Below are 138,780 nucleotides of genomic sequence, written 5' to 3' on the forward strand. Positions count from 1 at the left end.
CTTGTCCTCTGTCGTCCCCTTCTCCTTGTGCCCACAATCATCAGGGTCTTTTCCAGGGAGTCTTCTCTTCTTGTGAGGTGGCCAAAGTACTGGAGCCTCAGCTTCAGGATCTGTCCTTCCAGTGAGCACCAGGGCTGATTTCCTTCAGAATGGATCGGTTTGATCTTCTTGCAGTCCATGGGACTCTCAAGAGTCTCCTTCAGCACCATAATTCAAAAGCATTAGTTCTTTGGCAATCAGCCTTCTTTATGGTCCAGCTCTCACTTCTGTACATCACTATCTCAGTTTCCTAGACGTAGCTAACTGAGTGTACACTGAATCGATTCTGGGCTGAATGGATCTTGTGCTGATGCAGCAAGATGATTCCTATGCCAAAATACCTTCAGGTGGCTCATGAAAGCAAGGAAAAATCAGAAGTATTCTTTTCTTTTCTTATTTTCTTTTCTCTTCTCTTCTTTCTTCTAGCCATTCCAACTCTATGATTCTATGATTCTCTCCCCCCACCCCCGCTGTTTTCTTTTGGTGTCCTCTGCTCTGGGCCATTTTTGAGTTCCAAGGATTACACACACATGAAGGTGGTGGGTGGGTCGGACCCAGGGCAGAGACAACCTTTCGGGTGAGACTGAGAGAAGAATAGACAGGCCTCACCTCAGGTGAGAGCTGGAAGGGTCCCCCACCTTCTGTGTGAGACAAGGCTTAAGACAGAGGGCTCTGCATTTAATTCTCCCTCTCTCTGCTTTTGTTTTTATTCAGATCGATTTCTTTTATCTTATTGTATCATGAAAAAGCTTCCATAAAATCTTAATAATAACAACAATGAAAAGAAAGCGAGCCAAACCACGCAATGCAGAAAAAGGACACACACAAAAGTTCACTACCACCCCCAAATGTGGCCGTCGCCACAAGCAAATATTAGAAGATAGTGAGTCACCTTACAGTACAATGACTGATGAGTTTGGCTGTGTCATGGATGTGTGTCGGAAGAAAACCGGATTGGAAACAGAAATGCAAAGATGGGCAATGAAATGTTGGTCTCTCCCTGCCAGTCAGGGAAGAAATGGAAAGCGTTCTGGTTGCTCAATCAGCAACAGCACATGGTCCACCCCCCACCCCCCGCACCCCTGAAATACATACAACCACCCTTTCCTCCCTAGGGCTTCGACTAAGCTCTTGTATCTGTTCAGACCAGCCGTGCAGCTCTCTGAGGCTGTTGGGAAATTATGGGACAGGCAGGCGATGAATCATCTCTAGGGGTGTGCGTTTACATTTGAGAAATTCCCAAAAGATGCAGCATGGAAGAGATTCTGGCAGATCTGTGGGAACTGATTACGCACCAGGCGCCGTACTCGAGGATTACAAGAGGCCAAGCTCTGCCCCAGAACCTGTTTTCAATTTCATTTCTTGGGCTTTGCCCCCTCTGGATGACGTAATACGATTAAGAAAGTGACTGATCTACTAACCTCAATGCCCTTTAACATTTTGGGGTTTTGTAAAGGGAGGAAAGTGGTCTGGGGGACAGGGGGCAGGCGGGTGTGGAGGACTCCCTGGTCCTGAATGGGGTAACTGTGCCCCTGAAGGACCAGGTGTGCAGCCTGGGAGTCATTTTGGACTCGCAGCTATCCATGGAGGCGCAGGTCAATTCTGTGTCCAGGGCAGCTGTTTACCAGCTCCATCTGGTACACAGGCTGAGACCCTACCTGACCGCAGACTGTCTCGCCAGAGTGGTTCATGCTCTGGTTATCTCCCGCTTGGACTACTGCAATGCGCTCTACGTGGGGCTACCTTTGAAGGTGACCCGGAAACCAACTAATCCAGAATGCGGCAGCTAGACTGGTGACTGGGAGCGGCCGCCAAGACCATATAACACCAGTCTTGAAAGACCTACGCTGGCTCCCAGTACATTTCGAAGCACAATTCAAAGTGTTGGTGCTGACCTTTAAAGCCCTAAATGGCCTCGGCCCAGTATACCTGAAGGAGCGTCTCCACCTCCATCGTTCTGCCCGGACACTGAGGTCCAGCGCCGAGGGCCTTCTGGCACTTCCCTCGCTGCGAGAAGCCAAGTTACAGGGAACCAGGCAAAGGGCCTTCTCGGTAGTAGCGCCCGCCCTGTGGAACGCCCTCCTACCAGATGTCAAAGAGAAAAATAACTACCAAACTTTTAGAAGACATCTAAAGGCAGCCCTGTTTAGGGAAGCTTTTAATGTTTAATAGGTTATTGTATTTTAGTGTTTTGTTGGAAGCTGCCCAGATGGCCGGGGCATAAATAAATTATTATTATTATTATTATTATTATTATTATTATTATTATTATTATTATTATTATTCCTGCATTGCAGGGGGTTGGACTAGATGGCCTTTGGGTCCCTTCCAACTCTATGATTATAATTCCATGATTCTATATCCTGGAGTTCCTCCAAATGGTGCCCGGGGCCTTTAAAGGGGTGGCTCCCTGATTGCAGAGCACTTTCCTCAGGCATTTCATTAGCTTTTGGAGAAATGTTTAATTTTTTTTTATTATAACCATTTTAAACCATTATGTCTGTTGTGTAATAGTGGGTGGGGTGGTGCTTTTTAACTGTAGCTTGTTAAGGGTGCTCTGTGTGGGGGGGGGATTACATACCTTCCCCGGGATTCTTTTGGGGTGTAGGTTGTGACCAGGGGAATGGGTACACCCCAGAGGTTGCAGGACTACGAATCCCTGAAAATCATCTACGATGGCTGGGGCTGATGGAAGCTGGAGTCTCTCTTGCAGGGTCCTGGGACCCCTTCACCAGCCCTGAGCCACCTCCTGGGTTTTCAGCTTCTCATTCCTCCCAATACAGCAAAGGGGAATTTTGGCTACTCAGACACTCGCCAGAGAGTTCCCCAATTGCCTGGTCAGCTTTACCAGCCGCCTTGGTGCCTGTCAGCCCAACTCCGGGGCTCTCTAACGTGGAATTTCACTTTTTCAGCGTCATCATCGCCACCGCTCTGCCGGCTGCAGCAGAACATTTGGTTCTGCCGGAAAAGGCAAGCATTGCTTGCCCTGCTTTCACTTCCCCATTGTGTGAGAACTCAGCTCTGGGCTTTGTTGGTCAACAGTGCAGGGAAAAAACATCGCCTCTCTGGACCAGCGATGCTGTTTCCACTCTGCTCTGTGCCTCCCACATCCCAGCCCCCTAAGCGCCTTCCTCTCTGCGTCCCAAGTCAAAAAGCTGTGCAACCTAAAGCCAGTTTCAGTGGGGCATATTATGTCAAGTGTGTCCAGGCTTGTAGCAACAGAGGCAAGCGTGTGTGTGCCCCCCCACTCCACCCCCTAGATGACCAGTACGTTTCCAAGCACAATTCAAAGTGTTGGTGCTGACCTTTAAAGCCCTAAACGGCCTCGGTCCAGTATATCTGAAGGAGCGTCTCCATCCCCATCGTTCTACCCGGACACTGAGGGCCAGCTCTGAGGGCCTTCTGGCGGTTACCTCCCTGCGAGAAGCTAAGTTACAGGGAACCAGGCAGAGGGCCTTCTCGGTAGTGGCACCCGCCCTGTGGAACGCCCTCCCATCAGATGTCAAAGAGAACAACAACTACCAGACTTTTAGAAGACATGTGAAGGCAGCCCTGTTTAGGGAAGCTTTTAATGTTTGATGTACAGTGGTACCTTGGGTTAAGTACTTAATTCTTTCCGGAGGTCCGTTCTTAACCTGAAACTGTTCTTAACCTGAAGCACCACTTTAGCTAATGGGGCCTCCTGCTGCCGCTGCGCTGCCAGAGCACGATTTCTGTTCTCACCCTGAAGCAAAGTTCTTAACCTGAAGCACTATTTCTGGGTTAGCGGAGTCTGTAACCTGAAGCGTATGTAACCTGAAGCATATGTAACCAGAGGTACCACTGTATTATAATATTTTAATATTTTTTTGGAAGCCACCCAGAGTGGCTGGGGAAGCCCAGCCAGATGGGCGGGGTATAAATAATAAATAATTATAATAATTATAATTATTATTCTCTACTCATCACTGCCCTTTGCTGGTATCTGAGCTGGCAAGGTGGAGAGAGCAGCTCAGGCAGGAATGGGGAACCTGCAGTCCTCCAGGTGTTCCTCAACTGCAGCTCCCATCATTTCGGTTTCCCTTCCAATTTCTGCTTGCCCCATGCAATGCAGTTTCCATTCTACTGCATTTCAGCTTCCAATCTTCTTCTTTGGTGATCGCTTTTAGCCGAGTAAGATTGTCTTCCATAAACACGGTTTTAACAATGAGTCCGTAAGTGACTGTGGAGGCTAATTCTGGATCCACACGTCCTTCCACAGTGGGGACATTGGTTTCTGGGCGGGAGTTGATCACGGTGTGAATTTGCCAAGCGTGCCTTCCTCTTAGCACGTTTCTCCCTTGCGTCCTGAGTTGGAGTGTCTTCAAAGCCCATGACACCTTTGATGTAAAGGCTGTTCTCCAACTGGAGCACTCGCAGGCAAGTGTTTCCCAATTGTTGGTGTTTATACTACATTTTTAAAAAATTTGCCTTGAGACAGTCTTTAAACCTCTTTTGTTGACCACCAGCATTACGCTTTCCATTTTTAAGTTCGGAATAGAGTAGTTGCTTTGGAAGATGATCATCAGGCATCCGCACAACATGACCAGTCCAACGAAGTTGCTATTGAAGAATCCTTGCTTCAACACTGGTGATCTTTGCTTCTTCCAGTACACTGGTATTGGTTTGCCTGTCTTCCCAAGTGATGTGTTCAATTTTTCGGAGACACCATTGATGGAATCTTTCGAAGAGTTGGAGATGGCGTTTATAAGTGGTCCATGTTTCACAAGCATACAGTAAGGTTGGTAGTACAATAGCTTTGTAAACAAGCATTTTGGTTTCCCTGCGAATGTCCCAGTCCTCAAACACTCTGCACTTCAGTCGGGAGAAAGCTGCACTTGCAGAGCTCAGCCTATGCTGGATTTCGGCATCAGTGTCACATAGCTAGATATGGCCATCTGTCTTACTAGAAGGGAGATCTCATGCATTCCTTAAAATGTGTATGCTTTTGTGAAGCAGGTGGGCACAGATTACTATGTTGTTGGACCACAGCTCCCATCACCCTTCACTACTGGCCATACTGGAAGGGGCTGGTGGGAGATGGAGTCCAACAACATATGGAGAGCCAAAAGTTCCTGATATGGATGCTAACATATGGATGTGTTGCTTTGCTGCGTTGCTCACCCAATAAAGAGTCTAAGAACAAATGGGGGACTTGCCTTTGCTCAGCGCTTCCCAGCGGAGAGGTGACGGTGGTTTTCCTTGCTGCATCCCCTTTGCTGGGTTGCTGCGCTGTGGGAACCAACCGCTTGAGGCTTCGTTTGGCTGCTGGCTGGGCTTTCTGCCTTTGGCTCAGAGGAGCTCAGAAGTTGAACATACCTGTGCTCTGTTTGAAAAATCCCTTATTTTGGCTGCTGATCCCTTATTTTCGAGGCTGCTGGTCCCTTATTTTCAAATCTGTAAGTTGACAGCTGTTATGCTAATGCTGCCACAGGGGGTATTTTTGAGTCCAGCATGGCTAAAGCGAGGAAGGAGACTTCAAGGGAAACAGGAAAGCCCACACAGAAAACAACTCAGAGGCAATATTGCTTACGGCCAAAGGGAAATTAGATGGTGGGAAAGCCCAGAATTTCCTCGTTTCTAAAAAGCCTGTTTCTATGTATTTGAACCTTTTTACCAGAAAAACAACCATGCTGACCACAGGCAGTCGATCAACCCTCCCAGAGGCAAAGCAGAGATCCCAGTCTAATGAGCAGGGCAGAGGGTATTCATGACGATTCAAGGTGTTATAGAAAAAATAGGGGAGTTGGCTTTTGCTGCCCAACTCCCCAAGGGACTGAGTCCCCTTAGTCCATGACTGGTCAGAGATTAATGGATGGAGGCAAGACCCATAGAAAGCAAGGCAGATCTTGGTTTTTCTGTTGCAACAGGGTTCTCTCCCCTCCTTGCAAGGAGGTAGGGGAGACCCAGAACAATGGTGAGCAACCTTTTTCAGTCGTGGGCCCGTCCACCATCCCTCAGACCATGTGGTGGGCCGGACTATATTTTGGGGGGGGGAACACACGAACGAATTCCTATGCTTCACAAATAACCAAGAGATGCATTTTAAATAAAAGCACACATTCTACTCATGTAAAAACATGCTGATTCCCAGACCATCTGCGGGCTGGATTGAGAAGGCGATTGGGCCGGATCTGGCCCCCGGGCCTTAGGTTGCCTACCCCTGCCCTATAAAAACTTTGAAAACTGCCTACCCTGTAGCCCAAGACCACCCCCCAAAATATCATATATACATCACAGAAGGAGACAGTCTCCAGCAGAAATTTGAGAATGTTGCTTCTCTCCTGTCTGCCAAGACACCTGATAATGCCTCATTTGATTGCATTTCCTGGGTAGCCTGGCCATTTCTTTGAGATGGTAAATACTTATTTCCTGAATCTCTTTCTCATATTGATAGTTTGCTCAGCTTAACAGATATAGTACTTGCCGGACTGTATTTGAAAAGGGAAGTGTAAGCCCCTACAGTCCAAAGACAACTGGAAAGCTTTTCCCATTTCCTTCCTCCTTCCAGAGAAATATTTGAGGTCCATTTGGGAGACTCAAAATGGCTTCAGGATTCCTCTCCTGTACTATTTCAGACACATGGTTTATATACTTATGTATGCATTTGCCTTGTACATTCATGAACATTTATTCTATATTTGAGACCTTAGATTTTTTTTTAAATTTATGAATTTCTGGTTTATACATTTCAATAATTTTACAGTCGTTTTAACATTTCAAAACTTGACTTCCTTCCCCCTCTTCCTGCAGTTCCTTAAATTTATTTTTTAATACCTTCTGCATATCCAACTTAACTTAATTTGTTCATTTATTCATCTACTTTAAATATATACTCCTATGAACCTGCAGATTATTACAATAATCCTGCCAGTGTTCTTATCTGTTTACAATTTGTCTGTAAATATTCGACAAACCATTTCCATTCTTTTATTAAAAGTTTGTTGATTTCTTATTTTTCTGGTAAGTTTGGCCATTTCTGCATATTCCACAAGTTTTTGTATCCATTCTTCCTTTTCTGGGACTTCTACCTCTTTCCATTTTGGGGCAAGTAGCATTTTTGCCTCTGTTGTTGCGTACATGTATAAGCTTCTGTACAGTCTGGGTGGGACGCGGGTGGTGCTGTGCGTTAAACCACTGAGCCTAGGGCTTGCCGATCAGAAGGTTGGCGGTTCGAATCCCTGCGATGGGGTGAGCTCCTGACGGGATGAGAAGATGATCTCAGGGTCCAGGAAGATTCATATGGAAAGATGCAGTCCTTGAGGTATTGCTGTCCTGAGCTGTTTAATACTTTATAGGTCAAAACCAGCACTTTGAATAGGGCCCAGAAACTAATCAGTAGCCAGCACAATTGGACCGGGATTGGTGTGATATGCTCAAACCGTCTTGCTCATAGCTGTCAACTTACAGATTTGAAAATAAGGGACCAGCAGCCTCGAAAATAAGGGATCAGCAGCCAAAATAAGGGATTTTCAGAGCACAGGTATGTTCAACTTCTGAGCCCCTCTGAGCCAAAGGCAGAAAGCCCAGCCAGCAGCCAAATGAAGCCTCAAGCGGTGGTTCCCACAGCGCAGCAACCCAGCAAAGGGGATGCAGCAAGGAAAAACCACCATCACCTCTCCGCTGGGAAGCGCTGAGCAAAGGCGAGTCCCCAGGCAACGCGGCCGATTTGATCGGCACAAGGCATGCAAGCTCCACCCCCCCCAGTCGTTCTTAGACTCCTTATTGGGTGAGCAATGCAGCCAAGCAACACAGTTGGAGCCTCCCTCCTCCCTGGCCGGCAGGGAGGGAGGGAGAGGAGCTGCTTCCTTTGAAACCCGGGAAATTTAAGGGACATCATCAATAAGGGAAAGCAGCGGGACACGGCACTGGGATAAGGGACTTTGCCGCCAAATAAGGGACGGTTGACAGCTATGGTCTTGCTCCGGTGAGCAACCTGGCCTCTGAATTCTGTACTGTCTGAAGTTACCGAACCATCTTCAGAGGCAGCCCTACGTATAACGCATTGCAGCAATCTAACCTTGAGGTTGCTAGACCTCAAGGTTACAAACACTGACTTGAGCATTTGTGGCTGGTGCCTTGTGAAACTTTAGAAACTGCCGGAGGAGGGAACTTTTAAAAAAATCTTATCCACCTTTCAGGGTACATTGCCCTCACCAGGTAGTTTACAAAACAAACCTTGAATCATGTGACACAGCCCAGATTGGATGCTTTTAGGACCTTGATGTCCTTTGTATCTCTTTGCCTCACCTCCAGAGCGAGCAGCAGCAGAGCACATGATGCAAAATAACAGAGCATGTCATAATTAGCGAATGCAGGCTAATTCCCCATGACTTCCAGAGGTCATGAGATTCTTCTCTGGCCTGGCAAAGTAAACACCACCCTAAAAAGAACCTGCGCAAACAGCCGGTTGTGAAATAATCTGAAGTGAACACCATGTTCAGTTCAAAACGGCCTGTTTATAAAACTTCGGCCCGGATTTGTTTATGGCAAGCCTGTGCAAAGTTTGCCAGGAGATTAGATGACGTCAGCTGCTTACTGAACAGCCACTCTCATTTATTCGCAGGGAGATTGGGCGACAGTGCAGAAATAAAATATTGTCCCACACTTTCCAGTGAACTTCTCCCTATCACTTCTCTTATCACAAAAAAGTCGGGGAGTAGAGTGGGTTTGTTGCACAATGTCAAGTACGGGAGTTTTCCCTCTCCCTTCCAGTGGCTGACCGATAAGAATTAATGAGCATTTGGTAGATTTATAGTCTTTTTATTACAGCATTCTGTTGCAAGCACAAACGGGCAACTCTCTACAAAGACATTAGTTGCCTGCTCTGACTCCTCCTTGCGATTTCTGCAGCAAACTCTGACACGCTCGGACCTCCGAGTTTGGGGGAGGGAGGGGTTCCCCCCATGCTCAATTGATGTATCGCCCAGCTGCTCCTTCCCTTCTGGTTGCTTAGCTATTATCTCAAAGCTGGGCAGCTCCTCTCTTAATAATAATAATAATAATAATAATAATAATAATAATAATAATAACAATAATAACAATATATTCATACCCCGCCTGTCTGGCTGGGTTTCTGAGTACCCCGGGTTACATACGCTTCAGGTTACAGACGCTTCAGGTTACAGACGCTTCAGGTTACAGACTCCGCTAGCCCAGAAATAGTACCTAGAGTTAAGAACTTTGCTTCAGGATGAGAACAGAAATCGTGCTCCAGCAGCGCGGCGGCAGCAGGAGGCTTCATTAGCTAAAGTGGTGCTTCAGGTTAAGAACAGTTTCAGGTTAAGAACGGACCTCCGGAACGAATTAAGTACTTAACCTGAGGTACCACTGTACTCGAATTTCTTTTTGGGGGTGGGGTGTGTGCCATTAATGAAATCTACAATCTTCAACCTCTTTTTTAAAATATTTTTTATTGATTTTTCCAGGTATACTTCTTCCAACAAAATATCTTTAACAATTTTTCATATTTCCACCCTCCTCCCCTGGCCTTCCCTCATACTCCCGTTTTGTTTTATGTCCATATTGTTCGCCCTGCGTATTGTTTTCCCCAAAATTCCCCAATACATATAGTCATATTTTTTGTTGTATACAGTTGTGATTGTTTACTCAAACCCTGCCTATGAGTCCATTTCTTTATGTTGCCTCTTCATATATGTTGCAAATGGTTCCCATTCTCTTTTAAAGTCTCTGTTGTCCTTTTCATGTAGTTTGTCTGTTAGTTTTGCCAGTTCTGCATATTCCAGCCATCTTCAACCTCTGATTCCCTCCAGTTTTAGCCAAATAGCATCTCTCCATGGATGGAGGGAGTTAGCCTTCACCCACAGTCAGCGCTGTTTCTATTGTGCTGCAGTTCAGCTTCAGGTAAAAGCTAAAAACTACTATCTTGCTGTCCAATGTGGCCAAATTTAACACAATAAGTTACGTTGCCTCCGTGTGATTCCACACCATTCCTTTTGGTGCAAAGGAAACATTGGGGGTGGGGGTGGGATGAGGAAGAAGGAAGTCCTCCATTACATATAATCTGCAGGCTGGGAAACATCAACAGCCAATACGGGTCGTATTTGCTTGTCTCACTTCCATTCCTGACCACAAATGAATGAGCAAACTGAGGCAATTTCTACTTCCATGTCTGCTCGGAGCTGAATTCTCTGCAGTGCCAGCCCTAGCTGTCACCCGAATGGAAATAAGGATGAGCTGCCAGTTCAGTTGTTCCTACAATTGTTGCTTTTACACCTGGCAGAAAAATGTCATGGATTGGCCCTGAGTTGGGGGAGCCAGCCCTCGAGTGAGTGTGTGTGTCTTAAAATACCCCCAGCTCCTGTGCCACTTCCCCAGTCAAATTTGTTTCAGCTTAGGGGGGAAAGAGAGAGAGAAAGAGAGAACATATGAAGAGAATATATGCTGGATCAGTTTAAACGCTCGTTTGGTTCAACATTCATATTGTCAGTGTCCAACCTGAAGGAAGTCTACAAGAAAGACATGGGTGTCATTTATATGAAACAAGTGCCCTCACCGTATCTTACCCAAGCCTACTCGGGCATTGTTATGGAAAAATCTGGGTGCGAGACTAACAGGCATGCAATTTCAACACGCACCGTATTTTTCACTCTATAAGACACACCAGACCACAAGTTTTTGGAGAAGGAAAACAAGGGGGGTGGGGAATTCTGAATCTCAGAAGCCAGAACAGCAATAGGGATTGCTGCGCAGTGAAAGCAGCAATCCCTCTTGCTGTTCTGGCTTCTGGGATAGCTGTGCAGCCTGCATTCGCTCCATAAGACGCACACACATTTCCCCTTACTTTTTAGGAGGGAAAAGTGAGTCTTACAGAGCAAAAAATACGGTAATTTTATTTTATTGCAAAGGGGTTGTAACCAACCAAGTCCTACTCAGAGTAGACCAAGGCCTTACCCACACCATACATTTGACGCAGTACCATGCCGCTGCAAACAATCATGGCTTACTCCAGAAACCTGGGAGCTGCGGCTTGTTAAAGGTGCACAGAGTTCTTTGGAAACCCCTTGCAGAGCGACAGTTTCCAGAGCAGTCTAACCATCAGTCCCTCTTCCTAGTGAACCCTGGGAATTGTAGAACTCTGAGGGGAATTGGGGGAGGGGGGAGTCTCCTAGTTTCAATTTTTTAATAGTGTTTTTATTGTATAGTTTTATGCCTGACTTTGTCCATGGAGTTTTCTTGGCAGGGATACTCACCTTGCCGACAAAGGTCCGTATAGTTAAAGCTATGGTTTTCCCAGTAGTGATGGATGGAAGTGAGAGCTGGACCATAAAGAAGGCCGATCGCCGAAGAATTGATGCTTTTGAATTATGGTGCTGGAGGAGACTCTTGAGACTCCCAGGGACTGCAAGAAGATCAAACCTCTCCATTCTGAAGGAAATCAGCCCTGAGTGCTCACTGGAAGGACAGATCCTGAAGCTGAGGCTCCAAGACTTTGGCCACCTCATGAGAAGAGAAGACTCCCTGGAAAAGACCCTGATGTTGGGAAAGATGGAGGGCACAAGGAGAAGGGGGCAACAGAGGACGAGATGGTTGGACAGTGTTCTCGAAGCTACCAGCATGAGTTGGTTAAATGGTTGCGGGAGGCAGTGGAAGACAGGAGAGCCTGGCGTGCTCTGTTCCATGGGGTCATGAAGAGTCAGACATGACTAAACGACTAAACAACAACAAAAATGCCTGACTGTTAAACGCCTCTCTAAAAAGATCATGCCAAGGAATAAGTAACTATACAACCTCGAGCCAAGGAGATAAGTACGGTATCTATAAAACCTTTAGAAGACAAATGAAGACATCCCTGCATAGGGAAGTTTTTTAATGTTTCATGTTTTATTCTGTTTTTATATATGTTGGAAGCTGCCCAGAGTTGCTAGGGCAACCCAGTCAGATGGGCAGGGTACAAATAATAAAACTGTGACCCTGCAGACATTGCTCACGCCCATTTCTTACTTTAGCCACGCCCACCACTGTCATGTGGCCCTCAGAAGAATGCAACTGTTCAGGTCCAAAAGATTAGCCTCCTCGGTTGTCCCAGAGACAATGCACTCTGTGTGTGTCTTCATTATGCCAAGGGGGAAGTGGGCGGGGAGAACAACGGCACGAACTTTTGCAATACTTCCTAGGGAACAGAGTTTGTGTTTGCCAACAACGCACAGTGGAGTCACGCAAGAATATCAACTGTGACGCAACAGGAGTGTCACACAGAGTTAAAGAGAGAGGGAGGTGGCTGCGGTGGGAGTCCTGCCATCGCAGCAGCAAGATTTACAGTCCAGGATATGGGTTCATTTAAAACACACATACACAGCACAGTAAAGGGTACTTGGGGCTGTTACCTCAGGACTGTTACCCTGAACCAGTCACTGCTTTCAGCGCAAGGCAAGGAATTCCAGGGAGTTTCAGTCCACACATTCTTGCTGAATGACTGTCACGGGTCATTTATGAGTAAAATGAGTAGCACGGATGGGGACTGTGGGTTTGGCACGGCCAGGCCTCTGGGTTTGTGCACACTCCCAACTGTCCCGTTTGTAGAAAGCACAGGACCAAGAGGTAACGTATTTTTCGCTCTATAGGACGCACCCGACCATAGGACGCACCTTGTTTTAGAGGGGGAAACAAGAAGAAAAAAATCTCCCCCTCTCTGCTCAGCGCCCCTTCAGCGAAGCGGCAGGAGAAACAGAGCCCCTTCCATTTCTCCTCCTGCTTCGCTGAAGGGGCACCGCGCAGCTCTCTCTCTCTGCTGAAGCCAGGAGAGTTTTGCTCTCCCGGTTTCAGCGAAAGGAACCCGAAGCCTTCGGAGCGCAGCACAAGTTCCCGCTGCGCTCCAAAGGCTTCAGGCAGCTATCCCCAAAGCCTGGAGAGCGAGAGGGGTCGGTGCGCATCAACCACTCTCACTCTCCAGGCTTCAGCGAAAGCAGCACGTAGCCTCCGGAGTGCGGAGGGAGTGCTCCCTTTGCGATTCAGAGGCTTCGCGTTGCTATCGCTGAAGCCAAGGAGCCTGCAATCGCTCCATAGGACGCACACACATTTTGCCTTAATTTTTGGAGGGGAAAAAGTGTGCCCTATAGAGTGAAAAATACGGTATTTCTTTTAGGCATGGGCCTGGTGGGTTTTTTTCATTTGTCCCACTGCTTTCACCAGGAAAGCCCACTGTTTCCCACTGAATCGGAACAAACAATTGATGTTTGTTCCAATTCAGCAGTAAACAGCAGGTTTTTGTGAGGAAAAGCATGGTGGTGAGTGCAAAAGCCCTGCTGCCTGTGGTTGCAACTGCTTGACTCACGTTGACCTCTGGTGAACTAAAACTCTGCTCAGTGCAAACCGGTACATGCCTGCTCAGAAGAAAGTTCCAAGTGATTTATGCGCCAGATAAGATAAGGAGCTGTTGGCTCACAAAGGAAACTCCAAAAAGCCATAGGCACAGTAGCTCCACCGTGAAGTTACAGTTCCCAGCTCGTGAATCATGGTGGCCAAGCTGTCTCTTTCCAGCAAAACTAGCAAAACTGACGGGAAGAGTTAGAGTATTGAACCAGAAAATATTTGGAGAATGGAGAATATTTAAGGCTTATATAAGATCATATTGTACCAACCACACCATATTAGCAGAACCTGAGTGATACTTGTAAACACAACAAATACCATTTGTGGAGTAGACGGGAACAATATTAAAGAATATAAAACTGTGCGGGAAAATTGATGACAGTATAAACAGTACAATGAGAATGATTGGAAAACTCATTTTGTCAGAAGTTTTTTTATTTAAGTGTTTATTTAAGTATTAATTAGGAAGATTAAGTTTTTTTATGCACGTAAATCTGCTTTTTCTTCTTTTTTCTGTATTTTCTTCTTTTCTTTTTTCTTAATTGTTTTTTCTTTAATTTTCTTTTTGTAGTATGAGATTGTAAATTCTTTGTATATCCGTGTAATTTAAATTAATAGAGATTATTTTAAAAATTTTCAAAAAATGGCTGCCTTGGGGGGCAGGGCATAACAAAAAATGGTTGCCACCTCCAAAAGGGCTGAAGAGACTGGAACCACAAATGGTGCAGGGAAAGGCACCTACATCAGCCACCGCTGACAGAGAGAAGCTCTTTGCACCCTCTCATGTGCTCCTAACAAGTGGAAAGTGTTATGTTCTGAAGTTTTCACCCTGGGCCAGCAGGGGGATACTGTAGATAGTTTTCACTCAGGTCCACTAATAATAATAATAATAATAATAATAATAATAATAATAATAATAATAATAATAATAATAATAATAATAATAATAATAATGCAAATAAGGGATTGAAAGTGACGTCCAGTAATTGGATAATTACAGAAAGTGGTTACTGTTGCGTTGTAGTGGAGCTCTATATAAGCAGGCTGGCTGAACCCTTCAGTTCAGTTCTGTTCTGGCCTGTGAATAAACAAGAGCTGTTTGAAGAATCACTGTGTCGTCTGATATGTTCACCCACAACTTAACAGAAAGGATGGCAGGGGTGGCCCATGTGTGAGGCAAGGCAAAGCCTCAGGAAGCATATCAGCCCACCATCTCACGCCTGCCATTGTGCCACTGCCAGTCCCACTGTGGCTTCCTGCACCACCGACACACTGCCCTTGCCAATGTGCCCTTACCACAACTGTGGCATTGTGGCGGCAGTGTGGTCGCAACCACAGTGAGGGTTTAAGTGACAGGGGTGGCAGCAGCTGGGGTGCAATGGCGGGGGCAGGGATGTGGCGGGACGGGGAACCAGATATTTGGGGGTGGGGCCATCAGGGCGTTTTGCCCACAGTGGCCAAATGTCTCAGGACAGGCCTGAGAGGGTGGGCATCTAATCCTGGCATCCATTGAAATGTGTGCTAAAGTGTATATGAAAAAACATTGTTCTGGAGTAAGCATATCGGTATGTAATGAACGATGCTTTGCAGGGTTAAAGAAAGAGAAAAATGGTGTAAAAAGTATAAAGATAGAGGTAATCTACATTAGACACAACAACTTAGAAAGAGAAAAAAAAATTGAGGTCTTAGAACAAAGGAAGGAAGTCAATATGTGTATATGTATGTCATGACTAGATTAGAAAGGTGATATCATTTTATTTGTAGATGTGTGTTTTTGTTTTTTGTTTTTGTGTTCTTTTTTCTTTTGCGGTGGTTTTTTTTTTTTTTTTTTTTGCCTGTTTGTACTGTTTTATTTTGGATCAATGTTTGTAATTTCTGTTTCAATTTTGCATTGAATTTTTTTTTAAAAAAAAGGAAATAAAGAAATATGTGCATGTTTAAAGGTAAAGGGACCCCTGACCATTAGGTCCAGTCGTGGCCAACTCTGGGGTTGTGGCGCTCATCTCACTTTATTGGCCGAGGGAGCAAGCATACAGCTTCCGGGTCATGTGGCCAGCATGACTAAGCCGCTTCTGGCAAACCAGAGCAGCGCACGGAAACGCCGTTTACCTTCCCACCAGAGCGGTACCTATTTAGCTACTTGCACTTTGACGTGCTTTTGAACTGCTAGGTTGGCAGGAGCAGGGACCGAGCAACGGGAGCTCACCCCGTCATGGGAATTCGAACCACCGACCTGCTGATTGGCAAGTCCTAGGCTCTGTGGTTTAAACCACAGCACCACCCACATCCCTGTGCATGTTTAGGAGGTGTCTTTAATGTAGGAGAGGCTGAGCCAGTGCAAATAGGAAGCAGGCGGGAGGAGCACTGTAGGTTTTTGAGGGGTGCTTTGTGGAGGCCTTCTGTGGGCAATCGTGGGCACCAACTTGGCAACCCCAGCTCTAGTATTAGCCAATGGTCGTTGCGTTATTCAGGCCGACGGCGACTGAAAGAGCGATTCCCACAGAAACTTCCCTGCTGCAGACTGTGAAAGTACGTTGAGCAAGCAGCTGAGGATCTTCAGGGTGGCCTTGGAGTGGAGAGTGGTAGTGGGGTGCAAGCCTTGCACAATCTCCCGCCGAAGCTCACACACCCACACACAGAGCCAGCCCGCCCAGCCGTTAGCTGGACTTGACATCACGCAGAGGAAGTCCAAGTTCTACCACGGAAATCAGCCAGACTCAAGTCTAAACAAATGAGCAATGACAGATTTCCCCGTAGGTTATGCTGGGAGCCACATCAGAAAGGCCTTCCCAGCAACGTGAAAGATTATTTACTCGGGGGCCGGCCTACAGAAACCAAAAAAGATTTGTTGTGAAACCCAGCCAGAATCAGCAGCAGCATGCCATGTTCACAAGGAATCGCTGCTTGAGGTAATTGATATTCATGCATTAAAGGTAAAGGTAAAGGTACACCTGCCCGTACAGGCCAGTCGTGTCCGACTCTAGGGTTGCGTGCTTATCTCGCTCTATAGGCCGTGAGCCGGCGCCATCCGAAGACACTTCCGGGTCACGTGGCCAGTGTGACGAAGCTGCAGCTGGCGAGCCAGCACCAGCGCAGCACACAGAAACGCCGTTTACCTTCCCGCTATAAAGCGGTACCTATTTATCTACTTGCACTTGAGGGTGCTTTCGAACTGCTAGGTGGGCAGGAGCTGGGACCGAACGACGGGAGCTCACCCTGCCGCAGGGATTCGAACCGCCGACCATACGATCAGCAAGTCCTAGGCACTGAGGTTTTACCCACAGCGCCACCCGCGTCCCTTGATTCATGCATTAAGAAGGACGAATTGCATTACTTTGTATTTTGCAAGATTAGGGTAGTATTCGTTCATACAGTTTTCTAGGGGCTGTGCCCCTGTTCGCTTTGCTCACCCCCACCCCCACCGCCATTCTCCCTACATAGAGGTTCCCCTTCCCAGCCTGTGCAACTATGAAGCTTCCTTTTCACCTTCCCAACCCACTTCTTCATGCAAACCCAGGATTGTGATGTGGTACTGTAAGCCCTCCAGTGGGGGCTGCGTGATGACAGCCTTACCTTTTTATGTATATAGGAAGAAAAGCACCATGGCGCACCTGTAGCAGCAAAACTGGTTGCCTTCATCTGCCTCAGCTGCAACCAAACATGTCTCTCCTGCATCATCCAAAAAAATGACCTCAGACAGATGGATGCTACCCATTTTTTCCCCTTTAGCTTTTGATGGCTGGCTAAATTGCAAACATGCGCTGGATTATGGAGAAAGCTAGAGAGTTCCAGAAAAACATCTACTTCTGTTTCATTGACTACGCAAAAGCATTTGATTGTGTCGATCACAGCAAACTATGGCAAGTTCTTAAAGAAATGGGAGTGCCTGATCACCTCATCTGTCTCCTGAGAAATCTCTATGTGGGACAAGAAGCTACAGTTAGAACTGGATATGGAACAACTGATTGGTTCAAAACTGGGAAAGCAGTACGGCAAGGCTGTATATTGTCTCCCTGCTTATTTAACTTATATGCAGAATTCATGAATCCCAAGCCAGAATTAAGATTGCCGGAAGAAATATCAACAACCTTGAGACGACACAACCTTAATGGCAGAAAGTGAGGAGGAATTAAAGAACCTTTTAATGAGGGTGAAAGAGGAGAGCACAAAATATGGTCTGAAGCTCAACATCAAAAGAAACTAAGATCATGGCCACCGGTCCCATCACCTCCTGGCAAGTAGAAGAGGAAGAAATGGAGAAGTGAGAGATTTTACTTTCTTGGGTTCCATGATCACTGCAGATGGTGACAGCAGTCATGAAATTAAAAGATGCCTGCTTCTTGGGAGAAAAGCAGTGACAAATGTAGACAGCATCCTAAAAAGCAGAGACATCTTAAAACGCAGAGACATCACCTTGCTGACAAAGGTCCAAAGCTGACAAAGGAGAAACTGTGGGAAGACAGGAGTGCCAGGCGTGCTCTAGTGGGTTAGAGCTGTGGGCGTTGTGGGTTAAACCACAGAACCTAGGACTTGCCGATCAGAAGGTCGGCGGTTCGAATCCCTGTGACGGGGTGAGCGCCCGTTGCTCGGTCCCTGCTCCTGCCAACCTAGCAGTTCGAAAGCACATCAAAGTGCAAGTAGATAAATAGGTACCGCTCTGGCGGGAAGGCAAACAGCGTTTCCGTGCGCTGCTCTGGTTCACCAGAAGCGGCTTAGTCATGCTGGCCACATGACCCGGAAGCTGTACGCCGGCTCCCTCGGCCAATTAAGCAAGATGAGCGCCGCAACCCCAGAGTTGGTCACAACTGGACCTAATGGTCAGGGGTTCCTTTTCCTTTAAACGACTAAACAACAACAAAGGCTCATGAACCTCCATTTATGGCATTTGTACATATTGCCTACTCATAGAATCATAGAATCATAGAGTTGGAATAGACCACAAGGGCCATCGAGTCCAACCACCTGCCAAGCAGGAAACACCATCAGAGCACTCCTGACATATGGTTGTCAAGCCTTTGCTTAAAGACCTCCAAAGAAGGAGACTCCACCACACTCCTTGGCAGCAAATTCCACTGTCGAACAGCTCTTACTGTCAGGAAGTTCTTCCTAATGTTTAGGTGGAATCTTCTTTCTTGTAGTTTGGATCCATTGCTCCGTGTCCACTTCTCTGGAGCAGCAGAAAACAACCTTTCTCCCTCCTCTATATGACATCCTTTTATATATTTGAACATGGCTATCATATCACCCCTTAACCTCCTCTTCTCCAGGCTAAACATGCCCAGCTCCCTTAGCCGTTCCTCATAAGGCATCGTTTCCAGGCCTTTGACCATTTTGGTTGCCCTCCTCTGGACACGTTCCAGTTTGTCAGTGTCCTTCTTGAATTGTGGTGCCCAGAACTAGATACAGTACTCCAGGTGAGGTCTGACCAGAGCAGAATACAGTGGCACTATTACTTCCCTTGATCTAGATGCTATACTCCTATTGATGCAGCCCAGAATTGCATTGGCTTTTTTAGCTGCCGCGTCACACTGTTGGCTCATGTCAAGTTTGTGGTCAACCAAGACTCCTAGATCCTTTTCACATGTACTGCTCTCAAGCCAGGTGTCACCCATCTTGTATTTGTGCCTCTCATTTTTTTTGCCCAAGTGCAATACTTTACATTTCTCCCTGTTAAAATTCATCTTGTTTGTTTTGGCCCAGTTCTCTAATCTGTCAAGGTCGTTTTGAAGTGTGATCCTGTCCTCTGGGGTGTTAGCCACCCCTCCCAGTTTGGTGTCATCTGCAAATTTGATCAGGATGCCCTTGAGACCATCATCCAAGTCGTTGATAAAGATGTTGAATAAGACCGGGCCCAAGACAGAACCCTGTGGCACCCCACTAGTCACTCTTCTCCAGGATGAAGAGGAACCATTGATGGGCACCCTTTGGGTTCGGTCAGTCAGCCAGTTACAAATCCACTGAGTGGTAGCAGAGTCAAGACCGCATTTTACCAGCTTCTTTACAAGAATATCATGGGGCACCTTGTCAAATGCCTTGCTGAAATCAAGGTAGGCTACATCCACTGTGTTCCCTTCATCTACCAGGCTTGTAATTCTGTCAAAAAACTAGATCAGGTTAGTCTGACATGACTTATTTTTCAGAAATCCATGCTGACTATTGGTGATCACAGCATTCCTTTCTAGGTGCTCACAGACTGTTTGCTTAATGATCTGCTCCAGAATCTTCCCTGGTATTGATGTCAGACTGACTGGGCGATAATTATTTGGGTCCTCTCTTTTCCCCTTTTTGAAAATAGGGACAACATTTGCCCTCCTCCAGTCTGCCGGGACTTCGCCTGTTCTCCAGGAATTCTCAAAGATGACAGCCGGTGGTTCTGAGATCACATCTGCCAGTTGTTTTAATACTCTTGGATGCAGTTCATCTGGCTCTGGAGACTTGAATACATCTAAACTAGCCAAGTATTCTTGTACTATCTCCTTAGTTATTCTGGGCTGTGTTTCCTCTGCTGAATCATTTGCTCCAAATTCTTCAGGTCGGGCATTGTTTTCTTTATCGGAGAAGACTGAGGCAAAGAAGGCATTGAGGAGTTCAGCCCTTTCTGTGTCCCCTGTTTGCATTTCACCATCTTCTCCTCTGAGTGACCGCACTGTTTCTTTGTTCTTCCTTTTGCTACGGACATACCCATAAAAGCCTTTTTTGTTGCTTTTAACCTCTCTAGCAAGCCTGAGTTCATTCTGTGCTTTAGCTTTTCTGACTTTGTGTCTACACATGCTGGCTATTTGTTTGAATTCCTCTTTGGTGGTTTCCCCCCTTTTCCATTTTTTTGTACACATCCTTTTTTAATCTTAACTCAGTTAAAAGTTCTTTAGATATGGCAGAATCCGAGACCAGGGAGAAGAGTCGGTGAAAGAAGACTGGAAGAAATTTAAAGACTACTTAAAGAAATATTGTAAAATTAATGAATGTTAGAAAGATGTTGGATAGAAACTAAGCGGTTTCCAGCTGTAATGCTTTAGGAGATATGAAAAAGGGATTATAAATGGGTAAAAGTTTAATGGTAAGGATTTGCTGAACTAACAAACTGAAATGGAATACAAAGAAGGGAAGTATGAGGAGGTCGGAGGAAATAAGGGTATGGAAGTTATGTTATTGAAAATTAATGTGTGTTTTTAACTGCTTATTATTTTGTATGTTTATGTTTATTTTTTCTTATATTCAAAAAAAATTCTCAATAAATAACTTTTTTTAAAAAAAAAAGTTCTTTAGATAGCCACCCTGGCTTCTTTAGGCACCTTCCATGTTTCCGTCTCATTGGTATTGCCTGAAGTTGTGCTTTTACTATCTCCCTCTTAACAAACTCCCAGCCATCATTAACTCCCTTTCCTTTTAGTATTACTGTCCATGGGATCTCACCCAGCACTTCCCTAAGTTTTATGAAGTCGGCTTTCTTAAAGTCAAGAAATTGAGTCCTAGTATGCTTGGCTGCTCCTTTCCGCTGTATAGTAAACTTCAGAAGAGCATGATCACTCGCGCCGAATGATCCTTCCACTTCTACCCCACTAACCAGGTCATCAATATTGGTTAGGACCAGATCTAAAATGGCTGTTCCTCTTGTTGCTTCTCCCACTTTCTGGACAATGAAGTTGTCTGCAAGGCCAGTGAGGAATCTGTTTGACTTTATGCTCTTGGCTGAGTTTGACATCCAACAAATATCCGGGTAATTAAAGTCCCCCATTACTACTATCTCCCTTCCTTTTGCATGCTTGGCCATCTGTTCCAGGAAGGCATCATCTATGTCCTCCGTTTGGCTTGGGGATCTATAGTAAACTCCCACAATGAGGTCTCTGTTATTCTTCTCTCCCTTAATTTTGACCCAAATGCTCTCACTTTGGCTTTGAGGTTCTAAATCTTGGATCTCTTCACAGGTATACACATCCCTGACATATAACGCCACTCCTCCTCCTTTCTTGTCTGGTCTGTTTCTCTGAAATAGATTGTATCCCTCCATTTTTACATTCCAATCGTGGGACTTATCCCACCAGGTTTCAGTGGTGCCTATTATGTCATATTTAGTTTGCTGTACCAAGAGCTCAAGCTCATCTTGTTTATTTCCCATGCTTTGCGCATTAGTGTACAGACATTGAAGTCCATTAATCATTCCCCCGTGTCTCTTATTTAAGGATTTTTTCCTCCCACCACTAGGTCTGCGTGCTGTTCGCTCCATTTGGTCTATGACATTTGGATGATCATCTTCATCAATTGATAGACTCCTACCTTCAGGAGCACTGTCTCCCTCCCCCACATTAGTCAGTTTAAAGCCCTCCTGATGAGGTTTCTGAGATTTTGGCAAAAACATTTCTCCCAACCGTTGTGAGGTGCAGCCCATCGCTTGCCAGAAGTCCATCTTCAAGAAACTGCAGTCCGTGATCTAAGAATCCAAACCGTTCCTGTTTACACCATTTGCGAAGCCAGCTGTTCACTTCCACTATTTTCCCCTCTCTCCCTGGGCCACGTCGTTCAACTGGGAGGACAGATGAGATGAGTGGCATTGCTTCCAGGTTCTTGGGAGGACGTTTCCCCCACTATCTGATTTTAATTAACCAACCCTTTCCCAAAGAAAATACCGCTGTGATTGAGTCGGGGAGTTCCTGCATGCGGGGCACAACCTTAGCCCCAAAGAAGCGCTGGAGCTCAAAGCAGCAGCCTGGAAAACCCTGTCCACAATTGTACAGTGGCTGCATATTACCAGCAATGAGGGGAGAGAAAAATAGGAAACACTAATAACTGGGAAGGTGGGGGATGTTACTATTATGCAACATCCTAATTCTGAGGATATCACAGTTATGTAATTGTGGTTTGCTACATCACTTTTCTGTGGAAGAGTAAGTTCTCAGGCACTTCTCATTAAAATAATAATAATAATGAAAAAGGAGTACATTGCTGATGTCCTTTTATCAGTCAAATTGTATATACTAGGGCCGTGGTTCACAAACCTTTTCTGCCATGGACCACTTGAAAATTTCTGAGGGTCTTGACAGACCACTTAATGGTTTTTCTTCCTGTTGTAGCAACTGAAATGTACCGTGCTAGACAATGTGTGGTTTTGAATTGTATGTCTGCAGACACGCTAAGGACCACCCGAATGAGGTTTGCAAATTACCACTTACGGTCTGCAGTCTACAGTTGGGGAACTCCTGTGCTAAGCTGCACAACTGCTTTCAGTTCACACCATCCTTTCTCCACACAGAGATTTTAAAGTAAACTCACGGCGCTTGTAGCCAGCTGCGTAAACCACACACAGCCCTGCGAGATGAGTCAGCCGGTTTTGTGCCTATTCTGTGACCCTTCTGGGCCAGCTTTTAAGAAAGGTCTGTGTGTGGTTTAACTGGGTGCAGAATTTACCTTCTTGAGAATATCCGTTTCTATGAAAGCGAATTTTTAGTTCTCGTGGTTATGAAGATAATCAATATCGTAAGTCCCAATAAGTTCTGGAGGGGCAGGACGAGAGTTGACAGAAGGAGCTCAAGAAGTTGCCAACTGATGACTCTGGAAGAGGGTCCAGGAGGGTATGGAATCACAGAACTGTAGAGTTTGGATTTATTACATTTACTGTATATCCCACCTTTCGTCATAGCTGTCAACCGTCCCTTATTTGGCGGGAGACTCCCTTATCCCAGTGCTGTGTCCCGCTGCTGTCCCTTATTGATGATGTCCCTTAAATTTCCCGGGTTTCATGCTCGCCCGGCTCGGGAGGGAAGCAGTGGCTCGGGGTCCTCTGCCTCAAGAGAGCGAAAGAGAGCGTGCACATGAGCTGCCACGTCTCCGTCTCTCCCTTTTCCCCCTCAGGGGTGCGTCATGAGGAGACAGGTGGCGATGGGCGGGCAGGCAGCCCCTCTCTTGTGAGACTTCCGCTGCACTGCCAGGGGAAGCCGGAGGTGGCAGTGGCAGCAGCAGCTGAGGAGGCGGCCTGAGGGAGGAGGAAGAGGAGGGGATGGGGAGGGACACAGAAGGCGCTGCAACCGCCTCATGCCGGGCTCACGGGTGCCGTGGGAAAGAGTCTCTCTCCCTCCCTCCCTCTCAGGCGGGGAAGGGCCGATGGAACTCCTTGCTCCAAGAAGACGGCAGCCCTGACCAGTGCAGCATCTTAATGTAGTGATTTCCCCCTCTGCATCCCTTCCATAACTCTATTTTTATAAATCATTTGTCCATCCATAGTTCAAATTTTTACAAGTTTTCTGTCAATCCTACCAATGTATGTAACTCTTTCCGATAGCTTTTCAACTAAATGATAAACTTTCCCCATTCTTTATTAAAGAGGTCCTCTTCCTGGTTTCTAATTCTGCCTGTAAGCTTTGCCATCTGGACGTCGTTCATCAGTTTTGTCTGCCCCTCGGAGCTGTAGACCCTTAGGATCATCTAGCCCAACCCCCTGAAAAACACAGTCAGTGGCAGCCAAAGCAGCATGGCTCCATCAGTGCCGGATTTCTGTATAAACTAAGCAAAATCCCTTATTTTGGCTGCTGATCCCTTATTTTCAAATCTGTAAGTTGACAGCTATGCCTTTCGTCCAAGGAGCTCAGGTACATGGCCTGTTCCCTCTGTCCATTTTATCTTCACAACCCTTTGAGGTAGGACCAGGCTGAGAGACTGTGACTGGCCCCAAAGTCAGTATCCCAGCCTGTGTGTATACCTATTGGATCTGAAGTTGCTTTTGCAAAGGAAGTAGTTTTTCCACTGTGGAATTGCATTTATATATGGACTTGTCTTGTCACTTGCTTCTGCATGCGATAATGCTTTTAATATTTTTATACATGTATTACTTTGGGGAGATTTTTACATGCACATGTCTTTATACAAGGAATCGGGGGTGGGGTTTTTTTAACATGTTTATTTTGTCTACTGTCGATGTCTTTACAATGAAACCCTTTTAATGGGAAGTGATGGGCTCAATCCATCAATCAACACAATTAATCACAGTCGAAAGGGACGCCAAGGGCCATCTAGTCCAACCCCCTGTAATGCAAGAATCTTTTGCCCAGCATGGGGCTCAAACCCACGACCTTGAGATTGATTGTCTCCACCGGCTAAGCTATCCCTGCTGTCATGCCATGCATCGTTTGGCCTTCGGAGTGCTATTCACACACATAGTACAACTCCTGCTCGCAACACTCGTCTTCCCACAGGACTCCTTCCTCCGTGCCTGTCCCTGCCCCACAGTTTCCCCATAGGGGATCGCTCGGTTCCCCTTCCCGCCAGCTCTGAGGCTCCTCCACGGCGCTCCCATTGGCCCAAACCCAGTAGCCCCACAGCCCGTGGCGGTGTAGCCCCAGCCAAGCCTTCAGACCCGGCTGGAGCCCGACCCTCCCGGCCAGGATCTGGCCTCTGGCGTGGCAGGCAGCCAGAGCTTCGAACCAGGTGCGGTTTTCCTGAATGACGACAGGGCTCTGATCCTGCAGCGGTCCCGCTGACAGCAAACAGAAAGAGAGAAGAGGTATTAGAGCACGGGTCAGCAAACTTTTTCAGCAGGGGGCCGGTCCACTGTCCCTCAGGCCTTGTGGGGGGCCGGACTATATTTTGAAAATAAAAATAAAAATGAACAAATTCCAGTGCCCCACAAATAACCCAGAGATGCATTTTAAATCAAAGCACACATTCTACTCGTGTAAAAACACCAGGCAGGCCCCACAAATAACCCAGAGATGCTTTTTAAATAAAAGGACACATCCTACTCATGTAAAAACACGGTGATTCCCGGACCGTTCGTGGGCTGGATTGAGAAGGCGATTGGGCCAGATCCAGCCCCAAGGCCTTAGTTTGCCTACCCATGTATTAGAGACACCCTTTCCCCACCCCTTTACATTGGTACCTTCAGGTACAGGTGCTTCAGGTTACAGACTCCGCTAACCCAGAAATAGTACCTCAGGTTAAGAACTTTACCTCAATATGAGAACAGAAATCACATGGTGGCAGCGGGAGGCCCCATTAGCTACAGTGGTGCTTCAGGTTAAGAACAGTTTTAGGTTAAGAACATACCTCCGGAACGAATTAAGTACTTAACCTGAGGTACCACTGTATTTCCCTTCCTCAGCTGTGGGTGTGATTGTTTCCAAAAGCCCTACGGATGCTTAGCCATGAGGCTGCTCTTCAAAATCAGAGAGGATCCCTTGTGAGGATGCCAATGTGAACACCCACCACCCTTGGGCAGTGACCGGGGCTCACCGCCATAGAAGCCCACCTTGGTTCCCCTTCTTTGGCCCTCCCACCCCAATTCCCCTCTGGCCAACAGCTGACTTGGCAGCAGCTCCCAGAGCTCAGAAGTTGCTTCCTTTTAAAATCCCCCACAATATCCCAGATGTCCCAATGCAGTGCTGGAACCGGGGATTCTGGGAAATTAAGATGGCGAACTTGCTGCTTCCCATACCCAGCCAATGCCTCCAGGACTAGGTAGGTCATAACCAGTGAAGCCTCACATGGCTACAGTCTCACGCGGGTCTTCCTTGATACACTACAATGCGCAGGATATTGAGGTGTTGACATTTCTCCAGAATCTGCATGGTAGCCAAGTGGGCCCTCAGCTGCATGAATGGCTTTGACCAGGGAGGGAGGGAGAGATGGATAGGCTAAGGGGAGATGTTTATGCTAGTTTCTGTTTGCCACTGAGCAGTGCTTTGGAGTCACAGGACTCTGTTTACATTCCGCACATTCCATACTGTTGGAAGTCTCACGGGAGACGTACTGTTTTCCTGTTCCTTTGTTTCAGTTGCTCTCTGCTTTCACAGAGAGAGGATGTATATTTCTTTGCTGTCTGCGTAGCAAGAAATAAAGCATAGCTATATAGCCATAAATCTCATCACTTCCCTGTGCTGGAAACTCTGCTGAACGGGAATGTGCCTGAGGCCTCATCAAAGGCTCAGGTCGTTAATTATCGTCGGAGGCGATTCCAAAGGACTCGGCTGGAGGAAAATGAGCTTTATCAGTTTGGCCGAGCGGAGATCCCGACAGTTTAGTGTGTGTTTGCATAGCCTCCAACATGTTGAGTCCCAAAACTGAGACATGCATCCTCTTGTCCGTGCGCCAGCACAAGTCATGGAGCCCAAAATACACATTTTTTTCAGGGTTATGCTCTCACTGTGGCCAAAAATGCACATTGTGCCGTATCGTGCGAGATTGTGGCCCTTCCAAAAAATCACTTGGGGGCGGGGGCGAGATTTCGGCATGACAATATGGTGCCTAAAATGACCGCCATGCTCTCGCATGGGAAAAACAGGGTGTCACATTTTTTCCTGGGACATTTTTGAGGGGGGGTGTGTTTGTAGCTTATTGCACAAAGGAAAAATGTCGCTTCATACACTTTTTTCCCCAGAAGAAAATGTGGCCATGAGAGTGAAAATCCCCCCCCCCATCCTGCCACAAAGGCAACCAAACGGTGATCCAGGATGTACCTTTTGTTAAACTGGAAGCAGAGAAAGTTGCCAGCTCCATGTTTCTGGTCTCTTGCTCAGGCCTGTGCTGTGTTGAGGAGAGATCCTGAACTGCGGTGGGATAAGGCAGCTCGTTTCCATCAGTAGTTGCAGGGTCGTACCCTAAGGAGACAAGATACCCACTTATTTTGCATTTGGACTCAGACCAGCCCCAGCCATCAGGCATGATGGTCGGAGGCGATGGGACTTGTAGTCTGGCTACATCTGGAGTTCCACAATTTCCTCGTGAAAAGCTGGAACTGGGAGACTGAGCCCAGAGCTTAGGTAAGCATAGTTTTTTGGGGATTAAGAAGAGCCCGTCTGGTCCAGAACCATGTTTTCACAGTGGCTAACCAGATGCCCAAAGGGAAGCATATGGGATTACTGGAGAGTAGGACTCTTGAGCCTTCTTCAGTTCCAGGACTGTACAGTGGTACCACGGGCTACAGACGCTTCAGGTTACAGACTCCGCTAACCCAGAAATAGTACCTTGGGTTAATAACTTTACCTCAGGATGAGAACAGAACTCGCGTGATAGCGGCGCGGCAACAGCGGGAGGCCCCATTAGCTAAAGTGGTACCTCAGGTTAAGAACAGTTTCAGTAAGAACGGATCTCCAGAACGAATTAAGTTCTTAACCCGAGGTACCACTGTAACTGGATTACTGATAGGCAGGCAATATGTGACCTTAACCAAATATCAAGAACCAGGCCTCTGGTTCTCCCCAATCTGCTCTCTTGTGTATTGTCACTGTTATAGGAATTTTAAGGTCTTATATATATATAATAATTGTTCATAACTGTACAAGGCAAACACATACATACATACATACATACATGCATACATAAATAAATATGTAAGTAAACTACATGTCTGGAAATAGTACAGGAAAACAGTCCTTTTGACTCTTCCAGTGACCTCAAATATTTCTCTGCAAGGAGGAAAGAAATGGAAAAGCCTCCCCATTGTCTCTTTGTTCACAAATCCTGTCTTAAGGGTGTGTCTGTGTATGAACAAGGTGAGCCTGGGACTTGGACTCAGGAATTAAGTAGGTAGTTATCATCACAAAAGAGTGGCCAAATGGCCCAGGTAATGCAATAAATGATCCATTATCAGGTATCCTGGCAGACAGGAGAAAAACAACACACTCATATTTCTGCTGTAGACCGCCCCTTCTGTGATGTATGTATGATGTATTGGGTGTGGTCTTGAGCTACAGGGGAGGCAATTTCAAATGTCTATATAAGAGTTTGCACACCAATGTTCTGGGTCTCCTCCTCCCTCCTGCATGTGGGGGGGGGGGCGACCCTGTTGCAATAGCTTTAATAAAGATCAAGCTTACTAGCTGCTTTGGTTTTCTCAATATTCTCTGGGTGGCCTCTGTTATTTTCTCCTACCGATAGAGAACCTACATAAGGACTCAATTCAGGCTCTTTGGTAACCCATAAGGGAAAAGGAGCAGTTTTTTTCTTATCTTCTTCTTCTTCTTCTTTGGCGATCACTCGTAGCCGAGTAAGATTGTCTTCCATAAAAACACAGTTTTAACAATGAGTCTGTAAGTGACTGTATAGGTCAATTCTGGACCCACATGTCCTTCCACAGTGGGGACATTGGTTTCCGGGCAGGAGCTGATCACGGTGTGAATTTGCCAAGCGTGCCTTCCTCCTAGCACGTTTCTCCCTTGTGTCCTGAGTTCGAGCGTCTTCAAAGCCCATGACACCTTTGGTAAAGGCTGTTCTCCAACTGGAGCGCTTGCAGGCCAGTGTTTCCCAGTTGTCAGTGTTTATACTACATTTTTTTAGATTTGCCTTGAGACAGTCTTTAAACCTCTTTTGTTGACCACCAGCATTACGCTTTCCATTTTTAAGTTCGGAACAGAGTAGTTGCTTTGGAAGACGATCATCAGGCATCCGCACAACATGACCAGTCCTTTACCTTTTTTTCTTATAACATCACTCTTTTCCATTTCCCTTCTTCACTCCTCCAGGCTGTCTGAAAAAAACTCACCATCGCTGGATCCGGCTGAGAACCGTTTACTTGTCACAGGTATCCAGGAATCTGAAGCTGCACCACTTGCTGTGGGAGGGGAAGTCACTAAGAGGAAAGATTTTAAGAATTAGTCCCACCGCCATTCACTACCTTCCTCCCCACCCATCCCCAAAATATTATAGGGTCGTAACTTAGACACAAACAGCTTTGTGAGTATTTGCGTTGTGGGGGAAGTCGAGTTGAATTCTTGACTTTAGAAAGCCACATCCTGGGACCTGTGTAAATTATGCAAAGGAGCTGGATTTGCATCGACCGGTTTTGCAGAATTTGTTTGGCTTCTAGCGTTCAGGGGATAATCCCCTGGCCGCAAGAAACCATGGCTGTAATCTAGGCTTAATGCTAAGTCTCTCATGATTATTCTCGCACAGCAAGATGTTCTCTCCCTATTCTCCCCCTGTGTGACCCCCCTAAATTTGTTCTGGCTGTTTACCACAACCCCGTGGAGCAGATTTGGGAAGGGTGCAAGGGGTGGAGAAGGGGGGGGAAATACCTGTTGGGCAAGCAGAAATCGTAGCGCCGAAGGGACAGAGCAGTTGAATACCGCCCATAATGCGGAAGCACCCTGAGCCACAATATTAATATTGTCAACCATGGTTCTTGCTCTGTGTACACATCAGGGGTGGGAAACCTATGAACCTTCCCATGTTGTTGGACTACAACTCCCATCATCCCTAACAGGGATGGTGGGTGTTGGGATCCAACAATATCTGCCAGGCTGCAGGTTCGCCATCCCTGGAGTAAGGGATATGGCTTCCTACTTGTGCCCACCTCACTCCAGGAAGCCCTATGAGGCGCAGATACCGTTTCCCTCAGTGTTGAAACTGAGGATTTTTCACCGGCCTGCAATCTGAGATTTTCTAAGATTCCATTGATACCTAGGTGTGTGGCAATCTTGTACGCAGCTCTGATTCTGATAGATATGTCCACTCTTAAATCACAGGATGAACATTTCAGTCTGATGCAGGAGCTGGCAATGAGAGCTTATGCCAGGGGTCAGCAAACTTTTTCAGCAGGGGGCCGGTCCACTGTCCCACAGACCTTGTGGGGGGCCGGACTATATTTTGAAGAAAAAAATGAACGCATTCCTATGCCCCACAAATAACCCAGAGATGCATTTTAAACAAAAGCACACATTCTCCTCATGTAAAAACACCAGGCAGGCCCCAAAAATAACCCAGAGATGCATTTTAAATAAAAGGACACATTCTAATCATGTAAAAACACACTGATTCCCAGACCATCTGTGGGCCAGATTTAGAAGGCGATTGGCCCGCATCTGGGCCCCAGGCCTTAGTTTGCCTATCCATGGCTTATGTGGTTGTGGTAAATGGATCCAAATCAGAATCAGGGAGACACGGGTTCGAATTCCAACCGCAAAATGCATTATGTGGCCTTGGGACGGCCGTGTACTCTCGGCCTAAGCCACTTCAGAGGATAATTCAGGAGATGAGATCCTTGGATGCGGTCTTCCAGTGGTCTGACTTGGTTTAAGTCAGCTTCCTAATATAGTAAAGGACTGGGCAATATGGAACAACACAACCAAGAGGCAAACTAATAGCAGTGAGGAGCTGGATAGAAATCTGCTTTTCTTGAAATAACATTTGTTTGTTTGTTTGCTTTATAAAAATATTTGTATACTGCTATATCATCAAACATAAATACATCAAAGTAGTTTGAAGCAATAAAACCATGAAATAGTTAAAAGCAAACATCAATTAAGCATTGTAGAATAGCAATAGGAAGTGGATAGCTCAGTTGGTTTACAACAACAACAACAACAACAACAACAACAACAACAACAACAACAACAACAACAACAACAACACCCCGCTCCTCTGGCTGGGTTTCCCCAGTCACTCTGGGCAGCTTCCAGCACATATGGTTAGTTCATGGTGCTGATAACGCCAAGGTTTCAGGTTTGATCCCCCTAAAGGACATTGCAGGGGGGTTGGACTAGATGATCCTCAGGGTGCTTCCAACTCTATGATTCTATGAGATTCTGTTAGAATAATAATAACATCAAAAAAACGAAGATCATGGCCACTGGTCCCATCACCTCCTGGCAAAAAGAAGGGGAAGAAATGGAGGCAGTGAGAGATTTTACTTTCCTGGGCTCCATTATCACTGCAGATGGTGACAGCAGCCATGAAATTAAAAGACGCCTGCTTCTTGGGAGAAAAGCAATGACAAACCTAGACCGCATCTTAAAAATCAAGAGATGTCACCTTGCCAACACAGGTCCGTATAGTTAAAGCTATGGTTTTCCCAGTAGTGATGTATGGAAGTGAGAGCTGGACCATAAAGAAGGCTGATCGCCAAAGAATTGATGCTTTTGAATTATGGTGCTGGAGGAGACTCTTGAGAGTCCCATGGACTGCAAGAAGATCAAACCTCTCCATTCTGAAGGAAATCAGCCCTGAGTGCTCACTGGAAGGACAGATCCTGAAGCTGAGGCTCCAATACTTTGGCCACCTCATGAGAAGAGGAGACTCCCTGGAAAAGACCCTGGTGTTGGGAAAGATGGAGGGCACAAGGAGAAGGGGACGACAGAGGACGAGATGGTTGGACAGTGTTCTCGAAGCTACCAGCATGAGTTTGACCAAACTGCGGGAGGCAGTGGAAGACAGGAGTGCCTGGCGTGCTCTGGTCCATGGGGTCACGAAGAGTCGGACACGACTAAACGACTAAACAACAACAATGCTCAATTGCTCCCCCTAGAGGCAAACAGAGGAACCACCAGGTTTTCACCCACCTGTGTGCCCCTGCACCCACGAATCTTTCCCTGGCACCTTCAGGGTCCTGTTCCCCATCCCCTCCACCACAGCCGTTTCTGCCACCAGCAATACGCTTGCAGGACCCAACCCCCCTGCCCCAAAAAAGTTGGAGATCCCCGGAGGTTTAGGATACCTACCAGCGATGGTCGACTTTGGGGCAGGAGTCAACCCGTCCTTCTGGTCAGGTATGGAGCGGCAGTTTAGCAGGAGTTGGAGAAGAAAAGGAAGAGCACCTGTAGGCCCTGAAAGGCAGAATATAGGAGACCCTTTTTCGAAGTGATTCTTTATCTACGCTTTGCTTCTCTTATTACTAGGAACTATAATTTCCCCCCTCTCAGGACTCCCAGCACCCTTAAACAAATTACAGCTGCCATTACAGTGGTACCTCAGGTTACAGGCGCTTCAGGTTACAGACTCCACTAACCCAGAAATAGTACCTCGGGTTAAGAACTTTGCTTCAAGGTGAGAACAGAAATTGCGTGGTGGCGGCGGGAGGCCCCATTAGCTAAAGTGGTACCTCAGGTTAAGAACAGTTTCAGGTTAAGAACGGACGTCCAGAACGAATTAAGTTCTTAAACCCGAGGTACCACTGTATTCTGAATGGGAGGGTCATGTGCTTTAAATGCGTGTCGAACGTTCTTTGAACGTGTGGTGTGGATTTAGGAGCTGAGCTTTACGAGTAACGTAGCCAGAACAGGGGTACAGTGGTACCTCGGGTTAAGTACTTAATTAGTTCTGGAGGTCTGTTCTTAACCTGAAACTGTTCTTAACCTGAAGCACCACTTTAGCTAATGGGGCCTCCTGCTGCTGCCGCGTCTCAGGAGCACAAATTCTGTTCTCATCCTGAAGCAAAGTTCTTAACCCGAAGCACTATTTCTGGGTTAGCGGAGTCTGTAACCTGAAGCGTCTGTAACCTGAAGCGTATGTAACCCGAGGTACCACTGTACTGAGACACAAGAGGGAGGTAACAGCATGCTCAGGTGTGGAGGCGTATTGTTTAGTTCTTGTTCTTATTATGCGTTTTTGTGTTTTTCATCTCGTATTTTTGCGTTGCCACTCGCCACTCACCTTTGCAGCACACAAAAGGCATTTCTGTTTCTGTAGGCATTTCTCTTGATACCACAGGCTCTCGTTCATAACCGCACAGCTCTCCGAAGTCCTGGACGCTGGGCTCCACTGCGTAAACTTATAGGGGTCGCCATTAAGCCAGACCCAGGAGAGGCCCTGGCGGTACAGCCCGATCCAGAACGAGCAATTGGGGCAGAGGGAGGCAGCCTGCTCCATATCCCTGTCATCCCGGAAACCTGCCAGCCGGGTGCCCTGTCGAAGGCAGTAGCAATGGGCTCCGAGCATGGTTTGTGGGTCCTGGATGAGGAAGTATTCGCGGTCTGAGGACAGGAGCGATGCCATGGCGACTGTGTAGAGAAAAGAAAAAAGACACCCAAATATATCCAGTATCGAAAGGGGGTCGGGCTAGACATAGGGTCCTTGCTAACCCCACAGTTCTATGGTTCTGAACCCTGACTTGAAATATTTATTGCTCTATAAGACTCACTTTTTCCCTCCTAAAAAGTAAGGGGAAATGTGTGTGCGTCTTATGGAGCGAATGCAGGCTGCGCAGCTATCCCAGAAGCCAGAACAGCAAGAGGGATTGCTGCTTTCACTGCGCAGCGATCCCACTTGCTGTTCTGGCTTCTGAGATTCAGATTTTTTTCCTCCCTTGTTTTCCTCCTCCAAAAACTAGGTGCGTCTTGTGGTCTGGTGCGTCTTATAGAGCGAAAAATACGGTGCTCTGTCCAGATTTCATGATTGGAAATCACAATGATTTATCACATTAAGCTGCCGTTGTTCTGAAAACAACAGGAAGATTTAAAGGAACTATTAGAAATGACTATCAAAGCACTAGAGATATGAGATGACCAGAGCTCCCCCAAACTTGAAACATGGGAAGTCCCAATAAAAAATTAATAATTTGGCAGAATATTTGGATTAATTGATATGTATATGTATAATTTGGAATACTTAATGTGATTTAGATTGTTAAAATGGAAAACTTAATAAAAATGATTTTTTTAAAAAAAAGTTGCCGTTGTTCTGAGGCGCTTTGGACAGTTAGCGCTGGGATATTTTTTTAAAAAAAATCCTCACAACAACCCTGTGAGGTAGGTTGGGCTGAGAGTCAGTGACTGACTCCAAGGTCAGAACCCCGTGAGCTTCATGGCTGAGTGGGGATTTGAACCCCACTCCAACCAGTACACCACACTGGCTCTCTAAACGCCAGGATTGTTCCATTTTAACCTTTCAGCAACCCCTCTGAGGTAGGGTGAGAGGTGGTGACTTGACTCCAGACAACCTAGAAAGTAGGGATTCAATGCTCATGTTTTCCAGGCCTGGTTCAAGCACCACTGCTTCTTCTCCTCTAGAGGCTGCCTGCTTTAACAGCTGGTTCCAGGTGGCAATTGAGGCACCCACCCCTACTACTTACTTGGGAGTAAGTCCCATTTAAAGGAATTGGCATGCAAACAACGCCTCCTAAAATCCTCTCTTCTACACAACTACGAAAGGTGCAGAAGCCTTTCAGTGGAACTTACTTCTGAGTAGACATGCACAGGATGACACTATTAATGCATTAATTCCCCTATGTCTGTTTTTTTAAAAAAATTATTTTATAAAATAAAGAGGCAGATGAATAGATTTAGTTCAGAATCAATTCTGGGCCTATTCGTTGCAAATACTTTTAGTGAGATAAACTTCACTTACCCCCTAGAAGGATAGCTGCCAAGAAAAGCTTCATAGCGATGCAAAAGGGGTTTCTTCAAACCCAGGCAGGTTGCAAGTGCCCAAAAAGTGCCGAGGTGCTAGGCTGCAAAAGTCAACTTCTGGGAAATTATGTCCTTGCTTGGGAGACTTAAAGCCTAGCTGTGTCTGAATGATGAAGAGAAGGACCTAGTTTTGGTCAGGATTCCACCTGAGGCAACAGCCTTGTCCACAAGATTATGCGAAAGGAAAGATTTGACTTTCAAATTGAGGCATAGGCTCAGAAACATCCTGTCTTCCTGGGGCGCTGAGCTGGAGACAGGTGCTTCCTTACTTTGGAAACCAGATCTCAGAGAACAAACAAGAGCTGTTTGGTCTCCATCCTGCATTGCACAGGTGTTCCCTGAGGAGCATCCATTCATTTAACTCCTGCTCTATACCTGCCAAGTGCATCCCATTTTTTTATCCGAGATCATGGCGGCCATTTTCGGTTCCGCGATCTCAAGCTACGCTCTAGCTCCTAAAAAAAAGAAAAAGCGCTTTTCCCGGGGCTTTCCTCAAGGTGAGAACGAGGTGCAAGCAACATGACTTGCCTAGGAGCGGGTCCCAGAAGACGCACATCCCGGGTTTGGGTCTCCAAAAGCTGGAAGCAGTACTGAATTTACGTATAAGAAGAGTTTGTGTTAGGTAGTGGGTTGACATAGCAGTCGGCACAGCGATTTCTTCAAGTAGCTCTTTATTAAGGTAAGCTGGAATAGAACTGGCTGCGAACAGCTCAGCCGGCCTGTATTTATAGGCAGCCGGCTGTCAACATTGTAACCACAACAGCCCAGAGTTCCCGCCTAAAATAACTGCCGCGGACCTGAGTGAAAACTATCTACAGACCTAAGTGAAAACTATATACAGTATCCCCCTGTTGGCCCAGGGTGAAACTACACTACATAACACCCCTCCCCACCGAGATAAGGCGTTAGTTACAATCGTAATGGTTTCCTTATATACAGCACTATGCGTAATGGTTCAATTAGGCACAAAAGCATATCGGTTACATTTCCCATACTTAGACCAACAGTGATACCTGTCCAACAACGTAGTCCTTTAAATAAGTTGGGCGCTTGGAAACTCTGCCAGACCGCCGGGGACTGGTAGCCAAGTCCGGAGGGCCACACAGTTCTCGCTGAGGCTGTGGTGCGACCCTAGGTGGCGTTGGAACCAACTCCCCTGGATCCGCTGCTGTGGGTGGAGCCTCCGCAAGTGGAGTGGTCTGAGTCTGTTCTGAGACGGCTTGGTTCGGCTCCACGCTGGCAGTTTGCGAGGGAGGTGTAGGTGGGGCCTCGCCATCTGTACGTGTCTCTTCTGGAGCCGCAAGCGCAGTTGGGGGCACCTCGGTAGTGTCCAAGTCGCCAACCCTGCGCCTAAGCTGGTCTATGTGCCGTCGCCACAAACGTCCGTCTTCGAGTGCCACCTGGTACGAGCGAGGTCCAGTGACTCCCACTACTGTGGCTGGCACCCAAGGGATGTCCCCCACATAGTTCCGGGCAAAGACCTGGTTTCCTGGGACAAATGACCGTGGTGCGTTGGCACAGCCTGGGGGTTCAGCCACGGCAAAGTCTGGGTGTAGCCGGTCGAGCGGTGACCTGAGGCGGCGGCCCATAAGCAGTTCAGCAGGACTCCTCCCTGTGGCCGCATGAGGGGTGATGTGTTGCACGAACAAGTATTCGGCGACCCGCTCATGCCAGTCTCCCCGGTCCAGGCGCGCCAGTGCCTCTTTTGTCGAGCGCACCATTCTTTCCGCTTGCCCGTTGCTGGATGGATGAAAAGGTGCCGTTAGGGCATGGCGGATGCCCAGTCCCAAAAGATACCGCTCAAACGTGCCTGACGTGAACTGCGGTCCGTTGTCAGAGACAAGGACATCAGGACACCCATGCGTTGCAAACAGGCCTCGCAGCACCCGGATGACAGCTTCGGTAGTGGTGGAGGGCATCAGGGCGACCTCCAGCCATTTGGAATAGGCGTCCACCACTACCATAAAGGTACGGCCGTGAAAGGGGCCAGCCAGATCGATGTGCACCCTCGACCAGGGTGTCTTTGGCGTCTCCCAGGTGTGTCCCTTAGCTGCCGGTGGTGCAGGCCTCGACTCTTGGCACGCTTGACAGGCGGACACCCAGGCAGTGATGGCATCGTCCATATTAGGCCACCAGACGTAACACCGAGCCAACGCCTTCATTTTGACAATTCCCGGGTGGCCAACGTGCAGAGCCTCCAGGACGCGCTGACGGAGTCCCTGGGGAATCACGACGCGGTCTCCCCACAGCAGACAGCCGCGATGAGCTGAGAGTTCATGTTGTCTGGTTGCGAAGGGCTGGAACTCCGATGCAAAAGGCCCTTGTGGCCACCCCCTCCACACCCAGTTGAGCACCCGGCTGATGGTGCGATCCTGGGCAGACGCGGAGGCCACAGTGGCAGCCGATACAGGCGCTGCCGGAAGATCCTCAATCAGAAGGAGCGATGAAGCTGGAGCCGGGTCTTCCACAAATGCTGGAAGAGGGCAACGGCTGAGGGCGTCGGCATGGCCCATCGATTTCCCCGGGCGATGGATGAGCCGGTAGTGGTAGGCAGCCAGGAAAACAGTCCATCGCAGCATGCGTGGTGAGAGGACCGGTGGAGTTGGACGATCACCGGCGAGGAGGCCCAGGAGTGGCTTGTGGTCAGTGATGAGGTCAAAAGTCCTGCCATAGAGGTATTCATGGAACCTCTTCACTCCAGCCACAAGTGCCAATGCCTCCTTGTCGAGCTGGCTGTAATTCCGTTCCGTCGGAGATAGTGTCCTGGAAAAGTAGGCGAGCGGTGCTTCTCTTCCATCTGGAAAACGGTGACTAAGGACAGCACCGATGCCAAAAGGTGAGGCGTCGCAGGCAAGGACCAGCGGCCTGGATTCACTGTACTGTACCAGCACACTGTCTGAAGAAAGGAGAGCCTTGACCGCGTTGAAGGCCGCCGTCTCTCGATGACCCCAGGCCCAAGGCGTCTTAGTGCTAAGGAGTCGGTGAAGAGGCTCGGCCACTGTGGCTTTGTGGGGCAGGAACATGTTATAAAAGTTCAGCAGCCCCAGGAATGCCTGCAACTCCGTTTTGTCCTTTGGGGTGGGGGCCTGCTGGATAGCGCGGATCTTGGATGTGGTTGGATGAGGCCGGAGGCATCGATAAGATAGCCCAGGAACTCTACCTGTGGAACGGCAATCAGGCACTTCTCCCTCTTTACCTTGAGCCCGGCCTCCTGGAACCTGGTCAGCACGGCACGGAGGCGCTCGAACAGCTGCTGGTGTGAGTCTGCAGACACCAAGACGTCATCAAAATATGGTACCACGCCCGGAAGCCCTTGCAGGAGACGCTCCATAAGGCTTTGGAAGATGCCAGGAGCCACACTCACCCCGAACTGCAACCGGCGGCAACGGAATGCCCCCCGGTGGGTGACGATCGTCTGGGCTTCAGCAGTGGCATCATCGACTGGCAGTTGTTGATAGGCTTGGGCAAGGTCCAGCTTAGCGAAGACCTTACCCTCACCCAGGGAATGCAGCAGGTGTTGGACAACAGGAACCGGATAAGCGTGCTGCTGAAGTGCCTTGTTGATTGTGCACTTGTAGTCAGCGCAGATTCTGACCGACCCATCTGGCTTGACAGGCGTGACGATGGGGGTTTCCCACTTTGCGTGGTCAACGGGCTCCAAAACTCCTTGGGCGATCAGTTTGTCCAGTTGTTCGTCCACCTTAGCCTTGAGAGCAAAGGGAACCCGGCGTGGCTTTAGCTTGATGGGGGCGACTTGTGGATCAAGGCTAAAGGAGATGGGCGTACCAGTATATTGTCCCAAGGTGCCGTCAAAAACCTCGGCAAAGTCTTTGACCAGACCCTCAGTCTCTGCGTTAGAGATGCAGTTGATGCCGGTGACTTCCAGGCCGAGGGCATCAAACCAGTCTAGCCCTAGGAGGCTTGGCCGCTGACCTTCGACCACCACCAACCGGAGCAGGCCCGAAAAATCCTTGAAGGCGATCCGGAACCGGCCAACGCCTACCACGGGAATGTCGTTTCCCTGGTAGTCTCTCAGGTGTACGCGGTGAGAGTCGAGTTGCCTTTTGGACACTCTGGGTACCAGTCTTTTGATGGTGCTCCATGACACGACGGACAGGGCAGACCCGGTGTCGATCTCCATGTCACATGGAGCTCCTTCAATGAGCACCGTGACGTTCAGCTTGCGTCGCATAGACGAGTCGGTTTGGCCAATCGTGGTTCCAGACGGGCAGCGGCAGTTGGTGAGAGCAAAACAACTTCCCTTGGCAGACTGGAGTGAAGACTTGAACTTGCGAGTCGATGAAGGGGGGGTGTCAGACGGAGCCGATCGGCAGACCTTAGCGATGTGGCCCCTTCTGGAACACCTCCTACAGATGGCGTCTCTGAATCGACACTTGGCACGGGAATGGTCGCCTCCGCAGCCAGCACATTCCGGTTGGCCCTTGGACTTCTGTTGGAGCTTCCTGCGCTCCCGCTTTGTCTAGTGCACGTCATCGTCTTCACTGGAGGATGCCTCATCACTGCTGGCCTCTTCATGATGCACCGGAACTGGCTCCCTAGCAAGACGCGGGCTGCTGGACTTGCGGATCTCCTGGGCGGAGCGTTCAGCAGCTTCTGAGGCCACAGCCTCCTCAATGGCTTTCTGTAGCGTGAGGTCTGGCTTGGCTAGGAGACGCCGTTGCAGATGGATGTCCCGGACCCCGCAGACGATTCGATCCATCAGGGCATCGTCTAAGTCTCGGAACTCACAGTGCATTGCAGCCTGTCGCAGGGCGGTGGCGTAGTTGTTGATTGACTCCCCCTCTGCCTGGTTCCGGTGGTAGAACGCATGGCGGGCAGCAATCTTGGACGGCTTTGGTGCGTAGTGGTTGCGGAGCTTCTCTTGGATCGTGTCCCATGGTGTTGCCTGGACTGCTTCAGGCGCAACCAATGCTCGGGCCGTCTCAAACACCTCAGGCCCACAGAGGCTGAGGAATAGGCCCCGCTTCCGATCCATTGATACTGCTGTCAGCTCGTTGGCTTGGAGGTAGCAGTCGAACCGAGCGAGGTAGGAGTCCCATGACTCAGAGGCTGGCGCAAACGGCGGTAGAGGCACAAGTGAAGCCATGATTCCGATGCCGGCGTGAAGGGCGATGGATGGAACACAGTGCTCTAGCCAGAACAGTCAGCTCTGAATTGGTTCTGCCCAGTGATTTCGCTCAGTGATTTCGCTCAGTGATTTCGCTCTGTGATTCAGCTCAATTCAGAGGCTGGCCGCATCTGGCTGTGCTCTGATGTCCATCGATCCCATCCTCGTCGCCAGTGTTAGGTAGTTGGTTGACATAGCAGTCGGCACAGCGATTTCTTCAAGTAGCTCTTTATTAAGGTAAGCTGGAATAGAACTGGCTGCGAACAGCTCAGCCGGCCTGTATTTATAGGCAGCCGGCTGTCAACATTGTAACCACAACAGCCCAGAGTTCCCGCCTAAACTAACTGCCGCGGACCTGAGTGAAAACTATCTACAGACCTAAGTGAAAACTATATACAGTATCCCCCTGTTGGCCCAGGGTGAAACTACACTACATAACAGTTTGGATTTGATATCCCGCTTTATCACTACCCGAAGGAGTCTCAAAACAGCTAACATTCTCCTTTCCCTTCCTCCCCCACAACAAACACTCTGTGAGGTGAGTGGGGCTGAGAGACTTCAAAGAAGTGTGACTGGCCCAAGGTCACCCAGCAGCTGCATGTGGAGGAGCGGAGACGCGAACCCGGTTCCCCAGATTACGAGTCTATCGCTCTTAACCACTACACCACACTGGCTCTAGCTATAGCTAAACAAGCTATAGCTTAGGGCCCCACTCTCTTGGGTGGGGATGGAGAGGTTTGATCTTCTTGCAGTCCATGGGACTCTCAAGAGTCTCCTCCAGCACCATAATTCCAAAGCATCAATTCTTCGGTGATCAGCCTTCTTTATGTTCCAGCTCTCACTTCCATACATCACTACTGGGAAAACCATAGCTTTAACTATACGGACCTTTGTTGGCAAGGTGATGTCTCTGCTTTTTAAGATGCTGTCTAGGTTTGTCATTGCTTTTCTCCCAAGAAGCAGGCGTCTTTTAATTTTGTGGCTGCTGTCACCATCTACAGTGATCATGGATCCCAAGAAAGTAAAATCTCTCACTTCCCCTTCCCCTCCATTTCTTCCCCTTCTATTTGCCAGGAGGTGATGGGACCAGTGGCCATGATTTAGTAGTTTCTTAGTTTCTTTTGATGTTGAGCTTCAAACCATATTTTGCGCTCTCCTCTTTCACCCTCATTAAAAGGTTCTTTAATTCCTCCTCACTTTTTGCCATCAAGGTTGTGTCATCTGCATATCTGAGATTGTTGATATTTCATCCGACGATCTTAATTCCGGCTTGGGATTCATCCAGTCCAGCCTTTCGCATGATGAATTCTGCATATAAGTTAAATAAGCAGGGAGACAATATACAGCCTTGTTGTACTCCTTTCCCAATTATCATGGAAAATATGGATTGATACAATAGTTAAAAGCTGGAAGAAGATGCAGTTTTAAATGTTTAAAATGGGACTCCAGGGAGGAGGTGGGGAAGTCCTGAGATGTGGAGGAATCTCTGTATATGGATATGTATATATATAAATAATTCTTTCTAATTCTGTATTATAAAATCATGTAAAAATGATTTTTATTTTTTACAAAAAGATACCGTAGAGTCTGAAAAGGTTCAGAAACGAGGCAAAATTATTTTTGCACTTCAGCTAATGTAGTAAAAATGGCACCGTTCATGTAGACTAGGTAGCAGGGAAAACCCTGAGGTTTCCAAAAGTACAGCAAATATTTAAGGGGAAACCCTACAGGGAGAGAGAAAATCCAAAACAGAACAAAGAGAACAGAGTGTGCCCAGTAGGCATGGGACGTGTGTTTTTCTTTGGGGCGGGGGGGGGGGGGAAGAACCAACTAATAAATGGAATGGGTAGGGGATGGAATGGGAAAATCTGGGCTACTTTACGAACAGCGCTCCATGTTGCAACATTTTGCTGCGGTACTGTTTAAGCCGTCTTACGCTGCAGGTGGCCAGAGGCAGAGCCCTCCACTTTTTAAAAGCAACGAACTACACATTGTGGAGAATTTCGAGAACTGGGGTTTTTCCTGCAGTCATTTCTTCCAAAGCAGCCTGAGCAGTAGCGTGACTTACTGGTGCTGCTCTTCGGCAGCGATGAGGAAACCAGTCACAAGTCAGATGAGGCTGAACTCTGGCCTCCCGCCAGCACAACCGATGGTTGAAAGTGATGGGAACTGTAGTCCAACAACGTCTGGCAGCGTACAAATTCCCCATCCTGCCTCTCCTTCTATGCCCCATGGAGGACCTCAAGGTCCACAAATGACAACACTTTGCAGGTCCCAGGTCACAAGGTGGTGAGATTGGTCTCAACTAGGGCCAGGGCCTTTTCAGTACTGGCCCCGACTTGGTGGAATGGTCTGTCACAAGAGACCAGGGCCCTGCGGGACTTGACGTCTTTCCGCAGGGCCTGCAAGACAGAGCTGTTCCGCCTAGCCTTTGGTTTGGACTCAGTCTGACCCTTATGTTTCCCTCCCCTTATGTTTTTGACTTTTAAAATGAGGCTGCATTTTAAATTGCATTTTAACCTGTATTTTAATTTTTTTTTCTTATGTTTTTACTGAAATTTTATTGATATTGGCTGCCCTGAGCTCTGGCCGGGGAGGGCGGGGCATAAATAAATTTTATTATTATTATTATTATTATTATTATTATTATTATTAGGGAGGGTCTCTTGAACTCCTCCTGAGGTCCTGCCTGAGCGTTTCCCACATGCGTCTCGTTGGCCCCTGTGAGAACAGGATGCTAGACTAAATGACTCATGTCTCCAAAGGACCAATTCTCCCCCATGAGTCTGCCCAGTTCATATTAGCATATTTTCCAGGCACCCCCATCAGAAACTGGGGAGAGGGCTTTTTGGCTAAGGAAACTTTGCTGATGAGATGCTCTCCCAGCTCTGAAATTCGAGGGCTGGGGGAAGTCCTCTTTTCTTTATCTGAAAGACTTCAAGCTGCACATTACAATTACAGTGGTACCTCGGGTTACATACGCTTCAGGTTACAGACTCCGCTAACCCAGATATAGTACCTCGGGTTAGGAACTTGCTTCAGGATGAGAGCAGAAATTGCACGGCGGCAACGGGAGGCCCCATTAGCTAAAGTGGTGCTTCAGGTTAAGAACAGTTTCAGGTTAAGAACGGACCTCCGGAACGAATTAAGTTCTTAACCCGAGGTACCACTGTATTTTTATTGTCATTGTCCCATACAGAACAATGAAATTGAAAAAATCTACATCAGACATTCAAAAACCAACAAGCCTGCTATCCCGGCCTGGTTAACCCCCTAAAAACTCTGATACCCCATAATTAAATACAACATACTCCCACAAAGGCTACCTTACACTGAGTTTAGAACCAGAATTGCATTTGGCTAGAAACTGTTTCTCAGGCGGCTAGTCCTGTTCTTTATAACCCTATACCTTGTTCCAGAAGGCAGAAGCTGAAAGAGATCATTTCCGGGGTGCGCACTATCCTGCACTATCTCTGCAGCTTTCTTATGGCACCTGGAAGCATAAATTTGATCCAAGGTGGGAAGAGTGAACCCAGTTATTCTCTCCACAGTCTTTACAACCCTGGACAGCAGTGTTTTTTCCCTGACCGGGCAGCTCCCAAACCACACACAGAGACCATAAGTTACCATAATTACGGTCTAAAGACTAGAGTGGGTTCTAAAAATATGATTAAAGAAGAATGAAGCGGTAACATAAGGAATGTAACGAACATATGTTTGTAACGGGAGTGGGAAACCTAATTATTTTCTGGGGGGAAATGTATTAAATTTAAATAATTTGGATGGGTTTGTTAAAATTTGGAAAACTAATAAAAATTAATATTAAAAAAATAAAAATATGCCTCTTATAGGGTTGCCATATCAAAAAAGTGAAGATCCAGACACCCTTTTTTTGGAATAGCCGTTGAACTGTTTTTGTAAAATCTATTTTTAATGAATTTCACCAAATTCGACGCTGCCGACATGGGTTGCCATAAGCCCAGATTTTTTCGGACATTTCAGCGATTTTCTGCCCGGACACAGTTTCAGATGACCAAATCCAGGCTATTTCCAGGAAAAGGGACACGGGTGGCGCTGTGGTCTAAACCAGAGAGCCTCTTGGGCTTGCTGATCAGAAGGTCAATGGTTCGAATCCCCGCGACAGGGTGAGCTTCCTTTGCTCTGTCCCAGCTCCTGGCAACCTAGCAGTTCGAAAGCACAACAGTGAAAGTAGATAAATAGGTACCGCTGCGGTGGGAAGGTAAATAGCGTTTCCAAGTGCTCTGGTACTTGTCACGGTCCTCTGTGTGCCAGTAGCGGTTTAGTCATGGTGGCCACATGACCCAGAAAGCTGTCTGTGGACAAATGGCAGCTCCCTCAGCCTGAAAAGCGAGATGAGCGCCGCAACCCCATAGTCGCCTTTGACTGCACTTAAACGTCCAGGGGTCTTTTACCTTTTTACCTTTATTTCCGGGAAAATCCAGACATATGGCAACCCTAGCCTCTCAGTTATGAAAGGCAGGAGGGAAATGTGTCTTCCAGCATGCAGTGAACGCTGCGTAATGAAGGTGCTGGACACACCTCTATGGGAAGGGAATTCCACCGCTTAGGGGCTGCCACAGAGAAGGCCCTGTCCTGGGCCACCTACCCACCCTGAACTCCTGCAGGCAGCGAAACTACCAAGAGGCCCTCCTCTGCTTATCTTGAGATGGTCTGTATGGATGGAGGCACCCTTTCATATATTTGGGGCCCCGAGTCACTTAGGGCTTTGAACACTAATGTGAGCATTTTGGGACGGAAATGCAATGGCGATTGGTAAAACTGTGAATGTGATAAAGGCAATTCTCCAGTTATGCACGGGGTTATGTTCTGGGCCCACGTGCGCTTAAGTGAAATCTCGTAACGTGGGGAGCGCCCTCTAAACCCCCTTTAAACACCTCCTCTGCTGTTCTCTCTCTCTGCAATCCATACCCAAAATAGGTAAAGGTAAAGGGACCCCTGACCATTAGGTCCAGTCGTGGACGACTCTGGGGTTGCGGCACTCATCTCGCTTTATTGGCCGAGGGAGCCAGCGTACAGCTTCCGGGTCATGTGGCCAGCATGACTAAGCCACTTCTGGCGAACCAGAGCAGCGCACAGAAACGCCATTTACCTTCCCGCCGGAGCGGTACCTATCTATCTACTTGCACTTTGACATGCTTTCGAACTGCTAGGTTGGCAGGAGCAGGAACCGAGCAACGGGAGCTCAGCCCGTCGCGGGGATTCGAACTGCCGACCTCCTGATCGGCAAGTCCTAGGCTCTGTGGTTTATCCCACAGCGCCACCCGCGTCCCAAAATACTGTATCCTAAAATATCATTAACTAGAATTTAAGCTCTGGAGAGGATGAGCAGCATAAACAAGGCCCCGCTGTGCCTCCGGTCTCTTAGGGGCTTCCGTCGTCCTCACTGACATTCTATTCGCGATTCGGTAAGGGTTTCCTCACGAGTCACAAAGACTCCCTAGCTCTCTTCTGCCATTTCTGGGTCTAAATGAGAATTATTTCCCAGCACCGCACACAAGCAGAACACACACACGTGTGTGTGTGTGTGTGTGTGTGTGTGTGTGTACTGTTGCTTTGGCTGCTCTCAACATTTATTTATTTTTTAGTCTGTAGGGTTGTATTTGCTATGACAAATCCATAAACTGACACTATTAACCCTGCAAAGGAACAAAGAGGGCATGGGAATGTATTGAAAACCAGCCTTTGCCAACCTTGCACCCTCCAGATGTTCTGGACCACAACTCCAAAACATCCAGAGGGTGCCAAGTGGGCAAAGGCTGGTTTAAACTAATTCTTAAATTCTTAACTAGCGATGGTCTCCAAAGGGGGTTGCTTTCAAGACAGAAAAGGCCCGACAGAGCCACTTATATCTGTGCTTCTCTGAAAAGACCCCCAAGAGGCTCACAGAAAACCACTTCATTTTACATCTTGAACAAGAAGCATTTTACGTCTTGAGCAAGAAGCCCTTTCTCCCCGCAACACAATCCAGCACGAGTCCGTCCTCTTGAAAAAGGCAAAAAACCCACACCTTTATTCACAGACAGCCAAGGAGAGAGAGAGAGAGAGAGAGAGAGAGAGAGAGAGAGAGAGAGAGAGAGAGAGAGTTATTTGCAAGCTTCTGCTAGCCGGTTGAACGCTTGGGACAGCGCCGTGACAGTGTCCAATATCCGGCGGCGATCCTGTTCTGCCAAGCGCGCCCCGCAGCGTTGGGCAAACTTGTCCGGGTGCCAGAGGGCCTGCTGGCGCCGCAGGAAGCGCCGGTAAGCCACTTTGTCGGAGGGCTCCATGCCGTGGAGCGCCACGGCGGCCATCTCCTCTGGTGTCCCAGCCGCGCACGGCCAGGGAATGTCCACGTATCTCAAAAGGCGCGAACCGTCGGCGGAGAAGACCCGGCTGCAGCCTTCCTCGTAGCGCAGCTTCTTGGCTTCCCTCAGTTCCTTTTCCTTGGCTCGGGCCCGCTGTTTGTAGAGCAGGTGTTCCTCCTCACGGAGGCTCCCCAACTTAGGCGGAGGTTTCTGCGGTTCCGCTTTAGGCCTCTGGCGAAGGCGTTCGTTGTCCCGGCTGCGCCTCTGCCTGTATTCGCGAGCGATGCGGTCGGCCCAGTCCTCGTAGGTTTCCGTGTCTGGTCCAGCGGTGTAGAAATCCTCTGGGAAGGGCGAAAAGGGAAGAGGAATTTGAGAATACAACTTAAAGGATCGTCTCACCCATTATACACCCAGCTGAACATGGCACTCGGACGGCAGTTGGCCAGACACATCATCGGATTCCTCATAACAGCTGTGTGAACCAAGGAGGAGGAAGAGAACTTATTTAAATTTCTAGGATGACAATTCTCAGGCAAAATGGCAATTATGGAAGTGATAACACAACTTTGGCTGCAGCTGATCAATATTCTATGGCCTTTAAATTGTGCTTGTGGGAGGGTTTTTAAAAAAAACTATTTCTTTCCTGCTTTATCCTGTATTTTTATCTTGTGAACCACTCTGAGAACTTCAGGTGAAGGGTTGTACAGTGGTACCTCGGGTTACAGTTGCTTCAGGTTACATACGCTTCAGGTTACAGACTCTGCTAACCCAGAAATAGTACCTCAGCTTAAGAACTTTACCACAGGATGAGAACAGAAATCGCGTGGCGGCAGTGGGAGGCCCCATTAGCTAAAGTGGTACCTCAGGTGAAGAACAGTTTCAGGTTAAGAACAGACCTGCAGAACGAATTAAGTTCTTAACCCGAGGTACCACTGTTATAAATTTAATTAATTAATTAATAATCCTCTGCAATATTTTCCCAAGCCAAGGGTCACCCCGGTGACCAATTCCTGCCTCCCCCCTGGTGATCAGCAGAGAAAGCCGTCAATATAATCTGCTGCAGGATCACAGCCGTTTTGCATGTAACACTAAGACAAACCATGGTTTAGTGTGGAGCTGTAAGTATGCAGGTTATGAGAGGAAAGGTCGTGGCCTTTTTGCTCTTTTGGCTGTGCCACCGTGAACTAAGCCGTGGCTTGGCTTAGCAAGTCGTTTGAAACTGGGCCCATGGTTTGCCTCGCTCCAGGCAAACCATGAGCTGTGAGCAAGGTTTGTCTTACAGATCGCGGCTCGTGCTTTGCCTGGAGAAGACAGATTTGGAGGGTTGTTTGCCGGCTTCTCAGCAACGCACCCAGCAGCCCTGTAGGCAAAGTACAATATATATATATATATTTAAAAGTTTTTAAAACAAGAGGGAAATAGTCTGCCCTGACCCCCTAGGTACATTCAGGCCTAGAAGTCAGGGTCCCTGTCTCAGTGAGGAACTTTTAATGTTGTATTGTTTTTAACACTCAATTGGAAGCCTCCCAGAGTGGCTGGGGAAACTCAGCCAGATGGGCGGGGTATAAATAATAATTTATTATTATTATTACTTGTACATCCCCAGGGAGGCACACCTTACACAGAGCAGGGAAAAGCAGAGGGGGAGCGAGTAGACTCCCATAAGTGAAAAAATGGGGAGGGAACTGTTGCTAAGGCCATTGGCTGGTTACTCTGCTTAAATGTCTTATGCTTGGCTTTAGCAAAGTCCTTTGGTTAAATCTGATTTTTTTTATATTTTTGCCATTGCCCTTTTGCTTATGCCAGAATGGTTACTTTGTTGTTTATTGGACCTGTTTATACATGATTATCTAATTTTTGTTCTTACTGATGACTTCGTAACTTATAAAGCAGCACTATATGTGTTGGCAACTAAGAAGATCCGGAGAAAAGAACTAGATAAAATAGAGGTCAATTGCAAAGCTGATTCGGACATCTAAGCTGGCACATTTTACCTGAGAACCCCCTGCTATTACATCGTATGCAACAAATAATTTCTAGGAGACGTGACCGTAGCTCCTTGTATTTGCAGTGCCTGATGTATTTATGGTTTTTATGGTTGTTGTTGTTTTTCTTTTTGTTTCCTTTGTGAATGATGCCATGGCTAGTGCAATAAAGTTTATGATGATGATGAATTTTTGTTCAGGCCTGTGTTTATTTTGATTACTTTGATCTGGGACTGAAAAATATGCAGGCCAAACATAGTGCAAATAATAATAATAAATAAAATGTATATCCCACCTGTCCTACAAGCAACTGAAGGAGGCAAATGGCTCTCCCCCTCCCCATTTTATCCTTCCAGCAGCTCTGCGGGGCAGGTTAAGCTGAGGGGCGGTGGATTTGAACCCAGGTCTCCCGGGGCCTAGTTCAACACTCTAACCACTACACTGGCTCTCACAGAACTTTTGACTCTGCGAGGCTGAGCTTCACCTTCGTATTGCCAGCCCATCTCCTGAAACTCGTCCTCCCATTCGCCGAGGAGTTTGCGGCGCCATTCCCTCTCTGTGTCACCCTCTGCCTTGTCTTCCTCAGACGCCTCCTGAGAGCACTGCAAAAAAAGTTACGGAAGGTATCAGCATCCAGTCTGCTCAGCAAGCACCTGAAACCCAACCTTACCCTTCCCCCACGGACCCATTTCTCTTCCTCTTCCCTCAGGAGTTCTCCTGGCGTCTTCCCATCTCTGTTCCTGATGCTCATTGCAGAGGGGCAACGGTTTCGCAAGGGCGAAAACAGGTCTTCGTAGACTGGGAGAAGGCGAAGAACGAAAAAAACGAGATTAATGAATGGCAACCGACCTAACAGCATCAGGCAAACCCTCCCTCTGGTGCTCTCTAATGGCTGCAATATGCGCTGCTGACAGGAAATCCAGGCCTTTTTATACATACAGTGGTACCTCAGGTTAAGTATTTAATTTGTTCCGGAGATCTGTTCTTAACCTGAAATTGTTCTTAACCTGAAGCACCATTTTAGCTAATGGGGCCTCCTGCTGCTGCCGCGCCGCCACCGCGCAGTTTCTGTTCTCATCCTGAGGTAAAGTTCTTAACCCAAGGTACTATTTCTGGGTTAGCGGAGTCTGTAACCTGAAGCGTCTGGAACCTGAAGCGTATGTAACCCGAGGTACCACTGTACAGTCATACCTCGGGTTAAATAGCTTCAGGTTGAGCGTTTTCGGGTTGTGCTCTGTGGCGACCCAGAAGTAACGGAACGCAATACTTCCGGGTTTTGCCGCTCGCGCATGCACAAACACTCAAAATGATGTCACGCGCATGTGCGGAAGCGGCGACCCGCACACGTGCAGACGCGGGTTGCGTTCGCTTCAGGATGCGAACGGGGCTCCAGAACAGATCCCGTTCGTATCCAGAGGTACCACTGTACATAGGTGTAGCCAGGATTTTTGTGGGGGGGGCAGGCCTTTTGTGGAGGGGGGAACCTTAGTTAGCTATGTATTTTTATTGATTGGGGGGCAGCTGCCTCTCCCTGCCCCCCCCCCCTTTGGCTACACCCATGTATATATAGATAAATAAATAAATACATAAATTTTATAGTCCACCTTTCCACAAATAGCTCAAGGTGGAGTACATGGTTCTCCTCCCCATTTTATCCTCACAGCAAGGTTTTAACTTGTGTGGGTGTTGTTTATTGTGTGTGTGTGTGTGTGTGTGAGAGAGAGAGAGAGAGAGAGAGAGAGAGAAACCGTTCTTAAGTGTTATAAAAGGGACGTGGGTGGTGCTGTGGGTTAAACCACAGAGCCTAGGACTTGCCGATCAGAAGGTCGGTGGTTCGAATCCCCCTGACGGGGTGAGCTCCCGTTGCTCGGTCCCTGCTCCTGCCAACCTAGCAGTTCAAAAACACGTCAAAGTGCAAGTAGATAAATAGGTACTGCTCCAGCGGGAAGGTAAATGGTGCTTCTGTGCGCTGCTCTGGTTCGTCAGAAGCGGCTTAGTCATGCTGGCCACATGACCCGGAAGCTGTACGCCGGCTCACTCGGCCAATAAAGCGAGATGAGCGCCGCAACCCCAGAGTCAGTCACGACTGGACCTAATGGTCAGGGGTCCCTTTACCTTTACCTTTTAAGTGTTATAAGTTTTATAAGGTTGATTAATATTTTACAGCCTGCCAAGGACGCCGTAGTCCTACCTATCAGGGACGCTATTGTCCAACCAATCAGGGATGCTGTGGCAATAGATTTCCTGCCCTGTCAGGGAGTTGGCCTGGAAAACCATACAGATCCCTTCAACCTCCATCCTTCCATATTCCATCTCCTCCACCCACAGCAGACAACCACAGAGCCCCATGTGCAAAGGACTTAGCATGTCCATAAGCTGACCAAGGAACTACTCAAAGGCCGTGCCTCACCTGTGCCTCCCTTGCGGGCCACCTGTCGGGCAGCCACATGCAGAGCTGTGTCCCCACGCCGGTCCGGAATGGAGGGGTCCGCTCCGTGCTTCAGCAGGAGGATGGCGGTTTTGTGGTCCTGTCGGGCGCAGCACCGGTGAAGGGGCGTTCGGAGCTTGCGCCCGGCCGCCTCGCCCAGGTCCAAGGCTTCCCCGTGTTGCTGCAGGAGCCTGCGCAGCTTGCGGCGGTGGCTGGACTCAATGTAGCGCCACAGGCGACGCTGGTACCTTGACGCCATGGGAGCAGGCATGTGGTGGAAAGGGCTTGATGCTGTGGGGGGAGATACAGGATCAGTACCCAGCGCCCTCCCCCTGGGTTCTGACCACACACCTCCATCTCTGCTTTGCTCAGCTTAGCTGTATGACCTTTGTTTCATACCAGCGGTTCCCAACCTTATTTTGGCCATTCCCCACCTAAGCGTCTCTAAAATCTTGATACCCGCCCCCCCCCGTAACATATAATTCTTATTATTTAGAAAAAACCTCCTACACATGTGGAAGAAGCCAAAAAGGCCATTAATTGGTCCAAACAAGCTTCCAAAGAACATGGCACCCGCATTGCTTGTGTATTAGAATTTTAGAAATTTAGAAATTATTTATTGTAACTGTTGAGTGGATTTCTGTTTAACTTTTATATGTTGATATTATTTTGTACTGTTCTAATAATTGTTGAATGTTACCTTTTGATGTAGGTTGCTTATTTTAAAGGCTTGTTTTATTATCACATTTTTGTATTGCATTAGATTGTTATAAGTTGTACATTTTTTTGTTTTTTCAGCTTGTAAACCGCCTTGAGTATTGTAAGGTAGAAAGACGGTATACAAATAAAAAAAATGAAATGAAAAATGAATGTATGTCACAATATATATTTATATACTGCATATGAGGCCCCTAGAACCATAAGAAATGCAAAATGCAAACAAATTCACTGTTAATAACTCATTCTCAAATCCCCCCCCCAAAAAAAATTTAATTTGCCCTCCTGTGGGGCATGTGCCCCACAGTTGGGTTTTATAACAAAGACCTAGCTCGTTATCCTTGTGTTTGACACCTGATACTATCTATTTACCTAATGTGTGAGCACACTCACTCACAAACACACACACACACACAGAGTGTTAGGGAAGAGAAATAGTTTTTCTGTAGGCACTTCACATCTCCGCAGCGCCTTACCTGTTGGCATCCAGAAATCTTCCACTCCTTTGGGAAAGCTGGGAAAGCCAGGTGGCTTATAGAGAGGCAAACATTACCCATTGGTGGTGGGGTATCTTTTTACAGCTGAATATGAGCCCTGCAGGGGCGCAGGTGGCACTGTGGGTTAAACCACAGAGCCTAGGGCTTGCCGATCAGAAGGTCGGCGGTTCGAATCCCTGTGACGGGGTGAGCTCCCATTGCTTGGTCCCAGCTCCTGCCAACCTAGCAGTTCGAAAGCACATCAAAGTGCAAGTAGATAAATAAGTACTGCTCCGGCGGGAAGGTAAACGGCGTTTCCGTGCGCTGCTCTGGTTCGCCAGAAGCGGCTTAGTCATGCTGGCCACATGAGCCCAAAGCTGTAAGCTGGCTCCCTCGGCCAATAAAGCGAGATGAGCGCCGCAACCCCAGAGTCGGTCACAACTGGACCTAATGGTCAGGGGTCCCTTTACCTTTAAGAGCCCTGCAGGATCAGGCCCATCTATTCCAGCGTCCTAACCTTACAGCGGCCAGCAAAATGTCCCCATGGGGAGAAGCCCACAACCAGGACCTGAGGGCAACAGCCCCTCTCCCCACCTCACTGTCCTTTCCTTGAGGGTTTTAAAGCAGAGGTTGGATGGCCATGTTACGGAGGGGGGGGGGCGATTTTAGCCGTAACAGCCATGATCTAGCTGAGTATCCTGCCTTGCGTGGGTTGGACTAGATGACCCTTGGGGACCCCCTTCCAACTCTACCATTCCCTGATTTCCCCCCAGCAACCTGTCTTCACGCGGGACCCGCTCTCACCACCTCCCCCCCCCATCATAATTACCTAAACACCTCTCCGACAACTGCAAGTTTTCGCGCACGAAGGGATTCCTCCCGGCCTGCGTTGATCCATGGCGGAAGGGGAGGCGGAAAGGGCACGCACCGATGAGGGCGGATGTGGCTTCAGGAAGCCGCCCAAAGCGAAGTCCGCGCGCGCGTGCCAGTACTTGGTGCTCAGTCTATTGGAGTCCGGCTAGGAAACCGCGAGGTAGGACCAGAAAGTAATCAGCCCTCCGGAACAGTCCCATAGCTTGTTGCTAGGTTTCTCACTGTACTATGGAGTCGTCTCCTCTACTTTCCAGTTTATGTGGGGCTGATGGAAGTTGTAGTTCAAAACATCTGGCGGGCGCCAGACAAGCGAAGGCTGCTTGGGAGGACTAGTGTGATAACTGTAGCGCTTTGAAGACTGAAAAGTACTACATAAATCCTCATATTTACCTCTATTATTTATTGTTAGTATTAGTAGTAATATTTCTGTTGTTGGCATCTGTTTCAGGAGACAATATTATTAATAATAATAGTTTTTATTATTTATACCCTGCTCATCTGACTGGGTTTCCCCAGCCATTGGGCGGATCCCAACAGAACACTAAAAACACACGAAAACATCAAACATTAAAAACTTCCCTAAACAGGGCTGCCTTCAGATGTCTTCTAAAAGTCAGATACAGTAGTTGTTGTATTTCCATGACATCTGACAGGAGGGTGTTCCACAGGGCAGGCGCCACTGCCAAGAAGGCCCTCTGCCTGCTTCCCTGTAACCTCACTTCTCACAGGTAGGAAACCGCCAGAAGGCCCTCAGAGCTGGGCCTCAGTGTCTGGGCTGAACGATGTGGGTGGAGACGCTCCTTCAGGTATATTAATAATATTATTAATGGTGGAACCCGTGCTGCGTTTTAAGACGCACACCTCAGCTTCCTGTCAGCACAATTTTACAAGCAGCAGGAGGGTCCCGCAGGCTTCACGCTGCAACATTTTGTTGCAGACCTCACATGTTGCTATTAATTATCACTTATAATTTGCCTACAATTTTCGAAGTGCTGTATAGAGATGAAATTATAAGGCCCTGTTTGCAGGCCCATAATCTAATAAGCACAATATAAAAGGGAACTTGCTTAGCGCACACCACAGGAAGAAAGTCTTCCCTCGTTGGCATCTGGAAGCCCAAGTATACATACACTGCAGGTAGTCAATGACATGCCCTTCAGATTGGGCTACATCTCCCCATCATCCCTGGGGCCTTTGGTCAGGCAGCTGAGACTGATGGGAGTTGTAGATCAACTAGAGCCAGTGTGGTGTAGTGGTTAAGAGCGTTGGACTCGTAATCTGGGGAACCGGGTTTGCTTCCCCGCTCCTCCACATGCAGCTGCTGGGTGACCTTGGGCCAGTCACACTTCTCTGAAGTCTCTCAGCCACGCTCACCTCATAGAGTGTTTGTTGGATGGGAGGAAGGGAAAGGAGAACGTTAGCCGCTTTGAGACTCCTTTGGGTAGTATAAAGCGGGATATCAAATCCAAACTCCTCTTCTTCAACATCTGCAGGGCGCTGAATGGCTGCCCCTGACAAACACATGCTGGGGAAATATTGGCTGGTTACTCTCCATGGTTACAGACAGGAGTCTTTCCCAGCCTGGGGGCTGAAGCAGGGACCCTCTGCATCCAAAGCATGAGATCCAGCACAGAGCTATGCCCCGTCCCCACCGGCTGCTGACTATGACAGCTGCATGGTACCTCTACATTCAGAGATGGGAGTGACATCAGGTGGAAAGGAATGTCTGCAAGACAGTGTTGCAAGGTGCTAGCTGCCTGAGACGCAGGACTGGGCAACCTGTGGTCCAAGCCTCATCCTAATTTCATAGGTGTTGAGAAGGTGAAAAATGTGACATTGGGATAAGGAGTTCCCTGGAAAGAGGAATTGATTGTTGTTGTTTTTTAATTTTTATTAGGAATTTATGTTCAGTTTCTGTTAATTGATTCTCATGGGAACTTACAGATTCTGGCTTCACACAATTAACTCAAGGCAGTGTCAATTTACCCTTGGCAGAAAGCCAAGGTCTGCTTGACCTAGAAACTACTTACTCTGATTGGTTAACGACCAGCACTCAACTCTGTTATCTAGAAATGCTAGCACAGTTTGGTGTTAGGTGTGTTAGGAGTAGAAGTGCTGTGTATGGTTATGAGAGAGAGAGAGAGAGAGAAAGGATTTATTTTGCTTTGTTTTGTATGCAGAAACTCTGCTGGTTTTATTTTTCCTTTTAATAAATCCTGTAAATAGTTATTCTGAGTCTAGCTGACTAGTCATTTCCACCTCAACTAGCTTCTTCGCTGTGCAGGAAAACTCTGCTACGTTTGGGCTAAAGCCATTAGAGCTATGCCTGACACTTCAAAGTTCCATGAATTTAAACAAAACATATTATTTTAAAACACATATCTTAAAACACAGTGTTTATTCAAAACCTGCCAAGGAGTCCAATTCACTTTGTTGCATCTTTAAGTACTTTGTAAAAGGTTCCCATTCATCTTTAAAGTCACAGTTATCCTTGTCCCGTAGTTTATGTGTCAATTTTGCCAGTTCTGCACAGTCCATCAATTTCTCTTGCCATATTTCTTTAGTCGGGATTTCTTCCTTCTTCCATCCTTGTGCTATTAAGACTCTCGCCACCGTTGTTGCATACATGAAGATGTTTTTCAGCTTCTTTGGCAGGTCTTTCCCTATAATCCCTAGCAGAAATGCTTCGGGTTTTTAAACAAATGTTAGATGGAACATTTTCTTCAATTCATTGCATATCATTTCCCAATTTTTAAAAATTACATTACAATCCCACCACATATGATAAAATGTCCCCTGAAAGAGGAATTGATTGTTAAACCACTCTGCAAACAGTAGGATTCTTTGGGGGAAGACACAGTGGTTAAATTGGTTAAATCAGGGCCGGCTCACCCATGTGACAGGCAGAGGTAGCCACCTCGGGTAGCAGAAGCCCAAGAGGCAGTGTTCCACGGACTCCCTGCCCATTTCCACCACTGGTAGAGAAGCAGTGCTGCCAGCAGCAGCTTTTGGCCAGATCTCACAAGATATCACCAGAGCCCAACACTGTCAAAACTGCTTTGCAGGCATTGCCTCTCAACCCAGGTAAGGGAGGTTTTGGTATCCACGGCACCTTCCTGTTTAGCCTCAGGCGGCAAAACAGGATGTGCTGCCCGAGGTATGATCCTTTTTTTAAATGAATAGCACAGATGGGGCCCAATTCTAGTTTTGTCCTCCTGTTCCCCCTCCTCCCTCATGAGTTCTACAAATAAGAAAACAACAAGAATCCGACAGGCAGTGCTATCTCCTGAACTGGTTGCAAGCAAGACAGGGGGCAAGTGGGGGCTGTCTCGAGAATAAGCAGTGAATGATGGGGCAGGTCTTCCTTCCTTCTCTTGGATAAGCCTCCGTTAGGAAGGGAGAAGAGGGTCCCATTTAGCTCTTTGCCACACAGCAAAAATTAGTCGCCTGGGCCAGGGAGTATCATGATGTTCTGTGAAGGAGAGGTAGGGAAGGGTTAGGATGCTGCAGCTACACATTGAGAAGGCATCTAAGAAAAAAGAAGAGGAGGAGGAAGGAATGATCACCAGGTGTGGAGCACACTTCCACCCGCAGACAAACCACAGCTATCTGAACATCATGCCCTCTATCTAACCTTTGCTCTCTTAGTGGTCTGCCATGCCCTGTCTGTGATCTTTGTCTCCTTCGTCATACATTGTGCAAGGGGAAAGTGACGCGGTGGAAACAGGTGCCAAAATAACTTTGTACCACCCCACGATCTCAGGACTGGAAGACATGTAACGGTCACAGCCCAAAATGTATCTGACTGGTTTTGCATATTGTGCTAATAAAAAGAGCCTCAGCAGAGCTAGCTGGCAGCTTGCCTGTGCACAGCTCACCTGCATTACCAACTCCTGCCTCATGCCTTCACTGAAGAAGAAGAAGAAGAAGAAGAAGAAGAAGAAGAAGAAGAAGAAGAAGGCATCTGAGTTTTTTCACCCTGATGTTTCATTAAGACAATGAGAAGGAAAAGAAAGGAAGGAAGGAAGGAAGGAAGGAAGGAAGGAAGGAAGGAAGGAAGGAAGGAAGGACAGTCTCAGAAATCACTCAACAATTATTAATGGGGTGGGCAGGGCAAGGACTGCAATCATAATTTAGCTCACCTACTTGGTTAATACTAGAGGACTCTTAATCCACAACTGGGTTATACTAGAAGACAAATCCTGCAGTAGAGGATTGCTCTACCTGCTATCTATAAAACACTCAAGAGAAATTTAGACCCAGGTGCTGAAAATCATTGGTGGGCCTTTTCTGCATTCCAGGTTCCTCTGCTGCCATTCCTGCTGTTACTGCCCATGTTGAACCAGCCTTCAGTGAATCTTTTTCAGCATTCTGGCTACCAGCTCCCACCACCCCCTTGTAGACACTTCATAGCGGATCCCTTTTTCAGAGATGGTCACCACAATCTGGTTCTCTCCTTTCCCAGAGTTCAACACGATCCTTTCTTCGCTGCCCATAATAACCACCATCTTGGCATTGTTCTGGACACAACAGGGCTCCTGCTGTAACTTGGACAAAGCTACGCCAAAACACTTCTTGCCCCCTGCTGACTCCATCACATCCCTTGCCTTCCTTAAGTTCTCCAAGTTCAGCTGGACAATCCCTGCTTGGAGACGCTCTAGGAACAACGTCTCACTCTTCTCATTGATGTTATAGCCAGCCACGCCATCCTTTGAAAAGACACAGATCTCACTCAGACCTTGGCCAGAGATAAATTCCACTGCCCATCCATCACATTCCACCAGCATCTGGGCATCTTCCTTGATGGAGCTAGGCTCCATAGCAAAACACTCCACTGCTTTGTCAAAGCAAGCCAAGGATGGGGCCTTCTTAGATGAACTCCAGCAACGCAGCTTGCTACGGGTGGTAAGAAGACTCCCCAGGCTCAGGGGCCGGGGCTGGGAGCAGACGCAGGCGAGGTACTGCTCCCATGTGGCCACAAAGACATGATATTGGGCTTTGCCTTGGATGCAGAAGACGGTGATCTCACAGTCACCCTTCCCAAAAATCCACTCTAACAGCTTGCGGTCAGCAGCAATGGTAAGCCGGGCGTTGTTTCTCATGCACTGGGGCTCTAGGCTCAGTTGATTCAAGGCAAGATTCAGGCACGAGAACAGCTCACTGTTTGGGTCCACACGGCTCCGAAGAGATAGCAAAGTCGAGAAACTGAAGGCCATCTCTTCCCAGTGCAAAACAAACCTGCGGTGTTGGTTCCAGATTTGCACAATGGGATCTAAGGGGAGAGATGACAGGGGGCTGAAAAACGGTTCTGACATTTCTGTCAGGGATGGGGAACCTGCGGCCCAGTGTTGTCAACACTGCTAGGCATATAGTTTCCATTATTTAATTCTAGGCAATTTTCAGAGTCTGTCTTTCATATCCCTCTGACTTCACTGCTCACATTTTCTCTCTCTAGGCCTATTCATATAATTCTAATATATCTGACAACTCAGGATAACGTCTACACATCTGAGGAAGTAGACTCTGGTCCACAGCTTAACAAATGTATCGCATATTTGAAAGGTGCCGCATCTCAGAGGCAAGTCCACTAAGGGAGTCTAAAGGCATTGCTTGGTTTTGGGAAAAGACAATGGTGAGGTTTTCTGAGACTTGACTGCCTCCTTCCCTACAAACCCTGCCAGTATTCATATTGTCAGAGAGGGCCCTCTTGGTAGTTCTGCTACGCTCAGCTCAGGGTGGCCGTGGCCCAGGGGAAGGCCTTTTCTGTGGCAGCCCCTAAGTTGTGGCATGCCTTTCCTTCACTCTAACTTTCAGCTAATGATGAACACACACCTCTTTACTCTGGCCTTTGCCACCTGGGGTGTGACCAAGTTGTTTTAAACCACTTTTAATGTTGTATTTTAATAATAATAAATAATAATTTATTATTTATACCCTGCCCATCTGGCTGGGTTTCCCCAGCCACTCTGCATGGCTCCCAACAGAATATTAAAAACAAGATAAAACATCAGTCCTTAAAAACTTCCCTAAACAGGGCTGCCTTCAGATGTTTTCTAAAAGTCAGGTACTTGTTTATTTCCATGACATCTGATGGGAGGGTGTTCCACAGGGCGGGCACCACTACCGAGAAGGCCCTTTGTCTGGTTCCCTGTAACCTCGCTTCTCGCAGTGAGGGAACTGCCAGAAGGCCCTTGGCGCTGGACCTCAGTGTCTGGGCAGAACAATGGGGGTGGAGACGCTCCTTCAGGTATACAGGACCGGGGCCATTTAGGGCTTTAAAGGTCAGCACCAACTGAATTGCGTTTTAATCGTTGTAACCCTCCCTGAGACCTTAGGGTGAAGGACAGGTGATAAATTAAAACATTAATAGTTTAATTAAAAGATGCTGGAGGCTGCAATCTTACACACATTTACCTGAGAGTAAGCCCCTTCGAACGGAATCAATGATTAGTAAAGCGCAACATTGAACTGTGAGGAAAGAGGGTTGGGGCAACGGATTGTGAAGAAAGTGTCAGAGTGGTGCAGCTTGGTAAGATTAGACAAATTCAGAGAGAATAATGGTATCAGTGGCTGCTAGTGATAACTGCTATCTTACCTCCACTGTGGCTGCTGGGAATACAGGAGAGTGTGTACTGCTGCATTCAGGTCCTGCCTGGTATCTGGTCGGCCACTGCGAGAACACGATGCTAAACTAGATGGGCCTTTGGCCTGATCTAGCAGGGCCTCTTCCTATACCCTTAGTAAGGCAATACTTCCAAACACAAGCAGTTCAGCACTGAAACAAAATGCCTCCAGGGGCTGAGGAACCTCCTGTTAAGTTTCTAGAAAAGGCTGGCCACACATCTGTCAGAGATGTCATATTTTAGACAAGGTAAGACCATCCTTTATTGGATCCCATGTTTTTGATTACATATCTCCTTCATCTAATGCCATCTCACCTATCATGGACAAAAAAAACCCGCCCATCTTCTTCCATCCTTTCCCTCCTGCCTCCTTAGGTTTATCATTCATTCATTCATTCATTCATTCATTCATTCATTCATACACACATACTGCACCAATCTGGGCTGCCAGTCCTGCCTCCTTGCTATAGTCCTACTTTGTGTGGAGGTATGTTGGGAGGCTCAATAACTCACCACTCAGAGGTTGGAGCTCAGATCTTTCTCCTCCTGGAGCACTGAGCAAGTGCTGAATGAGTCATGACCCGAGCAGCTGTTCAACCTGTTATTTTGCTGTTTTGTCTCCAGTACATACTTATTTGTTTTCCATGTTTTTGTAGCTAGGGGAAGGCTAACAGGTATCCAGGGTGTAGCTCTCAGGGGAAGGGCAGCCAGGGGACGGATGGATGGCTGGACACACACACACACACACACACACACACACACACGGAGAGAGAGAGAGAGCACAGCAAGAGTTGCAAAAGACAAGTTGCTTGTGCTTTTGACTGACATGGAGCTTGCCCCATTTGTCGGTACAGGATCAAATTGCAGCACACCTTCAAATTATGTGCAAGGGAACTGGAGAAGCACAACTCTCTTCACCCAAGAGCTCAGCCACCACAAGTATTGCCATGTCTTGAGTAGCCCGGGTGGACTTCCCCTGGACAAGACAATACATAGAGACTCCATGGAGTCAATGAAAAAGTTACTGTGCAGGATCCAGCTTCCTGAAGAAAATCTTCTAAAAGTCAAGTCCCCTTATGGCTGTAATATCTGTCATGGATGTTTCCTGCATTGCAGGCGGTTGGACTAGATGACCCTTGGGTTCCTTCCAACTCTATGATTCTATGATATATACTGAAAACGCATGAGAAATGCCCTCTGGGACCTAAGAGGGCTTGGGGGCAAGAATGGGTTAGACGCCCAGGGGGCTTCCATGCCCTTCATAGCTCAATGTCCGTCACGGAGAATAATGCATGCAAAATGACAAACATTTCTGCATAAGGCAATTTAATTTGAATAGTTTCTATAAGCTACATCATTCAGCTCTTCCGTGAGGCAAGTTCTGGAGCACTGTTGGCAAATAATTCTATTTTTCTTCCCAGCATAAGAGTACACATAGCCCTGCCCAACGAACACCAATGACTGTGCAGAGCGAAAGCTAACATTTTGTTTGCTAACAGATCTCCGGGGAAAGGAGGGAAAACAGAGAGATTTTCATCTTCTGCCTCCCTTGGGGATCCTGAAAGGAAGCCAAGAGCCTTTTCTGACCTTTGGCCTGTTTACCTGGGTGGTCCAAGGATGCCTGAGAGTGTTATGGCCTAGTGCAACACATGGGAAACTCCACGTTTATTTTTCTGGATTACCGACTTTGGCTACTGCCTACCAGCTGCTCCTTGTACCTTCCTTCAGCAGACCTTTCCCCTTTACAACATTGTCCTGTCTCTCCGATTGGGCCAGAAGGAGAATGAGTGGTTATGTAGACAGCTCCTGTAACCAGCAAGAGCTCAAATATCAAGGTTCATGTAAGTACGGAGGTTGCGTTCCCAAGCTTGGGCCTTGGCCTCTCTGCGGCGAGCTTCTCGTTTCCCCACCGTTGCTGCTCTTTCCTTCCTGGGCCTCCGCTCTACGGGCCTCTCCACTGCACTGGAGTCATTGGCGTCAAAGTGGGTGACTTTGGGTCTGAGGTCACGGCAGAAGCCCAGGCCTTTCTGATCTCGCTTGAGGACAGTCTGGATCGGGAATTTGCGGCCAGTGCCCTCAGGCCCCAAGCCAGCTTCCTGATCCCAACCTCCCTTGACCATCAGCCGGAAGCCCACGTTGTTCTCTGGGATGTGGTAGCGTGTGGGGGGCAGTGGGTCGCGCCGGTTGAAGAGGTGAGCAGTGGAGCGCTCGTGCAACGCCACCGTGTCCTCGCTGTAGTGCGTCCGGCACACGGCACAGTAGTTCCTCTCGGCTGGTGGCTGCGGACTGGAGAACAAAGGAAAATTACACCGGAGAAAGGCAAGCCGCATTCACACAAACTGTGACTGTAGTAATCCTCAAAGAGCATCTTACAGGGAACAGTGAGGAAGAAACAGAAATACAGACTTCTCTTGAGAAAGAAAGGGGAAAAAGGGAATGCCTACCCACTGTGTCTGTGCTGCCTGGATGAAGATATCATCATCATCATCATTTATGGGAAAACATGGAATGAAATAAAAAAATGACTTGCAAGTATGGGGAAAATTAAATCTTTCCTTACTAGGGAAAATATCGGTAATAAAGATGAACATATTACCAAGGATGACGTTTTTATTTCAAAGTATCCTAATACTAGGAGGAGATAAACGTTTTAATAACTGGAAAAGAAATTTGGCTAAATTCATATGGTCAGGGAAAAAGCCAAGAATAAAACACAAAATAATGATAGATAAGAAGGAGAGAGGAGGATTTGGTCTCCCAGATATGGAGTTATATCACGATGCGGTGGGTCTGACCTGGCTAAAGGAATGGATCAAATTAGATGACTCAGATGTATTGGATTTAGAGGGAGTAGAGACGAGATTTGGATGGCATGCCTATTTAATAGGTGAAAAAGTGAGAGTACATAAAGGCTTCCTAGGGCATATAATCAGAAAATCTATATATAAAATATGGGAGAAATATAAAATACTCTTAGAACTGAAAACTCCCTGGTGGGCATCACCAGCAGAAATTGTCGCAGTGAAAAAATTAAATATGAAAGAAAATTGGGCTACCTATAAAACTGTATTAAAGGAAGAAAACGGAGAATTGGAATTAAAGGACTACACAGAAATTAAAGCTCATATTAGTGATTGGTTCCAATATATTCAAATTAAGTATAGATTAGCAAAAGACAAAAAGTTAGGATTTGAAAAAGAAACATCATCATTTATGAAACCTCTTTCCCACATTTACAAGCATACAGAAAAACAATAAAAACATTTTAAAACAACAATTGAGAGAAGTTTTTAAACAACACAAATGCAAACCGAAGTCAAGAGGGTTGGTTCCAACCAAGCTCTTCTAGTGATTTGGGGCCTAGATATGGGAAGAAGGATGTAAGGCCTGGATATGCTAAGAAGGGGGGTGAACGGTTTGTGACAGGGAATGGTCTCTATAGCAGGGGTAGCCAATATGGTGCCCCTCCAGATGCTTTTGGACTCTAACTCCCATCAGCCCCAGCCATCAAGAACCACTGGATAAGGATACTGGAAGTTGGTAGTCCAGCCACATATTGACTACTGCTGCTCTGGGAGATCTTTCCATGTTCACAACTGATGGTCAGTTGAAGTGTCTTAAGTGGATGGGAATCTCTTAAAACTGTGGCAGTTTTATTGGCAGGTATCCCTGGGTTTCTAGAATAGTTCAATGCAGCATTTAAAAGCAAACCCATTCAGAGGCTTTCTTCTCCAAACAATAACTGGATATTTAGTTTATTACATTTATATCCTGCTCTTCCTCCCAAAGGAGCCCTAGCTGAATTCTCAGGAACAAGGAAGCTCACCTGGAGGGTTCCTCCTTCACCTGTGGCCTTTCACTCTCCCGTAGGGCGTCCACCACATCCTGGTGTCCTGCCTCCTCAGCCAAATCCATAGCATCCCGGCCTTGGGGCTCACAGACCCCTACCCAGGCAGCGCCGCGGCTCAGGAGATATCTCACAGCCTCCACCCGTCCAGCGTAAGCTGCACACATAATCGCTGTCCAGTAATAATCATCTCTATAGTTCACATCACACCCTTCCTTCTCCGCCAGCGTCCGCAGAGATTTCAGGTCGCCATCCTGGGCGGCTTTCAGGAACTTGTTCCCTGTGCGGCTACTTGTCGGTCCCAGGTGATTCTGGACGGGATGAAGCTCTTGCGCAGGTCGGTGGCATACGCAAGGTGCCTTTCGCTTCCTATGTGAGGGTCTCGCAGGATTAGCTGGAGCTTCCAAAAGGCTCTCATAGAAGCTGCGAGCTGCCTCACCCGCTGTTTTCCCTTCCTCCTGGCCAGCAAGACGGGAGCCTCTGCAGCTTTTTTTCTGGACATGCCCATCTCTCCAGAGATCTGATTCCTCCTGGGCACGAGTAAAAGCAATCAGCTGAGGACCGTGGTTCATGCTGGAAGAGGGTGGCTCTGGTTATAAAGCCAAAACTGCAACCTGGAGCTTCGCAGCCTGTTGAAAGAAGAGTCAGAGAATTACGTGTTACACCAAGACCCATTTTTTGCTAAGTAATAAAGGCTGAATGTGTGCAGTAATTTCGCAGCAACTACCTAAGAATCCATGTTTCCATGTTTCTGAAAAGTGAAATTTCTAGTGCTTTTAGCGTGTGAAGACATGCTTTAAAGCATGCACACAAATGGCCGCTGAAATGACTGAAGCCAGAGAAATATGGCAGAGCAAGATTTCCAGTGGTTGGGTGGGGGGGGGTCTTCAGTGCTCTGCATCGTTCCTTGCCCCTCTCTGTGACTGGCAAAACCAGAATAAGTTATGAAAAATAAAATAAAATGTAAATATTTGCTCCAGTTGTTTATCGGTAGAAAACCATAGGATTCCACTCTTTTTAAAAAAAATAATAATCAGGTTTTTGTTGTTGTTGGATAAGTACATCTTGTATTCTCTGCTAGAAAGGCAAACTTTAATAAAAGCTCAGTTCAATGGCATGGTTTGGACAACTGTTCCATTGTTTCATAAACCATGGTTTATGAAGCTGTGAATGAGTGCTTGGGCTGAGGGTTCCTCGCTTCACCTGTTGTGCCTTATATTAAACCAGAGCTCTCAGTTCATGTTAAAGACAATATGCAATAGAAGACGAAGAGAAGAGGAATGAGCAGAGGGTGCCTTGGCCCATACACTCTTTTATGGTTTCACAAACCATGGTTTATGGGACTTCAAACAGTTATCCAAACCAGGCCAATATCTGAAATCAAATTTGCATGAAATTGCTTATTTTGTTAGGCATGTCTAGGAAATACAAAGAGTCAGGAAGAACAACGATGGATCTGCTCTCCAGCTACCGTACTTGAAATCCTGCTTAAGACTACTCTAACTTCTAAGCTGGCACCCACCCACATAATTTTAAGCCTGTTTTCATAAGCATAATGGCTAGAAACGGTTTTTTTAAAACCCCCACGAAGATTCTCATGATGCTGAACACTACATCAGATACTGTGTTCTTTGTTGTTCAACCAGGTATCCTTAGTGTTACGGATCAGCAACGGAAGCCCTGCTTGAGAGGCCACCTGAGAAAACTTGCAGAAGCAGGTTGGAGAGAATAACAGAATTGCAGAGTTGGAAGGGGATCCCCCAGGGTCATCTAGTCCAACCCCCCTGCGGTGTTGGAATCTCAGCAGAAGCGTCCGTGACAGATGGGCCTCCAACCTCTGCTTCAAAGCCATCGAGGAAGAAGGAGAGCCTGCCATTCCGCATTCAGCATTTGGGAGGAAGCGCCGAAGAAATGAAACCAACTTTGGGAAAGACTTGCCAGAAATAAGACAGTCAGGCCCAGAGAAGTAGGAAGGGTGGCAGGAACCGGAAAACAGGGACCTGGGTGGCAGAATCTCTTGAGGATCTCAGGCCGCTCCCTCACCTCCAACCTAACCCTTGGCTGTGTATATACACAGTAGGCAAACTAAGGCCTAGGGGCTGGATCTGGCCCAATTACCTTCTAAATCCAGCCTGCGGATGGTCTGGGAATCAGCGTGTTTTTATGTGAGTAGAATGTGTCCTTTTACTTAAAATGCACCTCTGGGTTATTTGTGGGGCATAGGAATTCGTTCATTTCCTCCCCTCCAAATATAGTCCGGCCCCCCACAAGGTCTGAGGGACAGTGGACCGGCCCCTTGCTGAAAAAGTCTGCTGACCCCTGATATACACTGAGCACCTTCCCACCTGCAGCCTCCTGAACCCTGGGAACTATAGTTCACACCCCACTGAACTACAATTCCCAGCACCCTTAAGATATAGAGTTCCCAGGATTTGCGTGTGTTTGCTTTGAATGTCTGTGGTGTGTACATTTAAATGTACACATAAAAATGTGTACATTTTTAACCTAGAGATGCGAGGGGGGGTGGACGTCGGGCCTTCTCCAGAGCTTCACCCAGATCCCTGGGCGAAGGAAATCAAGCCTAGGTCTCCCTCCACCCCCGAAGCAGGAATGGGGGTGCGGGGTGGGGGGCTGCTCTCTCCCCCCCCCCAGCCTCTGGGAAGCCCAACACAAGCCCTACCAACTCTGGCCTTTCCTTACCACCCAGGAACACACTCACCCAGTTCTCCTTCACCGGAAATTCAGACGGCGGGTCACTCTACCCTTTCCAAAACAACCTCTATGGCGCCGCTCACAGAGTTCTTAGCAAAGGCTTGTAACGCGCATGTGCCAAGCTGGGACGCCGGGGTAAGGCGCGCAGGCGTAGAAGCATACACCTTGGAGAAAGCTGGGTCTGTTTAGCAGCCCCTGGCGAGCGGATACAAAGTTGCCTGTTTACGCAGGGTTAAAGCCGCCTTCCCTGTACCTGACGCCTGCGCAGTAGGGTGCCCTATGAAGCGCCCCGCCGTCGCAATGGAAACGCATGCGCGTCTGCTCCTAGGAGGGGGCGGCGGCGCTTGTTCTCGCGGACTGCTGCCTTGCGCGCTTTCCCGCCTTTTCCGGCGCGAGGCGCAGTCACGTGCCAAGAGTTTTCGCGCCTCGGCAGTTAACGGTTAACGCAATTTGCATATTGCAGGCTCACTCATCCCTCATAGCTCCTGCTTTTTCTGGAGAGTAAGCTCTTTTTTTTTTTTAAGAAAAGGGACCATATTAATGAAAATTTAAAAATAGGCACCATGCCCCACTAGACTTGTGAGAAAACAGCTTTCCCAAGCGAATGTGTTGGTTTTACATTTCATTTTTCAACAAGAATTTGCCCTTTTGCCCTCACCCTGTGTTGAGTGAGTGGAGAGGGGTGGGCGGGAATTAGTTGCTCATAACTTAATTTTACCGTGTGGCCCTAACCTAGTCTGTTCAGAAATAATTCCTGCTGAATTCAAAGGATTTTGAATCCAGGAAACAGGAATTAGGATTGCAGTCTTAGGTTCTGTATCTGTCGCAAACCCACTTTGCCAGAAAGGGGGTGATACGCAAATAAACCCAATTAAGGCTGATCTATATACACCCTTTTCTAGTGTTATCACCCTTAAAGTGAGTTTGTAGCAGGTAAAGAACATCAAAGTTCCTTGCAACAAATCAACAGCAATCCAAACGGGAAGTATCAGAGCAAGACAGCAAATTCTTCGACACATCCCAACCCCTGCAGAAGGTGGGGTGGCATTTATTATTATTTGCTGTGCGTGTGGATGCTAGGCTGGTGTAGCTGGGGGTGATCTCTGCGGTTTTGAATCCAGAGTCATAATTGCCTCAGCCTAAAACTACCAGCAACAGCTTCCCACCAAAATGGACAAAACAAGAGTCTCGGCTATGGCAAGCCACCCTCCAACCAGTGTTCATCCTCCTCACTAATACAGGCTAGCAGAGAGGTGGCTACATGCCATCCAGTTCCCCATGTCATCCATATTTGAGTGTGGATGGGTGCAGGATTGTACTTTTAAAAAAAAACACTCTTAAAAATCATCCAACAGACCATTTCAGTAATCATGATTTAGGCAGACGTGGTAAAAGTAAAATTTAAAACTGAATTCAGACAAATGTTGAACTGAAAATGAATGAAAATTATCAAACATGTTACAGTGATATAACTATTAATTAAAGAAGGGTAAGGTGGTAGAATTCAACAATTATTTATATAAAACATTGACTGACACCCCCACTTTCTGCACAATTACAGGAACTCAAGACAGCTAACCATAAGAGAAAAATTTCGGTTACATAAGTTTTTTGTAAAAAGGCTGTGGAGACTGATGAAGGCACTGGTCGGAACAGAATTTCCCAAGTGACCTAAGTATTAGTCATTTGGTTTAGGCTCAATTGTTACTATGCCAGTTATCTTGCCAAGTGGTTCAGAAGGAGAAAGGAAAGTTTGTCCTTGGAAAATCCAAATTTCCATTTCAGTTGGTTACTATAAACACTATCATATAACTTGAACAATTGGCTAAAGTTACTTGTCCTCCTCCCTTTCCCCCTTTTCCCCTTTTCTACCTGCCTCTTAGATTGTAAACCTGGGAGAAGTGGCTGTCATGCTCTATAAGCTGATCTGGCAACCATTTTTGCTGTAGAGTGAGGTAGAAAAATATATTTATATATAAAATAAATGCTGATCTTTATATATTTATATCCATTGAACAGGCATGGCTAATTAAGAGAAAACCTAAAATGACAGCCATGTTGAGAACGGGCACTGCAGACAGAATGAGTCGGCGAAGCAACACCAGCATCAGGGATGGTAACTTACTGTGGATGGGAGGCCTGCAATGGATAGTGGGAAATGAATCTAGTTGCTCTTCATGTAGTCTGTGAATTATAGGGGGGTCACCCACTTTCCTTTTTGTGACTGCCCCTTTAGCTACAATTTTTAGAAAATTATGGGAGTTATATGACTAAAGTTGTGAGGGAGGACATCAGGAGATGTGATTTGTGGATTTCATTGGTACCCCCCCAACTCTCCCATCCCCCAATTCAAGCACTGCCCTCATAGAAGTGACTTGGCCCTATCACTTCCAGTTGAAGAGAATTCTGGAGGCTTATGTTGAAAGCTAAGCTAAACAGTTTTGTTTAACTTAATTTAAATTTTGAGTGGGAAGTGCCAGCACAATCCTATACTTGTCTACTCTGATGTCATCCCTATAGGGTTCAATAGAACTTGCTCCTAGACGTAGCTATATAACTGCAGCTCTAAATGTATTAAGTATTTATATATGAAAACATTTGAGGATGGTGCTGCAACAACAAGCCAAGCTGCTTAAAAGAATGGCTACAGTTGGTGACTCTTGGGTTCCTAGTAAATCACAAGGTTGATCCCAAACTCACAAGCCTAAAGTCTGTCCTGCACTTATTTAGTGAGTATTTTAAAATGTACATTAAAAGTCATCAGCAAACCCATCAGGATTTTTCAGTTGGTCTGGACCTGCTGATAAATCCTGCATTAGGGCTGCAAACCTATATGCATTTACCTGGGAGTAAGTCCCATTGTACTCCATGGGACTAAATACAAGGAAACATGTTTTAGAGATTGAACTGTTAAGTAAATGATAACATATGCAGTACAGAAAGAAGCAAGCACTTTACTGCAATTGCCCCATCTTGCCAGCAGGAGGGCCCACACCTGCAAACTGCTGCAATCACCAAAGTTCCCCCAACCTTCCTTCCACCTCATCCCAGCGCCTCTGCCATTGCCCCTTCATGTGCCACTTCTAATCTATGCCATAAATTATTGGAAGAGCTTCAAGAAATTGAAGCATAGTTAGTATACAATGGCAATTTATATTGTATTGTAACTTAAAGTACTGAAATCTACAAAATCAGTACTAAGACTGTTGGGCTAGAGCCTGGATTCAAAACCTCATGCAGCCACGATGCTCACTGTACATACTGGGGTAATTGGTATAATTTTCTTTGGTGAATGATGTATGCTGCCCGAAATTCTCTGCCCACTTACTGGAGAGGAAGCTGCACCAAATTCTTCCCTGAACTAAACAGGGAAACAAGCCACAGAGTGGCTGACTTAGTAGTAGACAAAATTACTCACAGAGGAGGAGGATGGGGACCTGGGCACCACCCACATCACCTCCTAGGTGCTGGATTCGGTCTAGGTTCCACAAGCCACCACTGGATTCTAGGGAGGTTGTGGATTGGCCTCATAAGTGCACCCACTCCCCATCTCTCCACAAGGCGACAGTGGGTGCAGTGTATGGGTGCTGTGTCACTACGGTCAATGTATGCTTCACTTTCTGGTCTCTCTTCTTCAAGCTCTTGACTCCTGCTAAATATGCATTAATGAATGATGATGTCATTGCAAGCAAATGAGGAGAAACCACAGGTGGGAGACCTAGAAGAGTAGATCCCATATGTATGCTGATGACCAAAACCTCATGAGGATGGTTAAAATCTGAAGTTTTTAATGTTTGATGTTTTATTGTGTTTTTAATATTCTTGTTGGGAGCCACCCAGAGTGGCTAGGGAAACCCAGGGGTATAAATAAATAAAATAAATAATAATAATAATAATAATAATAATAATAATAATAATAATAATAATAATGCTCAAGAGAGAAGACCAAATTGGGCGATTCAGATCCTAAATTGTAGGACTTGGAATGGAAAAAATATTCTCCAAAGACTTTTAACAGAGGGGGTGGGGGATTAAAACGTCTTTGCTGTTTAATGGAGGCACATAGAGGACTTTCTTGGTTCTTTTTAGGGAGGAGCATACCGAACAGTGCCTATTATGTATTAAGAAATCAGACGGCTTATTTTCTTTTCCCTCCTTCCTTTTCTATAATTAGCTTTTACTCAGTCCTTCCTTCGAGGACTGCATTCCAGTAATCTGAGCGCTTCATAAAAATAACAGCTAATGCTTGGCCCCACAATTCTGCTTTTTCTGCGCCTCCCACTTTTCCCTCTCGTTCGGTGGACGCACTTGCTCTCTTCCGCATATTTAATATGTATTTAAAATATGCGCTGTCTTCAGATAGGATCAGACCCACTTTTCTTTGCTTCCAATTCTCCTCCTCCCATGGGGTTATAATATATGTTTTCATCTGCTCGCTATCTCCACCCCACCGCCCGAGAAACCATTCCCCAGGCTATGCCCGCCTGCTTTTCAATCGGGGCAAATACGAGCGGCGGTGAGGATTTGCATCGGGCTGACGGCGCAGGAAGTTACCGTGATGCGCGCCTGATAGCCGCCCTCTTTTTCCTCGCTTTGTTAAGAGAAAGCTGCAACTACCGCTTCAATTCTGAATCGGTACCTAACCTAGCTCGTGGTAGGGGATCCATGAACCGTCTTTCCCGTACAAATCAAGTTTCTCGGAGCTCCGGGCTGCTTTTTCAATTATGGCAATTTTACCTGACCAAGGAGGCTTCCGTCTCAAGCACTCATGACAATTCTTTAGGAACTCTCCTACTCCTGTCTCCTTTTAAACTGAAATAGTATTTGACCATATTTACCATAATGCATTCGTTATAGGTTAGCGCGGCATAGGCAAACTTTACATCCTTTCTACCTAGACGCCTCTCATTGATCGTCTGGGACCACTCCACCTACACCTGTTCTTCTCAAAGCGCAGCGGCTTAAAGGGCTTTTGGACTACAAATCCCAGTGTGCTCCGCGGCCCAGAACGTGCTTGCCATTTCCTTCGCGGCTGCACTCTAGGACTTGTAGTTTCCTCTATCTTGTTTGCTAACTCCAGCCTTATTGTGAAGTACTACTGTCCCGTGATGCTCTTTCATCAGTGAGAGTGGCGCGTGCGCGGTGGAAACTGGCAGAGGCCTTAGCGGTCCAAAGCTTGTTTGCACCCCGTGTCCCTCTCCTTGAGGCAATTGAGCCCCCTGAGGTGAGTTATTGAGGCATAGATTTAGGGGGCTACTCTGCAGAAAGTAGAGGGGAGGAATTTTAGGCAACGGGGACGGCTCTGCAAGATTAAGGGAGGGCGTTTGGGAGCCTGCCATAGGCAAAAAAAGAAAGAAAACAAGAAAGCAAGGGGAGGAAGAGTTGTGTCGTTCTCACAATTCTGTGCAGAAGGGCAGGGCTAGAGGTTAAACTAGTCTGCAAAGGGATTTTTCCCTAGTTCTAACAGAGAGAGAGAGATGCCGTTCAAGTAGAAGGGAACACGTTGGATTCTCCTCTAATACCGGTCTGCAGTCACGGAAATGAAAGGGTGTGTTTTCTGACTTGGAACAGGGTGTGCTGAAACTCTCTATACCCACTGAAGTGCTTTGCATGAGAAGTGTTTTTATAAAGGAGCTATTTCCTGGTTAAACTGGAAGAGAAGGTGTGTTAGTGGTTGTGAAAATGTGGCTGCTGATGCACCTTTTTTTTCTATAGAGGACGGGAAGATGAGTAGCTCTGAGGAAGTGTCCTGGATTTCCTGGTTCTGTGGCTTGCGTGGCAATGAGTTCTTCTGTGAGGTGAGTTGGGATGAAGGCCTCAACAAATGTGTGTGTGGATTTTGTGAGAGAGGGGCTGGGAGCTAGGAGTTGGGATGCTGCCACCACCGTTCTCCATGCGTGTCAATGAATTCTTCTGTGAGGTGAGTTGGGATCAAGACCTCAGAATGTTTGCATGTTAAAGCTATGGTTTTCCCAGTAGTGATGTATGGAAATGAGAGCTGGACCATAAAGACTGATCGCCGAAGAATTGATGCTTTTGAATTCTGGTGCTGGAGGAGACTCTTGAGAGTCCCATGGACTGCAAGAAGATCAAACTTCTCAATTCTTAAGGAAATCAGCCCTGAGTGCTCACTGGAAGGACAGATCCTGAAGCTGAGGCTCCAATACTTTGGCCACCTCATGAGAAGAGAAGACTCCCTGGAAAAGTCCCTGATGTTGGGAAAGATGGAGGGCACAAGGAGAAGGGGACGACAGAGGAGGAGATGGTTGGACAGTGTTCTCGAAGCTACCAGCATGAGTTTGACCAAACTGCGGGAGGCAGTGGAAGACAGGAGTGCCTGGCGTGCTCTGGTCCAGGGGGTCATGAAGAGTCGGACACGACTAAATGACTAAACAACTAAACAACAACAATGTTTGCATGTAGTTTTAGTAAGGGGCTGGGAGCAAAATGGCATGATTCACCCCCCACAAAAAAATATCCTAACTATGTGGTAGGAAGGGTGTTGCAGTGAACAGGGACTCCTGGGTTTCTTGAGAGGATGAAGAGTTTTGTATATTAGTTGGAAGTTCATGGAAATCTTAGGAAGCTAGTTACTTGCATTGTAATGCTGTACTTGTCTACGCAGAGAAACCCCCCAATGCCACTGAGTTCAGTGGAGCTTACTGCCCAGTGAGTGAGTATAGGATGAGATGTCAAATATGCTGAGGGGATCTGAGAAGTCAGAATAGGTCACTTGGTAGAGACAATAGTTTATTTGGCTGATCTTGACTTTGAGTATTTTTTATTTCTATTCTAGGTAGATGAAGATTACATCCAAGACAAGTTCAACCTGACTGGCCTCAATGAGCAAGTTCCCCACTATCGCCAGGCCTTGGATATGATCCTCGATTTGGAACCAGGTGAGAGATGGTTCTTTTTGTTTTACTGATTACATCTCAGACCACCTGACATTTGGGACTAAGAGTAAATGTGGTCAGTGATCACAGGGTTATCCTAAGGAGGGCACACTGCTACCCTAAAACATCTTGCATATTTTGGAATGACTAGACTTCAAGTTTCATTTTGTCGTGTAATAAGAATTTACACAGCATGGGTACATCTGGGACCCCACATTTAAATTCTTCCCTGGTCTCCTTGCTGGCCCTAGTAGGACCAACTTGGCCAGTTAGCCCTGGTGATCATTTGATGTGTACTGACTGGGTCCCCCCCCCCAAGGACCCTTGCATTTTTGAATTTTATTGATAATGATGCTGTATTTTATGTTGTTTGATGCTGTTTTTAAGTAATATTGTAATCAATGTTTTATATTTGCTGTTAGCCGCCCTGAGCCCAGTTTTTAAACTGGGAAGGGCGGGGTATAAATAAAAATTTATTATTATTATTATTTTTTATTATTATTATTAATCTACATAATGCACAGATCTCTGAAAGCCTGTCCGTCTGTGAGATTATTAATTTGAGACAACTTCCTGTTAAAAAATGGCAAACAAACCAAGAGAGGGCTAGTTAAATACTACTCTAATTTTTTTTTTGTATTCTGCTAAAACAAAATTGTGCATACTGCTCAGAATGTCAAAATCCTCCTCTGATTTTCTACTCTAACATTAGTGCACATGGGGAATTGGAATTGAAGTTTCTGAGACTTCATTAAAAGCAGAGGTTAAGTATTTGCAAGGATGTAGATTATTGGTCCAGTTCTGTGGAGCAGCTTGCCTTGGAAACCATACCTTTTGGAAATCCTGATTATGTGTTCTTAATTAAATATTAATTAAATATTTTTAAATTTAATTTATATTCTGTCTTTCCATATGAAGTTGCCTATTTCATGTATCTGATAAATGACATAGATGTCATTGGGTTGAACCCAGAAAAATCATTGCATGAGCAGAACTGCTTCCATTCACACAACAGAACCACTCCCCCCCCCCACCGCAAATCTGTGTGGTTTGGTGGAACTTCTAGAGCAGGAAGTGGAGAGTTCAGTTGTACAAGCAGTTGCTTTGTTAGATACAACCCATAGTCTTATTAGAGAAGCCAAGATCAGAAACTTATAAAGACTTCTGATACTTTCCCTCCTTAATTATTCTGTACATCTGGCAAAATTAGTGAATATGTTTTGTCACTAAGTTGTACACCTTGAATTTGGTGTGCTAGGAAAGGGAGTAAAAGACAGAGGCTGAGAGAGAATTGTACATGTGCAGTGCTAGCATTGAGGTATAATGTGGTCTTAGAAACTGTTCATATCAGATGATGCATCTTTCTACCCTTGCTTTTGACTCTTGAGGTGTATAATTTTTTGACCCACCTTATTTCTGTGATTGTAAGGTGTTTTAAAATGTTGTTAATACTGTGCTTTAATGTTGTAACCTGCCCTGGGTCCTTAGGGTGAGGGGTGGGATGATGATGATCAATTGTTTCAGCAGTGGACTCGAGCACATGACGGGGAACCTTCATTCTTCTCTGTCAGAGTCTCTATGGCTCTCCTGTACTTTTCTTATATTAGCTCTTGACTTTTTCCTGTCCTCTTGTAGATGAGGAGCTTGAGGACAACCCTAACCAGAGTGACTTGATTGAACAGGCAGCTGAAATGCTCTACGGCCTCATCCATGCCCGCTACATCCTCACAAACCGTGGAATTGCCCAAATGGTGAATGTCTATGCTGTTGTATAAGCAGGTCATCCTGTAACTTATTTGCTAATGCTCTGATATAGCCACATTGAGATCAGAGGCAATGAAGTCAAGAAGGGAAAGGCACTTCAACTTATACTATAATATCCTCTTGGCTGTCCTAATTGGCCAGTGATAGACCCGATTTGGAACTCCTTAAAGGCTATTCTTGATGACCTCCTGACCTAACGAATCTTACTTTGGAGTTGCCTTCCCACAATGTGGAGAGGAAGTCCTAATTTCTTTTGCAAACACTTTCTTTTTTCTAGCTTGAGAAATACCAGCAAGGAGACTTTGGTTACTGCCCCCGAGTTTATTGTGAGAACCAGCCCATGCTGCCCATTGGTGAGTTTGTGTACTGGGGAAGAGGTTTTTTAGGAGCTAATGGGAGGGGTCTAAAGTTGAATTGCATGTCAGAGTTCTTGAGTAGTGCAATAAAGTTGTACTGAATTGGAGGGAATCCAGGAGGGTTGCAGGTAGGATCAAAACTTGAGGGTGGGTATTTGCGCAAACAGGCTATTTCAGAATTTTTATTGTTGAATTATCTGTTTAAAAGGCTTGAAAACTGCTCATCTTAGAACTGCCAACACTTAGGTTTGATGTTGGGTCTGAGCCCCAAAGCCACCTCTTGTTTGAACTTTGCTTTCTTCTTCACTCCTAGGCTTATCTGATATCCCAGGGGAGGCCATGGTTAAACTTTACTGCCCTAAGTGCATGGATGTCTACACCCCCAAATCTTCCCGCCACCATCACACAGATGGGGCCTATTTTGGGACAGGCTTCCCCCACATGTTGTTTATGGTGCACCCGGAGTATCGGCCGAAACGACCTGCTAACCAATTTGTGCCCAGGTAAGACTGCTTCAAAAGATGTCAGGTGAAAATATTCCAGGAGAGTATTGGGATCACAGGTGTATCCTTCCTTGCTGCTTAAATTCAGGCAACCAAATCCACATTTTCTCTTGTTACTTCCATTGGGTGCTTGCTACCCTTTCCAGCTAACCTGCTTGAGGGCCACCCTTACCCAGCCATGAGGTCATCTTTCACACATGCAGCCACAGCCACACATACTTTCACCAAGAAAATTCCACCTTCCTGGCAAAAATATCCTCCTACTAGTAAGGAGACAGGATTTGCTGAAGGTTTCTACCACAAAGTAGAAACCTCAGGTATCCTTGGTGGCAAAAGAAAGCCTGAGAGCAGAACTGCCTTTTGGCTGGGCCAGCACTGCTTAGCTGACCTGCCCAGCTTATTGCTACCCATTCCATCACTTGAATGGAGATACTGAGAAGGCTGAGATGCAGGCTGGCTCAAAAGTGGTATCCAGCTCTGTTCAGGTTGGGCTGGGCTGCTTGCCTCCCAATAGTTTGCATATGAAATAGGGTTGGGCAGTATCTGGTTTTCAGTATCATGATATAACACCAGCTACACATTGCAATATACTGATATATCACAATGTCTGAAATAAGGATGGAACCATGTAGAAGCAAATGGGGTGATGTCCTGGCAACTGCTACCTGGACAGAGAGAGGTGGGAAGGAAGAAGCAGCCAAACCTTGTGCTGATTCCTGGATGAGGTGGAGTGGAGACTGAAAGCGGGAGAGTGAGATGCTGGAGAGGAACCCCCCACCCCCATATCCAGATAGTCATGAGAAGTCTTATACTCGCGATATTTCCGGGGTGGGGGGAGATACATTACTTCCCCATGGAGAAGAGAAGTAATAAAAGTACTCCCAAGGTCGGAGCCTATTCAGAAGAGAGACTAGTCACCCCATAAATAAGCAATTCATCCGGAGAAGTGACAATCCAGGGCAAGTCATCCCAGCTTCTCACATTCCCTTAACAATGCTCCCTCACACGCCAATTCCCCCCACAAATTGTGACGTGCTCTGAAGTCCACAAAGAAACCATTTGCTTAATTTTATTACTTTTTATTATTATTTTTTATTGGGGGGGATGATGAGTATTAGGTACATGTCTGTGTTCCTTTCTGAAGAGAGCCAGAAGGAAGGAAACAGGAGGCAAGCGAGCCCTTGCATTTGGAAGGCAAACTCCTTCCACTCCTCCCTAGACAGAAAGAGGGTGAAGGAACAAGCCGGAACCTCAGTTCTTGGATGGGATGGAGTGAGATGCTGAAGAGGACCCCCCCCCACACACACACCCATAGGGAGAAGCCTTCGCCTCCCTACACACAGCCTCGCAGGCAGTGCTGTGGGTGATGGGGTGGGCAGGGTGGTGGGCTGAGATGAGCCCCAGGGAAGCAACTGGAGAGGGAAGGCAGCAAGTGGGCACTACAGTTATGGGGTGTGGGGCACCAAGGCTGGCACTGTCCTCCTCTTAGTGATGTGTTCCTAATGGGTGTTCAGTTTGAAATTTAATGAAAGTTTATCCCTACCTTTTACTGAAATATCTGGTAGCTGTTTGAGCTTTTTCCGCCTGAATCTTCCATTTTAACCCTTCACCTTTCCATTTCAGACTTTACGGATTCAAGATCCACCCTATGGCTTACCAGCTGCAGCTTCAGGCCGCCAGCAATTTTAAGAGCCCAGTCAAAACTATTCGTTGATCTTCTACATCCAGGTGCTCAGGGTCCTTCCCTGATAACTCCCTTTACCCCAGTCAGGGCTGCCCATACTTTGTTTTGATGAAGTCCCCTGCAGATTATTCTTTGTCACTCTCCAGCCTGATTTTTAGTCTCATTTCTGGTGTGTGGTTTAAATTAATAATAAACAATTTCTGTTAATTCCCAGAAACACAGACTGTGACAGAAAAATTCAATAACCAACTTGAATGTCATGATTTTGTGGGACTTTTTTCTTTTTAAAAAATAAAATACATTAAAAATGTAAAAGATGAGAATTTGATTTGTCTTTGTTCTGGGCAGGAGGATTGCATAAACTACTTTAAGGTTTTCTACAATTAAGTGATATATAAATTTCACAAAATGGATAATAGATAGTGGGAAGAAAGTGGTGGGGAACATGGATCTGATTACACTTAAAATGCATCACAAGTTGGAGATGCTGAATTAATATGATAGACTCCCGCCTCCTACATTATACGTGCAATGTTGATTTCTGTGGTGGACAACACACACACACATACTGTGATAACTCAGTGCTAAGGTGGGGAGGACATTTGAGCCAACCCCTTAATTATCACTGCATATGTTTTTAAAGTCACATGCTGGGGAAATACTGTGGTTAGAGAGGTTTTGTATAATTTACACCGAGCTTGGAATATTCATTGTGTTTAACTGAAAAGGGGGAATATCAGAAGTAATTTGGGCAACTGAGACTACATCCTTTAAGAGGGGAGTGTTGATTAGAAGGAGGGAAATGTGCCTCAAAATCACTTCAGGGGACTTCTAGGGTTGATTGTCTTTATTTGTAGCCCATTTTATATGTGTGCTCTTCACTTGCTGAGTAGGAGCTGAATTCATAATCCAGAAACCACTAACTGTAGTCATACATAATTGTAACTCAGTATTTGCCTACAGTGTCCCCTCAGTAATTGTACACAGGGTGAGTGTGGTCTGTTGAAGGTTTTCCAGTAGCCTCCACACTCTGTGCAGTTTGCTGTTCTTCCCAGCATCTTTTTTTAGTGGTCTTACCCTGTAATACTTTTATGTATTTTTAAAAACTGCTGCTACATGTGCACAAACTTGGTAGCATTCTGTGTTCACATCTGGCCAGAAATCCTAAGCAGTTTCTTCCTTCTCTTCTCCCAACTTCTCTCCCCTTACACACTTGCACAGCTCATGCTCTTAGTGATCACTAGCTTTCTCCCAGCCCTAACCACCCCTCCCCATACCAGGCTTTATGTGAGGTGCACTGAATTTGCCATGCACGAAGAAGGCAGGCAATTCTCTTCATTTCCTGCAGTGCTGCACCTCACAATGACAATCCAGTATGGGAAGTGGTGTCACAGGCCGACACAGTTCTCTAGGGCAATGTTTCATTTCCTGATGCGTGGCACTTAGCGCTTTTTGCAGTCAAGTCAGCATGGAAACCTGGAGACCAGCCTTCACTTGACTAAAAACAGAGACTCCAGAGGTTCACTCTCTCCAGAAAAGAAGTAGATTTCACCAGTGTCTAAACAACTTTCATTTCTCAGTGGAAGAAACACATGCAGTGTTAAAATCAGTGTAGCTATCTCTCAAATGTTCTGCTTAACTTTCTAGAATCCCTGTTGATTGGATTCACCCTTATCTTCAGCAGCTTGGTTGGAGATTTCAACTGCCTGTAGGACAGGCGGGGAAACTGAGGCCTAGGGGCTGAATGTGGCCCCAGGGGCCTCTCAATCTGGCCCTTGGAACTCTTCCCAGGCCACATCCCATATCCCCAGGCTACACTCCACAATGACCCTACTCTGCATTCCCCTCACGTCCCACCCTGCGCCAGAATGTGCCCTTTAACTGATTGTCTTGCACAATGTGGGGCAAAAATGGTTCCCTACCACTGTTGGAGGATTTGGTTAGTGAGCAGCCTAGACAGGGGGGGGGGGGGGCACATCATTCTCTGCCCCCCCCCACCCAAATCAGCTCTTGAATTTACTTGTCCCTAATCTAAACTCTGGAATTTTATATGTGTGTGAGTGAGTGTATATGCCTGCAAACACAGAGGTCGCATCCACACTATGTGATGCTATAGCAAAGTGCGTAGTGGATCCACTTTACTTTTACTGAATGCTATTTTCAACACTGCCTGGAGACATCACTCGCTTTATGGACATTGTACATTAAGCTTACTTTGTTTTTACAATTTATACTCGGCTTTCCACACAGTAGTTTCTCAAAAAGGCTTACAAATATAAAAGCAAACAAAAGTAACAATGTCCCAACCTTTGAGACGTATGTTGTCAAAACCAGCAGCAATGTCAAAGTAAAATCAATGGCCAATAGGAACAAAATGCATTGTTTGTGGCCTCCACATATCAACAGTTTACCCAATACGTATCCACTCAACTGCTTCATTCTGTGGAACTGGTTCTGTTACAGGTGCCTCATAACATGCATTCTGCACTTGTAAGAAACTGATCCTGTGTGACAGCACCTGCACTTTGGAACTCCCTGCCACTTGATAGCACCTTTGCTATACTCTTTGGCACCCGCTGAAAACACTTTTATTAAGGCAAGCCTACCCAGTCATGTAGACACTGACATGTTTTAATCTCTTGCTGTTATTTTATCTTAAAAATGTTTTAATTATTTGTGTCCAACTATTTTTATGGATGATTTTAATAACAATTCCTGTAGGTTGCTTAGTTTTTATTACACTCAAGTGGTATATAAGTTTTTGCTAAGCGAATAATATAAATAAACACTTCGATATTCTAACCGGAGGCTTTTTCAAAACTGCAACTGAAGCATATTTACGAATCTGTACTTATGAATGGACCTTAAAACTGCATTAGGCTGATGGAAACGTGCCACATTGCCTTGCCGGTTGCGCAGGCTGATGGGTAGCTTCTAATGTCCCACCTTGAAAGCGTGTCTAACCATTTCAGGCGGAGAAGAAAACAGGACTTATTATGCACCTGCTTTTTCAAAACAAAAAAACATTGCATGGTCTCCGAAGTCCCCTTCCAGTGGGAATTCTCCATTCTTTGTCATGCAGGTGACAGGATCAATGACCGCTCGCTCCCTTACCTTTCATTTTGGCAGCTTTTATAAACGGCAGGGCTGCTTGCCTACAGCATCAGCACCACCAGCATCTCGGCGGCGCTGAATTGAATCAGATTAACTAGTGGGGAAAGGGCGGAGCTTCGGAGACTACAACTCCCGGAATTCCCCGGGACCAGGCCGGCTGCTCTCGGCGCCTCCAATGCAGCCGCAGGAAAGGGGGCGCCTGGCGCGCCGTAGCCAATAGATTTCCAGCGTGCGTGCCTGTGTGTTTTAGTGGATCCAAGCTTCGGATGCAGAGCCGGAGCCATGGAGTGGGTCGCCGCCGCTTCAGGAAAGAGGGGCGATCCCTTTGCTGGAGGGATCCCTGCCTGGGAACCTCCCGATGCACCCCCGATGGCAGCAGAGCGCGGCCCCGAGGAGCTGCGGGACTGCATTGATGGCTTCAGCTTTGCAGGCAAGCAGAGACCCAGCGCAGGGGAATGAAGGGGAGAATCTGGTTCAATGCACTTTTCATTTATGTAAGGCTTCTTTTTGCAGTTTAGGGGTGGCGTCGTCGGCTCCCGGGCTGCCTTTTGTCTTTCTCGACGAGCGGTGGTGTTAAGCAAGGGAGAGAAATATGGGGGGAGAAATATGTGGGATGTGGGCGGCGGCGGAGAATGGGATGGAGAGAGGCTTATTGTTCGGGGGAATTGGACTGAATCCATATGGGGGAAGGATCAGGCACAGTCTAGTGTGGTGGCATCCCCAAAGCAAAGATCTCACCTCGACTCTAAAACGAGGAAAGGACTTCATTTGGATAAAATCCTGCCTGCTCCAAGCTCCGGTTGTTTCAGGGGCGCATCACCCCCCGAATGTCGGTCCATTCATTCTTGTCCCCCACCCACACCCTCGCCGCTCAGGGGCGTTTTTGTTGGTTTCATATTTGCAGGCAAAAATCTTGGAATGAGTCGACTGCTTGCCTTCCGGGACCGCTGAAATTCTTTCCATTCATTAGCAATTTGCGTTAGGCGTCTGAAGGGAACATAGATCAATGCTGCGCTCCTGTCGTTTCAAAAGGCGAGAGGAGCTGGGCTCAGTGGCGTAGCGTGGCTTGTCAGCACCCGGGGCAAGGCAAGTAATTTGCGCCCCCTAACCCGTGGATTTGCGCCCCCTAACCCTAACCCCCGGCCCCCCTGCACCCCCCACGCTACACCACTGTTTCCTGGCAGTTTTATTCTCTTGGCAAACCGCTTTTGTAGCTGTCAAGCGGTTTATAAATTTTAGGATTTTTTTTTTTTTAAAGGGCATTTTCAGAAAAAGCTGCTCGTGGCTCTCAGCTGTTCCCTCTCAGCTGCTCGCTCCTAGTTTGTGGGAGGGTGGATTTAAGGCGTGACGGGGGGGGGGCGTGCGAAGAAGGGCAACCTCTCCCCACTCCGCCGCTTTGCTCCACCCTGGCAGGCAGGCTGGCAGGCTGGCTACACGCGACGCGCTCGGAGAGGGCCTCCGGATCGTCCCCCGGGCTGGGCAAGGGCTCGTTCTCACGCAGCGGCTGTTGCGCAGCCTCGCCGCCGCCGCCGCCCTTGCTCCTTCGCGTGCGGGGAAAGGCCGCCGGCAGCCCTGGGAGCGCCTCCCTCCGCGCCTTCACACGCAGCTGTGCCAGCCCAGCAGGCGGCTCCCATCCTCCCCGAGCCCCGGCCGGGCTAGCGGGGGTTGTGAGCCACCTGCAGGGAGCCGGGGGTCCTAGCAGGCTCCCTCGGAAGGTGGAGCGGGGCCCTCCTTCGCTGGAGGTTGGATGGCCAGCTGCGAGGAATTCTTAGCAGGCTCGCTCCACCTCCTCCTCCTCCCGACTTTGCTGCTGCTGCTGCTGCTGCTCGGCTTTTTTCCTCTACCGACGGCACGCTGTGCCTTGGAGAGGTTCCCGCTTCCTTGAGGGGGGCCGGCCAAACGCGCCCCCCAAAATGTTGCGCCCGGTGCGGCTGGCACCCCTGGCACCCCCCACGCTACGCCACTGGCTGGGCTGCGTCAAACTAAAGGGTCTCTCTCTCCCCTTTACTGACTAACAGTATTTGCATTTCTAGCCCACCTTTCTCTCCAAGGAACTCAAGGTGTGGTGCATCTGGTTCCCCCCGCCTCTTCAATTAATCCCCACAAGAACCCTGCGAGGTAGACTAGGCTGAGAGGCAGTGACTAGGTCAGGGGTCTGCAACCTTTAAGACAAAAAGAGCCACTTGGATCCGTTTCCGAAGGAAAAAAAACTGGGAGCCGCAAAACTCGTCATTATAAAAATAACTTTTTTTGTCACTTTTTTATTATTTCTTTGTTTGACCCCTCAGAATTACTCCTCATAGAAATAAACGTTAAATTAACAAGTTACCTTTTTTGTGTGTGTGTGTTCTTCACTCCCCTTCAAAACAGTGACCAGCGTACACGCCCCCTTTCAATGCAGTGACCAACGTACATGCCCCTTACAATGTAGCGGGCGGGTGGGCGGGCGGGAAGGTGACGTCGGGACGGTGCGTGACTAACGCACGCACCGCCCCCATGCGACGTCACAGCCAGTACAGCGCCCGCCACAGTGGGGAGTGTCGGGGCACACAATGCGCCTCCTCCCCTCGCTAGTATCCACCCCGGAGCCACGGCAAAGGTGTAAAAGAGCCACATGCGGCTCCGGAGCCGCGGGTTGCAGACCCCTGGACTAGGTCATAATGTCTCCTGGTTTCTGCAAAAACGGAAAGGGAACCTGATTGTTCCTGTCTCTTCAGGTCTTTTCATATCTTGCTGTTTTGCTAAAGGGCAAAATAGTATTAATAATATTTTGCCGCTCCTGCGTCCCACCCCTTCTGCAGATATGCCTTTCATTCCTATCAGCTTCAAATAGTTTGAGAGAATATGTATTTATTATTATTAATTAAATTTGTATATCGCCCTTCATCCACAACATAAAAATTCAGAATAAAATACATAATAAAAACACACACAAGAAGAAAACAAAGCAAACCAATACCCGCACATTTAAAAGGACATAGACTGTTAATCAGCCAAAGCACTGAACATCTTAGCTCCAGGGTATCTCAAGGAACCCTCATATCACAGCTCTAAGACAACTTGGTTGTTCCCCAAGTTGTCGAGGCTCATTTGACAACAAGAAACTAGGCCTTTTGTATCATAAGCCCTGTGTGGTGGAATACTCTGCCAATAGAGATTCAGCGAGCACCTTCCATTTTAACCTTTAAGCACCTGTTCAAAGCTTTTCCATTCCATCAGGTTTATGCAGAAAATTAAGAACACATCTGCCATAATAATTAGTGGATTTCTAATCTTAATGTTCTTATGGTATGGTTTTACGTATAGCTTTCATAAACCACTGCGAATAGTGGTACAGTGGTACCTCGGATTAAGTACTTAATTCGTTCCGGAGGTCCGTTCTTAACCTGAAACTGTTCTTAACCTGAAGCACTACTTTAGCTAATGGTACTATTTCTGGGTTAGCGGAGTCTGTAACCTGAAGCGTCTGTAGCCTGAAGCGTATGTAACCCGAGGTACCACTGTAAAAATAAATATTTTTATAAATAAAAATCAATCAATTTCACTGAAAATGTATCCTCAGTTTTGTCTCTTGTTCACACAGGCTCTGAAAAGTGTTCCATGTTTCAACTGAGGTCAACATCTCCTCCTTGGGAAAAGGACGTTGCTGCGGTAGAGTCTTCCCAGGTGTGTGGTCTACCATGGCACGGTTTTTGGCTATATGGGAGAAACCCCAAACCCCTCTCACTCATTTGACCAGGAAGCTTCAAATCCCCTTTTACAAGTCTGTTTTTAATCTGTGGAACCAGATGTAGTCTGCTATCACTGTCCCACCATCTTCCTCACCCCCCACCCTAAATTCCTACACACACACAAACAGACACACACAGGGAGAAATTGCATACAATAGAATAAAATGGGAGAACATTGATCCCAGTGGGAATACCATTTTTTTAAAATACTTCCATTAATGCTTCCATTATACTGGCCTCGGTCCAGTATACCTGAAGGAGTGTCTCCACCCCCATTTTTCTGCCCAGACGCTGAGGTCCAGCGCCGAGGGCCTTCTGGCGGTTCCCTCCCTGCGAGAAGCCAAGTTACAGGGAACCAGGCAGAGGGCCTTCTCGGTAGTGGCACCTGCCCTGTGGAACGCCCTCCCACCAGATGTCAAAGAGAAGAACAACTACTAGACTTTTAGAAGACATCTGAAGGCAGCCCTGTTTAGGGAAGCTTTTCATGTTTGATGCATTACGGTATTTTAATATTTTGTTGGAAGCTGCCCAGAGTGGCTGGGGAAGCCCGGCCAAATGGGTGGGGTATAAATAATAAATTATTATTATTATTATTATTATTATTATTATTATTATTATTATTATTATTTACAGAAACACCACACCCTGCATATAGAAGAAAAGCACATCAGTGGGGATAGGCAGCTTGGCCCTTTGCCTGCTAGTCCATTGTTTTTTTTATTGTTGCAGGTGACTCTTAGTGTAGGGCGATATTTTTTAGAAACACACCTCCCCCCCCCCCATTTGCAGTGGTGCAGCCCATTTTGCCTGCTGCATATACGGGCCAGGTCTCATTTTTTCCAATTTGCAGGGAGTTGCATCTATTGTTCCTCTGTTTTGGTTCAGGTGTGAAGTTTTTTTGGGCGGTGTGCCTGAGGCTGAGCTTTCTTTCCTTTCCTTCCAGCAGCCGGTGATCTTTGAGGATGTGGCTGTCTGTTTCACAAAGGGGCAGTGGGATCTGCTGGAGCCAGAGCAAAAAGCCTTGTACAAGGAGGTCATGCAAGAGAACTACGAGAACGTGGCCTCCCTGGGTAAAGAACTATTTCCCAAGGTCACAGGACCTGGGAAACTCTGAATTGCCCGTGTCTCCCAGCAGTTTTATTTATGTAAAAGATCTAAATGTATATGTGGAAAGCACAACACTGGTCATTAGAATGTATGGTACAGATGCCAATAAATGGCCACTTAATTAATTGGGAGCGGCCGCCGAGACCACATAACACCGGTCTTGAAAGACCTACATTGGCTCCCAGTACATTTCCGAGCACAATTCAAAGTGTTGGTGCTGACCTTTAAAGCCCTAAACGGCCTCGGTCCTGTATACCTGAAGGAGCGTCTCCACCCCCATCGTTATCACACCTAGCCTATCTACTCCAGGACATTGATTCTTATAGAACCCCCATCGTTCAGCCCGGACACTGAGATCCAGCGCCGAGGGCCTTCTGGCGGTTCCCTCATTGCGAGAAGCCAAGTTACAGGGAACCAGGCAGAGGGCCTTTTCGGTAGTGGCACCCGCCCTGTGGAACACCCTCCCACCAGATGTCAAAGAGAACAAGAACTATCTGACTTTTAGAAGACATCTGAAGGCAGCCCTGTTTAGGGAAGCTTTTCATGTTTGATGCATTACTGTATTTTAATATTTTGTTGGAAGCTGCCCAGAATGGCTGGGGAAGCTGAGCCAGATGGGCGGGGTATAAATAAATTATTATTATTATTATTATTATTATTATTATTATTATTATTATTATTATTATTATTATTAATCCAGACTAGATACTGGTTGTTGTTTTTTTAATTTGCTAAGCTTAATGGACATCCTGTAGCAATGAATGCATTCCCAAAGTGAATTACATTTTACATGAATGCTTTCACATGATAACCCTGAGTTATAAAGTTATGAAAGAGAGATTATTCCATTAATCATTGCATCCTGCCATACCAATGTTGACTTCTTGCACAGATGGCTGAATTCAATTTTACATTATAGTGACATTCACTCCTGCATGGTGCAGGGTGAGTGATCAGCAGAGTTAGAGGAGTTGCGGTGTGTGTTGTTTTTGGGGGGAAAGAAGATAAGCAACAAGGTCTTACCAGCGTAAGGCTGCAATCCTATACTTGCCCAGGAGAAAACCCCATTGAGACCAGTGGGGTTGACTTCTGAGTATACATGCATACGATTGCACTGTCTGTTGCACACATTTCCATTTGCTTCTGCTCCTTAAACTTCCAGGGAGGTTAAAAGTTTGCGTAGGGATCTGTATTATACTTGCCTCTTGTGCCACTGTCTTCCTCATGACCCTTTTCTTTTCTCCTGCCTTGCTCCCAAACAGGTTTTCCAGTTCCCAAACCGACCCTGATCTTCTGGCTAGAGCAAGGAGCGGAGCCCTGGGTCCAAGATATGGGAGAAAAAGCAATGAAAGGTGAGGCCTGCTGCAGGCATGGGGAGGCCCAACAGGGCCCGCTGTGGAATATTAAGGGGGTCTGGATGAGCGTACACCCATATACAGCCCACATCTCCAGCGCCTACATGGGCTTGGTGTCGGGAGCACATTCTCCGACCTTCCGATCACAGGAATGCAGGAACAGCAGAGCAGCATTCCGGAGGAATAAATCCTGGTGCAGTGGACTCACATTGTGAGCACCTCAAAAGCAGCAGAGTAACGGAAGCAAAGCTGTGGAGGTTTTGTTGCATGCCTAATTTATTTCTACTGATTAAACAAATAAAAGAACATAGCAAACATGTACGAGAGATACAGCTCCCTCATACTGCCATCTAGGCAGATCAAAGAAAAACAGGCACAGTGCTAGGGATGGAAGTCTGGAAGAGTAGTTTCCACCCCCTCCTTTCTCACAGACAGAAAGTAAAACAAACATGATCTGGTGATCTTTGCAATGGGAGGGATGAAAATACTGACGTCGGACCCCTCCTTGAAAATTGGGGGAGGCATCTGTTCCCTCAGTGGCGTGCGAAACCTAGCAGTTGAACGGTGAGATGCTGTACTTGTTTGAAAACATTCTCCCTGTCTCCCTCAGGGTTTCCCCCTCTGCTGTTCCTTTTAGTCCTGTGTGATTTTCTCCCTTCTGCCTCCCTGCCTCCACTGTCTCTGCTCTTGCCATGGGCTGGATAGGCGTGGAGGAATGGTGGGAGGAAGCAGCTAGGAAACCACCAAGGGAAAGGTGTCCCAGGGTGATGGGAATCAGAGTCCAGCCATATCTTGAAAGCCACAGGTTCCCCATCTCTGTTGTGGGGGCTTGTGGAATGGAAGTTCAGTGAAAGAGCATCTGTTTTTTTCAGTCTGTGGTATTTCTAGTGAAGGCTAAAGTAGCAGGCAGTGGGAACAAGCATCAGCTGGAGAGCCCCTGCCAGTGAAGGGGGTACAATCCTAGGCTGGGTAGATTGTTGTTGTTGTTTAGTCCTTTAGTCGTGTCCGACTCTTCGTGACCCCATGGACCAGAGCATGCCAGGCACTCCTGTCTTCCACTGCCTCCTGCAGTTTGGTCAAACTCATAAACTCATGCTGGTAGCTTCGAGAACACTGTCCAACCATCTCGTCCTCTGTCGTCCCCTTCTCCTTGTGCCCTCCATCTTTCCCAACATCAGGGTCTTTTCCAGGGAGTCTTCTCTTCTCATGAGGTGGCCAAAGTATTGGAGCCTCAGCTTCAGGATCTGTCCTTCCAGTGAGCACTCAGGGCTGATTTCCTTCAGAATGGAGAGGTTTGATCTCCTTGCAGTCCATGGGACTCTCAAGAGTCTCCTCCAGCACCATAATTCAAAAGCATCAATTCTTCGGCGATCAGCCTTCTTTATGGTCCAGCTCTCACTTCCATACATCACTACTGGGAAAACCATAGCTTTAACTATACGGACCTTTGTTGGCAAGGTGATGTCTCTGCTTTTTAGAGTAGATAAATTGTTTAATTCCCTATACAGCTGCCAGGCTTGGGCTTCGTGGTGGGTGGTGGTGATGTTTCTGAGGGCCAGTTGTTGGAAACTGTAGGAGGAGAGCGTGGTCTCGTGCTCGGGTCCTAACTGTGGGATTTCTACAGTTATCTGGGTGGCCCCTGTAAGGACAGGATGTTGTCCTATGTGTGGAGGAAAACCTTAAAACATGTCGCAGAGTCCCCCAAAATAGACCAGAGGCAATTGTATTTCTTTCTTTTATAAATTTTTTAAAAAAGTTTTTATTGTTAAAATAATAATTAATACACACATATTGCGGATATACAAGCATACAAACATACATTTCATACAATCCTTAAATATATACAAACATACCTACATTCAGTCCCACAGATAATTCCTTTTCCCATCACCATCCACCACCCCTCACCCCACCTTTGTGTTAGACTTCCAATCTACTCAATTGCAATTTCTTTCCACTTCTATTACTTTCTTTCACACACCTTTAACCTAATTTCATGCTTCTTTTTCTATTACACATTGTTATCCATCTTATTTAGTATTTCAGTATTTAAAATGGAACTTGTTTATTCTAATAGGAGTTCTGATTTTTCAATATGGTTTTGCAAGTATCCTTTAAACACCTTCCAATCCCCGTCTATCTTCTCTTTTGAGATCCTTCCAATTTCTCCCATTGTTTTGGATATATTGTAGTACTCCAATAATTGTATTTCATCCAGCAGAGCTTTACTTTCTACTGAAGGCAAATGATCGTAATGGTCACAAATCCAAATACATTCAGGATTGACACAGTCCATAAAAATCCAGTTGCAGCACTTACAAAACTTATAACAAGACTAAAACTTAACACTAAGCATACAGTGGTACCTTGGGTTACATACGCTTCAGGTTACAGACTCCGCTAACCCAGAAATAGTACCTCGGGTTAAGAACTTTGCTTCAGGATGAGAACAGAAATTGTGCTCCGGCGGCGCAGCAGCAGCAGGAGGCCCCATTAGCTAAAGTGGTGCTTCAGGTTAAGAACAGTTTCAGGTTAAGAACGGACCTCCGGAGCGAATTAAGTACTTAACCCGAGGTACCACTGTACTATGTACTGAACACCACACCAGAAGGGAGAGAGAGAGAAAGCGAAAGTAAAACCCAGACTCCCTTTGGCCTATATTTATAGTCAGCATGATCTTAATTGGAAGAGATAAGAGAACTAGTTCAAACCAGCTTCCCAGAAGGTATAACCCAAACAATCATGACCTTCCTGCCTGCTTCTTTCACGCAGAGAAGCTTCTAATAGCTTCTAGAATCCTCTTGTATTATTCAGAATGGGAAAGATCTCTACACATCAGATCAATACTTTATGCATTAAGAAATGCAAACTGACAGATATTGGACTAGGTCCAGCAAGATCTCCTTGCGTTATTGTCTAAGACAGCTTCCTGTTTTTCCTCCTCTCGCTTCAAAACAGCAAGTGACAAGAAGACGGCGAAGAAAAAAGCAACCTGCCCCCTGTGTGGGAAAATAGTCTCTTCCAAATACGCTCTTATCGGGCACATGAGGACCCACACGGGAGAGAAGCCTTACGAATGCTCCGACTGCAGGCGGGGGTTTGCCTTGCGGAAGAATCTGACCTTGCACCAGAAAACTCACCAGAGTAAGCAGAACGTGGAGATGGTGTAACTTGCCCAAAACCTTGTTGTGAGGGAGGCGAAAAGAGAGCCTGTATAGTATAGGGGTCCCAGGTGGGTGGGTGGGTAGGGACGCAATGGGTCTCCCTGCGTTTTGCATTCAGAGATGTTAATTTATCCCATGGTGAGATTATGTTTGGTGGAAGATGGGAGTTCAAACAAAACAGAGCAATTGATCTCCACCCCACGAGTCTAAATATGCAAACATTGCTTCCTTGCAGAACACCTTGCGCCAAACTCCCAGTTAATCCAAGAAACTGCTTCCTGGAAAGAATCTGCTTTTAGCCAGAACCAGCCAGGGGGACAAGAACATCGAGGTAAGTTCTTCTAACCCCTGTGATGGCCTGACTACTTTGCCTATGGCAGGCAGATACAGAGCTAAAGGCCTACTTAGTGGTGGCTCCTAGATTACAGAATGTTCCCACAGAGAGGCTCGCCTGGTGTCGACTTCTATCCCGCTTTTGGCCTCCGCCCCCAGGCAAAGATCATTTGATTTTTCCAAGGTTCTAAAGCCTGTTGTGAATCCTTTTTTTATGCTGCTTGGTGTTTTACTTCTAGTGACACCTTTTCCACTTACCTTTTACATTGTAATATTTGTAATTCCAATTTTTGGTTTTAATATATGCTGGAATAAAAATTTAGGAGTTTTTAATGTTTGATGTTTTATTGTGCTTTTCATATACTGGGGAAACCCAGTCAGATGAGCGGGGTATAAATAAAATAATAATAATAATAATAATTTTGTTTATATATATATATAAAAATTATTATAAATAAATTAATAATGATGATGATGATGATGATGATAATAATAATAATAATAATAATAATAATAATAATACATAATTAGCTGCCCTGGGAACTGGTGGAAGGGAGTGGTGTAAATCCAAATCCATAAATGAAAATGACTTCACTGGGCTCCGGTTTTTGTTTGACACCCTGAGCTCCTTTGGGAGGACAGAGGGGATTAAAGAAACCTAATTAATAATAACAGCTGCCACTTCTGGGGTCGTCATTCCCTACTTTCTATGCACCAGAGCAATATTCATAAAGCTTGTTCAGAGCCTATAAGCTCTTCTCTCCCTTCTTGTTAAGTATTTTTTAAATACAGTGGTACCTCGGGTTAAGAACTTAATTTGTTCTGGAGGTCTGTTCTTAACCTGAAGCACCACTTTAGCTAATGGGGCCTCCCGCTGCCGCCGCAGCACAATTTCTGTTCCCATCCTGAGGCAAAGTTTGTAACCTGAGGTACTATTTCTGGGTTAGCGGAGTCTGTAACCTGAAGCGTCTGTAACCTGAAGCGTCTGTATCCCGAGGTACCACTGTATTCTGCTTCTATCCACTCAGATTACCTAATGTCGGAGGTTTCAGTGCCTCAGCCGAGCTACCTTGGGGGTGAGTTTCCATAAAGTGAACTGTCTCATCCCCTCTTGTTTTTGCCGAGTCTCTGCTCCCTTTGCATGGTGTATGCGTGAGGATGTTATCAGGGCCACGTCCCTTTTTATGGAGGGGGTGGGTGTCTCAACAAGTTGCTCCCCCCCCCCTTCTTAGTACTACAGCCATCAGTGCTGGCGGCTGCTCCTTGTCCTCTGAGCTCTCTGCTGCCTTTCCAGAAAACTGGCAGGTAAGCCAGCAGCAAAGATGCAGTTGGGAAACTCATCGCTACAGGCCAACTTTGATAAGTGGGTGGGACTGCCCACCTGTCTATCGCTTGCCATCAGATGGCCAGTTTTAGCCCACATAGTTTGAAATTAAATCATGCATAGCGGGTGGCACTTCGAAGGTCCAACAATCACCTGGCTGGAACTTGAAGAGCCAACACTGTCCGGAGCTCGTCCTACACTCGAGTAGGATCCTGGCAGAGACACATGCCCGACTGGCATGTTCTCTCCCTCCTGGTCTTTCGTTTGGAAGCTTCAAAAGCTTTCTTCTGCCCGAACATCGCAGCAACTGATGCCAACTGACACCGGCACACTTAGGAATTCGCAGAGTTTGCACATCATGCGTGTGACAGACCTCAGCAACTCAGCATTTTGGTTAATCTACTTTATTTACAGGGACGCGGGTGGCGCTGTGGGTTAAACCACAGAGCCTAGGGCTTGCCGATCAGAAGGTCAGCGGTTTGAATCCCCATGACAGGGTGAGCTCCCGTTGCTCGGTCCCTGCTCCTACCAACCTAGCAGTTCAAAAGCACGTCAGAGTCCAAGTAGATAAGTAGGTACCACTCCTGCGGGAAGGTAAACGGCGTTTCCGTGCGCTGTTCTGGTTCGCCAGAAGCGGCTTAGTCATGCTGGCCACATGACCCGGAAGCTGTACGCTGGCTCCCTCGGCCAATAAAGCGAGATGAGCGCCACAACCCCAGAGTCGTCCACGACTGGACCTAATGGTCAGGGGTCCCTTTACTTTATTTACATATAAACATACATGGAGCACTGCAACATGCCTCCCTCTCTCTCTAGTGTCAGACAGCAAAGAGAAAAAGAGCAAAGGAGAATTGTCCCACTTCACAGAACACAGTAACACAAACATCCTGTCTCCGTCACTTCCCACTCTGTGGAGTCAAAACATATACCGTCATGTAATAGACAACAATCCCGTGACTAATCATGGAGCAGGAATTCTAACATACACAGAGTGCATGGGCGTAGCCGGGGGGGAAAGGGAAGCAGCCCCCCTCGATCAAGTAAATCATTAAAAATCTAACATGAAGCCTGCCCTCCACCCCCCACATAAATCCTGGCTACACCCGCAACAGGGCTTGCAAAAATTTGTTGCAATGGTGTCAGTTACCAGTTTATGTTGGTAGCAGGGATTTTTGTTGTTAACACATTAATAACACGTGGCTCCCAATTGGTGGTCCATGGACCACAGGAGGTCTGTGTAGCCCACCCAGGGGAACTGTGGCACCATTCACATAACAAAAACTACCATAGAGATAGCAAAAATTTCAAAAGTAGGCTGATGATTTATGTATGTATGTATGTATGTATGTATGTATGTATGGTACTTACGGGACCGCCTCTCCTGGTATGCCCTGCGGAGAACCTTAAGGTCCATAAATAGAAACACCCTAGAGATTCCGGGCCCTAAAGAAGTCAGATAAGCCTCAGCCAGAGCAGGGCCTTCTCAGCACTGGCTCCGGCCTGGTGGAACGCTCTGTCACTTGAGGGCCCTGCAGGATCTGATTTCTTTCCGCAGGGCCTGTAAGACAGAGTTGTTCCGCCTGGCCTTTGGCTTGGAATCAACTTGATCCCCTCCCCCTCTTTCCTTTTTCCTTTTCTCCTTCTGTGACGGAACTCCTATTTGGGGACTTCCCTGGCATTTTTCTGGCCCACGTAAGACCAGTCTGGATAGTTGGCCTTGGTGAAGATTTGACGTTTTCATCCCCCAAAAATTTTTGATTTGAGTTTCTACTGAAATGAGGCTGCATTTTAATGTTGTAATTAATCTTTTTTTGAAGTTGTAATTTAATCAATTGTTTTTATACCTGGTGTTAGCTGCCCTGAGTCCGGTCTTGGCTGGGGAGGGTGGCGTATAAATAAAATAAAATGATGATGATGATGGTGGGATATAAATAAAATAAAATGATGATGATGATGATGATGATAATATGAAGTTGGGAGCTGCCTAGAGTTGCTGGGGCAACAGTCAGATGGGTGGCATAGAAATCAATAATAATAATAATAATAATAATAATAATAATAATAATAATAATAATAATAATAATTTCATTTTGAAAAACGGGGTCTGCAGTACTTAGCTAATTGGGAACCTGATCTAATTAAAAACACCAACCAACCAACCTATATTATCCCTCCAATTTCTCTCCAAAAGGAATAATCAAGGTTGAAATGGTGGACGACACAGACGAAAAGGACCCGATGGATGACTATGCTCTCTCACTGTGCCCCCCAATGGAAGTGTGGCCTCCAAACCTGTATCCAGAGGGCTGTGGAAGGGAACCTGGTGCAGTAGGAGCAGCCCGAAAGACGCTAGGCCCCCGATCTATCCAAAAGTCATGGTTCTCTCAATTCCCATGGCTGGAGGCCGACAAAGGGCAGACCACCCTCTACTGCGTGGTGTGCAAGGAGAAGCCACCCGCTCACGGCCCAGTGTCCAAACTAGTAACGGGATACACCCGGCCGTTCAAAGTGGAGACTCTGAAGCACCACGACAAGAGCAATGCTCACAAGCTCTGCGTCCGAGCGCTGACAGCTAAGGAGGACCCAGATGGCGCCCCGGTGGCCGAGCGCTTGACTAAGATGTCCAGCTACGTGCTGAGGAACATGGAGCACCTTTTCAGTGCCGCTTACGACATTGCTTACCACTCGAAGCCGCTGAACGATTACGAGAAAGCGCTGGACCTCCTGCAGGTTATGGGAGCCCCCATCATCCCCAGGTACAGGAACAGGGTCGCATGCACCCTCTTCATAAGGTGCATCGCGGACACGCTGCGGAAGGAGATACTTGACAGCATCTGTCGCTCGCCCTGTGCCTGCCTCCTCTTGGACGGCTTCACGGATTCGTCCGACCAGCCCTGCCTGGCAATTTACATCCGCTACCTCAAGAGAGCGGAAGTGAAGGAGTCGTACCTTTGCTTGGCGTCTTTGCCCGGCGACACCGCCGACGCCTGCTTCGCTGCCGCCGTTTCAGCCATGGATGAGCTGCAGATCCCGTTCAGGAAACCCGGGTGGGTCGTGGGCCTTGCGACAGGCGGCGCAGCCAGCATAGCGGCCTGCAAAAGTGCGCTCGTCGCCAAATTCCAAGAGGTGATCCCTCGCCTGTCCCCGGCCCATTGTGTCACCCACAAGCTGCAGTATGCAGCCATCGGCACCTGCTACAGGGATGTTGACTTTGTGAAGGACTGTGAAAAGCACATCAGGGCAACGTTCAAGTTTTTCCAAGCCTCTCCCGAAAGACTGAGGGAGCTGCAGGGTGCAGCTCCCCGCCTGGGCCAGAAGGTGGCCAAACTAATGGAGTCAAACAGTGTCAGGTGGGTGGTGAGCAAGAGGCAAACTCTAAGCGTCCTTCTGGAAAGCTTGCCTGCTTTGGTTGCTCACCTTAAGCGCCTGTCGAAATCCGGCAGCCATGAGGGGCAGAAGGCGAAAGGCATGTTGACGTTCTTGAGGAGCTTCCATTTTGTCAAGTTTTCCCACTTCTTGATCGACTTCCTTCAGGTTTACAAACCCCTCTCGGAAGTGTTCCAGAGAGAAAGCGTCTTGCTTGGGCAAGTGACTGCTGCTGTAGAAGCTGCCTACCTCGCCTTGCAAAACCTCCTCCAACAGCCGGGACCGAAGGAGGAAGAGTTTAACGCCGCCGTGAAGGACGGTTCTTTCAGAGGGGTCTCCTTGGATGTGGTCGAGATGGGAGAGTTCCGGTTCCAAGTGGACCGAGCAAAAATCATCCTGACCGGGGCGGAATACCTGCACCAGAGATTTGACGGCGAGACGTCGCCCCAGCTCTTAAAAAGCACAGAAGTGTTTGATACAGTGTGCCGGCCTGCTGCTGGGAGCTGCCTTGCCAATTCTGGAGACGCCGAGGTACTTTCCATGGCGAAATATTTTGAGTACGTTCTCCCTCCGAGCTACAGCGTGGAAAGGCTGCTGGATGAATGGGCCGAACTTAAAAAGGTGGCCAGGGACCTTTTGTTTTCAGAGCTGTGCAAGAAGGCCATTGCGGAGCGTCAAGCGTTTCCTTTGCTGAGCAAACTTGCCTCAATTTCTGCATGCTTACGAATCTCTACAGGAAGCTGTAAGCGGGGCTGCGTTGTTATGAACCTGATAAGGACTTACGAGAGGTTGAAGCTTTCCAACGAAGTGGCAAACTCTCTTCTGATGGTGGCAGTCAATGGGGTGGCAGTGCCAGACTTTGACCCGTTGCCTGCAATCGAGCACTGGTACTTAACATCATCAGGCCGTCGTTGTTGACAACTCGGCCCCCGTCCTCACGTGCGTCGTTGATGGGATCCGGCTCGGAGCACAGTGCAGGGTGTGAATATGACCTGTAGTTGCATTGGTGCAAGACATCAGCACCCGATTTCTCCCCTTCCTTTCCTCTCCCCTCCCCTTGTGTCAGTCTAACCAAGCTCAAAAGGGAGAACAGCCATGTTTGAGCCAAAGGCAGCAGGCCAGACAGGAAGGCTCTGGGGTTACCTAGCAACTCAACTATTAACCCATTGTGGTGTGCAGAGCTCGAAGAGGTTCCTGTATGGACCTGGATCACAGGCCAGGGTTGAGAGGATAGTTGATCACACATGAAAAGTGTCCTGGGCCCAACAGATGCTTTGAGCAGGCCTGGTGACGATCTCAGGATGCTCTGGCAGCTTCCTTGTTTAGTTAAAAAAAAAGGTTTTCAAAGGCATCCTTTAAAAAAGCCAAAAAACAAGAAAAAAACAACCTACAAGGCCTTTGGCTCGACACAGACACTTCCACCTGTTACGTTTCCTTACTCATTTTTTGAGGCTACGTTGTTAATATTGGTGTCGTTTAAAATTTTGTTGCAATGCTTTGGGTACCAAGGGGTACTAAAAAGAACAAAACATTTGTATGATTTGTTTGTATTTATTGTTGCACACAGCTGTGGAAGGGTTTGTAAGCTTAGGCAGTAAAGAAATGACGTCAGCAAATACAAAATAGCTACAAAATGAATTGACGTTGGGAATTTTTATACAGGACTCTCGCCTCAAAGGTCTTTTTGGTGGGAACTAGGACCAAATATTCCAGCCAGGTACTAGTAGAGTAAAGCTAGACAGATTTATATGACAGCATTAGAGCATAATTCACCAGATTGTGTGTCACAGTGATTGTACCGGGCAGTGCAGTTTCTTGTGTAGGACTCCCGCCCTTATAGCGATTTGCTGGCGAGTTTGACACCGTTCATTTAAGTTTCACGATAAGGAGATTTACTTCCCACAACAGGGAAAAGTGAGGGTCACTGCTATAATAGTATCTTCTCTTACGTACATTTGAGTTTGACACAGAAATGTCAGAGGGCGTCTCTCTTATATATGTCAGTGCATGCAAGTTACATAATCCAGGGGCCACGATTGCTTTATTTTATTTTTTGCAGGGAGGGGGGCATGGACCCATTTGCAAACATAAGCGACTGACATGGATAAAACACACACACACCCCATAAGTTATTCTAGCAGGTTACTCAGAGAGCCCCATTGGCTGCTGAGTCACTACTAGGCCAGGTTCAAAGATCTGGTGATATATAATAAATGATATATAATAAAGCCCGAAGCCACTTGAGCCTAAGTACATTCAGGCCTTCCCAGTTCCTTAAGATGAACATCAGCCACAAGTCCTTCTAATAGGGCAATTTCAATGGTCCCCCAGGCTTCTGAGGCTTGGTCAGCTCATTGCCCTCCCTTGCATTCTTGTTTATGCTGGTTTTAGTGTTTAGAATGTTTTTGTATCAGTCCCCTTGGGGTCACTTTTGTGAGGAAAGCAACTGATAAATACAGTATAATAATAATATTGATACCTCGCCCATCTGGCTGGGTTTCCCCAGCAACTCTGGGCGGCTCTCAGCAGAACAAAACTTCAAATATTAAAAACTTCCCTAAACAGGGCTGCTTTCAGATGTCTTCTAAAAGTCAGATAGCTGTTTATTTCCTTGACAACTGATGGGAGGGCATTCCACAGGGAGGGTGCCACCACCGAGAAGGCCCTCTGCCTGGTTCCCTGTAACCTCACTTCTCGCAGTGAGGGAACCACCAGAAGGCCCTTGGAGCTGGACCTCAGTGTCCGGGCTGAATGTTGGGGGTGGAGATGCTCCTTCAGATATACTGGGCTGGATATATTTAGGGCTTTAAAGGTCAGCACCAACACTTTGAATTGTGCCCGGAAACGTACTGGGAGCCAGTGTAGGTCTTTCAAGACCGGTGTTATATGGTCTTGGTGGCCACTCCCAGTCACCAGTCTGGCTGCCGCATTCTGAATTAATTGTAGTTCCCAGGTCACCTTCAAAGGTAACCCCATGTAGAGTGCATTGCAGCAGTCCAAGCAGGAGATAACTAGAGCATAAATAATGGCATTCCATTCCCCTTGGGCACCAGCCACCACTGAGATTAAGCCCTTTGCATTACAAGTACAGTGGTACCTCGGTTTACAAACAGTCTTGTTTACGAACTATTCAGTTTACGAACTCTGCAAAACCGGAAGTTGTGTTCCAGTTTGCGAACTCTGCCTTGATCTACGAACGGAAGCTGAACGGTGGAAGGGCACTGCCGGCAGAAGGCCTCATTAGAGAAAGCACTACTCTGTTTAAGAATGGATTTGGTTTAAGAATGGACTTCAGGAACAGATTAAGTTCGTAAACCGAGGTACCACTGTATTCTGAATCCTGAATTTTTATCACTGGCCTTGTCAGAAACATGGCGTTGCCCCAGGTGGCATGGCGTTTAGAGAGGAAAGCAAAGCTTGTGGAATACTGCGTAAACAGCAAGAGGAATCTGTTGGAAGTTGAGCAATAGTCATCCAACAGAATTGTTGTATCCAAGAATCAAAGCAGTGAGAGGTAGAGAAGAGCAGCTTTATTCCAAAATAAAAGCAACAGTGGTAACAAAAGTCAGCAAGTATACGGCCCATTGCTACTTCCCAAGTCTTTCACATGGCTAAATCAGCTTTGGCTTTCTTAAAATAAACTTACATTGCATATTAACCACCACAAGAACTAATGGGAAGAATCGAAGATCACGTCGTCATTTTAAAAAGTTACCATTTCCAGAGGCAAGAAAGAGATGGCTGAATGTGATGGATTTAACATCGACATCACCAGTTACAGCGAGGTGCTCCACCACTTGCATTCCCGGTGGGGTTGGGAGTCTAATAATTGGCCGGTTGAACACTTCCAACACCATATCTTGGGCGTTAAAGGAGAACGCTACCTGGAAAGAGAAATGAAGAGTTAGATCAAACATCCCCAACCTCGGGCCCTCCAGATGTTTTGGCCTACAACTCCCATGATCCCTAGCTAACAGGACCAGTGGTAAGGGATGATGGGAATTGTAGTCCAAAACATCTGGAGGGCCAAAAGTTGAGGATGCCTGAGTTAGATCAACTACGCATCTTTTGTCATATTGATTTGCATGAACAGGAAGCATTGCTATGATGTTAGCAGACATACAAGAGGGAAAGCTAGAGACTTGCCAAGAGAATATAAGCCTAACTACATAGTGTTGGGACGCGGGTGGCGCTGTGGGTTAAACCACAGAGCCTAGGACTTGCCGATCAGAAGGTTGGCGGTTCGAATCCCCGTGACGGGGTGAGCTCCCGTTGCTCCTGCCAACCTAGCAGTTTGAAAGCAGTCAAAGTGCAAATAGATAAATAGGTACCGCTCTGGCGGGAAGGTAAATGGCGTTTCCGTGCGCTGCTCTGGTTCGCCAGAAGTGGCTTAGTCATGCTGGCCACATGACCCGGAAGCTGTACGCCAGCTCCCTTGGCCAGTAAAGCGAGATGAGCGCCACAACCCCAGAGTCGGCCACGACTGGACCTAATGGTCAGGGGTCCCCTTACCTTTACATAGTGTTAGGCATGAGTTTAATACAAGGGCTGCATTCAGATGTGGAGTTTATTGTGTTAGTTTTACTGGTTAAAATGCTAGAGCTTCTGTCCTGATTTCTAGCATTGTTTTGAAAAAGCAACGCCTTCTTGTGTCACTGATCTGTGACTTTTGGGCCGCACTAAATTTTAAATGGCAGGAAAGAGCAGTATGCTGGTATACCACCACAAATTTTGTAAACACACATCTCAATTTTTCCGAGTTAATGGGTTTGCAAATGGATTTTTGGTGGAAATGGTTAAAGAAATGAGATCTATTCTTCTGCTAGATTCCACCAGATTTCAGGAAGCGGCTTTTACAGTGTGTGAAATATCACATCAACTTGAGGGGGTGGAGAGAGCAGGTAAGGAAATGTCAATGAGATAAGAGTGGTGCCAGAGTGGTGCATGCTCTAGTTATCTCTCACTTGGACTACTGCAACGCTCTCTACGTGGGGCTACCTTTGAAGGTGACCCGGAAACTGCAATTAATCCAGAAGGCAGCAGCTAGAATGGTGACTGGGATTGGCCGCCGGGACCACATAACACTGGTCCTGAGAGATCTGCATTGGCTCCCAGTACGTTTCCAAACATAATTCAAAGTGTTGGTGCTGACCTTTAAAGCCCTAAACGGCCTCAGCCCAGTATACCTGAAGGAGTGTCTCCACCCCCATCATTCAGCCCAGACACTGAGGTCCAGCGCCCAGGGCCTTCTGGCAGTTCCCTCCCTTCGAGAAGTGAGGTTACAGGGAACCAGACAGAGGGCCTTCTCGGTAGTGGCACGCGCCCTACGGAACACCCCCCCCCTTCAGATGTCAAGGAAATAAGCAGCTAATCCTATCTTTAAAAGACATCTGAAGGCAGCCCTGTTTAGAGAAGTTTTTAATATTTAATGCTGTATTGTTTTTAACATTCGATTGGGAGCCGCCTAGGGTGGCTGGGGGAACTCAGCCAGATGGGTGGGGTATAAATAATAAATTATTATTATTATTATTATTATTATTATTATTATTATTATTATTATTATTATTATTATTTTATAAAGTGCCGTCTGAATGCAGCCCTGGTTGCTTAAACTTGGTCGCGTTTACTGTGGAGAAAAAGCAGCGGCGGGCATAAAAAAAATCACGAAACTGTTCGTAATCCAGATATAAGGGGTATTATTCTATCCCACCTAAAAATAACAAGCAGCTTTAATTTGAGACTGGATATAGTCTAGCCTCCATGTAACTTTGCAAATCAGGATGAGTGCTCAGTAAACAGGCCATTTGGAAGAGTCCAAAGTTTTTGCCGGATGAGAACATTTTATTTCATCGGTTGGGAAGCTATGGTTCTCCAGCTGTTTCTTGAACTCCCCTCAGTCCCAGCTAGCAGGGCTAATTATTAGGAATTATGGGAACTTCTTGTCCAACAGCTCAAGGGCCACAGATTCCTTATTCCTGTTTTATAACAAGGTCCCCTCACCCTTCCACCTCATTATATTGACCTACTGAGCTTTGGTTTGTCCTTCAGGTCTCAGATATACATCCCCAGCTGTTCTCCCCCCAAGTTATTCCTGCAATAGGGCTCTCCTCTTACTTACTGTGACGAATAGTCCCAGGTCCAAGAGAAGATCCCGCTCTCTCCCCGTATCAGAGGGGAAAACGACGACCCTATCTCCGTTGAAAATCTCAAATCGAGCGTTAAATTGAAGGAGCGGCTTCGAGGCATTCTGGCCTATATGAAAGGTAAAGCTGATAGGAACATGGGAAAACATGCTTTATACAGAGTCATAGAATAACCCCCTGCAATCTCAGCTAAAGCATTGGTCCATCTAACTCAGTATAGTGGTCCCTCGGGTTAAGTACTTAATTCGTTCCAGAGGTCCGTTCTTAACCTGAAACTGTTCTTAACCTGAAGCACCGCTTTAGCTAACGGGGCCTCCCACTGCTACTGCGCCGCCGGAGCACGATTTCTGTTCTCATCCTGAAGCGAAGTTCTTAACCCGAGGTACTATTTCTGGGTTAGCGGAGTCTGTAACCTGAAGCGTATGTAACCTGAAACGTATGTAACCCGAGGTACCACTGTACTGTCTTTACTAGAAGGCTACAGCCCCAAGAGTACCCTATGGAATATCATGCCTGTTCATATTAGCACACAGAGACAGTTTGTAGTATAGATACAAGGTTTACCAGGACCTCCCCACAGGGATGGGGTAGAAATTTGATTCAGTTTGCATTCAAGGCTAAATCTTATCAAACTGACTCATGAGAACTGACATGTAGCCATCATTCAAAATTTGCACTTGCCTGAATTTTGTGATGCCATTCTCCAAGCAAAGAATGTTTCCAAAATGCAAAAATTAAAGGTATTGAGGGAGGGGAGATATATAATCCTTGTGGCCCACGTGTGTGGGGTGAATAAGTAAAATGATTGGCTGGGTGCCTAGATTCAAAATGTGGGGCTTAACACACTCTCCAGTGGGAGAGAGCCTCCAGTAGCAGAGTTTAAACTCGCGAAGTTCAGCAGTAGAATGTGGGAATCTGGGCTGTTAAATCTTTTCCGTATCCCATTTTGTTGCATACGTTGCTTTTTGTTTTCTATCCCTCTTAGCATGGAACAGACCACACCAGTATAGTAAGTTTAAAATGCTTTACTTACAAAAAGGCCAGGTTTATGCATTTATCCAAGCAGCACCAAAGAGAACACAGATAGAATACTCTTGAGTACAACATGCAGATTGCAGTTCTGAACAAGCGTTCTGTGCTTGAAATGCTCAAGACCAGACCTGGTTGATTTACATGGCGGAGGGAAAGGGATAGGAACAGGGAGAGATGGTGTCACTTCCTCCTTCATCAGAGAAGAAGGGCCATGACCTGTGTCTAGGAATCACAGCTCTATTGTTTTAACCCCTTCTTGCACAAACTAGCTCTATGCTTGCTAGTTGCATTTGATTGCAATCTCCCACAAGGGGAAAATGTAAATATCCTATTTTCACTTTTAATACAGACCCTTTGGCTTCTCGGAGCACCTTGGCTTTCATTTCAATGCGTTCCCCGGCCTTCAAATTCAAGCGGGCAACCATTTGCTAAAAGAAGAAAAAAAAGAATGCGAAAGATTCAAGGGCTCCCATTTCTCATAGTATAATCTTTTTCAGCCTCGGGTTCTTGGATAAAGATAAACAAAGATAAACAAATAAAGATAAACAAATTAAAGTCAACTGCCTCTTTATGATCTTTAAACAGACTGATGACTTTCAGACATCCAGGGCCATTACACCCAATTTCAAACATTTTTAAAAACAAATGTGATACTAATGCTAATCTTTGGTGTTGAAATTAGGGGTTGGGCAGATTTTACTAAAATCAAAATAATTCAGACTTGATTTTGTGTGTGATTTTAGGGTTTTCATAATCTACCCCCAGTGTATCTAATTAGAGCATGAAAATGATTTCGGGTTAAATAATATGGTAAATTTAAAATGGTAGATCACTGGTACCTAATAAATCAGCTGCCAAGAAGACAGTCTTCTGATATCCAGAGGAACAAAGGAGGAACAATATGTGCAAGGAAACCTGGTTACAAAATATTTCAAAACAATTTCCAAACTTTGGATTCTTTGTATAGGCACGGAATCCATGGGGAAATGTCACTAGAAATATATTTAAACACAGGTTTTGGAGGTAGGAGCAATACTGCCCTGGAGAATGATGCAGTTGGGAAAACATTTTATGGTATACCATAATCCAATATAAATTACTTGTTTGTGGGGAAGTAGTACTGGTGAATCTGGCTCATCTTATTCTTAAGTGTCAATTATATATTGATATGATAACAGCCTAGCTAGGAATTGAACCTGGGAACTTGTGCATGCAAGTCTACACAGTCCCCCCCCCCCCTTTGTTCTTACTGGGAGAACAGAATACTTCAGATGGGGAGAGGAATCAGTTGTGGACAATCATGTTAACTGTAGACCTCCTACATGATTGCGGCTAATATAAGATCTTTCCAGATTAGTTAAACTCAATACCAAGTCTTTTCAGGAAGCTATTTATACTGAAACAGAAACCAGTCCATGATTTTTATCCCATTCTGGTTGACCCTAATCAAGGTATTGATTGCCCTTTGATGGCCATTGGATTTTCCCATCTCACCCACTTTATGGAAGAACTCCATGAGGACTAACTATGAACCTACCCGGACCCTGAGATCATCTTCTGAGGCCCTCCTTCAAGTGCCTCCTCCTTGAGAGGTCCGGAGGGTGGCAACACGAGAACAGGGCCTTCTCTGCAGTGGCTCCCTGTCTGTGGAATGCTCTCCCCAGGGAAGTTTGCCTGGCGCCTTCATTACACACCTTTAGGTGCAAGGCAAAAACGTTCCTCTTTAATCAGGCCTTTGGTTGACCTGATTTTAAAGTGTGACTTTAAAGTCGTAATCCACCTGAAATATCAAGCATTCCCCACGCCTGCCACGGATAATTATCATACCCTTAAACTTCACACTCACAATAAGCAAATAGCATTTCTAAAAAAAAAATTTTGCCTACTCACCAATGCCATTGCTTCACAATACAACTATTTAAAAACTATTTAAAAACACTGCCACCTGCTTCCTTCTTGGGCTTCAATGGTGTATGTTTCTCACACCCCAACCTTTAAATGGTCCTCAGGTGTGAGTGTTTCCTTCTTCTGGCCAATCAGGGATGAAATTCTGGTTACCAATTAATTAAAAGATAACAGGGCTGATTCCTCCGGCTCTCTGCAGGTGGGGTCGGTTTATCAACATTGGGGGGCGGGCGGCGGTGGCTGTTAAGGGGCATGTTTATTTGCATGTGAAGAACATTCATCTTTTTGCAAGAAATGGGACACAACAACTTAAAGAATGTAATAAGAGTCCTGCTGGATCAAAGGCCAGTCTAGTCCATCATTCAATTATTGCAGCGGCCAATTCTATACAGTGGTACCTCGGGTTAAGAGCTTAATTCGTTCTGGAGGTCCGTTCTTAACCTGAAACTGTTCTTAACCTGAAGCACCACTTTAGCTAATGGGGTCTCCTGCTGCTGCCACCGTGCCGCCACCGCACGTTCTCTGTTCTCATCCTGAAGCAAAGTTCTTAACCCGAGGTACTGTTTCTGGGTTACTGGAGTCTGCAACCTGAAGCGTCTGTAACCCGAGGTACCACTGTAATGCCTTGGACAGCACAGAATCATAAAACCGCCGAGTTGCAAGGGACCCTAAGGGTCACCAGCAGAGGTAGAACATAACCATCCCAAAAATGTAATAACACTTCCCATTATGCCACACATTAGGGTATGTGCAGTTTGTAGACGTGACAATGCATGCATGTACCAACCATCTATGGACAACTTTGAGAAACACTGTAAACAATATTTTTGGGCACTCCATCAAAGTCTGGGGGGACGGGACCCTGTGGCAATACAGAGTTTCCTACAAAGCAGGGTTTCTGGACTACAACTCCCATTGTCCCTAACTAGCAGGACCATTGGTTAGGGATGATGGGAGTTGTAGTCCAAAAACAAGCTTCTCCACAGCAAACCCTACTCCACAGCAAATCCCCATTATTTCAGTGTGGCTCACTTAGGAGAACAGCTCTTTTTTTTCCTGAGTGGGGTGGATGCTCCCTGTGACAAATTAGAGTCATACCTCAGGATACAGCTGCTTCAGGTTGAGTTTTTTTGGGTTCCGCCAAAGCCTGGAAGTACCGAAATAGGTTACTTCCAGGTTTCGGCGGTCGAGCATGTGCAGAAGCGCTAAATCACGCTTTGCACATGTGCAGAAGCACTGAATCGCAACCCGTGCGTGCGCAGATGCGCCGCTGTGGGTTGCGAATGCTGCGGGTTGTGAACGTGCATCCCGCAAGGATCACGTTCGCAACCCGAGCACCCACTGTACAGTGGTACCTCTGGTTAAGTACTTAATTTGTTCCAGAGGTCCGTTCTTAACCTGAAACTGTTCTTAACCTGAAGCACCACTTTAGCTAATGGGGCCTCCTGCTGCCGCCGCGCCGCCAGAGCACGATTTCTGTTCTCATCCTGATGAAAAGTTCTTAACCCAAGGTAATATTTTTGGGTTAGCCGAGTCTGTAACCTGAAGCGTCTGTAACCTGAAGCATCTGTAACCTGAAGAGTCTGTTACCTGAGGTAACACTGTACATAACATTTAGGAAACATCTGGAGTATAGGGAAGCCTTTTTAAGGTATAACACAGGTGGCGCTGTGGGTTAACTACAGAGCCTAGGACTTCCCGATCAGAAGGTCAGCGGTTTGAATCCCCGCGGCGGGGTGAGCTCCCGTTGCTTGGTCCCTCCTCCTGCCAACCTAGCAGTTCGAAAGCACGTCCAAGTGCAAGCAGATAAATAGGTACCGCTCTGGTGGGAAGGTAAACGGCGTTTCCGTGCGCTGCTCTGGTTCGCCAGAAGCAGCTTAGTCATGCTGGCCACATGACCTGGAAGCTGTATGCCGGCTCCCTCAGCCAATGAAGCGAGATGAACGCCACAACCCCAGAGTTGGTCACGACTGGATCTAATGGTCAGGGGTCCCTTTACCTTTGCTGATTACTTATGCTGATTATATGTGCAGGAAGGCGTCCAGCACCCAACTCAGATGGGTGGGGTACTTATTATTATTATTATTATTATTATTATTATTATTATTATTATTATTATTATTATTATTATTATTATTATTATTAAACCTGCCTTTGCGGGGGCGGGTGACATGAGACCAGGAGCCTAGCACAGCTACCCCTCTGGAAATGGCTCATTGAAGCGACCCAGATGGGGGGGGGGAGCAGTTTGCTGCAGGCTCTTAACATGACACGACGCCCGAAGAGAGACCCCGACGTGCACCCGCGCCTTCCAAGCGCTCTCCCCTCCAGCGCAGCAAAGCGCGGTCCCTAAGGCGCTGGCGGAGCAACCAGCGGAAAGGAAAGGCGCGGCGCCATTGGCCACAGGTGTTGCCAGCCTCGCCCAATCCAAATTGCCGGAGCCGCCCACGCCGGGAGGCGGAGCTACTAAAACCAAAGCGAAAGTGAGGGTGTGGCTAGAGGGGGGGGGGCTTTAATCCCGGGAGAAACCCTGGGATTTAAATATATAGAGAGAGTGTTTCTCTCTTTCCTTACCCAGACTGGTGGTGTATGTTGCGCACAACTTCTGCAGCAGTTAAAATAAAAGATGTTCCCTCTGAAACCTCAATATATATATAGATTTAAAATATATATATATATAGATTTAAAATATTTTTTAAATCCCAGTGTTTCTCCCGGGATTAAAGTCCCCCTCTGGCCACACCCTCACTTTCGCTTTGCTTTAGTAGCTCCGCCTCCCAACGCAATATATATATATTGATTATTGGCTTCCTGGTCCTTCCAGTAGTGTTTTGCTTTTCCTGTCCTCTCCTGAAAGGGGCAATCGAATTTGTGAGAGCTTCAAATCGATTGCCTGGCTAGGCTGTGTGTCTTTTGTTGTTGGGGTAAGATTGAATGGGAAGCGTGCTAATTCCCCCGCGCGCCTCATTCGCAGTCCCTCCATTTTCCTTCAATCTCGCCTTGATGAGAGTAGCTCAGTGCGTAAAAATATTTAATCTTAGGGTCGTTTGGCAAGAGATGTCTCAATTGCAGGGGGTTGGACTTAAATGACCTTCCCTCGTGGTCCCTTCCACCGCGACTGTTCTGTGATACACAATAATATATTTTTATTTCTTTCTGTGTGTTCCTGGGGCTTCACCCTAAAGTGTTTCCTGCTCAGTCCCAGAAATACTAACAGCTACGAATGAGGCTTGAGCATGTGCAGAGTGCTTGTCTCTCACAACTGAGTGCCCGTAGTCTTGGAGGTCCAGTCAGGAAGCTGTGTATGTAGCTGTGTATGTATTTTTTTTCATTGCTAGTCTTCAGTGGCGTAGCATGGGTTGTCAGCACCTGGGGCAAGGCAAGTAATTTGCACCCCCTAACCCGTGGATTTGCGCCCCCTAACCCTAACCCCCAGATGTTGCGCCCGGTGCGGCCGGCCCCCCCTGCACCCCCCACGCTACGCCACTGCTAGTCTTTGAGGTGCCCACCAAACTTTGCTACGTTTTGGATGCACAATTTAGTTAGAAGATGGTAATCCTGATCCATTTTCTCTTTCCTTCCCCCAGACTGGTGTTGTCGGTTGCACACAACTTCTGCAGCAGTTAAAATAAAAGGAATTCCCTCTAAAATCTCAAGCCAAGGGCTTTTGCATCTTTCGGAGAGAAGGAAAGTTAAATTCAACTTAAAAATAAAAACTGTTGTATTGAGCAATGGCTGCTGAGGAGACCCTGAAGATGTTTGAGGTGGAAGTGACTTGCTCCATTTGCTTGCAATATTTCACTGACCCAGTGATTCTAGACTGTGGGCACAATTTCTGCCACCACTGTGTTTTCAAGTACTGGAAAGACTTTGTGCGTGATCGGAGCTGCCCTGAGTGCAGGTGGGTAGTGGAGCCTGACAGGCTCATTACGAACAAGCCGCTGGAAAACTTGGCTAGATTCCTCAGAGATCAAGCAAAACAAGCAAAAGGAGGAGGGGAGGGAACTTGCTACAGGCACCCGGAGCCTCCCACATCTTTCTGTAAGACTGACCAAGCCCTAGTCTGCTCAGCATGTGTCGAATCCGCAGAGCACAAGGCTCACGATGTAGTTCCCATGGAGCAAGCGGCCCACGAGACCAAGGTGAGAGAGGCCTTTGTTTCTAGGACTGGGCTGGGAATAATGAATGCATATGCATGGTTAGGGAAAAAACAATGCTGTCCAGGGTTGTAAAGACTGTGGAGAGAATAACTGGGTGCACTCTTCCCACCTTGGATCAAATCTATGCTTCCAGGTGCCATAAGAAAGCGGCAGAGATAGCGCAGGATAGTGCGCACCCCGGAAACGATCTCTTTCAGCTTCTGCCTTCTGGAAGAAGGTACAGGGTTATAAAGACTAGGACTAGCCATCTGAGAAACAGTTTCTATCCAAATGTGATTTTGGTTTTAAATGCGGTATAAGGTAGTCTCTATGGGAGTATCAGAGTTTTTAGGGGGTTAACCAAGCTGGGATAGCAGGCTTGTTGGTTTTTTCAATTTTGTTGTTCTGTATGGGACAATGACAATAAAGCCTATCATGTCGTATATTGTTGATTTGCAGGAGGAATTTAAAAACATGCCTGCTTACTCAGGCGTTTGGTGGCCGAAGGTCCCTGTTCACGGCAGCCCTGGGATCACAGGTTGAGAGAATGCTTTGAGCTTAGAATGCTTTTTAACTTTATTACATACTCTCCAAAAGCATACTTGCGTTTTCTTTTCAGGATCGCATAGGCAACTGCATTAATGCTCTAGAGAACCGGGAAGAGACAATTCTGGAGTGTAGATCAGCTGCAGAAAAACAAACTCAAACCCTGATTGTAAGTGTCACTGTTACTAGCAAGTCCACAAATAATAATAATTAATAAATAAATAAATAAATAAATAAATAAATAAAAATAAAAATTTTATTTATACCCCACCCTCCCCAGCCAGAGCCGGACTCAGGGTGGCTAACACTGGTAAAATTACAGTAAAAACATAAGGGGGGGGAAAGCAATTTAAAATACAGGTTAAAATGCAATTTAAAATGCAGTCTCATTTTAAAAGTAGCCCATAGATCAGAAAGTAGTAGCACTTTAAAAAAAAATTGTGTAATTGCCGACTAAGGAGTGCATAAAATACCATCCGAGTTGAAGGTCCGTTTTTGGAAACTCTTTCCCTATTGCATGCAAAACCAGGTTTTCCTGTGCTTCTTGTGGGATGAGCGTTTCTCATGCGAATTCCAGAGTGTGTGCAAACTTTTCACAGCTACTGCACTACATTGTTGTTGTAAAAACGCCACTCTTATTCCCCACCCCCAATTTAATCTGGGGTCACCCTCTCTGAAGGAAATCTGATAAATGAAAAAACCCAACACCTTGTTTGTGATATCTGAACAGCCCATTTACAGCACTAAGCCCCCTTTTCTGAACGTTCTGAGTGTAAGGTCGCCTTCCGCAACCTAGCAGTTCATTTTATGGACCAATGGTCTCGTTAGATAGTACAATTCATGTTAAATTGCTGTTTTAGGGGTTGTTTTTAAAAGTCTGGAACGGATTAATCCATTTTGCATTACTTTCTATGGGAAAGCGTGCCTTGGTTTTGGAATGCTTTGGTCTTGGAACGGACTTCCAGAACGGATTAAGTTTGAGAACCAAGGTACCACTGTATTGTTGACCTATGCTTGACTCCAGCTCCTGACCATTAAACGTCATTTTCTATATAATTAGTATCCTAATGTTGCCAGGACCGACCTTATTCCTGCCGCCTCTAACCTCTCTCTCTCTCTCTTTCCTTGCTCTCTTTCCATCGGCTTATTGAAGAAACTGACAGAAAAGCTGATGCAAGAAACACTGTCCAAGTTCGACGAGCTGCGCCAGTTCCTGTTGTCTGAAGAGCACACTATGGTCGGCAAGCTCCGAGACATACTGAAGGAGATCGTAACGAGGAGAGACAATCACATGAGCAAGCTTTTTCGGGAAGTCTCCTCTTGCGAAATCCTCATCCGGGAGCTGGAGAAGAAGTGCTGCCAGCCAGTGAGTGAACTCCTGCAGGTAAGGCGGAAGTGGCAAGAAATGGACAAGGCTTTTCCCCAAGGACAGTCTGGTATCCAAACCTTCATTCATCCTTTCCTTAGGCGGCTCCCACACCATACATTTAGAGCCCTCTGATACCACCATAAACAGCCATAAAGGTAAAGGGACCCCAACCATTAGGTCCAGTCGTGACCGACTCTGGGGTTGTGCGCTCATCTCACTCTATAGGCCGAGGGAGCCGGCATTTGTCTGCAGACAGCTTCCAGGTCATGTGGCCAGCATGACTAAGTCGCTTCTGGCGAACCAGAGCAGCACATGGAAACGCTGTTTACCTTCCCACCAGAGCGGTACCTATTTATCTACTTGCACTTTGACGTGCTTTTGAACTGCTAGGTGGGCAGGAGCTGGGACCGAGCAACGGGAGCTAATCCGTCGCGGGGATTCGAACCGCTGACCTTCTGATCGGCAAGTCCTAGGCTCTGTGGTTTAACCCACAGCGCCACCCGCGTCCCTACAGCCATGGCTTCCCACAAAGATTTGTGGGAGCTGTAGTTTAAGGGCACTGAGAACTATGAGGATACCTAGCTTCAGTTCATAGAGTTCCCTTGGGAGAGAGATGGATTGACCACTCTGTGAACTGCAGCTCTGTGAGGGGCTAAGAAATTTAATAAAATAAAATCTGCCTACCTCTGGGGGTTGTGGTGAGGATGTGTTCCCAATTAAATGCTGCTCTAAAGTTCTGGTGAGAAAGGAATGTGACCAATTTTGAAAGGCTTGGGTAGCATGAAGCACTAGCTCAGGGGTCAGCAAGGCTTACTGGGCATGGGCCAGATCACTTCCACGGAGATCATCCGTGGGCCGGACGGGCGCAGCACGACTCCAGAAATCGCATCTGCGCATGTTCACGGCGCCGGAAATTGCTTCTGCACATGAGTGGAAGTGAGAGCTGGACCATAAAAAAGGCTGATGGCCAAAGAATTGATGCTTTTGAATTCTGGTGCTGGAGGAGACTCTTGAGAGTCCCATGGACTGCAAGAAGATCAAACCTCTCCATTCTGAAGGAAATCAGCCCTGAGTGCTCACTGGAAGGACAGATCCTGAAGCTGAGGCTCCAATACTTTGGCCACCTCATGAGAAGAGAAGACTCCCTGGAAAAGACCCTGATGTTGGGAAAGATGGAGGGCACAAGAAGAAGGGGACGACAGAGGACGAGATGGTTGGACAGTGTTCTTGAAGCTACCAGCATGAGTTTGACCAAACTGCGGGAGGCAGTGGAAGACAGGAGTGCTTGGCGTGCTCTGGTCCATAGGGTCACAAAGAGTCGGACACGACAATAGCAGCAGGAATACTCATTGCAAAGTATTGGAAGACACAAGATTTACCCACTCTGGAAGAATGGCAGATGAAAGTGATGGACTACATGGAATTGGCGGAAATGACTGGTAAAATCCGAGACCAGGGAGAAGAGTCGGTGGAAGAGGATTGGAAGAAATTTAAAGACTATTTACAGAAGTATTGTAAAATTAATGAATGTTAGAATGATGTTTGATTGAAGTTAAGTGGTTTCTAGCTGTAATGATATAAAAGAATATGGAAAAATTGGATTTCTAAATAGGTAAAAATTTAATGTTATAATATATTAAGATCAAAGATCAGGATAATAAGGAGGGAAAGAAATTGCTGAATTAATTAATTGAATTGGAACACAAAAAAGGGAGGTATGAGGAGGTCAGGGAAACAAGGATATGAATGTAAGATATGGAAAGGTTGATTTTTTATTTTTATTTTTTCCTTTTTTCTGTAAGTGTACTTATTTTTTTTATTCTGTATTTTTCTTGTATTTTTATTTTTGTTTTTTACTTTTGTATTTCTTGTTTTTATGTAATTCCTTTTTCTGAAACTTTAATAAATATTTTATATAAAAAAACCCCACAAAGAGTCGGACACGACTAAACGACTAAACAACAACAACAACAGATGCCGAAAATTGCACCTGCAGAGAAGCAATTTCGGGCGTCGCACTGTGCCCGTCCAGCCCACAGACGATCTCCGTGGGAGTGACTGTCCGCGAGCCGGATCCAGAACCCATTCGGGCTGGAACAAGCCCCCGGGCCTTAGGTTGCCGACCTCTGCACTAGCTGTTATGTCCAGTGTACTCAATTTACACACAATTGCCTGTGTTGGATTAAAACACACCTTTCCACCAGTGTTTTTTGATGGCTTCTGCTAAGCAGATGGCCCGCAGATGGGCACAAGAGGGGTTTTCTTCCGAACGACGTGCATCAGGCTCTGCTTTCTTCTTTTTCTCTCTCCCTTCTAGGATGCTGGGAACACCATGGAGAAGTAAGTGGAGCTCAACAAAATCCTGCATAGAGGCAGGGTCCTGGGAATCACAGAGGGCCAAGAGTGGCTGTTTTGCTCAGGTCTCTGAGCACTGTGGGAACAGGGGGACACAGTAGATTGGTCTTTGGCCTGATCCTGCAAGCATGGCATGTCCTCCAGTGTTTCTGAGAGGCGAAGACCTCCCTGCTTGCTGCCTAGTTTTCCATTGATTCTCTGTTGTCTCTGGGAGATAGCGATGGTGGGTTCAGCGGTGGTTTTCTCTCCATTGTTTTCTCTCCATTGTGGAGCCAGTGTGGTGTAGTGGTTAAGAGCGGTGGACTTGTAATCTGGTGGACCGGGTTCGCTTCCCCGCTCCTCCACATGCAGCTGCTGGGTGACCTTGGGCCAGTCACACTTCTTCAAAGTCTCTCAGCCCCACTCACCTCACAGAGTGTTTGTTGTGGGGGAGGAAGGGAAAGGAGATTGTTGGTCGCTTTGAGACTCCTTTGGGTAGTGATAAAGCGGGGTATCAAATCCAAATTCTTATTCTTCTTCTCCAGGTTCCACCAGGCAACACCATTTCAATGTGTGAGCCCTTTTTCGCCGAAGCAGCTGTGGGAAATATGGGAGGTGACGGACGCAAACATCTCCCTGGAGAGTGCTGTGAAGCAATTCAAAGGTAAAGGAAAGAACTTGCTGCAAACTTCTTGTTTGTCCGTTTTTGACGCTGGCCATGGTGATATGCCCCATGTGGGAGAGCCTAAGGCGTGACAGTTCTTGGATGAAGTTCACCCAAATCCCAGGAACAGAAGCTTCTTTTGGAAACCTATGCTTGGGTTGTTCCTTACGGTGGGATCCTAGTGAGAGCCTCCACAGTGCCGCTGAGTGCTCTTTGAGGGATTTGAGGGTTTTTCTTTTTTATATAAAAAAGACTATTTGTACTTGTGTGTACCTTGGGGTTACCTTGAGTCTGTGACAGGGTGGATTTGAGTTAAATCGAATCGATTTAAATCACAACTAAAATCTCTAGTCAGTAAGACTTGATTTAAATCCTTTTTTTTTTACAGAAAGACTCATTCTTGCTGGTATAATCTTAATATTTACAACCAGATGAAGGTTTCGTTTTTTCGAATAATAAATTTTCACAGTAGTTTTTACAGTTATATCAAAAATTACCGATTTGGTTGTACTATTAGAAATACAGTGGTACCTCCACTTACAAATGCCTCAAGTTATAAATGCTTCAGGTTACAAACTCCGCTAACCTGGAAGTGTTACCTCGAGTTGAGAACTTTGCCCCAGGATGAGAACAGAAATCGTGTGCCGGTGGTGCAGCGGCAGCAGGAGGCCCCATTAGCAAAAGCACGCCTCTAGTTAAGAACAGTTTCAGGTTAAGAACGGACCTCTGGAACAAATTAAGTTCGTAACTAGAGGTACCACTACATAGTCGGATAATTATGAAATTGTTGTGAGGTTTAATAAATTAACTGTTTATATTTGGACAACTTTTCTGCTGTACTTTATTGGAAGGAGAAAAACAATCATTTCCTTAATAACAATTTAAACAATTTATTTAACTAAAACAATAACATTATAACCTACATATCCATGTTTGTTAACAGGTGTGGTTAAACAATAAAAAAGGCTTAGACTGAGTTTTGTTGTTTAGTCATTTACCGTATTTTTTGCTCTATAAGACGCACTAGACCACAAGACGCATCTAGTTTTTGGAGGAGGAAAGCAAGAAAAAAAATATTCTGAATCTCAGAAGCCAGAACAGCAAGAGGGATCGCTGCGCAGCGAAAGCAGCAATCCCTCTTGCTGTTCTGGCTTCTGGGTTAGGTGCGCAGCCTGCATTTGCTCTATAAGACGCACACACATTTCCCCTTACTTTTTAGGAGGGAAAAGGTGAGTCTTATAGAGCAAAAAATACAGTAGTTGTGTCCGTCTCTTCATGACCCCATGGACCAGAGCACGCCAGGCACTCCTGTCTTCCACTGCCTCCCGCAGTTTGGTAGATTGAGTTTTAGCTTTAACTTAAAACAAATCCTTATTTCCTGATGAATAGCCTTTGGACTATAATGTAACTTAAATAGAAAACATTCTTTGGAAATATATTTCCTCCAAAAGCATTTTATTTTAAAAATCTGATTTAAATTTTAAAAAATCCAATTTTTTTTTTTTTTTAAATCTGATTTAAATAAAAAAATCGTTGATTTCTATCCACTCTGGACTGTGGGAGCTGGTGCTGTTGCCTATCTAAGTGTAGATGCTTGGATGGGTCTAATCAGTGCTATTTTTTTTAGAAAAAGAGGTCCTGGAACTCACCATGAACGCCTCCCTTGATCTCTTAGAATGGCAATGGTGCCTACTTAAGAGGTGCCAGAACTGAGTTCCGTCTGGAAAAAAAAAAGTCCTAAGTCTAATCCCATAATAATAATAATAATAATAATAATAATAATAATACAGTGGTACCTCGGGTTAAGTACTTAATTCATTCCAGAGGTTTGTACTTAACCTGAAACTGTTCTTAACCTGAAGCACCACTTTAGCTAATGGGGCCTCCTGCTGCTGCCGCACCGTCGGAGCACGATTTCTGTTCTTATCCTAAAGCAAAGTTCTTAACCTGAAGCACTATTTCTGGGTTAGCGGAGTCTGTAACCTGAAGCGTATGTAACCCGAGGTACCACTGTAATAATAAATTTTTATTTATATCCCACCCTCCCCAGCCAAAGCCGGAATCAGAGTGGCTAACAACAATAAAAATAGCACAGTTTACATAAAATCACAATCAATTAATTAAAATACATTCTAAAATCAATTCAGAATCAAATTAATGGCAACCATGGCTAGAGTTCTATGAGGATTACAGAAGGAGGGGGGTCAGACTGTGCCTTGGCCAAAGGCCTGGTAGAACAGCTCTGTCTTGCAGTCCCTGTGGAAAGATCTCAATCCCGCAGGGCCCTAGTCTCTTGTGACCGAGTGTTCCACCAGATCAGAGCCACGACCAAAAAAGCCCTGGCTCTGGTCGAGGCCAGCCTAACCTCCCTGTGGCCCAGGATCTCAAAAATGTTTTTATTTGAAGACCGTAAGGTCCTCCGTGGGACCAGGTGAAGCGGTCCCGTAGGTATGAGGGTCCAAGGCCGTATATGGGGAACCTGTAGCCCTGCAGATGTGGATGGACTACAAGTGTAACCATCCTTGATCACTGACTGTCCTAGCAGGGCCTGATGGGCAGTAGAGTCCAGCCACATCTGCAGAGCCACAGATTCCCCACCCCGATCTATTTGGTATTGATCTATGGCATTCCCCAGATGTTGCTGGACCACAACTCCTATCATCCCTAGCCAGCAGGACCAGTGTTTGAGGATGATGGGAGTTGTAGTCGAACAACGTCTGGGGACTCAAGGCTGGTCTGTGAAGATGATTCTCCCCCTCCCCCCCTGCACAAATCTCCTCAGCTTCCTCTTTAATTCTTCACCTGAAATAAGGGGCAGGGGGACAAGGAACAGACCGAGGGAAACTGATCTGTTCGATGAAGACAGTCATGTGGTGATCAAGGTATTTTCCCTTTCCTTCTTCAGATGCTCTGGAGTCTAGATTCTCGCTTCAGGAAGGTAAACTTCTGGGACCTGCGACGGGTCAAAGGAATCTCACAAGGAGGGCTTTTGGATCGCACTGCTTTGGGTTATCTGCCTGCTGTTTTATGAGTTGATTTTAATTTGTCTTACTTGCATTTGCAATCCACCTTTTCCTTCAAAGAGCGTGAGGTGGCGCACATGGTTTTCCCCCTCCCTCATTTAATCCCCACAACCCTGTGAAGTAGCGACTGGCCCAAGGTCAAGGCGTGAGCTTCATGGCCAAGTTGGGTTTTGAATCCCAGTCTCCCAGGTCTTCGTCTGACGCTCTGGACACTATGCAGGACTGGTTTTAAATGCGAGATATTCTTAAGTTTTGTTTTTATTTTGTATCGCTTTTATGTTGTAAGCCTGCAGCCCTCAAGATACTGTAGGCTCCAGGTTCTGTCAGTTCCAGTCAGTGGAGACTGGTCCATTTGTGCCCTTCTAAATTCAGTCTACCCTCAGCCACCGCCTACTTGCCTGTCTTCTTACTTCCATCCACTTGTGAGGGTGGGATCTCTTCCTGGGATCAATGTTTCCCTTGTAGATCTCAGCAAGGAAGGAGGAAAGAGGCAGAATGAGAATTAAAGGTAAAGGGACCCCTGACCATTAGGTCCAGTCGTGGCCGACTCTGGGGTTGCGGCGCTCGTCTCGCTTTATTGGCCGAGGGAGCCGGTGTACAGTTTCCGGGTCATGTGGCCAGCATGACTAAGCCGCTTCTGCCGAACCAGAGCAGTGCACGGAAACGCCGTTTACCTTCCTGCCAGAGTAGTACCTATTTATCTACTTGCACTTTGAGGTGCTTTCGAACTGCTAGGTTGGCAGAAGCAGGGACTGAGCAACGGGAGCTCACCCCATCGCAGGGATTTGAACCGCCGACCTTCTGATTGGCAAGTCCTAGGCTCTGTGGTTTAACCCACAGCGCCACCTGCGTCCCTAGAATGAGAATTTGTTGTTGTTGTTTAGTCGTTTAGTCGTGTCCGACTCTTCATGACCCCATGGACCAGAGCACGCCAGGCACTTCTGAGAATGAGAATTAGTTGGGGCCTAAAAGGACAATATGAGTGGACTCTCCATGCCCTAACCACAGCAAAAAGACTGATACTGATTAACTGGGGGAAAATGCGGCTCCCTTTTATGATTGGATTAAAGACTTATACAAACTTGCAACATACAGTACGAACAACTTGCATATAAACGCAGACTTGCCATGGATAAATTCAATGATATTTGGAATATATTCTTACAAATACTGTAACAGGTTAAGATCCGGTACAACAGCAGATCTTGTAAAGAAAAAGAAAGAATTAGCCGGGGCCTAAAAATGTGCACCTCGACTGTCCCTGTCCTGTCTGACTGGGTCTGTTTCCATGCCCTACCGATAAGCCCTGGACAATTAAACTTAGATAGATAAACTTTATTCGCATTAGCCAACAGCCATAGCAACATAAAACAAGCAATATGTACAATTAAAAAGACAACGATAAAAGTTACACTATTGTGTATGTGTAAAATTATATTTGTCATGCAATTGCAGCCTCGTACCCAACATTACTTGGTAACTCTAACAAACCAAAAACTCAATGCAGTTTTGAAATTGGTGTTTGAAATCAGTATGGTTTTGAAGGGTTCAGCCCACCACCTTAATTCCAAATGGTACCCAGCCATAAGCAAAAATCTGTTCCTTGACTTTGGGAGCTATTTTGCGAAATTTGGCTGTGATATCTTAAGAGGTGTCTAGATGCATAGCAAACCATTTCCCAAAAACGTATCGCAGATAGTGACGCTACTCCTCCCAGCCCTTCCAAGCTCACCACTGTCAATCATTTCTCTCCATCTTCTTTCAGCGATCGTGGCCTTTGATCCAGAGACAGCACATCCCCGGCTCGTCCTGTCTAAGGACTGCAAAAGCGTCAGACTGGCAGACAAAACTCAAGAGCTGCCCAAGAGCCGAAAACGGTTTGAAGCCAACCTATTCCTCCTGGGATGCGAGGAGTTTGCCGTGGGCAGGAACTACTGGGACGTTGCCGTGGGAAGCGAGGGCGAGTGGGCCGTGGGGGTGGCCAGGAAGTCCGTAAAGAGGAAGGACGTGGCTGCCATAAGCTATAAGGTTGGGATCTGGGCAATAGGGAAGCGGGGAAGTCAGTACGCGGTTTTCAACCCCCCTGACTTCCCTCCTCTGAGCTCTGTGCGGGAGCTCAAGAAAGTTCGAGTGTCTTTAAACTGCGATGGGAGGCATGTGGCTTTCTTTGATGCGGACGATGCAGCTCTGCTTTTCCAGACCCCGATAACCACCATCGCCAGAGAGTCCTTCCTCCCCTTCTTTCATGTTTCCAATAAAGCTGTTCTAACACTGCCCCGCTAAGGCAGTCAGAAACTTCCTCCCACTTTAGGGCTTTGGCCACTTAGGACATTGATTCTGCTGCGCATCTCAGTGGTTGATGGAGTGCAGAACACAAGCAACTCACTTTCATGTCTTCCCAGGGCGGCTGGTCTAGGCTAGCCCCCCAAACTTGGCTCTCCCATCTGTTTTTGGACTACATCATCCCTGACACCACTGGTCCTGCTAGTTAGGGATGATGGGATTTGTAGTCCAACAACAGCTGGGCAACGAAGTTTGGGAGACCCTGCTTCTAGGCCAGCCTTCCAGATGTTTTGACTGCAACTCCCACCAGACTGAGACTGATGAGAGTTATAGCTGGAAGTATCTGGAGCAGATGTAGGGAACCTTTGGACCTCTGGGTATTGCCAAACTACACCTCCCGTCATCCCTGGCCATTGATGATGCTTGCTGGGGCTGCTGGGAGTTGTAGTTCAGCAACTCCTGGGGGAGACAAAGGTTCCCTATATTATAATTTGGAGGGTTACAAGGTTGGGAAAAGGCTACATTCAGTGTGCTGATTTGGCTTCTCCCTCCTCCGATGAAGGGGATTCTGGGGTTGAAATGAAACCTTAACCAATCCTGACACTTTATATTTCAAGGGGGTGAAAACACATATTTTCACAGTTATTTTGCATGTTAAACAGTAAAGCTGATCTGCACGTTAGCTTTTTAAAGAGAACTTTTGTTCGTAGGTTTTATGTGGAAGAGTGGACGTGTTTCTGGGATGTTTTTTGCTAAGCCAGGATGTATTAAAGGCTTCTGTTTTTTCTTATGGCTGCCTTGTTTTCTTTTCCAAGCTCAAAAACGATTGCAGGGTGCATATTTCCCTTGAATCCTGCTTGCTTTCTGTCCTTCCTCTAAGGAAGGTGAGGAACCTTTGGCTTCCCTCATGTTGCTGAACTGCAGCTGCCATCATCCCAGGCTCTTGACCAGGCTTCCTGGGGCTGATGGGCATAAATGTTCCCCATAAGCGCTCTTAGGCTGGGGTTGGGAGCCTGCATTCCAAAGGCCATATTCAGCCCTTGGCCTAATTCCATGTGATGGGCAAGTGGAAACATAATAATAATAATAATAATAGTAGTAATAGTAATTTATTATTTATACCCCGCCCATCTGGGCGGCTTCCAACAGAACACTAAAATACAATAACCTATTAAACATTAAAAGCTTCCCTAAACAGGGCTGCCTTCAGATGTCTTCTAAAAGTTTGGTAGTTATTTTTCTCTTTGACATCTGGTGGGAGGGCGTTCCACAGGGCGGGTGCCGCTACCGAGAAGACCCTCTGCCTGGTTCCCTGTAACTTCGCTTCTTGCAGCAAAGGAACTGCCAGAAGGCCCTCGGCACTAGACCTCAGTGTCCAGGCAGAATGATGGAGGTGGAGACACCCCTTCAGGTATACTGGACTGAGGCCATTTAGGGCTTTAAAGATCAGCACCAACACTTTGAATTGTGCTTGGAAACGTACTGGGAGCCAGTGTAGGTCATTCAAGACCGGTGTTATATGGTCTCGGCAGCTTCTCCCAGTCACCAGTCTAGCTGCTGCATTCTGGATTAGTTGTAGTTTCTGTAGCCCCATGTAGAGCGCATTGCAGTAGTCCAAGCGGGAGATAACCAGAGCATGCACCACTCTGGCAAGACAGTCCGCAGGCAGATAGGGTCTCAGCCTACGTACCAGATGGAGCTGGTAAACAGCTGCCCTGGACACAGATTTGACCTGTGCCTCCATGGACAGCTGTGAGTCCAAAATGACTCCCAGGCTGCGCACCTGCTCATTCAGGGGCACAGTTACCCCATTCAGGACCACACCCGCCCGCCTCCTGTCCCCCCAAAACAGTACTTCTGTCTTGTCAGGATTCAACCTCAATCTGTTAGCAGCCATCCATCCTCCAGCCGCCTCCAGACACTCACACAGGACCTTCACCGCCTTCACTGGTTTCGATTTGAAAGAGACGTAGAGCTGGGTATCATCCGCATACTGAGAAGGAAGGGAAGAAGGGAGAAAAACAGATGTGGGGGGGGGGGAGACGGGGCTGAAAGGGATGTATCTGGGTCCTGCTCCTCTTGGTGGAAGCTTTGAGCAGCTTTCAACTCAACTCTGCTTTATAGAAAAAGTGACAGATTGCAGCTCCCCAAAAGTCTGACTCTGGGTATTTAAAATATTTTTTTTTTTTTAAATGACATGTTGAAGTTTTTCCTGAAATCACGTGCTGATAAATTTTGTGAAATAAATAAAATGTGTGAGTTGCATTTGAGCGAGTCTGGTATAGACACTACCCTACAATTAATAATAATAATAATAATAAATTTTATTTATACCCCACCCTCCCCGGCTCAGGGTGGCTAACACCAGATATAAAACGATTGAAATACAACTTAAAAAACAAGATTAAAATACAACATTATAATGAAGCCTCATTTCAGCAGAAACTCGAAAACTTTTTGGGGGATGAAAACGTCAAGTCTTCACCAAGGCTAACCATCCAGACTGGTCCTAAGTGGGCCAAAAAAGAAAGCCAGGAAAGTCCCCAAGTAGGAGTGGTGAAGGTGGGGCAGAGTTTGGTACCTGCAGAGCAGTTTATTCCATAATTTAAGAGAAGTAGCAACGAGTTTGGGGGTATCACCTTAAATCTCAACAGGCTTGTTATAGCATGACGTTTTGTGGGTTAGAATCCGCTTCATCAGCTATGTGATATGCAAACCACAGTTATTGCAGGAGCATTTGCGCTCGGATTTGGGGTGGGCATAGTAAACAGTGTTGAGAACAGAAAATTAAATGAGGGGGAAATACAGCGATTTTGAACTTGGGTGGCCAGCAGATGCAGAAGAGGAGAGGGCTTCCGCAGCTTGAACAGCTGTGCAAATTAGGAGAGGGACGATTGAAGCCGACGTCATTTGCAATTTGCGTGCCCTGTTACACCTGTTGATTTGTCTCCTAACCTGAGCAAACTTGAAAAGTGAAGGAGCCCCGTTCTCATTTTGCATCTGCTCATGTCTACGACTTTTAAAAAAAGAGGACTTGTGAATGAATGCAGACTAAGCCCGGTGGCCCCTTCGTAGAAAAAGCAGTAGCGCTAGGTCATAATATCATAATGAAGCTGAGCTACGCGGAGCTATATAACCGCGAGAAGGCATAGCGGCGCTTGCTACGCCTCTCACGTGCAACGCCTCTCCCGGCGCTTCAGCAGAGCCTTGCAAAGCGAAAGAAAAAGCGGAGATTCCATTGGGCACAGCTGTTACCAATCCCGGCCAATCAGCAATGCCGGAGCCGCCCTTTGCGCGCAGGGAGAGACGAGAGGCGGCGTTCTCTTTACCATCAGGGACGCGTCGGAGAAAAGACTACAACTCCCATGAGGCCGTTCTGCGCGGCTGCCAGCGAAGCGGGCGAGTACATGTGCCGCAGAAGCTTTTGGGAACTGTAGTTCGGTGTTCTTACTAGGCGCGCCCGGCGGGTAATTACAGCGCTGTGTTTAAAGGGGCGAGAGTTTGCATCGCTTGTTTGCTTGCAACTTCTTTCCGCTCCTGCGTTTGTTCGTCAAAAGTCTTCGAAGTTTTCCACTGCGGAGGCTGCAGTTTCTGCTGCTTTTAAACGGGAGAGCCCCCTTTCCAGGGCTCCAGTTTGGGTTGACTGTGAGTTGTTTGTCTGGGTAAACTGAGCTGTGGCTTTTAAAAGTATTTTATGTGTTTGTCCTATCAGGTAAATCTGCGTCAATTAGGACGGTCGGACTTAATACTGTAATACAAATTAAGCTGACTCCCAGTTCGCATAATAGTGCAAATCCTTTGTTTACATTCTCTACGGGGGGTGATGCCGCCCGCAGTCTGAATGTCTTTTAACCACGCTGGTGCTCTTTAGATTTTGGATTTTGGACTAGAGTTCCTGAGTTGGGAGTTGTAGCCCCAAACATCTGGCAGGCAGGTGCTTTGCTCCTTGATCTGGGCCACCCTAGAGATCTGAGAGCTGCTGGTACTTTTTGGCTTTAATGCTGTTTATGTGCTACAGCTACATGATAGATAGTGATGTACAATAATGGACGAAGCTAATTGGCACGTACAGAGTACAGGTGTCTCGTTTTAAGTAAATTCTACAATATATTTCTTTGTTAATACTCCTCCTGGATAATTGCCATGACCTGAATCTAATTATATAGGACTTGCACCAGGGCATGTGGGCTAGAGAGAGACACTGTATGTTGTTTGTTCCTTAATTCTCAGTATTATACATTTATATCCCCGCTCAAGGCTGCAGTTGTGGGTCTCATTTCCTCCATGTTATTCTCTAGCAACCCACTGGCTGAGAGGTGGTGACTGGTCCAAGCTCACACAGTGAGTTTCATGGCTGATTTTGGCTCACTGGTCACTTAAAACTCCTCCACCTTATTCTGCATTCTTGGGGTGGGGGTGTAGATGTGAGTGAACTGGGGGAGTGGAATGTTTTGATGACTAAATAACAGAGGCAAGGTCTGCTGGATTGGTTCCAGTGTGGTGAGCCAGTGTGGTGTAGTGGTTAAGAGCGGTAGTCACGTAATCTGGGAAACCTGGTTCGTGTCTCCGCTCCTCCACATGCAGCTGCTGGGTGACCTTGGGCCAGTCACACTTCTGTGAAGTCTCTCAGCCCCACTCACCTCACAGAGTGTTTGTTGTGGGGGAGGAAGGGAAAGGAGAATGTTAGCCGCTTTGAGACTCCTGAAGGGGAGTGAAAGGCGGGATATCAAATCCAAACTCCTCCTCCTTCTCCTCCTCCTCCTCCTCCTCTGTGGGGCTAGACTCATGTACCACCTGCTCCTGTTTCTGTTGCTCTTTTCATTGCACCCTCCCTTCTCCGGGAGCTTGACACGGTGGAGCTGGAGTTGTCCTTTGGGAATTGCAAGATGATAACTCCAACCCCTTCTCTCTCTCTCTCTCTTCCCCCCCACTTGCAGACTGGAGCAGTTCAAGACAGAAGAGTCTTTTGCAACTTGTTCAGTCAAAGGTGTCTCCAAATTCTGCTGGATAAGAAAAGCCAAATCCCATATTTTAATCTGCACCACATTTTTTTTTAAAAAAAATTGAGCCATGGACAGAGAGAACATCACGTCCATGATTTTATTAGAGACAGTTTGTTCTGTCTGCCAGACTTGTTTCCGTGATCCTGTGATCCTAGACTGCGGGCACAATTTCTGCCGTCCCTGCGTGGTGAAGTGCGAGGAATTTTGCGGGAGTGTCCTCTGCCCTCTGTGCAAAAACCCTCAGCCGAGTCGGAAACAGAACATGAAATTGGGCACAGTCACTGAACTGTTCCAGCAGCTGACCGTGTGTGCAAGACAAGCGTCAAGAGAGGATGAAATCTGCCTGCAGCATGAGCAGCCCTTGATTTTTTTTTGTAAGCGTGACAAGGCCCTCCGCTGCTCGAAATGTGTTGAATCCGTGGAGTCTCCAGCTGTTCTGGGTGTGGCAGAAGCTGTCCAAGAATACAAGGTGGGGTTCCTCTATAGGTGAGATTTGAGGGGTGGGGAGAAATAATCTTTGCATGTTTTAAACAAGGTGGCTGAGCTAGAGGAGAAGGACTGTGGATAGGGAGAGAGCTTGTTCCCTGAGGCTGTGTACACATTATACCTTTAAAGCATTCTCTCCAACCCCCTCAGAGAATTGTGGGAGCTGTAGTTAACCACTCACTGAGTTACAATTCCCGGCAACCCTTTAACAAACTACAATGCCCAAAATTCTTTGTGGGGTGGAAGGAAGTTATTTCAATGTGCTTTAAAGGCATATCATATATGGAGCCTGTCATTGGAAAGGCTCTTTTATGTTCTGTGCCTAATGAAGTTGTCAGCTTGGCTAGGACGGAAGTCTTGTCCTGGCCTCGGGGACAAGGGGAGCACTGTGTGGTTTGCCGAGGACTGGGAAGAGGGCATAGGAGACTGGGAAGCTAATGAATTGGAGTCCAGGAACAAACTGAGTTGGGGAAGAGGCAAATGCCTTGAAAGAGGAAATCAAAATGAGGAGGACTGACTAAAAATGCAAGCAACTGAGAATGAGGACCATTTTACAGGGTTTAGTTTTTGGAAGGTCGTTGCTTTGGTTTTGGGCCTCACCCTCTAGTACTTGCAGCAGAACTTCTAAAAGGCCCATTCTTTCTTTTCAGGATCGTTACGTTCAGCACGCTGACACTATAAAGAAGGAGAAAGAAGAGATAATGGCACACAAGTTAAGCACAGACCTGGAAAGCCAATCGATGCTTGTAGGTAGCCACTTCCACTGGGAAGCGATCAAGTAAACTCGGCTTCTTCAAACAGTCTTGTAGATTATTAGAGGTGGCGCTGTGGGTTAAAGCACAGAGCCTAGGACTTGCCAATCAGAAGGTCGGCAGTTCAAATCCCCGCGACGGGGTGAGCTCCCGTTGCTCGGTCCCTGCTCCTGCCAACCTAGCAGTTCAAAAGTACATCAAAGTGCAAGTAGATAAATAGGTACCGCTCCGGCGGGAAGGTAAACGGCATTTCCGTGCGCTGCTCTGGTTCGCCAGAAGCGGCTTAGTCATGCTGGCCACATGACCCGAAAGCTGTACGCCGGCTCCCTGGGCCAATAAAGGCGAGATGAGCGCCGCAACCCCAGAGTCGGCCACGACTGGACCTAATGGTCCAGTCCATTAGGACCCTTTACCTTTTATTGGTCCTATTATAAATTAAATAGTTATATTTCTGGGCTTCTTTGTGTTTTGTTTCTGGAAGCTGGGAGTGAAAGCTTTCCAGGGCAGGGATAGCCAATGCCGCACTCTCCGGACGCTGTTGGTCTGCACCTCACCTCCCCCCTTCGTTGACAATTGGCCATGCTGCCTGGGGCTGATGGGAGTTGTAGTCCAGCAACATCTGCAGGGCACCATATTACCTATCCTGAACAGTTCAGCCTGAACTATGTTCTTTCCTGGAAACGTACTGTTGGTGAGACAACTTTTATGCTGGCCCCAAGGCATCACATGCTGGGCACCTGGGTAATATGCATGGGCTGTTAAGAATCATTCCTGTTAATGTACAACTTGATGCATTTTATGGGGTTGGGGAGCATGTTGAGATATATTTATTACAGTGGTACCTCGGTGTTACAAACACCTCAGGTTACAAATTCCAGTAACCCAGAAGTAGTACCTTGGGTTAAGAACTTTGCCCTAGGATGAGAATGGAAATCACACGCCAGCAGTGCGGCGGCAGCAGGAGGCTCCATTAGTGAAAGCGCGCCCCAGGTTAAGAATGGTTTCAGGTTAAGAAAGGACCTCCGGAACGAATTAAATTTGTAACCCAAGGTATAGTCATACCTCATGTTACGTCCGCTTCATGTTATGTTCTTTCAGGTTACGTCCCGCGGTGACCCGGAAGTACCGGAAAGGGTTACTTCCGGGTTTTGCCGCTCAGGCATGCGCAGAAGCGCAAAATGACGTCACGTGCATGTACAGAAGCGGCGAATCGCAAACCATGTGTGCATAGATGCGCTGCTGCGGGTTGCGCTCTTTTCATGTTGTGAACATTATTATATACAGTGGTACCTCAGGTTACATACGCTTCAGGTTACATACTCCGCTAACTCCGAAATAGTGCTTCAGGTTAAGAACTTTGCTTCAGGTTGAGAACAGAAATCAGGCTCTGGCGGCGCGGCGGCAGCAGGAGGCCCCATTAGCTAAAGTGGTCCTTCAGATTAAGAACAGTTTCAGGTTAAGTGTGGACCTCCGGAATGAATTAAGTTCTTAACCTGAGGTACCACTGTAAGTGAATCATTTTAAAAGACATACGGTACCCTCCTTCCTCAGGGGCTTTTGTAGGGATCTCTGTGTGTGTGTGTGTGTGTGCGCGCGCTTGCGCTTTGGTTACGTTTAAAGATTTTCTTTTGTATACCACTTGCGTCCTAATCCTGTGCTGACCGACTTCCTGTCTTCCAATGTGCTCCTTCCCCCACATCCCCACTTCCAACACATCTCCATCTGCTTCTTGAAGGAAAGGGCAGAAATCATCAAGCAAAGGATGACGTCCGCTTTCAAGGAAATAAACGAGTTTCTGGCACAACAAGAGAAGATTCTTCTTTCCCTACATGCTGAGATGATGCTGGACATTGCGAGGGGAAGGGACAAGCACGTGGTCAGACTGTTTCGGCGTGTCGCCTTTCTGGATACCATCCTCGAGGAGATGGAGAAGTGTCACCGGACGCCGAATGAGCTCCTGAAGGTTAGGCTGTGGCAGAACTGGCAGGGGCTTTTCTCTTTGGGGTGGGCTGGTACCAAACTCTCAATTCACTTTACCACAGGCAGCCTTATAGCCACTTTGCGATTCCACTCCTTGTTAAAAACTGTTTCACTCTGCAATTCTCAGGCTCTTCTTGGTGCTAGCTAGTGATGAGCCTCTGAATGTCTTCTTGTGTACTTTATTTATTTCTGTTTCTATCTCTATTAAATTTTTTACCTATCCTTCACCATGAGGACCTGGGGAAGGTTACAACCATTAAAAAATAATACATTTAAAAATACCTCGTTTTGAGTCCGGGATCCGTTCTGGAGCCCTGGATGCTAGACGAAAAGGATGCATGACAAAGCGCCTCTCTGTGCACTTGTGCAGAGTAGTTTGCGCTTCTGCACATGCTCAAAGCGCGATTTAATGCCTCTGTGCATTCACGAGCAGCAAACCTGGAAGTAACTCATTCCGGTACTTGCGGGTTTGCTGCGGACATTCGACGAAATGGAGGCTTGGCAAGGCAGACTCAAAACGAGGTACCACTGTATTAAAATTTCTGGGGGTTGGGCAGGGCCTCATATATCTCCCATGCTGATCTGCCTCACAAGGTTGATGTTTAGATAATAAGAGAAACACCCACATATGCTGTTTCAAGTTCCTGGGAAGAAATGATTAATATATATATAGGCTTGGATTGTTTTTGGGTTGGCTAAATTTTTGTGAAACATCTCTCACTGCTGTGCCACCAAATGTTGGAAGCGAAGGTTCCCTTCTTTGCCATATAAAGTAGACTGCCATCAGCTGCTATTTTGTGAACGTTGTTAATATTGCTTTATGGATGTAGTGATTAATCATATAATGCGACTTTTGCTTTAATTATGATGTTTAGCTTTCTTTTTTTAGCTGCTGCCTTGTTTTATAGATGATCATTGTTTTGCTGATTGGTTAATTATTCTATATGACTTAGGCTGTATTTGTGGTGTTCTATTGTTTCTTTATTGCTTATTGTTATTTATTGTTTGTAAGCCACTTTGGGATTTATTTGAATGAAAAGCGACATAGAAATCTAATCAATCAAATCAGGGAGCATTGCTCTCTGAAATCTTCCAGAATTGCCTGAAGCAGGAACTGAACTACACCCCTCTCTCTCCCCCCTCTCCCCCTCCCTCTCTCTTTCTCTCTCTCTTTATAGGGTGTTAGACGCACCTTGGAGAAGTAAGTGGGTCCCGTAGCAACACACATCCTGCAGAGTAAAACATGTTGGCAGTTCTGGCTTAATATTGTGGGTTTGTAACGGACGCTTGTCCCAGGACAATTGTCCCAGTTCTGGTCCATTTTTCCATCTGGTTCTAGACTTGGATGGTCTTTGGGTTCCTAAAAGCCCCACGTTACCTCCATACCCTGCCTGTAAATCTGAGGTTTTCTGATGAACGTGTCATCCTTGGTTAACAGTTTGCAAACACAGTTGGCTGCTGCTGCTGTTCTACACCCAACATGGGAGGGACAAGTGGGTAAATGCGAATAAATAAACTTAACTCAAAGTAGAAACTGTAAAAAGATTTAGACAGATTTTTCTGAGCACTTGAGGTCAAAAAAACGGTAATGGAAAACAACTGTTTTCAAGACGTTTCATTCCAAATCTCCTAGACAGAGAGGTTGGTGACAGGTGGTTGTCCTGCCCTCACCCCCAAAATAAATCCCTGGCTACACCCATGACTCCCAAAAACCTTGGAATAAACTCTGCACATTATTCCCCGTCCCCCCAGCCTCTCTTTGGAGCGGAGGAAGAGGAGGCTGTAATTTAAGCCAGGTAATGAGAGAGGGTAAGGGACTCAGGTGGCGCTGTGGGTTAAATCACAGAGCCTAGGACTTGCTGATCAGAAGGTCGGCGGTTCGAATCCCTGCGACGGGGTGAGCTCCCGTTGCTTGGTCCCTGCTCCTGCCAACCTAGCAGTTCGAAAGCACGTCAAAGTGCAAGGAGATAAATAGGTACTGCTCTGGCGGGAAGGTAAACGGCGTTTCCGTGCGCTGCTCTGGTTCGCCAGAAGCGGCTTAGTCATGCTGGCCACATGACCCGGAAGCTGTACGCCTGCTCCCTCGGCCAATAAAGCGAGATGAGCGCCACAACCCCAGAGTCGGTCACGACTGGACCTAATGGTCAGGGGTCCCTTTACCTTTACCTAATGAGAGAGGATAACCAGAATGCTTCACTGCTATGCATTCAGCAATTGGTAGGGGTCCCATTGAATTGGGGTCTCTTGCTATAGTCCAGATTGAGCTCATTTGCTCTTTTCTGTTCACTGTTTCTGTATTGTGAGGTTGGTTGCTTAAAAAATATCTTTTTCCAGATTTGAGGAGGAGTTTGCGAGTCCAGTGGCTTTTCCACCAGTAAAGCGATGGCGACTCTATGGTTGGCATGATTTGACGTTCCTTCTGCACTCTGCTGTAGAAAAATTCACAGGTGAGAGAAGGGCTGGGGCAAAAAAAGTTAAAATGGCCCCGTAGTATAGTACTCCAAAAGTCTGTGTCTGCTGCTTTAGTCAATGAGCCTGGCAGGATGAACGGGCAATTCTGAGTATTGCTTCAGAAGTTGGCAATAGTTAACTGTGTGGAGGGCAGTGGTCAAAATGGCTTCTTTTTAGAAGAGTTTGGAAGAGTTTGGATTTGATATCCCGCTTTATCACTACCTGAAGGAGACTCAATGCAGATAACATTCTCCTTTCCCTTCCTCCCACCCAACAAACACTCTGTGAGGTGAGTGGGGCGGAGAGACTTCAGAGAAGTGTGACTGGCCCAAGGTCACCCAGCAGCTGCATGTGGAGGAGCGGAGATGCGAACCCGGTTCACCAGATTACGAGTCTACCACTCGTAACCACTACACCACACTGGCTCTCTCTTTTAGATCTTGTTTTGGAATTTTGTTACCTAGGACAGGGTCAGGGAAGCTTTTGCAGTCCAGGTTTCCTTCTGGGTGATCTTCTGAGGGCCACATTCCAGTGATGGAGGGGGCCAGAAGCAGAGGTGGTGGAGCAGCATCTGAAGATGTTTCTACACTCATTCACATGTGCCTCTCTGTCCTCCATGCAGGCAAGAGGTTTTGTGAAGAGTTCAAGGACGCATTGCAGATGGGCAAAAAGTCTGAGTATGAAGTAGTGGGTGGGGAAAGAACTGTTTGAATGAGTTATGTGCTTTTGCTTAATGTGTGTTCTTTTCCCCACAGGCACTCTGGTATCTGGATATCCAATGCAGGAAGGTAAACATGAGAGACCAATGGGGGCCAAATTCACAGGATGGCTAGTTGGAATAATACATTTCAGCCATCAGATGCTGGGCTGAAGAGGAACACTTTAAAAAGAGTTCCTCCTGAAAGTTGTTAATGAGGCCAAAGGATGTACCTCATTCCAGAAATTGGGAACAACCCCCCCCCCCCGAAGGCCTGGTCACAAGTCAACACCATCATTATGGTGCCATCGCTGTTTTCTATTGCCAGGCAAAAATACACTAGTATTTACCCAGGCCTTTGGATCTTAATTTTCTACTTGTCTTTTAGTTGAGTTTGATCTGCTCTTTTAGATAGATTATTGGTACATTTTAGGTTGTGCTCGCTCTTGCTCACAAGTCACTTTGAGTTGACCTTTCTGAAGAAAAAGTGATGAATGAATATGCTAAATAATAGCCAGGCAGCTCCGAACAGCAGCACAATGAACTTCTTCATAAGGCACAATATCAGGTTGTTGTTTTTTCAGCCGGAACTCTCCGGAACTCAGTTCTGGCACCTCTCAGGTGGGCACCATTGCCATTCTAAGAGAACAAGGGAAGTGTTCACAGTGTGTTCTGGCACCTTTTCCCCCAGAAAAATAGCACTGTATGATGGATGAGGAGTGAAGGGTGCTCTTTAGACAGACTTTGGAGCCAGCCACAGCTGGACCGCTTTTCTCCCTAGTTCAGGTTATGAATTGTTCTCAGCCTGACTGCTGGTTTCGCCATAATTTACATCCTCCTTCTCTCTGCCTTCTAGTAAGTGTGACTTTGGATCCAGACATGGGTAGCCCGCAGTACTCCCTATCTGATGATCTGAAAAGTCTGTGGAAAGATGGCACTCTAGATCTGTCTGTGACTGGTAATGTCCCAGGCCACCTTCCTTTTGTGTTGGGACGTAATGTATTCACCACAGGCCGCCACTGCTGGGAGGTCACGGTGCACGGTGAGGACGACTGGGCTGTGGGCGTGACCAGGATTTCTTTGAAGAGGAAGAAGAGAACCACAGCTGCCTTTCGCCCCTCAGAAGGGATCTGGGCGATAGGCAAGTGGAAAGGCGGCTATGCAATGTTCAGCTCTCCCAAAACTCCTGTGCCCGTGAGCGGAGAGGTGCTGAAGAGGATCCGAGTGTCCTTGAACTGTGACGGGAAGCAGGTGTCTTTTGCCAACGCTGACAGTGGCGCTGTGCTTGCCAAGTTCCAGACAGCTTCATTCTTGGGGGAGCCCCTTCTCCCCATCTTCTGGTTGGACGGAAAAACCTGCCTTTCTGTCTCCTGAGGCAGCCATGATTCACCCCACAGGCCCTCCTTCCCACTGACCTCCAGCCTCTCGTTCCTCACTTCACATTTCCCTCTACCACTGTTCCTCACCCCTGACTCTACCATCCATGGAAATGACTCTTCTCGTGGTGTGACATCGTAGGCCGAATTTCTGTATTCGCCTTGGTCATTTGCTTAGTATGTTTATGGGAGTTTCTCAGCCGATGAGGAGCCTTCTGTGAGATTTCTGTTTTTCCCAGTGAGAGAAGAGGATCCTGATATGAGGAGGGTTGGGGGTTGAACCCGGTAAATTCAGGGTTTAGTATTCCATAAGAGAACACTCCTGTTTTATTCACCACAATTTGTTTTATAGTTGTGAATGAAGCAAATGTTCATTTTTTTAAAGAACAAAGAGCACGTGTGTTCACTTTTTTGTTTAGGGCATGGGAATGGTGAATTTGGGATGGCTTTTAATGAACTGATCCAATAAAAGGTTTGTACTTTTGTGGTTGTTTCTTTTTTTCTTCCATTTTTTTTAATTAATTTTCACAAAATTATAAACAAACAAGACAAACAACCACAAATCATAATCTTATTAAAAATTATACTTATTAACATTGTTAAGTGACTTCCTCGCTTCCCCTTGGTTGAATTTCCATACATATCCATTTAACGGTTTTCCAAATCACAGTTCTTATAAAATTTACCTTTCGCTTTAACATCTTTCAATCTTTTCATTTTTAAATTATACAAATTGATTCATCACTTAACCTATATAAAATCCTAAGCCAATTAGTTATCTGCAAGTTATTTCCAACTAATTTAACTTAACATATTTAATTAAATAATCATTAATTTTTTTCCCATTCTTCCTGGTACTCCTCCTCCTCCTGGTCGTGGACTCTTAGGTCAGCTAGCTCCAAAAAGTCCATCATCTTCATCTGCCATTCTTCTATCATTGGTAATTCTTGGGTTTTCCACTTTTTAGCTAATAAAATACGAGCAGCAGTTGTGACATACAAAAATAACCAGGCCTCTGGTTTCTTTATGAATATATATTTCAACATTTTTTTCAATTCATTATATATCTTTCCCCAGAAGTCTTTCACTTTGGGGCAGGTCAGCCACATGTGATAGAAAGTTCCTTCTTTTTCTTTGCATTTCCAACATAAATTATCACAGTTATGATATATCTTAGCTAATTTAACAGGAGTTAAATACCATCTGTACATCATTTTCATTATATTTTCCTTTAACACAGTATATGCAGTGAACATAACCCCTTTCTTCCACAGTCTTTCCCAATCCTTGAACATGATATTGTGTCCTACATCTCTTGCCCAACCAATCGTCACAGATTTAACTTATTCATCTTTTGTATGCCACTCCAGCAATAGCTTACACATTTTAGACAATTTTCTACCTTTATTATCCAACCACTCAGTCTCTAACTTAGATTTTTCAGAAGCAAAACCATTTTTCTTATCCAGTTTGAACAATTCATTAATCTGGTAATAGTGTAACCAATTTAACTTACCTTTAACTTGATCAAATGGTCTTAGTTGGTTCTTTTACTTCTTTCGCCGTCGCCCTTCATTGCTCAAATGTCTGCTGACCATTTATTTCCACATAGCTCCCCACCCTCTGAAATCTACTCCTGTAATGGATCTGTGTGGTGGTTCTCTCAGCATATATTCACAACAACCTTGTGGGGTAACCTAGGTTAAGAGATGAGCAGAAGGAAAGGAGGACCAGCTTCTATTGGTATTTGGTGTTTCACAACCTTAGCCAGACCTAGCAGAGTACACGCAGAATCCACGGAAGCAATTGACAACTTGGCTGCAGACAGGATAGAGGAAGCAGGAAGCAGGAACTTGTAGTTAGGTGCTTATTATATACAGTGGACTATTTACAGGAACAGAACACGGATCTTTAGCTAGCTCTCTCTGACACGACTCACAACTCCTACACTGACATAGAACTCTGAACCTCATGAACTCCTAACTAACACATTCCAGTTAGTAGGCCATTAATTATAACTCCCTTGAGAGAGCTTGACCAATCAAGGAGCGGTCTCCATGTCTCTGTTATCACCAGGCAGACTTACTCCTTCAGATTGCCTTCTGGCTGTCTGCCAAACCTTAATTGACTCTGTGTGAGTAGCTGCATGTACACAGTTTCCCAACAGCTTTTATAACTGCTTATCACGCACAAAGCACCATCAGTTAAAAGCACATTTAAAGCATATGGCTTTCCCCAAAGGATCCTAGGAGCTGTAGTTTGTTAAGGATGCTAAGCATTGTAGCTCTGTGAGTAGCAAACTACAGTTCCCAGGATTTTTGGGGGAAGCCAATGTACTTTAAATTTATTATTTTATTTATTTGTTGAATTTATATACTTCCCTATACCCAAAGGTCTCAGGGCGGTTCACAAAAGAGATCACAATATATAAAACAAAAACAATAAACCAGTAATTACACACACACACCCCCGAAAAATCCAGCCACATTTTAAAAGGGTATGGGATGTTGTTCAGGTCAACCAAAGGTCTGATTATAAAGGAATGTTTTTGCCTGGTGCCTGAAGGTGTATAATGAAGGCGCCAGGTGAACTTCCCTGGGGAGAGCATTCCACAGACAGGGAGTCACTGCAGAGAAGGCCCTGTTCTCATGTTGCCACCCTCCAGACATCTCAATGAGGAGGCACATGAAGGAGGGTCTCGGAAGATGATCTCAGGGTCTGAGTAGGTTCATATGGAAAGAGGAAGTCCTTGAGGTATTGTGGTCCTGAACCGTTTAAGGCTTTATAGGTCAAAACCAGCACTTTAAATTGGGCCTAGAAACTAATACAGTGGTACCTTGGGTTAAGAACTTAATTCGTTCTGGAGGTCTGTTCTTAACCTGAAACTGTTCTTAACCTGAAGCACCACTTTAGCTAATGGGGCCTCCCGCTGCTGCTGTGCCACCAGAGCACGATTTCTGTTCTCATCCTGAAGCAAAGTTCTTAACCTGAAGCACTATTTCTGGGTTAGCGGAGTCTGTAACCTGAAGCGTATGTAACCCGAGGTACCACTGTATGCTCAAACCGTCTTGCTCCAGTGAGAAACCTGGCCGCTGAATTCTACACCAGCTGAAGTTTCTGAACCGTCTTCAGAGGCAGCCCTACATATAACACATTGCAGTAATCTAACCTTCAGGTTACCTGAGCACTGGCAACAGTAGTTAGGATATCCCTGTCCAGATATGGGGATAGCTGGTGCACCAGCCAAAGCTGATGGAAGGTACTCTGGGCCACTGAGGCCTTACTTGAGATACTTTTATCAGATCCTGCGCCTCGAGTGACAGCAAAGAAGTACCCCCAAGCTATGCATGGTGTGTCTGTAGTGTGTGTTTCTTCTTTTTAATGTGCAATCTTCCTTTTTTTTTTTTAAGTAACATTTTTTACAGATCAGTTTCCTTTGTTGAGACATTTGTTGAGGTTCTCTGCTATTCACTTGTGTTCCTTTGGTGGCCTAAGGTGTGGTTGTTCATTTGTGATTGGCTGTGGTGATCTTTGTTTTCATGTGTAAGTGGGATGGGTGGTTGTTTTGGATCAGGTCAGCCATATTGATTTGTATGCTGTTGGTGGATTTTTGTCATTGTCTTGTTGGGCTGTATATGTGATAAAGGGGAGCCATACCAGGGTGAAGGGGTCTTCTTCTATTTGTCCTCATGTCAGTTTCAGTTCATCAGTTAATTTTTCTAGTAAGGCTGTTTCCCATACTATTTGATGTCTGCAGTACAGTGGTACCTCAGTTTAAGTACTTAATTCGTTCCGGAGGTCCATACTTAACCTGAAACTGTTCTTAACCTGAAGCACCACATTAGCTAATGGGGCCTCCCTCTGCCGCTGCACCGCCAGAGCACGATTTCTACACTCATCCTGAAGCAAATTTCTTAACCTGAGGCACTATTTTTGGGCTAGCGGAGTCTGTAACCTGAAGCGTATGTAACCTGAAGCGTATGTAACCCGAGGTACCACTGTATTTCCGAGCCACTCCTTTTATTCCAAGACCGAAGCTCTGTTATGGTAAAAACAATGCCCAGCCACTTCTCTAGGCAAGCTTCAGTTTCAGGAACAGGAAATGGAAGCTGCACAAACCAATGAGTGTCTTGGAACCCCTTAAAGCAACGGTTCCCAATTACCGATAGTTAAGTATTGCACTTCCATGGGGGTACCTGATTTGTACAAAAGTATCTCAAGAAACAGGGTTGGAAAAGACTATCTGGGATTCTAGAAAGTTCTAGGTAACTTTGGGCTGTTTTGACTTCCTACGAGACAGCTTGATAAGTTCATGAAGTTTCGAAAGAACGAGTACATGTTTTGTAAATCTGAATCCTTCCTAATGCAATGGAGGATCAAACATCCCTTCCAACCTCAGGGATTTGAGCTGTGACAGTAGACAGTGCGCAAAGCCACACCACTGAGTCTCATAAACATATTTTCCCCAGCTATACACCTGCAGCAGGGAGAATGAAGACTTTGCTGTGTACTCTGCACCTGATAATTATCAAAACTATTGTAATTTTTATTTTATTTTTTCCTTCTGAAAAACTCTAGGGAGTTTTCTAAATATTATTTCTGAAACTCATAACAAAGAAGTCAGAAGCAAGAAGAAAACATAAAAACTTTGTTTACCCAGTGTGGAAAGGCTGGTGCATTTATATCTCTGGGGCCACTGAGAACCTGGGCTGAAATTTAGGGTGGGCAGGGACTAGGCAGAGGTGAGTTTTAAATATTAGCTCCTTTATTTCTGAAACCACAGCTGGACTCCCATCTGGATCAAGAAGGCACTGCAGCAGATCAGCAGCTGAGAGCGGTCAGGCAGAAGGGAGTGCAGCAGCAGCAGCAGACAACAGTGAAATGATCATAATCTCCCTAATGCTTTTGCTAATGATGCCCCATTCGTCCTGTAGAAAGCTGAAGGGGAAATGCCAATTTGGTTTGATAAATGATCGAAAAGGCACACTTAATTATTATCGGCCAGGAGACCACCTCTTTCTTGGTGTCTTAGCTACAGGCACTGTTGTGACCTCCCTGCATGATTTCTCTAAGTCTCCATCTGCTACTGATTTTAAGTATGTCACCATGTGGATAAAGATTTACTACTGCTACTTTCAACTGTGATTCCATGCTCTCCCTTTTTTCCTGGTTTCTTTTCCTGCTAAATTTTACATCAAATATGTCCTCAATTGGCTTCAGGGGTACCTTCATTCCTGGGTGCACAGGGAAATTTGTGCACAGCCAGAAATTTCTCATGCAGCTGCGTAGCTATGAAACACCAGGCGCTGCTTCCCCCTCTGCCTGTAGTGTAAAGGTAAAGGACCCCTGGACGGTTAGGTCCAGTCAAAGGCAACTATGGGGCTTTTGCTCTCATCTCGCTTTCAGGCAGGCAGCTTTCTGGGTCATGTGGCCAGCATGACTAAACCGCAGGTATCTCTCCAACAGAGCTCACATTATAAACAGCATGTCATGGGTAGAGGCGCTCTTTCAGATTAGCAGCTCTGAAGCCATCTAAGGCTTTGCATATCAAACCCAAAACACGGAACAGGGCTTGACAATTAATTGTCAGCCAGTGCAGGGCTTTGAGGACCGATGTTCCCTTTTCCTGGGTAGAAAAACCCTGTTGCCAAACAACCATTTCCAAATGAACTGAAAACACATAAACTCCGAGCTGGCCTTCTAAGAGTTGTCGCAGTAAAATCCAAATATTTCTCCTAGTTATCCATGCTCTAATGTGAAAAGATGCAGAAACTTTAATACTCTCTCACTGAATGCACAATGAAAAATCTGATGACATCTATTTTGCTGCAGGATATATGATCAAAGTTACTGGCACATCCTGCCCTTCTTGTTTGCCATTCAAGAGATCAGTCGGAATCCCAGGCTCCTGCCCAACATGACTCTGGGCTACAACCTCTATGAGAGTTATTTTAATGCAATAATGACTTATGAAGCTGTGCTAGACCTGCTGTCGGGTGGGCAGAAGAATGTTCCAAACTACATCTGTGAAAGACAGAATAAACAGCTGGCCGTTCTAGAAGGAGGTGACTCTGCTCTTTCCAGCTTGATTTCAACCATTCTGAACATTTATAAAATCCCACAGGTATGAACTGGGGAAAGGTGGGTGGATTGGGGGCTGAACCTATTTCTGTACTGCAGTTTCTCTCCACCGGTTGCGTCAATCTCTTTTATTTTTTCATCTTTTCTAAGTTTGCTCATTAAAATTTCCAATGCCATAATAAATAATAATGAGGAAAGAGGGCATCCCTGACTTGTACCCTTTGAAATCTCGATGTTTCCTGACACCCTGACATTGATGATATGTTTGGACTTTTGCCTCCTATAAATTGCCTCAATTCCTCTCACGTATATTTTCCCCAGGCCCATTTATAACTTCTATTAACTCTATTTTTTTCCGCTCTTTCTTCCTTTTTTGTATTGCATTTTGTTCTATTAAATACACCCTGATAACTGCTTTGCTTGTGTCTGAGACTGTTTTGATATCTGTGCCTTTGTTACTATTAATTTCAAAGTTTACTTTCACTAACTTTTTGACCCCTAGAAGTATACAAAATCACTACATCTGCTTCTCAAAAAAAGCAAATACCGTTCAAATTAAAAACAGCCTACCTTGCAAAATCCAAAATTAAACAACCCCGTCATAAATCTTTTAACTAAATAAAAATAAATCTGGGCTCTCAACTTCCCAGACACCTAATCAATTATCATGGTGAATGTTCCCCATTATTAATCAGTTGAGGTTAATACATATTTGCACTTGCTCCTGAAAACGGTGAAAAAAACACAAATTCTTTTTTTCCTAGGTCAGTTATGGTTTTGCTAGTCGTGCATCAACTGATAAATCTCAGTTCCCTTTCTCCTATCGGATGGTCCCAAAACAAGAACCTCCTCACCTGGCTATGGTCAAATTGCTCCTGCACTTCAAATGGACGTGGATCGGTCTCATTGCACCAGACAATGACGATGGAGAAAGGTTCATGAGGACCTTCACAGCTGCAGTCACAAAGAATGATATTTGTGTGGCCTTCTCAGAAAGTATCACAGATATTGTTATTTCTAATCCAAAGAACCTGCTATTATTTCTCATTCAGAGACAAATCAATGTTGTTGTCTACCATGCAGATGTTCCATCCACTATAATTCTAGTTGCGTATATGACATACTTTGAAAATACCTTTAAAATAACAGTGGGAAAAGTTTGGGTCACAACAGCTTTGCAGGATCTCAGTATGAGTTTGGCAGCTGACAGGGATCCCCACTCTGTCCCTGCTTCTTTGTCCTTCTTAATCCAGACAAAGAGGAGGACAAAATATAAAACATTGGACCTAAATGCTGTTTTAACCCACAAGCCTACAGATATAACATTTACATGTTCTGTTTCAAAGAATTCTGCAAGAGTCCAGGAAAGATGTAGAGAGAGAGGAGAACTGGGGTCATTGTCACAAGAATTTACTGAGAGAATGTTGTCTCAAGACAGCTACAGTATTTACAACACTCTCCAGTCCATGGCAAGTGTCCTGAGTGCTATATACTCCTCCAAACCAAGCCAGACGGCCATGGTGGGAAGCAGAAAGATGGACCTTGAAAGAATACAACCATGGCAGGTATGATACTTTCTCTGGCACATTCTCAACTCTGAACGGTGATTCAGAAATTAAATTCTGATTTCAGGATATATTCATGGTGGGGTTGGTGGGGATGTTCTGAACCCATAAATGAGACAAAACCATTTTGTCAAGTTCCCAATGCCTCACACTTGTACGTGAACATTTAACTGGACACTGCCCAGGCTCCTGGCACCATCTCCATTTCTCCTAACAGGAGATACTTCATTACTTACAGTGACACCTTGTATTTGGGCAAGAGTCTAGGAGGCCAGAGAGCAGCAGGGGAAGATGAGGAGGTGTAAGGGCAACCAAATACAACGGGGTGGCTTACTACACTTTGAAATGAAATGATTCTTATATTCCCTTGGCACACCTGTGTGTGACACCTAAGACCATGAAATACTGAGCCCAAAATTGTTTGAGGATATCACTGCCTCGGGCATCTGATTAGTGATTATTTTTAAGCTGCAAGGAGGGCCAAGCAAGGGAGGGGTGGAAAACCAAGGCTGGGGCAGCACCCAGGGCATCCCATCCCAATCCCACTTTGCTGTGACGTGTCTGCTTTGGGCTAAGGGGAAAGAGACAGGAGGAGCCACTCCAGGACAGGCTAAATTGTAGTATATCCTCCTCCAGCTTCCAGAGA

At 46.4% G+C, this 138,780-nt stretch overlaps 10 protein-coding genes across 21 annotated transcripts in view; 5 read left to right on the forward strand and 5 right to left on the reverse strand.

The window, feature by feature from the left end:
• Positions 1-24,091: 24,091 nt before the first annotated feature.
• On the reverse strand, positions 24,092-35,055 carry LOC308581124 (uncharacterized protein). Its single transcript, XM_081183617.1, has 6 exons — positions 34,432-35,055; positions 32,740-33,086; positions 31,809-31,913; positions 28,856-28,942; positions 26,832-26,972; positions 24,092-24,853 (listed from the first exon to the last, which is right to left on the reverse strand). Exons 2-6 carry the CDS (start codon positions 32,777-32,779, stop codon positions 24,522-24,524), a joined length of 705 nt encoding a protein of 234 aa, XP_081039743.1. The 5' UTR covers positions 32,780-33,086; positions 34,432-35,055; the 3' UTR covers positions 24,092-24,521.
• Positions 35,056-45,206: 10,151 nt separating this feature from the next.
• On the reverse strand, positions 45,207-52,495 carry NFKBIL1 (NFKB inhibitor like 1). The gene is made up of 5 exons (XM_081183353.1): positions 52,383-52,495; positions 50,343-50,651; positions 48,618-48,730; positions 48,417-48,534; positions 45,207-46,288 (listed from the first exon to the last, which is right to left on the reverse strand). The coding sequence occupies exons 2-5, from the start codon at positions 50,629-50,631 to the stop codon at positions 45,747-45,749; spliced, it is 1,062 nt and encodes a 353-aa protein (XP_081039479.1). The 5' UTR covers positions 50,632-50,651; positions 52,383-52,495; the 3' UTR covers positions 45,207-45,746.
• A 4,041-nt stretch (positions 52,496-56,536) lies between these two features.
• LOC308581067 (uncharacterized protein) lies at positions 56,537-60,298 on the reverse strand. Its single transcript, XM_081183523.1, has 2 exons — positions 59,563-60,298; positions 56,537-57,698 (listed from the first exon to the last, which is right to left on the reverse strand). The coding sequence occupies exon 2, from the start codon at positions 57,640-57,642 to the stop codon at positions 56,776-56,778; it is 867 nt and encodes a 288-aa protein (XP_081039649.1). The 5' UTR covers positions 57,643-57,698; positions 59,563-60,298; the 3' UTR covers positions 56,537-56,775.
• A 60-nt stretch (positions 60,299-60,358) lies between these two features.
• On the reverse strand, positions 60,359-70,592 carry GPANK1 (G-patch domain and ankyrin repeats 1). Of its 3 annotated transcripts, none has more exons than XM_081183367.1 (3): positions 70,447-70,592; positions 62,876-63,525; positions 60,359-61,335 (listed from the first exon to the last, which is right to left on the reverse strand). In XM_081183367.1, the coding sequence occupies exons 2-3, from the start codon at positions 63,466-63,468 to the stop codon at positions 60,873-60,875; spliced, it is 1,056 nt and encodes a 351-aa protein (XP_081039493.1). In that variant the 5' UTR covers positions 63,469-63,525; positions 70,447-70,592; the 3' UTR covers positions 60,359-60,872. The 3 variants fall into 3 exon arrangements, with proteins under 3 accessions (XP_081039493.1, XP_081039491.1, XP_081039492.1); XM_081183365.1 differs by lacking the exon at positions 70,447-70,592 and adding an exon at positions 65,773-65,906; XM_081183366.1 differs by lacking the exon at positions 70,447-70,592 and adding an exon at positions 65,616-65,759.
• Positions 65,986-77,126, forward strand: CSNK2B (casein kinase 2 beta). Of its 3 annotated transcripts, XM_081183595.1 has the most exons (8): positions 65,986-66,109; positions 67,628-67,724; positions 71,324-71,406; positions 72,405-72,507; positions 74,140-74,255; positions 74,546-74,621; positions 74,938-75,127; positions 76,751-77,126. In XM_081183595.1, exons 2-8 carry the CDS (start codon positions 67,655-67,657, stop codon positions 76,839-76,841), a joined length of 729 nt encoding a protein of 242 aa, XP_081039721.1. In that variant the 5' UTR covers positions 65,986-66,109; positions 67,628-67,654; the 3' UTR covers positions 76,842-77,126. The 3 variants fall into 3 exon arrangements, with proteins under 3 accessions (XP_081039721.1, XP_081039723.1, XP_081039722.1); XM_081183597.1 differs by lacking the exons at positions 65,986-66,109; positions 67,628-67,724 and adding an exon at positions 67,539-67,563; XM_081183596.1 differs by lacking the exons at positions 65,986-66,109; positions 67,628-67,724 and adding an exon at positions 70,693-70,832.
• Positions 77,127-80,084: 2,958 nt separating this feature from the next.
• On the forward strand, positions 80,085-95,840 carry LOC308580385 (zinc finger protein 862-like). Of its 6 annotated transcripts, XM_081181903.1 has the most exons (9): positions 80,325-80,419; positions 80,830-80,957; positions 83,509-83,591; positions 84,600-84,726; positions 86,026-86,115; positions 89,077-89,262; positions 89,518-89,613; positions 90,644-90,691; positions 93,131-95,840. In XM_081181903.1, exons 3-9 carry the CDS (start codon positions 83,526-83,528, stop codon positions 95,221-95,223), a joined length of 2,706 nt encoding a protein of 901 aa, XP_081038029.1. In that variant the 5' UTR covers positions 80,325-80,419; positions 80,830-80,957; positions 83,509-83,525; the 3' UTR covers positions 95,224-95,840. The 6 variants fall into 6 exon arrangements, with proteins under 6 accessions (XP_081038025.1, XP_081038026.1, XP_081038027.1 ...); XM_081181899.1 differs by lacking the exon at positions 80,830-80,957 and having other exon boundaries at positions 80,085-80,355; XM_081181900.1 differs by lacking the exon at positions 80,830-80,957 and having other exon boundaries at positions 80,085-80,355; positions 84,603-84,726.
• Positions 95,841-97,829: 1,989 nt separating this feature from the next.
• On the reverse strand, positions 97,830-103,419 carry LOC308581190 (16 kDa beta-galactoside-binding lectin-like). The gene is made up of 4 exons (XM_081183717.1): positions 103,371-103,419; positions 101,832-101,908; positions 100,424-100,574; positions 97,830-98,189 (listed from the first exon to the last, which is right to left on the reverse strand). The coding sequence occupies exons 1-4, from the start codon at positions 103,377-103,379 to the stop codon at positions 98,004-98,006; spliced, it is 423 nt and encodes a 140-aa protein (XP_081039843.1). The 5' UTR covers positions 103,380-103,419; the 3' UTR covers positions 97,830-98,003.
• A 2,777-nt stretch (positions 103,420-106,196) lies between these two features.
• Positions 106,197-118,496, forward strand: LOC308580829 (E3 ubiquitin-protein ligase TRIM39-like). 2 transcript variants are annotated; one of them, XM_081183037.1, is made up of 8 exons: positions 106,197-106,309; positions 106,973-107,527; positions 108,144-108,239; positions 109,224-109,454; positions 111,757-111,779; positions 112,319-112,437; positions 115,343-115,375; positions 117,226-118,496. In XM_081183037.1, the coding sequence occupies exons 2-8, from the start codon at positions 107,117-107,119 to the stop codon at positions 117,741-117,743; spliced, it is 1,431 nt and encodes a 476-aa protein (XP_081039163.1). In that variant the 5' UTR covers positions 106,197-106,309; positions 106,973-107,116; the 3' UTR covers positions 117,744-118,496. The 2 variants fall into 2 exon arrangements, with proteins under 2 accessions (XP_081039163.1, XP_081039164.1); XM_081183038.1 differs by lacking the exon at positions 108,144-108,239.
• Positions 118,497-121,151: 2,655 nt separating this feature from the next.
• On the forward strand, positions 121,152-130,956 carry LOC308580838 (E3 ubiquitin-protein ligase TRIM39-like). Of its 2 annotated transcripts, none has more exons than XM_081183057.1 (8): positions 121,152-121,405; positions 122,681-123,215; positions 123,883-123,978; positions 125,720-125,947; positions 127,143-127,165; positions 128,299-128,411; positions 129,171-129,203; positions 129,969-130,956. In XM_081183057.1, the coding sequence occupies exons 2-8, from the start codon at positions 122,814-122,816 to the stop codon at positions 130,484-130,486; spliced, it is 1,413 nt and encodes a 470-aa protein (XP_081039183.1). In that variant the 5' UTR covers positions 121,152-121,405; positions 122,681-122,813; the 3' UTR covers positions 130,487-130,956. The 2 variants fall into 2 exon arrangements, with proteins under 2 accessions (XP_081039183.1, XP_081039184.1); XM_081183058.1 differs by having other exon boundaries at positions 121,152-121,388.
• A 5,420-nt stretch (positions 130,957-136,376) lies between these two features.
• LOC308579777 (vomeronasal type-2 receptor 26-like) overlaps positions 136,377-138,780 on the forward strand; it is a gene marked incomplete at its 3' end in the record, with an annotated part of 6,366 nt that continues 3,962 nt past the window's right edge. The window contains exons 1-2 of the mRNA XM_081180710.1: positions 136,377-136,612; positions 137,916-138,134. Coding sequence (XP_081036836.1) covers positions 136,406-136,612; positions 137,916-138,134 — 426 coding nt within the window. The 5' untranslated portion in view covers positions 136,377-136,405. The remainder of the gene's footprint in view (positions 136,613-137,915; positions 138,135-138,780) is intronic.

Source organism: Podarcis bocagei (genome assembly GCF_964188305.1).
Source record: "Podarcis bocagei genome assembly, chromosome: 2".
Classification (NCBI taxonomy): Eukaryota; Metazoa; Chordata; class Lepidosauria; order Squamata; family Lacertidae; genus Podarcis; species Podarcis bocagei.

What these genes read in the sequence shown, in the direction of transcription:
- NFKBIL1 (XM_081183353.1), bottom strand. Translation starts at nt 50,631, where the DNA reads ATGCCTGCTCCCATGGCGTCAAGGTACCAGCGTCGCCTGTGGCGCTAC. An exon ending in GGCCCGCAAGGGAGGCACAG is followed by an intron (nt 48,731 to 50,342) that starts GTGAGGCACGGC and finishes GCCTTCTCCCAG; the next exon opens with TCTACGAAGACCTGTTTTCG. An exon ending in GATGGGCTGGCAATACGAAG is followed by an intron (nt 46,289 to 48,416) that starts GTGAAGCTCAGC and finishes CGCCCTTCCCAG; the next exon opens with AGGATTTCTACACCGCTGGA.
- LOC308581124 (XM_081183617.1), bottom strand. Translation starts at nt 32,779, where the DNA reads ATGCCTACAGAAACAGAAATGCCTTTTGTGTGCTGCAAAG. An exon ending in GCCTTTTGTGTGCTGCAAAG is followed by an intron (nt 31,914 to 32,739) that starts GTGAGTGGCGAG and finishes TCTGCCTTTCAG; the next exon opens with GGCCTACAGGTGCTCTTCCT. An exon ending in TGCTTCCAGTTTAACAAAAG is followed by an intron (nt 24,854 to 26,831) that starts GTACATCCTGGA and finishes GTTTGCTGTCAG; the next exon opens with CGGGACCGCTGCAGGATCAG.
- LOC308580838 (XM_081183057.1), top strand. Translation starts at nt 122,814, where the DNA reads ATGGACAGAGAGAACATCACGTCCATGATTTTATTAGAGACAGTTTGT. An exon ending in TGGAAAGCCAATCGATGCTT is followed by an intron (nt 123,979 to 125,719) that starts GTAGGTAGCCAC and finishes TGCTTCTTGAAG; the next exon opens with GAAAGGGCAGAAATCATCAA. An exon ending in TGGATATCCAATGCAGGAAG is followed by an intron (nt 129,204 to 129,968) that starts GTAAACATGAGA and finishes TCTGCCTTCTAG; the next exon opens with TAAGTGTGACTTTGGATCCA.
- LOC308580385 (XM_081181899.1), top strand. Translation starts at nt 80,208, where the DNA reads ATGGAGTGGGTCGCCGCCGCTTCAGGAAAGAGGGGCGATCCCTTTGCT. An exon ending in GCACCAGAAAACTCACCAGA is followed by an intron (nt 89,263 to 89,517) that starts GTAAGCAGAACG and finishes GCTTCCTTGCAG; the next exon opens with AACACCTTGCGCCAAACTCC. An exon ending in TCAGCCGAGCTACCTTGGGG is followed by an intron (nt 90,692 to 93,130) that starts GTGAGTTTCCAT and finishes TCTCTCCAAAAG; the next exon opens with GAATAATCAAGGTTGAAATG.
- LOC308580829 (XM_081183037.1), top strand. Translation starts at nt 107,117, where the DNA reads ATGGCTGCTGAGGAGACCCTGAAGATGTTTGAGGTGGAAGTGACTTGC. An exon ending in GCTGGGAACACCATGGAGAA is followed by an intron (nt 111,780 to 112,318) that starts GTAAGTGGAGCT and finishes CTTCTTCTCCAG; the next exon opens with GTTCCACCAGGCAACACCAT. An exon ending in TGCTGTGAAGCAATTCAAAG is followed by an intron (nt 112,438 to 115,342) that starts GTAAAGGAAAGA and finishes TTCCTTCTTCAG; the next exon opens with ATGCTCTGGAGTCTAGATTC.
- CSNK2B (XM_081183595.1), top strand. Translation starts at nt 67,655, where the DNA reads ATGACAGCCATGTTGAGAACGGGCACTGCAGACAGAATGAGTCGGCGA. An exon ending in GATCCTCGATTTGGAACCAG is followed by an intron (nt 72,508 to 74,139) that starts GTGAGAGATGGT and finishes GTCCTCTTGTAG; the next exon opens with ATGAGGAGCTTGAGGACAAC. An exon ending in CCAGCCCATGCTGCCCATTG is followed by an intron (nt 74,622 to 74,937) that starts GTGAGTTTGTGT and finishes CTTCACTCCTAG; the next exon opens with GCTTATCTGATATCCCAGGG.
- LOC308581067 (XM_081183523.1), bottom strand. Translation starts at nt 57,642, where the DNA reads ATGGCCTTCAGTTTCTCGACTTTGCTATCTCTTCGGAGCCGTGTGGAC.
- GPANK1 (XM_081183367.1), bottom strand. Translation starts at nt 63,468, where the DNA reads ATGAACCACGGTCCTCAGCTGATTGCTTTTACTCGTGCCCAGGAGGAA. An exon ending in GTGAAGGAGGAACCCTCCAG is followed by an intron (nt 61,336 to 62,875) that starts GTGAGCTTCCTT and finishes TTTGTTCTCCAG; the next exon opens with TCCGCAGCCACCAGCCGAGA.
- LOC308581190 (XM_081183717.1), bottom strand. An exon ending in GTGCTCCGAGAAGCCAAAGG is followed by an intron (nt 100,575 to 101,831) that starts GTCTGTATTAAA and finishes TGTTCCTATCAG; the next exon opens with CTTTACCTTTCATATAGGCC. An exon ending in ACCTGGGACTATTCGTCACA is followed by an intron (nt 98,190 to 100,423) that starts GTAAGTAAGAGG and finishes TTCTCTTTCCAG; the next exon opens with GTAGCGTTCTCCTTTAACGC.